Source organism: Episyrphus balteatus, chromosome 2, assembly GCF_945859705.1.
Source record: "Episyrphus balteatus chromosome 2, idEpiBalt1.1, whole genome shotgun sequence".
In the NCBI taxonomy this organism is placed as follows: Eukaryota; Metazoa; Arthropoda; class Insecta; order Diptera; family Syrphidae; genus Episyrphus; species Episyrphus balteatus.
In genome coordinates, this window is record NC_079135.1 from 3,324,818 (window position 1) to 3,468,996 (window position 144,179).

General features: G+C 32.1%; 4 protein-coding genes across 6 annotated transcripts; 3 read left to right on the forward strand and 1 right to left on the reverse strand.

The window, feature by feature from the left end:
* The first annotated feature begins 814 nt into the window (after positions 1 to 814).
* On the forward strand, positions 815 to 92,471 carry LOC129912450 (uncharacterized). 2 transcript variants are annotated; one of them, XM_055990681.1, is made up of 5 exons: positions 815 to 1,543; positions 61,546 to 61,648; positions 75,180 to 75,202; positions 91,649 to 91,977; positions 92,039 to 92,471. In XM_055990681.1, exons 1-5 carry the CDS (start codon positions 1,021 to 1,023, stop codon positions 92,318 to 92,320), a joined length of 1,260 nt encoding a protein of 419 aa, XP_055846656.1. In that variant the 5' UTR covers positions 815 to 1,020; the 3' UTR covers positions 92,321 to 92,471. The 2 variants fall into 2 exon arrangements, with proteins under 2 accessions (XP_055846656.1, XP_055846657.1); XM_055990682.1 differs by having other exon boundaries at positions 92,042 to 92,471.
* Positions 92,472 to 96,823: 4,352 nt separating this feature from the next.
* On the reverse strand, positions 96,824 to 120,799 carry LOC129912449 (ubiquitin carboxyl-terminal hydrolase 47). Of its 2 annotated transcripts, none has more exons than XM_055990679.1 (10): positions 120,338 to 120,799; positions 103,666 to 103,859; positions 102,974 to 103,600; positions 102,416 to 102,906; positions 101,903 to 102,335; positions 97,996 to 99,741; positions 97,807 to 97,933; positions 97,674 to 97,744; positions 97,477 to 97,610; positions 96,824 to 97,413 (listed from the first exon to the last, which is right to left on the reverse strand). In XM_055990679.1, exons 1-10 carry the CDS (start codon positions 120,366 to 120,368, stop codon positions 97,173 to 97,175), a joined length of 4,095 nt encoding a protein of 1,364 aa, XP_055846654.1. In that variant the 5' UTR covers positions 120,369 to 120,799; the 3' UTR covers positions 96,824 to 97,172. The 2 variants fall into 2 exon arrangements, with proteins under 2 accessions (XP_055846654.1, XP_055846655.1); XM_055990680.1 differs by lacking the exon at positions 120,338 to 120,799 and adding an exon at positions 111,011 to 111,534.
* Positions 120,800 to 124,820: 4,021 nt separating this feature from the next.
* On the forward strand, positions 124,821 to 126,579 carry LOC129910928 (dnaJ protein homolog 1). Its single transcript, XM_055988535.1, has 2 exons — positions 124,821 to 125,031; positions 125,331 to 126,579. The coding sequence occupies exon 2, from the start codon at positions 125,348 to 125,350 to the stop codon at positions 126,353 to 126,355; it is 1,008 nt and encodes a 335-aa protein (XP_055844510.1). The 5' UTR covers positions 124,821 to 125,031; positions 125,331 to 125,347; the 3' UTR covers positions 126,356 to 126,579.
* An 11,152-nt stretch (positions 126,580 to 137,731) lies between these two features.
* On the forward strand, positions 137,732 to 138,826 carry LOC129912626 (putative uncharacterized protein DDB_G0286901). The gene is made up of 2 exons (XM_055990933.1): positions 137,732 to 137,954; positions 138,009 to 138,826. Exons 1-2 carry the CDS (start codon positions 137,732 to 137,734, stop codon positions 138,824 to 138,826), a joined length of 1,041 nt encoding a protein of 346 aa, XP_055846908.1.
* Positions 138,827 to 144,179: the final 5,353 nt, after the last annotated feature.

Consider the following 144,179-nt stretch of genomic DNA (forward strand, 5'->3'; position numbering starts at 1 on the left):
ATAAAATTTATTTAAGGTTGTCATGCAAAAATATTGACAGTATGATGTGTAAAGAAAAAAAAGTTAATTTTGTTGCTTATTTCATAAGAAGTGTGTGATTTCAAGAAATCATTTTTATACTTTTTAAAAAACAAAGTTTTTAGTTATGGTTTAGTTCTTTAGAAGAAATATAGGGCTTATTGAAGGCATAATTTTTTTTCATACTTTTGCATATAAAAAAATTGATAAAAAATAATATGCAATAGCTTAACCGCGGCAGTTTCTAAGTGCCTCAATTTTTTTTTTTTTAGGTTTGTTTATAATTTTTATTTTACTTTAACGGATACATAAGTCGTTTTTTCTTAAAAATCAAGTTTTGATTTTTTGATTTTTATATTTTTGATAAAATGTTATTTTACTGAACATAGGCGAAACAAAACATTTATTTTTTTACTATTTTTTTTATAATGCTCAAATTTCTATGAACAACAAATTTTTTAAAGTTATTTTACATTACGTTACGTTACATTGCCTAAAGTAAAGTTGCCTTGTAATACATATTCTGAAATCCGTTTTCTCAAGTAATAGAGTTTCAAGATAGTTCCAGATTGATTTAATCTTAAATTTTTCTAAAAAAAAATCTAAAAATCAAATAATCTCATAAAATGACAATCCTCATCAACCTTTTTTTATATTAAAGTTAACAATAAAACGTCCCCAATGCAAACAATAAAGATACTTAAAAAAATCTTCTTTTTCCAATTAATTTAAAAAAGAATACAAAATTCTCCAAAGTCTTTACCAACTTTCTCTCTTTTTTTATCTTTTCAGACCTATGCCGGAAAACTCAAAAACAACAACAGCTTATAGGTACATCACCCCTCAAACTGTACTCACACAATATAGTCAACATCATCGTCATTGCATAATTTTCACCGTTTGTTTGTAATCATTGTAATCAACATCAACATCATCGTCGTCGGCGTCGCTCATCGTCTTGGTCGTGGTTGTTGTCGTCATTGTTGTTGAAATAATCACGCAATGTTTCCACGACTGTCCGGTGCGGACATATTCTCAGGTGCCACCACAACAGTGCGTCCAGTTTTTCCCAATAGCCGACTAGCATCATTAACCCACTCATCAGGCTCATCATCGGCTGTGGACAGTAATGGTGATGATGGCAGAGATGACTTCAACTTCAACAGCAATAGCAATAATAATGGCGGCGGCGGCGGCTATGCCACACCGGGATCTACAGCTTATGGTTCAGCGCCCGATGCGTCTTCAACAATCCAAGACATCACCTCCGATAGCAGTAGTAGTTCAATTAGTAATTTCTTCCCGGACGACGAGGACTGGTGGTCGAATGCGATCGAAGAGGATACCTTCGATTCGCCGTTGGCCTTCGATGCGAGCGAAAACGGCCTGTGGAATGGACGTTTTGTACCACCGCCTCCACGGCCGCCATTCTTGGATGAGAGTGTTTCGGCCGATGGTCTTACCACCTGTGATTTATGCACGTGGGCATGGCAAAGGAATGCCTACTTGGGGGATGGTTCGTTGGGTAAGTAAAAAAGTTTTTGTTTTTGACTTAAAACCTATTTGTCACGCATCCTTAGTTGTATACAAGAGGGATCTCTCTCACCCCCTCATCAATTCTCACCCTCTCTCTCTTTCTCTCTCAACTCCAAACAATTTTTAATTGCCAACGATTTTTCCAAACAAATTAAGCATCTGCCCACCTTCTCCACCGACATCATCGTCTTTATCGTCGTCGACGTTACGTCGCGTCGCGACCGCCGTGCCGTCGGCAAAGCAATGTTTCCATGAGGGCATCTCAGGAATAATTTATCGAATCGATATTAGATGTCGATTCATCATCCCACTCCTCTCGATGCATGAAAATAAATTATATTGGCGAAATAGCAAAGAAGAAAAAGAAGACTTCCTCGTCATCGCCACCATTTAATGTGGTCATATAGACAAGGGTACCTTACCTACGACGAAGCTATGATGGTCTTTCGATGGAAAGTCTTGAAATACTGAAGAGGCTGTGAGTTTAACTTCAAAAAAAAAAAAAAAATAATAATAATAAAATAGGGAATGACTATTAAGTAAACGCCCCCACTCTGGCTGGTGTCTTGAGGAAGAGTAAACATTACGTGCGGTAGGGTAAATTCCATCATCGACATTGTGGAGTGTCTGCTAGAAAAAAATACCAAAGCGGACGAGCATGTGTTTCTATAATTAAAATTTAATCGAAAGTGTAAATTTGAATAAAGACGAATTGATCGTTTGTGGTGAAACTCTGATGGGGTTTAAGATGCACCAGCGTCGTCTCCGGTTCTCAGAATGAGGAAGTTTATTTTGATTCAAAAGTGTAGAGTCTTTGTGTTTTTCTTCCACGAATAGAATGTGTTACAAAAACAGTTTAGAGATCTACTAAAAGAAGATTTTTTTCAATTTTCATATTTTCTGTGGAAAAATAAATTTTTCTTGCGTCACGTTACAACACGTTACGTTATATTACTTTACGTTACATTACGTTACGTAACGTTGCATTTTATTATGTCCCTCCTAGTATCGATTTGACGAAATTTCTTTTAAAAAATATTTTGATACATTAACATAAGGTAACCGTTTTGACGTAACGTACAATCCTCATTCCATTTTTTAGTAAATTTCTTCCAGTTCTATCCTGTCGTTGTTTGACAAAAAAAAAACTCAAACAAAATGATAAATTACCGATCTCTAACAAGGTGTTCTCACCCACTGCCCAGCTGTCGCAACATAACATAACGCATAACGAAGCGCTAACCAGTAGTCAAGTTATTGGAGAGACATCTCGTCGGGCCTCATTAACAAGCAACTAGAAGTTGAAAATTCCTGAATTATATTCGTATAAACATCCACGCATTCTATCTTCTATCTAAAGACAGAGACCCAACACTTGACGACATCCGTAGTATTTGTTTGGCATTTGGCCCAAAGGAATAAGTAGATATTTTCTATTTGCCACTCCACCTCTTTGTTTGTGGAGATACGACGATGATGACACTCTCTTTCTCTGTATAGAAGAATTTTAATTTCATCCTTAATGAGGCGAGCGCCGATCTTGAATTCCTGCGTCACTCATCTTCTTCACTCTCCGTCTAGTTTTTAGTCACAGTTTTGGTCATAGTAACAGCTCTGACTCTGGAACTATTTTACTTTGTGGTGAATCATTTGGCACCCAGACAACCGAGCACATTTCTTGCGAGCCCAGACATGACACACGCACAACATCGGTACATTGATCAAGTCACCGCACACAATTTTGTGGTGCGATGGTAAAATGTCAAAGAGTTTCAAATCCAGGAAGGATCAGTCCAATAAAATGTTGTACATATAGGGCGGTTTTGTGAAAAATAAAACAAACAATTTTTATCGGCATTTACGTTTGATCTTTCCAACATCAGAAATATTCAATTCTTTGATCTCCTCGTGGGGATGTCTTTTTTTGGTTTTGTTGAAGAAAAACACAAAAAACCAATCGAACGGAGGGAAACCAGAGTACCATAATTTCCAATGATAATATACTAAATTTAATGAACGGGAAGCTAATGAATTTATTGAAGAAATACATATTTTGCTCTAGATTGTGGTATGACCTGCATTCAATATGAACAGGGTGTTCCAATAACATTATTGTCTGAAAGAAATTAATATTGCAAGCAATTTAGTATTATTCTGCCACGACTTTTAAACTGTATTGTAAGAATTTTAAAACTCTGATAGTGGTTTGATTTGGTTTCTCCATGACACAACAATCATTGTTTTTTCATTTAAAATATTAATATCATTTAAACTCAATAAGTTGTTAAATTCTAGTTTAAATTTAAAATATGGTTACTGTGGCGTATGTGTAACATTTTTTTTTTTTTTTCTGTTTAAGAAATAATAGAACCTGTTGTTCTGTATTAATTTCTTAAATTTATTTTTTGGGAGAACCTAGTCGTTTACGTTTACGTTTTTTACTTAAAAGAATATGAAATATAAAAACTCTTGAAAATTAGCTAAACAAAATGAAAAAAGGTTTTATACAAAAGTAGTTAGAAAGGATTTTTTTTCCAATAGGTAGAAAACAGTTTCAAAAACTACAAAACATGATAGGCTTTCGCCAGAGTACCTTATTTAGTGTTACATAGTGTTCTTGAATTGGTTTTTTAAAAGATATTAAAAATGTCTCAAATGGTTTTGAACTGGAAAAAAAAAAATGCACGACTAGATCGCACTAAATTACTCTTGTAGTTCAAAGGATCAATTTATTATCTTACCAAATGAAAAAAAAAAGTGTCGGAACTTTTTGAAAATTAATTTAAGATGGTCCCAGACTTAAAAAAATTATACAATGAATAAAAAACTAAGTAAACGCAAATTTTCAAGCCTTTATTATTTTATTTTAAACCGTGTCGAACTAATTTTCAGTGTTTCTAATATTCGGTGATATTAGTTTTTTATTATTTTACTTAAAAATTCGGTAAAACTGTTAAAGTTGATACAAATTTTTTCAGGAAAAAATTATTTTAAATTTGTATACAAAGTTTTTAGTCAGAAAATCAACATCATTCAATCAAGGAAACTGACTTGTATCCAACTGAGAAAAAATAAACGAAAAACAATGTTTCGTGTACTCTTGATATTTCTAAAAATATTTACTAAGAAATTCTAGATAAAAATTGAATATTTTCTTAAAATAAAAACCGTCCCGATATTTTCAAAAATTCAATTTGAGAGAGAAAAAGTTTTTTTTTTAAATATTTTCCGATTTCAAAGTCAAAACGTGTGAAAAAAAAGTTTAAAAAGCACATTGAGTACAATTTCCACAAAGACTGTGGACTTCAATACGAAATTGATCGACAAAGTAAACTGCCTTAATTGATTTCTTATCAAATCATGAAAATCATAATGTTCCTATGCCTTCTACTTTTTGAGAAAATTGAAAAATAGACAAAATACTTTCTTTATCGGAATCACTCGTTTATTTCAAAAAGAATTGATTAAAATAATTTCATTTTAAAATTAATATAATTAACTATTTATGAGTCCTTTTTTATTAAAAACAACTTCAAGTATTACTTTAATACTATTAACAAGTTTATTGCATGTTTATTTCATATAACATAAGTTTACAATTATTCATAGTTCAATTTTTATTATTACATGTTTTGTTTTAAGTTTACAAAGGTTTTAACATAGATAATAATCTTGACCGCGCGCTGGTTGGAACAAAAGACTACTAGCTTACTAACAACGAGAACAGGAAAACGAAATTAACAAGGGATTAAAAGCTCCACTATGTTTTTGGCGTCGCTTAGTTGCTAAGCCAATTTGATGTTCTTCATTTATTGCTGCTCATCCCATTCTTTGCAGAAGTTGGGGCTAAGCCAATGTTATCAGTGATTTACTATAATTGTTCTCCAACTCAGTCTTTGCAGAAGATGGATTTGGAGAAAATGTGCAAGCTTTGAAATTAACACACAGTGGTCTTTGTTTGTGCAAAATCCGCGAGTGTGAATATAATTGGTTTTGGAGATCTAGTAAGAATGTGGATCCTATCTATTATATAACAATATTAGGTTTATAATTCTAGCTTTTGAAAAAAGTATCAATCAAAACTGTAAGTGTTGCCGTTGTTTTTTAATAATTTTTTTTTATTTTAAGTATTTTTTTTTAGAAAATTGCCCCTCCCGCCAAAACGGGGGGACATTGACCCCCCTCCCATGGTGAACAATGATTGTATTTAACCCCTCTACAAAGTCTCATTATCAGTTCTTGGTGCTTAAGTTATCGTACTTTCCCCTCAAATGTTTCTGTTTTACTTGAGTAAAACTAAAAATGCGAAAAAAAGATAGATTAAAATGGCCATACTTTAATTTTCAATGAAAAAATTTAGTGAGCACAGCATTTTGAAGGAAATTTATTCTTCTTTTTTTCTTTGGAGCAATGTTTATGTCTATCTCAACCCAAAAAAAAATGTACAACTAAAAAAACAAAAAAACTCAAAAAATCGATTTTTTTGATATTTTTTTTATGATTGTTCCGACTATTGTGGTATGGAAATTTTTTTTTTCAATTTTTAAAAAACATTATACCAATAGGAAATTTAATTCTATAGAAAAAGTTTTATATGCAATATATCAAAATTTTGCTTGGTTTACGAGGTATATTGAAAAAACCAAAAAGGGGGCTTTTGCACCCCTATCTTCAGTTTCCACCCTCTAATTTAATAGCACTCCGCGGTTTTATCTTCTTTTATAACCCATTCAACGATTCCTGCAATAAAAACCCGTGAACGTCTTAGTTCCTTTCTAAACTACATAATCAATAGCCTATAAAAAAAGTTGGCAAATATAAATATAGTGCTAAAATAATTAATTTTTCTATTGTCGTTGCAAAAAAAAATCCAAAAGACAGTTTTAACCTTAAAATTTGTTTTATTGACTTTCTAACTTTCGGACTAAATCGAACAGAGTTATAACCAAATCAAATTATAACTATATAGTAAAAAAAAAATTTTAAATACTTACAAAAATTAGAAATTTTCTAAGTGCATGTACCACTTACAAAAATTAGAAAATTTTCTAAGTGCATGTACCACTTAGAAAATTTTCTAATTTTTGTAAGTATTTTAAATTTTGTTTACTATGCTGTGCTCTTGTGCTAAAATATAAGCCCTAAAAAAAAATTTGCATTGGCGCTTCCAAATTTTCTATTTTCAAACAAATTGCATTTGCAAAATAAAGTTGTTTCTCTTCACTTTTGTAATTTGCCCATAAATCGTTATGCAGGAAATATTTTAGTATTTTTCCATAGAAAATTAAACGCATTCAAAAAAAATCAGCTGTGCAATTCACACGTGGTAGAAGTGAAAACTTAAAAAATTATTTTGCTGGAAAAAAACTATCAAAAAAATCTAACTTTTTTTATTCCATTATAGTAGAGTAACTAAAGCCGAACAGGCCGAACAGCTCTGATTTTGACGATTTTTTTTTTCAAACGTAGGTAATTAAAAATACTTTAAAGTCTATAGATTAAAAATTGCCGGTGTTGCCGTATTGTTTTTTAAAATTAAAATTAAATTTTTTTTAACAAAACCTTTTTCTTGCTTAAATTTCATAAAACAAATTATAGCAAAAGATTCTCTAGGTAATTTAAAGGAAATATATAAAAGGCTGTAAGGGACAATCTTCCCTCGTTTAAGCGATAAATGCAATTTTCTAACATTCTGACCTCAAACACAAAAAAAATATTTTGAAAACAACGGCAACACCTACAATATTTTAAAATAAAGCCAGAAGCTCATTCTTATCTTTTAAATTTAAATCCACTAAATTTAATCAAGACTTTTTGAAAAAATGGTCCTCAAACTCAGAATAAAAAAAAAAATGTTATTAGAAAAATTTAAAATTACTTTTTTCCAAACTTTTTCTAATAAAATATGAATTTATTTAAAAAAAATGTTTGGCCATAAATATTATAAGTTGAATTTCGAAGCAAAAAAAAGGTAAAATATATCACACTTTTGAAAAAAAATGAAAAATTACTTCAATTTCAATGGTTTTTTTTTTATTAAAACTGAATTTTTGCATTGAAATAATTAATTTTCTCAAAGACTGTGGTAAATAGGAACTTCAAATTTTTGCTATTTAACTTTCAACAGTAAGGGTTATTAAATGAATAAAAAATAATTTTATGTTTAGATGTTGAACTTTAAAAAAAAAAAATAAGTTACATTTTTTTTCAAAACTTTTACTAAAAAAAGTTCTTCGAAAATGAAATTCTTTTTAATTTTTTCCATAAACCGTAATACATATTGACATTTCCTTTTATAATTTGAAATCATAATAAATGCGGCCAAAAAAATTAGAAAATAAATGCATTTTATATTACGACTAAGTTTAAAAAACGACATGTTAAAATTTTTTCAATAATTTTTTTTTTCAAAAATCTGAGTTCAATTGCCATTCTTTCAAAAGCCGTTCATTCAATTATCTTAATTTTAATTTTACATATATGACTAAGCTTCTAGCTTTTAAAAAATGTAAATTTGAATATTGTAGGTGTTGCCGTTGTGTTCAAATATTTTTTTTTTTTGTGTTTGAAGTCAATTAATAAGAAAATTGCATCTATCGCTTGAACTATGGAAAATTGTCCCTCACTCCCATATATTTTTTGTCCTTGAATTTCCTAGACAATCTTTTCGCATCAAATAATTCATGAAATTTAAGAAAAATTTTTGAAAAAAATTTGTTTTTGTTCACAAAAAACTTCAATTAAATTTAAAAAATCAAAACGGCAACACCGGCAATTTTTAATCTATAGACTTTAAAGTATTTTTAATTACCGACGTTTGAAAAAAAAAGATCATCAAAATCTAAGCTGTTCGGCCGGGTTCCCTAATATTGCCAATTTTTGAGCTTTAGTTACTCCACTATTACCTTTAAATGAATTTTTTGAACCCATTCAATTTTCATCAAAAAAAGCAAGAAAATCAAAAATTCTTTTTTCCATTACTTTAAAGTCCATTTTTTTATATGACAACCTTAAATATTTTTTATATCATCTAAAAGCTTATTTTTTCAGCTTTAATATGATGCTTCAATCATATCTGTACGATGCCTACAAAAAATGGAAGAATTTTTTAAATCTATCTGTTAAAACCAAAAAGATATAATCAAAAATTTTTACTGTCGCTTTTTCGTTTCATCTTGTTTTGTTTTAACTTCAAAAACTGAAACGATTTTTCCTTAAACTAATTGCTTCAAAAGTTATTCAAGGTCAATTTTTGTTTTACCTCTCAATTTATTACAAAATTGAAATGAAACGTTGTTATAATTTGATAATAATCTTTTTCTATCACTTCAATGAAAGTTGCCAAATTGGCACACCCTATATCTGTGATTTCAATTTGAAAAGCGATTAGGTACAGAGAGGGCTGATTTTTTGTTATTATTTGTCCATCCGTCAGATTGGATGGCATATTGGCAACTGCTCTTTCTCTACGAAACTACGACGACGATCTCATCATGTGGGTGTGCGCGCATTGCACAATCTAAGTAAAACTAAAAAAAACAAAACAAAAATTCCAAAATAAAAAAAAATAAAGATTATTTTCAATATGCATCCTGAACTCAGCAGAATACAACAACGTCTTGCATTGTTTAGGAATCGAAATCGATGAATAAAGAACTTCCCTAATACAACGTTGGTGGTCGGCTTCGGCAGCGAAGCAGGGTCCACACGCTTTGCACAGCAAAAAAAGATTACGTTTCATTTTCATCATCGATGAATGAATCAAGACTAGGGGAGTATAGGGTAGGTGTAGTCTGTGTACCTCGCTCGATACCAACCGAGCAACGAGAAAATAATGCGAATGCGGTGCAAGATGAATGTTTGCGTTTTTAATCTTTTGTTTACTCAAGATAGGGAATGGAGGCTGAACTCAAATGACTCGATTGTGTGAGCACACACGAGGCAGGCCCCGCAAAACTATATGTGATTCTCTCTAATTTGGAGGTGTGAAGAAAATCACTTCCGTGTCGTCGTCGACTGTATGACTGACTTCAACGATGATGATGATGACGATGAAAAAGACGCGACTCTAGCTCGTCTAATGGGAAGGCCCCCGAGTACCTACATAGCATCAGTTTTTTTTGTTTGGATGGTGTTTGGAACTCTCCTTTGGCGGTATTTGGCTAATTTATGAACGAATAACTAATTTTTCTTCACAAAAAAAAAAAAATATCCATAAGGTGTAACCTATAACTACAAATTAGTTTAGGGTCGGTTGCTTTTAGAATGCTAATGATGGCGACATTTTCAAGACGCGCATCATCATCATCATGAGGCCATAGCTTTGCGCAGATATCTTGTCGATGTTTGGTTGGATTTTTCTCTCTCAAAAAATATCTTTGTGGGTTAAGATAATAATTAAGGTGAAAGGCAGGCTGACTGCCTGTGCCTAATAGTGTGGCAATGGGGACCGACCGACGGAACTATTTGAGATTTATTACCAATTTACAAAACTTTACATCCATCCATGTGGGAATATTGTTAATGAATAAGAATAGACTTTAGAGGAGACAAGGTGCAGCTTTAGGGTTGGTCGTCTATCTACCACACCATAATTATTATTTTATGAATTTTTGGGAAAAAAAATTATGAAATATTGAAATGTTATATACAGCCCGCAAAGAAGGTGATTTTTGTTTGATGAAAAAATTATAACGGTTGGTGGATATAATTATTAAATTAACGACTGGATGTAGTTCACACGGGTTTTGTATTGTTTGAAACATCTAAATTATCAAAATAATCCCGAGTTAAGTTAGATAGCAGAAAAAGTTTATCCATAGATTTGGATTAAAATTAATGCAAGAAATTTGAGATAGAAAGTTGGAAATGGGTTTTTTGGAAAAAAAATCTATTCTTAAAAGTTTTTGAAATTTACAATCTGATTAAACCTTCAGCTTGTAAATTATTGGAATAGACTAAGAATTTTTTTTAAAGAAGAAGACATTTGTATGTTTTACCGTCACTCTTCTTTGTAACTTACTTCTTCTTACAACGATAAAGGAAATAGATACCGTGTCGAATGCTTTCTCGATGTCCACAAAACTCTGGCGGAGTTTTCCATCCGTTCCAACTGACTTCTTTGAATTAAATTCAGCAATAATTTCCAGCTTCTATAAAATTTCGATAAAGCTTCTCTCCATGAACAAAAGAGAACGTTATACCACTTATAGTTCTCTTTAGCCATTATAATATCCTATAAGGTCTTATAGAAGCTTTAAGGAAGTTTTACCTAATTTAAGTAGATGGAAAATTCTACAATTTCTATTGCAAAAGTCTTACCGAAGTACACTTACATGTAGTTTTTGAAACACTTCTTAGAATTTTTAAAGTAGATATTAAAGAAGTTATAACTTTCAAGAGCGATTTTTTGAGAAAAACTATAGAATGCCAACTAACATTCCAGCTTCTATTAAGCTTTAAGGTTATTATCTTCGATAAAGCTTCGGTAATGTTTCTCTACATTTATACCACTTATAGTTCTCTATAGTTCTTAAAATATTATTTTTATAGGATCTTAAAGAAGCTTAAAAGAAGTTCTAACTTCTGGAAAATTCCATTAGCTCTATAGCCCAAGTCTTAGTGAAGTGCACATAAAGATCTTGAATATTTCTAATTGAAAGCATTTCTAAAGAAAATTTTAAAGAACTTATAAGAATTTTTTGGAAAGCATTATAAAAGCCTTTTATATGAAGTATAACCTCTTTATTTAAATCACATGTTTTTGGTAGGTGATGATTATGCTTTTAAAGAGCTATTTCTACCTCTTAATTTAAACGAATTGAAAATTAGATTCTGCTGAAAGTTGAAAGAAAACTATTAAGAATCAATGATTTAGACCCGTTTGCTGAATCGAAACTTAAGCATTTAAGTAATACATAAATCCTTAGGTATGTGACAGTTTACACAGAGGAAAAAGTAGGGAATAAGTGTTTATGTTCAACATAAATTATTTAAGTTTCGATTCAGCAAATGGCCCTTAATTGTTTTTAAATTAAGTTGAAGAAAACCTCATTTTAGAAATACAAGATTGAAGAGAAGATTCAAATGCACAAGTTAACCCAAAATTCATTTCTGTAAACACAATTGTTATTTGTTTCTTTAAAAACTGCTCCATCTTACTAATTCTCCATATTATTATCAGCTACAAGGTAAGGTACTGCTACTTTCGTGAAATTTGTCTTGTTCCAAATTCAAAACTGAAACCAAACATTATAATGACTCTATAAAAGTTTTTAGCTCAAAATTTTATGGAGGTTCTTAGTTCTGATTTTTATTTGTGAGAAAAAAACTACAAACAACCTAATTTACCCCCTTCCGAAAACTGTTAAATTAATTTTCTCGTGATTTCTAACAACCCATAAAGTAATTTATCATCAACAAAAAATACTACACACGCTATTTTCTATCTGCACCTCTCAACTAGTCACCATATAAACTATAACGAAAAGTCACTGACCTGACCCTGGATATAACTAATTAGACCCTGCCCTGTCATTACTATTACTCGTTTATAACATATTTGCCAAAACAAAACAAAAAAAAAAAACCAGATACATAATTCAACATGCAATTTCAACTAATATCCCGTCCGTCCAAGTGCCAGTCACGCAATAAAAATCCTGGAAATCCAAATCACTTTTTAAATGGTCCCCCCAGTCTGCTAAAGTTATAGTTGTGTGGTGTATATGCCTGCCCGCCCAATTGCCCATATGCTATATAGCGCATTATGGCATTTGTTGTTTAGTTCTTAGATCCTAATTGCCTGAAGAATAAATCCTATTACCAACCACACACACAAAATGACTGGGGCTGACCAAAGCGGTCCAATAAAATAATCAAACAAAAATGAGAGGAAACAAAAAAAAATCAAACAGAACTTACCACAGCCATTAATTTCGATTCAAATGTTAGAAAACCCTGAGCGCGTTCACTCCACCACATGCCGCGCTAGTCTAAACCATTGCCGACCGGCCGATTTCGTGCCGTACTCGTATGTATGTCTGAGTTTTGTGGTGTTGTGAACAATTCAAAACAAATTTTCATTTCGATAATTGGCAATGGCAGCAGCAGCAGCAAAAGTGGTATGGTGGCGCTTTAGTCTCGCTGCCGATCACGATGTCCTGATATGATTACCCTATGTGGCGGCCGCCTCAATGGCCTTAATGTCTTAATTTCGCCGCGCAATGGGCATATAAAAAAGAATTAACTCGACAAAAAAAAACTAAAATTGGAATGCAAAAACGACATAAAAAATGAAATACAAGGCAAAAAAGGACTACAAATTGCCCTAAAAATATAAAATAAAAAGGGGATAAGGCGGAGGTTTAGAACGGGTCTGTATGCGAGTTTAACTTCTCTACTTTGGTTTTTTTTTTGTAGTTGTTTTATTTCCTGTGAAGCCTAAAGGCAGCTTTTTTCGCATTTCGCCGCTTTGCGCGCTGCTGTGAGCTGTGCATTTCGGAGTGAAACGTTTAATTTAAACGCAATTAGCTTGTGTGTGTCAATTAATCACGATTTCGCGGCAACTACACCAACAACAACAACAACAAGCAACTTGGTGGTGATATGATACCGGTTGGCGGCTCGGCGGCGGTTTCTGACTGATGTGGGATCAGGTAGAAGCAGCACGAAACGTGAAACACGAAGAACGAAGAAGATTACGCTCAAAAGTCCTTCCTTCGGCCATTACCGCACTTCGTTGGCAGTGTTGTTGGGAACGCGTTAAAAAAGGAAATTGTATATAGATAAAAATGGCCGACTCATAATGCGTGTGTATGCAGATGTCAGTCAGTCACTATGACGCGCAACGCAACTCAATCGACGAAACTCAAAACTCATTCTTGTCAATGAGTGTGCTGTGAGCTGTCATTCGGTAGATTTAACGTCAACTTTGACGAAGTCTTCAAGATTCAGAGAGGTGCTCGGTTCGGTGGAAGGTTTTTTTTTGTACCTGTCTCGATCCCCGAATGAAGATGACGATAATGGCGATGGCCATGATTATTATCTTGACGGTATGTGCAACTCGTTTTTTTTTTTTTAGTTTTTTTGGTCTCCTTAAATTGGTATAAATTACCCCTTTTTCACCTGTAACTTCTCCTTTACTTTTATATATGGCAGGAGATTAGGTTGTTGGTTTCGAGTAGGTTGCATCTTTGGGTTTTTTTTTTTTTTTTGAAAGGTGCTCATTAGATACAAGAGTTTAATGGGGATTTTTCGCGCCGCCACTCTTGCTGTTGGAAGTGAACTCATTATTCTTGCACGCATGCATCCACTTAAGCTGGGGCTTGTTATGAGTTATTAGCTCAAGTGATTGGTTAATTTTTTTTGTATCTTTTTTTTTGAAAAAAATTGAGGTCATGTGCAATTATGAAGGCAATATTGAGAGAAGCTTATAAAAAAAAAAAGAAACGGTTTTCACACAAGCGGAACCATGAAGTTAATGGACGATTTGTAAAATTTTACAGTAACTTGTGCATTTGAAGCTTCAATCTTGTATTTTGTAAAATGAGGTTTTATTCAACTTATATTTAAAAACAATTAAATCATTGATTCTTAATAGCTTTCTTTCTTTCAGTAGAATTTAATTTTCAATCCGTTTTAATCAAGAGGTTTAAATAGCTCTTTTAAAGTATAATAAGCACTTACCAAAAACTAGTGATTTGAATAAGGTGGTTATCCTTCTTATAAGGCTTTTATAAAGCTTTTCAAACAAAAAAAATCGCTCATAATTGTTATAACATTTGTAAAATCTTCTTTAAAAATCTTTCAATTAAAAATATTCAAGATCTTTATGAGCACTTCGCTAAGATCTGGGTTATAGAGCTTATAGAATTTTCCAGAAGTTAAAACTTCCTTTAAGCTTCTTTAAGACATTATAAGAATAATATTATATGAACTGTAGAGAACTAAAAGTTCTATAAGGTTCTCTTATTTTCATGGAGAGAAAAATTTCCGAAGCTTTATCGAAACTTAAAAGTTATTAAAACTGAATTGTAAGTTGGTTTTCTATAGTTTCTCTTTAAAAATCTTTCTTGAAAGTTATAACTTCTTTAATATCTTCTTTAAACATTCAAAGAAGTGTTTCAAGAATAATTATAAGTGTATTTCGGTAAGACTTCCCTAATAGAGCTTGTAGAATTTTCTGTCAGTTAAAATGAGGTATAGGTACAATTTCCTTAAAGCTCGGAATTGATAAGAAACAAAAATATTATCAACCGCACAAAGCCTAAATGTCGATAAAAGCTAAAGGGTGTTTTCATAAACGTCGGAAATCTGCGTTAGTACAATCGTCTTTCTGCTTTGCTGCATTAATGAACACACCAATTCTGCAGAATGTTTGCAGGCCTGCGTTAGTACAATTTTTAGGAGAGTGTCCATAAACGTCAGAAAAAAAAATATAAAAATGACCACAGAATGAGTTTTGTTTTTCAGTTCCAGAAAACATGTTTTTAATAACACGGAAAATTTTTAAACCGTGTTATATTAGGGTGGCACAAAAAAATAATACATTTTTTCTTCTACTTTTAATAGTGGAATAAAAAAACAAGTTGTTCACATTTGAAACAAATTATTGAATGCAAAAAAATATTTTCAATTAGGGTGTTCATTTGAAATTAGTTTTACTGCACAGAAAGTTTGTTTGCTATAGCAATATATATTTAATTCATATCAAACTAATTAAATCGATTTAGTTTGAGAAGTAAATTTAAAATATACAATATTTCTGAGCCCCCTAATACGAAAATGCCTGCTCAATTTTACATTATATTTCATACACCATGTCCTACAAACTTTCTCTGTAGTGAAAATTATTTTTTTTTTTCATAATTAAAAAAAAAAAAATTGAGCCACCCTAATGTAATTTTTTTTATTCTTCGATAATTTGGTCAACATAATACCCAACGTTTACTTTTTTTGAATTCCACAGGAAACTGTAGAAGTTAACATTTTTAAGAGCCACCCTAATACGAAAAAAATCAATTTAAACTCGTTGTATCAAAAAACACGATTTAAAAAAATCATGTATGAACAATGAATCCTTTGATTAAAAATATTCAAAGCATTTACCTACTGCAATTCGCGTTTTAATTGTATGAATCACTTCTAATAGTCATTTCGATTCCTTGAAATTACTTGCAAACTAAATTTGCAGCTGCTACTGTGTCCCGCTATCTAATCTACATAAAATCTAAAAAAAATACATTAACAATTAATTGAAGTAATCGCATGGAAAAAATCAATTTTTCTAATTGAAAATCTAAACCTAGAATTTGCACCGGAAAATACAATCATATAGCCCTGCCTTCTCTCTCTCTCGCTCTCTACTTTAGTTGACCCAAATTATCCACACTTATTCTTGTTATGTTCTCGCAAATCATTTTCAAAAACCATGCAATTATTTTGCATCCAGTTTTCAAGCTGTTTTTATTTTTCTTTCCAAATTAACTTGGACGCACATAAGACACCATCGTGTAATCGCACAAGTCGCAAAAAAACAATCTCACTCAAAAAAAAAAAAAAAAAAACCATCCTAATGCCGAGAAAATGGGTTCAGGTTCAGAAATAGAATAACATCTAACATGTGATTACCTTCGCAGTTCAAAGTCCGCATACATAAAACCGATGCTCATTCGGAATGATTAATGGGAGCAAAAAGATGTAGATAGATAGATACTTTTTTTTACACCCAGCTGCCTGGTGCACTGCTGCTGCGGTTGATGCTGATTCTGATGCGAATGCATCCAATTTACGTATCGAATGATGTGTTATTAATATTTCTGCAAAGATATTATGTTCGAAAAGACCCAATGCAGACCAATTGAACGACGACGATTCTGTGCGGACGGGACGTGTTGTAAGACTCATTCTGTGTATAACTGGACCTGATTTTTTCACACTATATTCTCTCGGTCAAACGCAGGTAAAAACGACCAAAAAAAAGCCTCTCACGACGTGGGGCCTATATAATCAGAAAAATAATAATCACCTGTGTCGGTGTGGTGCAAATTGAGATGTGAGAATTTGCTCACCCGACCCGGATAATGCGCGCAATGATACGCTGGTCTGAAGTATTTCTCGTTTGAAGAATTATCGCAGATTCCACAATAATGCCATAAATTCTTCAACCACATCAAGCCAACGCACCGCACCGGTCAGCTATCTCTATTTTTGTTCAAATAAAACACCAAACAACTGTGCGCTGGATATGTAAATATTTACTCGTCAGGTTTACCGAAATGCTGACTTCTCAATCAGCTATTTCTTTTGGGAAATCGAACCCTGGCAAAGGTTTTAAAAAAATTGATTCCCCTAGTGTCCCATAGATACTTATCACAAAATCCAATATACGTGCGTTTCTTTTCTTTTCCTTATCAAAGTCACAGGCCCAAGCAAACAGAAGAGGGAGCAGAAGACTCTGACTGAAAATAAAGAAAAAAGGTATTTCATTAAATTTTCTGAATATCCCTCATCCGCTTTTACTTGCTTGAGAATTTGAACAGGTAATATCAGACCAAGACCTTTTGAGAACTCTAAAGTCAATCAAGAAGAAGTATTATTTACCCAAAAGAGAGTTCTAGCAAGGGAATTCATGCACAAGATAAGCAAAAGACTCACTTCTGATTGTATTTTGTTGAAAAAAGGGGACTCTCTGAGCAATAAAATCCGAATGATAAATAACTCATGGGATTGGTTTCCGATTTCAGAGAGGGTTTTTTTTTGTGTTGTTGTTTGTTGGAAAATTGGTGGATTTCTATTTTTGTAAAAGAACGATTTTTCAATTATTGACTTTAATGTGTGTATATAGCATAGTCCGATTAGGTTATTACTTTTTTGAGAGCCACTTCTTTACATTCGACTGATAAGAGAAAGACTTGTTGGTCATTTGGTTTGTTTTTTCTTCGGTAGGTTTGGTGGGATGAGAAAAATCATCAAGATGATTTGGGGGAAAATTTAAGATTTGTCTTGAAAAAAACTTTGGTGTTAGTTAAAAATATTGGAAATTTTAGATAATTTTAATGAATTTATGTATATTTTTTTTTTTGAGAGGTTACAGGTGTTTTTTCCTCTTCTGGGCGGCTTCTGTGTTAGTAATAATTTGTTTTAATCAATATTCTAAAAGCACTTCAGAAAACTGATTTTTAATTATTTTTTTAAAATGCCTAATTTTGCTTTTCATGAGACTTTTTTTTAGATAAGACAAAGTAGCTTGAAGCTCTTAGTTTTTTAAGGCTAAATGGTAAACTAAATCGACCATATTGTGTAGGAGTTTTGACCCCGAGTCGAAAGTCCAAATAAAGCAGAATTGAAATATTTTTGAGAAAACAATGATTTTCTGGTTACATTTTAAAAGAGCTTTCAATTAGCATTCAATACGATAGCGGAAATATTTTATCGATGTTTTTTTAAAGTGCCCGGAGAAAAAAGATCACCTTAAAACAAGCGGATTCTGTATTAAATTAAGCGGATTTTTGCATTGAGTTTTTCCAAGATGACTTCCACCTCAAATTAAGCGGAAAAATCCTCTTTATTTCTTGAATATGCAAATTTCAAGGAAATTTACTTAATTTAAGCGGAAAATCTTCATATTTTTATGTGTAAATATTTTTCCTCAAAAAAATGTGACAGAGCCATTACAACTGTTTGGTCACTAAGCGAGTGCTTTACCATCAGTCTATCTAACTGTTGGAAATAAGCAGGCTTGATTAACTGCAACTAAAGCTGAAATCTGATGATTATTTTAACATTTTAATTTTTTTTACAGTTTTTTAAGATGAAAATTCATATTAAAATGAAATGAAATTTACCTTAAATTAAACAGTATTTAAGCGTGTTCCACTCATTTCAGGCGTGTTGTTTTAAGAGGGTGGGATCTATGGTAGATATCATCTTATTTTAAGGTGACGTGGTGGGATCAAATCCATAATTTTTGACTTAAATTTGTATGTGGAACTTCGGCTTATTAATCATTGAACAAAATTAAAAACCATATAAATTAATAGCACGACTGGGTCGATTAAAGTTTTTTATATAAAAATTCATAAAAGAATATTTTTAATTTCATGTTATAAGAAATTTGATAAGAAAAATTAAATGAAAAAAAAAATTGTTTTTTAAAGTTAAGATTAAACACTTTTTTTTTTGGTTTTGACGTCATTTAATTTCTTGTATACAAATTTGCATTTTTTTTCAAATAGAAATTTGGTTGGCCATTACAGAAAATGTAAACTGATACTCAAAGACCAAGGTTCAATAATATACTCATTGACCGCTTCTCAAAAATTTGAATTTACTTAATTTTTAAATTAAGGCAACTTAAATGTTTTCTTTTGGAAAATTTCTACCGAGCAAATCGCTCCAGTGATTAGGGCTGCAGTTACAGACAGACGGAATTCTTTGCGACTCACTTTTTGATGAAAGTCCAAATCTAAAACGTATATTTCTAATTGAACAACGAATTATTGCAAGTGTATTCTAGGTATGTAGTTACATCAATATTAATACAAAGTGATCCTCTTATTCAGTAGCAATTTAATAAAGCTTTTTCTACAAAATTGAAGAAGTTTTAAAAAATGATGTTTTATCTCTATTAAAAATCTTCTTCTTCTTAATTTCTAAAATAGATCCATTGCAACAAAATGCAACGAAAAAAGACCTTCAGAGGTCAAAAACTCAGTTTTTGTGTGCTTTTGAGGTCGAATTACATCATCGTTAAATTTTTTTTTGCAAAACTTCTTATGCAATCTAAAAAAGCTATACATATTTTATCGTTTAAGAGATGTTGCATAAGGCATTTGTACGATATTTCAAAATCGTTTACATTACCAATCTTTGTTTTGTTTTTTAAGTAAATGCTAATTTTTGACTTCTGATTTGGAATTAACAAAAAAAAATAAACCAAAAACGTTAAAATAAAAATTATTGAAAATTAGTATTTGGGACCTTACCTATAGCAAAAATATTGATGAGTACAAGTCAAAACTCGCAAAAAACAAGGCTTGAGCACAGGGGCGGATCCAGGATTTTTTTCTGGGGGGGCACAAGGGACGGATTGGCAAAAAAAAAAACAGCAATAACAGTTAGAAATAAAGTGAAGTATCATACGACTGACTAACAAGCAGAACATTTTAACGACCCACAGTGGTCTAAAACCTGGCCAAAAATATTTAGGCACATTTCCCACATCAAATAGGTACCAAATGACCAAAAAGTTATTCGGAAGGAAAAATTTTCATTTTCTTGTTACAGTAAAAGCCACTTAAGTGCTAACCCTCTTACTCCTGGATTAGCCGGAAGAAAAAAAATATAAAAAATCAGAAAATGCACGTACAATTCTATGCTATATTAAAGTTAGTAATCTATTCTTTGTTTAATTTTTTGACTTAAGTTGTTTCACCAAATAGATTTTGAGAAATTAAGTTTTAAAGATGAAATTTTGAAAAAAAAAATGTTTACGTTTTTTAATTGATTTTGTATAAAATTTTGCAATATTATGGACATAATTATACCATTAGTTAATGACCTAGTAGTTTTTAGTCAAATACTAAAGACTTCATTCTAATAAATATTAAAGTTCCTAAGAATAACAAAAAAAACTGAATCATACTTTTTTGCCGGGAAACCCAGTTTTTTTTTTTTTTATTTGCATTAACCTTTTGTAACCCAAGGTCGTAAATTTAAAAATTAATAAGTCAATCGATTGGCCTTTATCTTTAATAAAACACGTATTTTTTAAAAATTCAATAAAGTCATTATTTACTTAGTTATTTCGATATTTTGGGAGTAAAAAAAAAGTTTAATTAATTTATTTTTATATAAAAATTCAAAAATTCAAGCAAAAAACTATCTAATATTAATTTTTAGGCACTTTCCTAAAATCCAAAAATAAAACCCCGTGGGGTTTACTAACAAAAACTATTTTTTTTCTGAATTTCGTAGTTTTTATACAAATTTGCTTATTTTCAAAAAAAGCCCAACTTTCAACATTAACTGTCAATTAAAAACTATTGGTGCTATTTATTAGAAATTTGAAGTACTATTTCGATAAAGCAATACTTAAAGATTATAATATTAGAAGCTTCAAAAGAAAAAAAAAATAGTTTGTAGAGCTTTTATGCTATCTTTTTCGGTTTGTTACAGAAATGTCACATGGGGCTACAAGGGGTTAAATTGTTTTATACCTCAAGAATATTGTGTTCAAATCGTAGGTCTCTTGGAGCCAAATTGACCAAGTTATAAGTATTTTAATACTACCCTTAGGAACGTTTTAGTCTTTTAGTCCAGAGTTCAAAACTTTAAATCGTTATCCCCACAACTAATGTTTTCAACGCCGGTGCTCCTCATAACTTCAAAACTACTGCACCGATTCTTTTGAAATTTGGAACACTATTATTTTAACATATTTTTAGAGGTATCCCTGGAGAAATTTTCTCAATAAAATAATATTTATAAAAATCTATAAGTAAGGGTCGCTTTTGAGGAGTTTTTTTTCAAGGGGTCTTTATTTTCGGGGTGCAAACTTGGGCAAACTTCTGAAATGCAAGTTTGTTCTACATATATAGCAGTTCTATAATGTATAGTTTATGCAATTTTGTGACGTGTTCCGCTATTTTAAAAACACTAATGTTGAAAAAAAAACAACGAAAAAAGTGCAAATTTTTTAACCCCTCTGTATGAAAAAATAGAGTTGCATATACATTTATTTTTTTTATACCATTCAATGTCATTCGATGTCCATATCAAAATTTTTCACCAAAATCACTTTGAAAATTCACTTTTTTTTTAAATCGAAAAATCGTTTATTTATTTGTGAGGTGGAGCTTTTCATGGGAAAGGGATGAAACAATCAACAAAATTCGCATTTTCAGCCAGAAATAGACAAGAATTTCACTCAAGTTCTTTCTGTTATTATTCATATATTTTTAAAACTCTTATAGTTTGATTTCCTTTAAGTATGAACTTTAAGTTCTGGGGGGCACGTGCCCCCGTGCCCCCCCCCCCCCCTGAATCCGCCTATGCTTGAGCAGTTCGTCAAAAGTAACAAAAACTACATTTTCCATATTGAGTAAACATATCAGGAGTTTAACGTTACCTACTATAGAATAAAACTGTAAAAGCCAATAACATGAAACATCATAGTTAAGCCACTTAAGTAAGTTGAGCATATACATAATTCCTGTATTCGTAGCTATCCATAAAAGGTGTAACCAAGATAAAGATTATCTGATTTTTCTACCCAGTTACTTCCGAGTTGGAAGAAAACCATTAACTACACTGAGAAAGACAGTAAACAACCAATCGATTATTACCAATATGCGTAGGAGTTGTTCTAAACGCCTTTCGTCTTCTAACTGACAACCATGATGAAACCTTCAATATAGATCTTTAAACTCAGGAACTACAAGGAAGTAAAATGTTCTGCTCTGTATTGATTTTTTTTTTGTTGTTGTAATTTTTTTAAAAGAACAGAAAAATATAATTGCAAGTCATAAATCAGGATCATAATCGAATTTAATCTGTCGCTGTCACCATGATGTTTTAAAATCCATAACATTCACCTTTAAGCCATGGCGCGAGCACTGAGCACTCATAACAAACATACCAGCGGGCCACAACTTATCAAAGTCAAAACTTTTTGAAAAGTTTCAATCTCGTCTCTCGACTCGATGCGAACGTCAAACATTTATAAATACATATCCCCCGCACTCAACTCACTGACACTGACCTATCATCAGCTCGCAGTTCAGCTTAGAGCTCACAAGTCGAAGTCAGGCCAACTCAACTACCACCTTTACAAGGCACCCATCATAACGTTGTTGGCGTTCTGGCCCTGGCATCTGCACCACCATCACCAGCATCACCACCAAATCGAACACATCTTTTGGCGATCATCGGCTGCTTCGAGCAATCAATCATCATCATCATCCTGCTGATCTCAAGTCGCACAACATCGATTACTCCACTTGCTGATAGCTGAGCCATTTGTCTTGGGCCCGGTCGGCTGTCTGTCTGTCCCCGGACTCACGGATCCATATAGCCCCATGAGCGCGCATTCACAGACTCTTTGTCTTTGGCAAGAAGTGACGACAACGACGACGATTCGTGGATTAGCCAACCGACAACCGACCGACAAGCAACGTGTGGAGGTGAAGTTAGGTGCACCTATCGAGCCTATCGAGCTGGCCGGGGAGAGGAATGACTTTTCAGACAATTATCCGTCTAGGACAGAGGAGCATGAAGAACGTGTACAATGTATGAGCCAACAGCAAAAGCATTCATACCTCCTCATCCTCTCGCTTTGACTGGAATTGCAAACAAAAAGAATTTATTGCACATAATGGTCCAATAAATAATACGAGTGTGTCTAGGAGTTGCCATTAAAACAATGAGAAGTGTGCAAGCCCAGAACAGGACGATCGACGACGACTGTGCGAGGAACACTTTTGTGTTCCACTCCTTTCGCCTACTTCTATATGTGTTGCACGATTTTTTCTGCTGATGGTGGTGATGCTGAAAATGCTCGATGGTATAGATGGTCTGATGCTTTTGCTGCTGCTGCTGCTCCTGCATTTACCTCGCCCTGGCTTTTGGTCTAAAAAGATGGGTTTTCCTTTTTTTTTTCTCTTCCCCGACTTACACCTTCGCTTTGGCATTTGGGAAATATTTGTGTGAGCTGTAGTTTCTCGAGCTCAAAGCTGCTGCTGCTATTCAGCACCACTAACTTCCATTTCGGTTTTTTTTTCGGTCGTCTCGCGCGTCTGGGTTCTCAGCAAGTGCGCACTTTTGACAGGGCGGTGGTGTCAGATGTGTGGTTTTACGATTATTACACAAAAAAAAAAAAAAACAATATTAAAGAAAAACTTGTAAAACAAGAAAATAAAACTAAAAAAAAAAAAAAATTGGAAATACACAAACGAAACGGAAATCTAGTTTGATATTAGTTTTTTGTGCCCAGCCTTAAAAAAATTGATTTACAGAGACAATTATGAGGCGATGTTGAAGGCGGGTGGTGTTGGAAGGGCGTTATAGACCTCTTAGTATTATTCGCCATATACATTTTATATACGACTAACTTTAGGTTTTCAATTATGTGGTGTTTTTTTTTTTGGTCTGTCAAATTTTTGTGGTTTGTGGTTTTCATATAGTTTTTTTGTTCTTTTCGAAAAAGTGTGGAATTTTTTGTTGGCACATTACAAGCTTCAATTAATTGTGGATATAGAAGGCTTTGTTAGAATTTTTTGTTGGACTTTTGTTCACAATGGAAAAAAAAAAATAATTTTTGGTCTTTTAATTTAGTATGTGCACATACTACAATTTTTTAGAATTCACTTCGAAATTGCAATTTTATATGAAAATGGGATTTTATTGTATTTTTGAGTTTCAAAGTTTCGTTGAATTTGAACCCTCTGGCGTGACAGTCCATCGCTATAACCATTAGATTGCGAGGTACAAAAAATTACTGAATCAATAATACCTTTTTAAGAAGGAATTAAGAAGCTCTGAGGAACAGTGTTGTGTCGTTTTTTAACAGGTTTTTTTTAAATGTAAAAAACTCGATCTAAAAAACTTAAAAATAAATGTAAAAAACTCACTTTTGTAAAAAATGGTAAAAAAAATTTAATTTCTTTAGATAGACAAAACAAAAAATGAAATGATTAAATTATTTGATTTTTGTTTCAACTATTGAAGTTTTTTTTTACTTGCGATATAGGTACTATATATCAAGTTATGTATTCGTACAAAAAAAAAAAGTTGAGATAACATTTTTCCATGACATTACGATGGTAGACAATGCCAAAAAAGTGGGTCCCGGAAGTCCGTCTGTCTGTCTGTCTGTCAGTCTGTCAGTCTGTCAGTCTGTCAGTCTGTCAGTCTGTCAGTCTGTCAGTCTGTCAGTCTGTCAGTCTGTCAGTCTGTCAGTCTGTCAGTCTGTCAGTCTGTCAGTCTGTCAGTCTGTCAGTCTGTCTGTCTGTCTGTATAAGGAGCTACAGCCTAAACGGATGGACCGATTAATGTCAAACTTGGTATGTAGCGTTATTTGGCAACTCTCCAGAGGGGTTTTTGGAATAAATTTTTTTGGACCAAAAATAACGGTACCTGTCATATAAAAATTTCGGAAAAGTGTAATTTCTCGAAAACGGCTCCAACGATTTTCTTAAAAAAATTCAAATGTAAGTTTTAAGATAAAGTCTATCTTTGAACGAAAAATTTTTTTTTTGAAAATCATTATTAACGGTACCTGCCATAGAACCGTTTTTTTTTAAATCCGATTATCTCCGAAACTGCTCATTCGATTTCAACGAAACTTTTTGTGACGAAGCACTTATATAATTCAAATATAAGCCAAAAACAAAATTTCAAAAAATATAATTTTTGGATTTTTAAAAAAACTTTGAATTTTTTTTTTGAAAAATCAAATTTTCGAAAACGGGACATTGAATTTTTTTGAAATTTCGTTTTTAGATGTTGATTAGTAGTTTCTACAAAATATCATACCAATTTTATTTTTAAACTTTTTTTCCAAAAAATTATTTATAAAAAATTAGTTTTTTAAAAAACGGCTCTAACGATTTTGAAATTTTTTTTTCTAAAAATGCATGTTAGTATATCAATCAAAACTGTTTTGGGGGGCAATTTGATTTCAGATTTTATATTATTTTTTTAAAAAACGAATTTCCTTTTTTTTTCTTTCCCATATATTTAGATTTTCCAAATTTCTATATAAAAAGTCTTTAAAATTTAAGCAACTTGAACTCTAAGAGCAAGTACGTGCGACCCCAGTCGTGCAATTTATTTTTTAAGAAAAACACTACAATTTTTGAATGATTTAAACTTTATTAATTTGATTAAATTTGGTCATCATCTAAATTTGGAGGAAATGCTTGATTTCGTTTAGTTTTCAACATAAATAAAATGTAAATTAATTATTAACGCGACCTTTTAAATGCTAATGGATTTGCGCCAAATTTTTTTTTAGAAATTTGGGTTTATGAAGCGGACAAATTTAATAACCTTAAAACTAATTTGGAAAAGTTTCCGCTTTTCATTTCAGTCGTGGTCCAAAAAAAATACCTTTTTTAATTAGTCCACTTTTTTGATTAAAATTATGCCAATCTTCAATGTCCTCTCCTGACAAATTTTTTAGAAAAAAGTTATTTGGTAATTTGTCCGAATTTGCTACAGAAAAATTGATACAAATAATATGAAGAAAGAGTACACTGCAATAAATTTTGTATTGGATTTGAGGAGCTCAAAATTCATCTCTTCGAAGTTTAGAAATTTATTGTGCAACTGGAACTGGCAAAATAATCTAATTTGGGATCTAAAGATAACAGGCCATTTATGACTTTGAAAATATTTTTGTAATTACCTAATTAAACGCATAGAATTCTATGCCGCAAAGTGAAGTGTTCTATACAAAATCTTTATACTTCAACTGGCAACCTTTCAAAATGAATGCGAATACCGTTTTATACCATTTTTTAGGTTTTTTAAGTTTTGTACACGTTATTTTCCATTAATATTTTTACGAATTTTTACACAAAAAATGTAAAAAAAAATTGTTTACACGAAATCGCCCATCAGTGCTGAGGAAATAAAAAATAAAATGCACGACTGGAGTTGCACGTACTTGCTCTTGCAGTTCAAAGCACTTTTATGTTAGTTTACTTGTAGATTTTGCGAGCTGCCTTTATATAACTTTTCAAGAAATTTTGTTGAGGTTGGGGAAGAGCCGACATTTAGGGCAAATTTTTTCAATATGAAAAAATTGTTTTTTTTTTTTATTTGACTTTTTTTTGGAAAAAACAAAAAAGCAGTTTTATTGCAATAGCTTTGATAATTATGTGTGCAAAGTTTAATCAAAATCGTTAGAGCTGTTTTCGAGTTATTTGGTTAAATTGAAAATTTTGTATGGGAGGTACACTTTCTAAGCGAGATAAAAAAAAAACCAAAAAAAAAAATAAACTTTCAGAATTCCATAAAAATCATCTGTACCAAATTTGAAGAAAATCCATCCACGCATAGGCTGTGGAAATGTGTACAGATGGACGTACAGACGCACAGACGCACGGACGGAATTGCGAGACCCACTTCTCCATCATCGTAATGTTGGTTTTGATTAAAACCTCAAATTTTTTTTCGACACGAAACCAATACTTGCCCTATTGAGCAAGTAAAAAATAGAAAGCTTTAAGAGGCCTCCGTAAACATTTAAAAAGAAAATTGGCAAAACGGATTTCAAAAAATCCAGTAAAATGTTTTTTTTTTTTTTTTAATCGCTTAAAACTATCAAATGGATTATAACATTTTTAAGGAATAACGATTTGGTATGAGAGAAATTCTTTTCATTTCAATCTTTTTTTTTCTTTATTTTCAAGTATTTTAAGTTTTGAGTAAGTTAAATCGCCAATAGATGGCTTTTCTTGGAAAATGTTGTGATCTGGAAAAAAAAAACAATTTGTTAAAGATCTTCGAATCTGATTTCGAACTCTTGTCCGGAGACTTCTTAAGTAGAATTGAACTCGATACTTTATATGAAGTTGTTACGTTGTTAATGGTTGCTTTATTAAACTCTTTATTCAATTCCGAATCACTGTTTACGTATAATTATTTTTCAAACAAAAAATTACTTTTCACTAAGGTTTCACTTCTCAAGCTCTGTGAATGAATCACCTGAGCCATTTATTCGAAAAACAAGATACCAAATCAAAAACAAGCTTTTTTTTTATAAAAATACTCGTTGATATAAAATCGTTTCCCAAATTACCCGCAAAACAATGAAGGAAATCGAAAAATAAAATTCAAATCATTCTTGTCGATTTTTATGTCCAAATTACCTGATTGCTGTCATTCTGATCATTTAATGATGCTCATTTGCTTGCAATAAAATGTTTCGTTTCGACTCAAGTCGGTTTTACATGCATTTTGCATTAAGGTCACCACACATCACCGAAAAGAATTAAATTCCAATTCAATAAAAAAATATATATCCCGTCGTCGTTGCCGGCGTCAGTCGTTGTCGAATTGTTGGTCATATACCGTGTATCCACAATAAAAATCAATAATAAACAAATTCCATTTCCTCTCTTGGTCAAAAAAGGAACAGCAAACAATTAATGACTTTTGCGCTGTGATTTACAAAGTGATCCAGGAAGTTTCACCACTCCCAGCATAAGTTTCTGATGATGTTTCTGACAAGTCGATGGTGGTGAGGGGCGGTGTTTGGGACACTTTTTTATTGACCACCAAACGGCACCAAGAACCACCCGTCTATAATTTCAGCCAAGAACCAATTAAAGGGTTGCGAACTCTGCGATGCGTACCGAATGCCAATTAAAAACTCTTTTATATCCTTTACAGTTGCTTAAAGTCATAAAAAAATATATGTTGTTGTTTTTATTTTTTTGTATTTCATTTTTACATCTGAGTTCAGTTAAGAGAGAGAGAAAAATTGCCAGTATTTTTGTTCCGAAGAATGTCACAGAATTTCCCTTCTTTTTGGAGGTCACGCTCACGACTACAGTCAGTTATACTGCCAGCTACCACTTTTCGATTGTAATTGGATTTTTATCAAAAATAAAATTTAAAAAAAAACAATATGGCTACTCTGCGAAGCACAGCTTCTCTGTCATTTGGATCCGGTTAAATCTGCTAGCCAGAGCGACTTGACCCCATGCGGCTTGGTAAAATGACACATTGAAATATGTCCCCTGCTCCCAACATGTGACAAAGAAACATTCTTTTCCGAAATGCAACACGATATGATCGAAGAGAAACCAAAAAAAAAAAAATAAAGGAAATTTTTATTTTTTTGAAAAATGAAGTGTTACGCCGCTCGACGACACATCACATAAAAACCCCAAACCCAGCCAAAGTCGAGCCCGTGCGAGGAGGTCCTCTCTTACCAAAAAGGCCAAATAATTTGCCAAAATTCAGCGGAACCAATTTCCAGGTAAAAGTCAGTAAATTCGCAGTCTCACACAATCAAGCTCTTTGAAACCAACCCAACAACCATCAGGGAGACCCCCAAGGGAGATTGCACATTTTTTTATTTTTGGGTGAAACACTCGAGTAATGTTTCTTTTATTTTTTGGGGTCAATTTATTTATGTTATTTTATTTGATTTATTTTTTTTTTTTTGTATTCTTTTTTGATTGGTAACCGCGCAAAACGACCAACGTAGACGATGATGACGACAAAAACCAAACAAATAACGACGACAGATTGGTATGGTGTTTGGCTCTTTTTGAATTGTGAGGTGACAAAGGTGAATTTAGTTGGCAATTTTTGATTACGAAATTGTCTGTGAGATTTTGTATTTAGTTACAAAATATCTTAATAGAATTATTTAGGCCAGGTTGTCTATGGGGTTATTTTTGTTATGTGCAAATACTGGTTATTTGTTATGTCAGCACCTTTTTTGACGCAATCAACAAAAAAAAATCTTGTAAAAGGGTGCCAATTGGTTGCACCGAATCTATTATTAATTAAACGCATTTATATTCATCATGGTATTATTTTGACGTCCTTTGAGCTAGTTTCAGTTGAGCTTAACATATTTTCTTGGTATTTTGACTTTGTTAGAAAGTTTTGAAGTCAATTTTTTTGAATGGTATATTCACATTTGTATGTTGTATAGGTACCTTAGTACTTTTTCATAATTTGCCATTTTCCTTCTATCCACTTCGAATATATCTGTACTCACCAGCATTTTTTGTGTTGAGATATCCGTTAGATACAGAACCTTCCAGAAGAAAACTAAAAAATGAATCCTTTAGTCCCCTGGTACTAGTTTTCTTGTCAATATTCAAAAATTGTCTTGCAAATTAGACCCAATTTTGTGGTAGATTTACTATCGGACAAAAGTCAACCTAATTGCAAATGCATCGATAACTTTTTTTTACAAAATTTCAAGTCGTAGTCCGACTTAGTAAAATTGTCATTTAAATTTTCATTAAAAATGCGCAGAGTATTTTGTTCTGTCAAAGGTGGGATATTGAAAAGATTGTTTTATTTGAATCTTTCCCAAAACATTCGTAGCTTCTAAAAAAAACGCGATTTAAAGGGTATGGCACAGTCAGAATTAAAAAAAAATCGATGTTTTTTCTTACATTTTCAGAACAATGTAATGAAAATATTATTTGAAAATGTACATAAATCTTATAAACACATTTCCATGTTATTTTATAAACTTTGGAAAATATAATTCAATCTTGCATGAAATGTGCCAGATCTGTTTTTTCTATCATTTTTCGTATTCAAAGTTTTGAAAATTCATCTTTATTTGATAAGTTAAAAAAATTTGAATTATTTTAGGAAATTTTTAGTACCTGTTAAAAACCTTTTCTTAATATTTTCAAATTTATTCATTTGACAAATTATGTAGGTAAGTAATCAATTAAGCAGAAAATTTTTCAAGAAGATGATTTTACAGAATTTTGCAAAAAATTAAAAAAGGTTTTGGAAAATGTTAAAAAGCACGCGCTTTTTAACATTTTCCAAACCCTTTTTAATTTTTTGCAGAATTTTGAAAAACAGAATTTGAAATAAAAATACCAATTTTGAAAGATTTTGATTTTATTAAAAACGACCCTAACGACTTTGTTAAAAGAATTTGAAAAAAAATTTTTGTTCGAAAATCATAATATCGCAAATAAGTCAATTCTATTAAAAAACCATTTCCGGCGGCTACCAGTTACAGTTGACTTAGAAACTTGAAATTTTACACACTTATTGTTTTTGATCTTATTAGAAGAAATAACAAAAATTTTGGAAAAGCTTCTGGTTTTCCGGAAAATTCATGTTGCGCTTTCGCAACGCTCACCGAAAATTGACCTTATCAAAATTATTTAAAAAAAAAATTTCTTACATAGAATATAAATCAGTTTTATTTGAATATTTTCATGAAGAAATGAACTAGATATAAATACAATAAGTATTGAAAAATTGTTGAAAACAAAATGACAAATTGCGTAGATTCTACATACCTCAAATTTTTCAGGAGCTCGAATTTTGAAAGTCCTAAAAAAGCACGAAAAATTTTTTTCACGAAAAAATCCAAAAACAGGTCGTTTTATCATTGAATAATTATATATAGAAGTGACACCGGAAAAAACATCCGCTTTGTTTGAGGGGTGGCGCTACAATCGTTACAAGAGTGGCGCCACAATCGTTTTAGGATTGTGTATTCGATGGCCGAAAAATTCCTTAAAAGGACTTTTGGTTACTAAGTAACCACAACTACTATATTATTTATATTTGGTGTATTTGTATTAGTTTTGTTTTGTGTTAGAAGTGTGTTTGTTTATTTTTGTTTCTGTAATATTCAAATTTAATTTATTTTTAATTTTTGTAATATTTTGAATTGAACATTTATTTTTGAATGTTTGATTCTTATGTATATTTGAAAGGATTTTGTTTTTCTGTTTTTATTAACGACAAGAAGATTTTTCTTCAACTATAGAGAGTTTATTTAATTTTGACTAGGGTGCTTTTTGTAATAATATCTAGCTGTAGTTCACATTATTTAAATGTTGTCTGCATGCACTGTAGCATATACTTACTATTTTCTTAAACCCCATATGCAAGAGTAGGTAAGGATCAAGTTCATACAATATGGCCATATTACACATTATTTTAAAGTATTTTAATGCATATTTCAAATATTTTAATACAATACGAAACTATCTCAATTATTTGCTTAAAATGATTTATGTATGCGAACAAGAACTTTGGATTTACGGCTTTGTTCAAATTTGCAGTTTTTACAAAATGTTAAATTTTGGGAAAAAAATCTTTTCGTACCATTTTTGGATACTTTTCTCTGTTTTTAATTTTTTTAATCTAAAATTTAAACGATAATAATTAATAAAATGTTGAAATAAACTCACAAGAATTTGAGTTTATTTGAAAAAAAAAAAAACTGTAAAAAGGTCTATTTTGATCGCAAATGTATGAAAATGTGGTTTTAGATAGTTCCAATGATTTTCCTATTTCACCATTTGAAATAAAATATTTGGTTCTAATATCCTAAAACTAGAAGAATGTAGCTTTTACATGCTCTTTTTTTTGTCATGATACTATATAGTCAAGCTATGCATTCTCACAAAAAAAAAGTTGAGATAACAATCAGACATTGCATTACTATAGCCCTGTTCTATTGGAGAATACTAATAGTAGATTTTTTGTTCATCTGTCAGTCTGTCTGTCTATAGCTAAACGGATCTACCGATTAACATCAAACTTGGTATGAAGTATTTTTTGGAGACTCTCCAGAGGGGTTTTTAGAACTAATTTTTTTACCAGAAATAACGATACCTGCCATATACCAATTTAGGAAAAGTGTTATATTCTCTAGAACGGTACCAGTAATTTTGTTTAAAAAAATTATAAAATAGTTTTTGGGCAATCATGGAAATTTTTTAAAATTATTATTAACCTACCGTAGAACCGTTTTTTTCAAATCTGATTTTCTGCCAAACTGCCAATTCAATTTTAAAGTTTTTATATAGTTTAAATATAAAACAGTAAGACAATTTGGAAAAATAATAGTTTTTGGATAAAAAAAATTGAACACTTTTTTTTGAAAAATCAAATTTTCGAAAACCGGAAATTAATTTTTTTTGACATTTTAGTTTTGAATGTTGAATAGTGATTTCTACGAAATTGCATACCAATTTTATTTTTGATTTTTTTTTTTGTTTTAATTTATTTATAAGGTTCCAACGATTTTGAAATTTTTTTTCTACAAATCTTTCTTAGTAGAAGAAATCAAATTGAATAGGTACTTGTTGGAGCTATCACGAATTCTGCTTTGTTCCTTTAACTTTTTGGACTAGTGTATAAAAACAACTCAGGTTAAAAGCTGCACTCGTTATGAAACTCAACTATTAAATTTAGCCGAGCGTTAGCCTTGTACCTGAGTATTAAATTGTTTATTGGTAGGGTGAAATACAATAGTCGGAAAAAGTATTTTGACAAAATTAACATTTTTTTAACTGATGAGAAAAATCTATAACGGTTAAACATTAAATAAGGAAGTTGACGGTTATTTAATAAGTATATTATGGTGAATCTCATGATGGTCAATGTCAGTCATATAGTTGGTATTATGCTTTGAGGCTGCATTTTTTGTATAAAAAGTACTAATTTTTGAGGGAAAAAAGTATTTTGACAAACGTTCTCTTTCAACGTTGGTAAGGTAAGGAAATGCATTTTGCGTGTTTCAAGCATGTATACAACTGACAGAGTTATTAAGGCTCCGATTTGTAAAAAATTGGACAAAACGGCGGAACTTAACATCGAAATTAGTGCATCTTCTGTTGCAAGTCATAATTTCGGTGTGTCTGTTAAAAGATCTGTGGAGAACTGAATTTATCACGGGAAACTAAAAATTACCAAATATGACAACACTAAAATATAATTATCCTATGCAAAATTTGCACGAATGGACAAAAAAATGAAAAAATGCATTAAAAAAAAAGAGACGCATTTTGAGGAATTCACTTTAAATCCGGAATGACTGCAAAAAGTCTGGATTTGGAAATGCCATTCTCTTATCAAAAACTTTGTGAGCAAAAGTTCCCTTTACAGGAAAGCTCGAAGAAGACAATTTTACCATGTTTATGGGGAGATAATACAGTATTTATCTCATAAAACAAAAATCGAAAAAAATTGAATTCTCAAAGGAACATATTGGTATGCTTCTTTCATTCAAAAACAAAGTTTCATGGACCACATTCTCACAAATTTCTATCTAAATGATCCGGGAAACGCAAAGGAACTGTTGAAACTCCGTAAAAATTTGGTCAAGTTTGTTCCAGAAGCGAAAAGCACAACAACATGTCCCTTTGAGAATTCGATTTTTTTTAAATTTTTTTTTTATGAGATAAGTACTGTATTATCTCCCCATAAACATGGTAAAATTGTCTTCTTCGAGCTTTCCTGTAAAGGGAACTTTTGCTCACAAAGTTTTTGATAAGAGAATGGCATTCCCAAATCCAGACTTTTTGCAGTCATTCCGGATTTAAAGTGAATTCCTCAAAATGCGTCTCTTTTTTTTAATGCATTTTTTCATTTTTTTGTCCATTCGTGTAAATTTTGCATAGGATAATTATATTTTAGTTTTGTCATATTTGGTAATTTTTAGTTTCCCGTGATAAATTCAGTTCTCCACAGATCTTTTAACAGACACACCGAAATTATGACTTGCAACAGAAGATGCACTAATTTCGATGTTAAGTTCCGCCGTTTTGTCCAATTTTTTAAAAATCGGAGCCTTAATAACTCTGTCAGTTGTATACGTGCTTGAAACACGCAAAATGCATTACCTTACCTTACCAACGTTGAAAAAGAACGTTTGTCAAAATACTTTTTTCCCTCAAAAATTAGTACTTTTTATACAAAAAATGCAGCCTCTAAGCATAATACCAACTATATGACTGACATTGACCATCATGAGATTCACCATAATATACTTATTAAATAACCGTCAACTTCCTTATTTAATGTTTAACCGTTATAGATTTTTCTCATCAGTTAAAAAAATGTTCATTTTGTCAAAATACTTTTTCCGACTATTGTATACACTGAGCCAAAAAACAACGTAAAATCAATCTAAACCACTTTGAATCAATGGAAAATCACTACATTTTTAGCCTAAAGTGGAAAATGATTGAATCAAAGTAGCACACTTTAAATCAAAGTTGTTCACACATTAAATCAAAATTGTTCACACATTAAATCAAAGTTGTTCACACATTAAAAAAATAAAAAAAGTAAAACTGGCATCCGCAGGGGATCGAACCTGCTATACCTGGGTTGACAAGCTTGTGCTTTACCACTGTGCCATCTCACTTATAAAAATTGATGTGACAAACTGTAAGTTAAGCATAGGACGACTTTTTAGAAAATTAATGAATATATTTTTCACCATTGATTCAATGTAGAACGGATTAAAAATTACTATGCGTTTTTTCTCTGGGTGTATATAATTCAGTTAAATATTTAAGTCAGCCTTAAATTTGATTATTGGTAAGGCCCGTAGAAAATAAAATTTACCAATTATAAGTTTTGGTGAATAAAACTTCTTATTCAGACTTCTTTGACACAAATTTATTTGTCATGAAGTAAAGTTATCAGGTAGAGTTTCGATTCAGCAAAAAAAGGCGCTAGTTGTTACGCATTTTATAATATTGCCAAAAAAAATATAATATAAAAAAATAGCAATCTCTGTGGGGATACGAACTCAAAGAGCAAAAGTAAAGAGCAATCACCTTGTCACCTACGCTAATAGGACTATTGAAATAAGTGTAACTTTTATGCCCTATAAGCTATAACGTGCCTAGGATATACAACAATAATTATTTAATTTTGTTCAAATTCTCGTCGTTAATAAAAATGTTTTGTTTTTAGTTTCGAGTTACTATGGATACATTTATAATGTCAAATAACTTTTCAATATTTTTGTTTGATATTTGTGTAATTTTGTATGTATGAGTAAAATTTCCATATTTTCTTTTTTCATTTATAGGATGTCGATGTGTCGATAAGATTTATTTTTGTTTGATATTTGTTTTATGTTTTATGTGTGAGTAAAATTTCCTTATTTTTTTTTCTAATTTAGGATGTCGACATGTCGAAACGTTTTATTTTTATTTGATATTTGTTTTCTAATGTTTGTATTAGTGAAATTTCCTTTTTTAAAAACAAATATTTGGAAATATAATTTTCTAGGACAAGCCCCATTCTCTCTGGACATTTTTTAGTACATCTGATTGCCGAAAAAAATAAAATTCTGTGGCGCTAGAAACTATCGGTGTCACTTCTATATATAATTATTCAATGGTTTTATATATAAACTAGCCGACCTGCCCGTTGCATAGCGCTTCGCTGCTATGGTTATGAGTGGAATTATATAGTGTTTTATGTATATAGTTGAATGTTGGTTAGATTGTTTGTATGTTTGTTTGATTGTTTGATTGTGTGTTTGATTGTGTGTTTGATTGTTTGTTTGATTGTTTGTTTGATTGTTTGTTTGATTGTTTGTTTGATTGATTTTTTTCGATTGTTTGTTTGTATTGTTTGTTTGATTGTTTGTTTGATTGTTTGTTTGATTGTTTGTTTGATTGATTGTTTGATTAAGTTGTTTGGTTGGTTATTGGGGTGTTTGGTTGTTTGTTGGTCCTTGTTTGTAGTTTGGTGCTTGTTGCTTCTTTTTGTTTTTGTTGTACACATGAATACATTTAATCATTTAAAAAACTACTTCTTGGACACGTTATAGGAATAAGGGTGGGGTTAAAGTTTTAGTGGGGTTAACAGTAAAGTGTGTTTGAGTTTGTTTATATGCAAAGTTTATTATAACTTAAACAATATTATGTATTTTGATGATCAAGTCTCAACTTTTGAATCTACAAAATTTTATTATAGGTACATCTCCTGTTTCAATTATCTCTCATGCTTTCTATTGACGGAACATAATATTGATTTCTGATTGTATGATAATTATCTCAGGATATTGAATATGAAATTAATAGAAATTTTACACAGTCATAGTTTATTTAATTACCTATCAACAGTATAAATTTAATTTTTCTATCTATTAAAACAAAGAAGTTATAATCAACTGATTTTTAGTGTCGCTTTTTCGTTTCATCTTGTTTCAAATCACTACGATACTAAAGAAGTTTTCACTTAAAAAAAAAACTGTCATAAGTACTCAAAAGCATTAAAAAACAATATAATTTTTAAAAATCTGCGTATTTTACAAAAAAAAAATATTTAATAAAAGAAAAGAAAATATTTGCTAAATACGCTTGAAAATATTCATATTTTCATTTAAGCCTACAAAAACAATTGCAATTTCTAATATTCTTTTTTATTAAAAATTCATCTAGAGTTAAGTGCGTTGCACTTTGTTGCATGAAAAAAAGTAATATTGGCAACACTTGTAACATAAAATAAGTGCCTTCTGGTATGGTCGACCATTGTATATATATTTCCATAGTACTATCATGGAGACAAACGATCTTAGAAACTCTAGTGGGAGCTTAAAAAAGCAGAATTTGTGTGAAATAAATGCACTGATCGCTACCTCAAAATAGTTGTGACTTAAAGTAATACTAAATTCGACTTCATGATAGTAGTATAGAAATATATATACAATGTGGTCGACTACGTTTGTAAGTTTGAGCAAGTTCAATTGAGACAGTAAATTTTGTGATTTTTCATCAAATGTTATGGATCATGTTAATCGGTAGTATTTTTAGCATTTCTTTTTCTATATAGATAGTAAATATTCAAAAATATTTTCTGCGAAAGAAGTAAAGTCGTAAAGATAAAATTAAAAGACATATTAAAATCAGATAGGTAGCTCAAAAAAGTGAAAAAAGAAGGTACCCGTTAAAGTTACCAGAAAGATAAATGACTGGAGGAAGAACTAATGAAAATATTATCATACGTGTGTTATTATTGCAAATAGATTGCATTTAAAACAAAAGAAACAATTTGTCTACCAACAAAATTTGATAGGGTGGTCTTATCCTCATGTGGGGCCAAGAAAGTTTTTTTTTTATGTTTTTTTCAAAACGTATTATCTTCTTTTCAGTGTTTTTTGTTAATTTTGAGAGTTTCTAAAAAAAATAATAAACTTAATGAAAAAAGACTATGGGCCATATTCATTGACGCTGTCTTAGTTATTACTAAAAAAGACTGGAGTTTAACCTTTTTAAATAACATTTTATAAACCCCAGTCTAAGATAAACCGGGGTCTTAAAACGACTATTAATGCCCCTTTATTTTAATTAGAAGAAGTTTTTTATTGGTTTTAAGACAGTCAAACACTGAAAAGCCAGACGGCCTTTCCCCAATTTCCCTAATAAGCTTTGAATGATATCTTTAATTTAAAATCGCATTTATAATGATCAAAAATTAATTTCCTAATTTATAATTAATTGTTTCTTAAGATTAATCCAGAGTTCAAAAATTAATTCATTTTATGACTAAAAGCCTTGAATTTTGCTTAGAATTAAAGATAAGGATAATTTAATTATTTTTCCTGAAGCTTGTAATTGACGCACATTAATGTTTGATATGGATACATTTTTATAGTAGTATGATATGATGATCAACAGATCTCCACTGGTGTTTTGAGGTTTTTCGCAAGTTTCTTGATTTAACATTGTGTAGCTTGTAGTGAATGTACCGCTAAGTGTGATATACCAAATGAAAGGTAATTGTATCAGGATGCTCATAAAAGTTTAATAAAATTTTTATCTGCTCTAGATCAAAAGTTATAACCTGTTGAATTTCAACATTTTATTTTACCGTTATCTCAAAATTGTGTGTACGAAATTGATTGAAATTTGGTACATATATAGTCCTATCAATAGTCTATCAACCCTGCAAATTTCATTCATTAATAAGTTAAACAAAAAAAGATAAAAATAAAAAACGGTTAAAAACGGGAAAAAATGACCAAAAAACTTGGCTCCAAAAAACTTCTTCATCTCGATTTTGATGGAAAATTTCATTTTAGAAATCCAATTTTTTGCACATACACTCACACATACTCCACCTATACACCCTATAAGTTTCAGATTTTTTGAACTCCCGAAAATATTTTTAAAAATAAAATAAAGTTCAATTTAAAGGTGCAAAAAATAGGTGTTTTTCAAAACTCTCTATCTCAAAAACCAGTTACTTAAAAAAAAAATCCCAACACACGTCTCGACTATTTTTTCATTACCTATCTATTGGTATACTCAGAATTCCCCAGAAAAATTTCCCTCTCTCGTAATGACCCCTTTCTCAACTTACCCCAATTTGATAAGGTTTTCAAAACCTAACGATTTCTTATAGTTTTAAATTTTTAAAAATTTTTTACCAAAGGTCCATTAACATAAAAAATGATTATCTATCTATTGCAAAAAAAATCAACTCTCTACAACAACGCATTTAAATTTTAGATAATTTTTTCAATTTGCCATTTTGCCCCTTTTTACCCTATTTAATTTGCGATTTGAGTAAAAACCTTTCTTAGTGCAAACCGCTTCACCTATACATATCATATACCGTTGAGTTTGAAAATTTTTATTTTTTTCCCATAGGTATAGAGCCAGTGATTATGTGAATGGTCAGAAAGGTAAAAATCAACGCATTTATAATATAGTAGTATTATAATCAGTTAGGTTCCAGAAGTCTACAAACATGACGTTGCGAAAACGCAACGTTAGCCGGAAATGGGTTAAGGGCCAATTTTTTCAATTCTCAGACAAACCTCAAAGTTTGAGCTAATTAAAAAAAAAAACACCTTTTTTTATTTTTATTCGTTTATTATTATTCGTTTGATAGTCTAATTGATGATTGAACAATCAGGGCAAAGTTGAATTCTTTTTATTATAATTGGCAAGATTGGGAAGGATTTTTTTTTAATTTTGGATTTCAAATATCAAGTGCTTAGGGCCAATTTATTCACACCACATTAAACTTAAAGTCTCCATTAAATAAGGGAAGTTTTAAAATTTGTATTTGTTATTTGACAGATTTTTAATTTCTATAATGGGGACTTTAATGAATAAACTTAGGGCTGCCAGACGTCCCGATTTCGGCGGGACAGTCCCGACATTTGAACCCTGTCCCGATATCTGTCCCTATTTACAAACTGTCCCGATTTTGTCCCGACATTCCGATTTCGTTCAAAAACTTGGGGAAAAAAAATAAAAGTGAGTGCTATATGAATGCAAATGTCCGTACTTATATGTCCGTACTAGGAACATTTGCAGCATGTTAAGTGTTGCTGTTGGAGCTCAAATCATCATAAATTACTTGATTTTTTAATTAAATTTTGAATAATTAACTAACTCTTAAATTGAATAAAATCTATACTACTTTTAATACATTTATTTTTGAATTTGGCGCTTCATTTATACGATTCGCCATAATAACTTATTGTTGAATTCGCCTTGAAATATTACTTAAAATCTAACGTAATTTCTCTCACAAAAAAACTGCAATAAAATGTATATGTATAAATAGAAGCTTCAACTTTAATAAAATCTCTTTCTTTTTTAAGAACCCTTATTGAAAAAATCGCTGCATTTTCATTTCGTCGTTCGCTACAAGTTTATAGTTTTGCTTTTATAGTATATCGGCTATAATATCGTAATTTCAAAGTTATAGGATCTAAAGTGAAAAGATACAACATATTAATATTCAAAGACTAAAATTTTGTTTATATTCGCTTAATTTCATCTCAACCAGGATCTTTCTATCTTTTTAATAGAAAAGACAAAATAGAGTTCCCAGGTTGACGGTCAAGGTATTTGATCGTACATTTTGTTGGGCGCCAAATAGCAAGTTTAAGGTCTTTTTTGAATGTCGAATGTGCGTTTTTTTTTACAGAAATTTTGGTAAAGTGGATAAACACCGAAAAAATATCGAAATTCTCAAGTAATTAAATATTTTAAAAGCTGTTTATCTTTAAAAAAGATTACATAAAGGATAAAGTAAACTTTTCATTTAAGCTCCCCTTCTACCAAATAAAAATAAATCAAAATTAAAAAGATAGAAAAGACAAAATAGAGTTCCGAGGTTGACGGTCAAGGTATTTGATCGTACAGTTGGTTTTCCTTCTTTTTTTAAATACAAATATTCACACTTTTTTATAATAAACACGTATAAAGTAAAATTAGGTATTGGTCCAATATTTTATTTGTCAAATCGCATACGAATTTTAAAACTTCCCATTTTATATGGTGACTTTCAATTTATTGGAGAGTGAATAAATTGGGACTTAGTTTAGTTTTCAAAAAATGAAATTTTTAACAATTCATATTTTTGCGTGAAGTCCACAAAAATGTAGGAAATAAGTCAAGGAAAATTTTGCAATCACACACGTTATTCTTTTAATAATTTCCGATTTCATGTATTTTTTGGTGTACCGATTTGTCCCGACTTTTAAGACCTATTGTCCCGACATTAATAAAATTTTATCTGGCAGCCCTAAATTAACTCCAGGTACATTTTCTATTGATCAACTTTCCACTTTAGTGTTCGGTAATTTTGTATGAAATATAACGTTTCTTGTTGTGTGTTGAATTTTAGTAATTGAACCATATAATATAGGCTTCTCTACAAAATTTAATGAAACGTTCCTATTTCGATAAAAAAAAAATAGCTACCAAAGCTTTTTCAGAAGATCATTCCTGCAGTTTTAATTAAATCACAATTAATTAAGTTTCACGAATTTTACACACCTTATTTCATGTATATAAGTTCCTCAGCAATTAACTTTACTCATAAATTAACCCAATCAGCATTTCGAAATGAAAACAAATAAATGTGTTCCTTTCCACACGTTTGCTTCTGTCCATTTTTTTTTTTTTTTTTTTTTTTTTGTCTTTTGATTCATCTGACCCACTTACATTTCATGTGCCGTGAAAAAAAAAAAAAAACAATTTCATCTCGTGAGGAACACATTAAACTGTCTATCCGACATTCAAATATTGGAAAAAATAATAAAGAAACACTTCCCAAGAATTTATTAGCTAACGCCACAGGGTCCATGTTGGGTTGCCGCCTCAGTCCGCTATTGAATGGAATCAGCATCAGTGATGATGAGGTGGCACTCAAAACCTAAATACACATATGAACCCGAATGTGCAAGGATACCTGTGTGTATGATTCAGCTGCAATTTATTAATCGCCAACAGGATGGAACTGAATTACAAAAAAAAAATTGCGAAATTCCTTTTGCGAATGCCAAAAAGGAGAGAAATTCGCAATTTACAATAATTTTACGGTGTTGGTAGTTTTTTTTCTTTTTTGAAATAACTGATGCTTCGTCTGCTGCCTGCCTTTTTCAATCGGATTCAAGACTTTTTTAATAATCTCTCATAATTTCCATGGAAACGCAAACACAGAACGTGAAATAAAAAATACTGACAAAAAAAAAAGAATTAAAATCAAATTTATGACGATACCACTTCGCTCTCTCGGGATCTGGATGGTAGGAAGGAAATCCCGCCAGGAATTATTTCATCGAATTTTTTTTCGGACAGAGACAGAAGGCAAACAGTGCAGCGACCAAAAGGTGTCAGATTACAACGGGGTGATTATGGGTCTTAAAAATATTAAGCCGCATTTTGAATTTCTCATTTTTTCTCATTTGTTTTATTATTTTTTTTCTCTTTTATGGATTTTTTGCGAAAAAATTAATAATTTCGAATTATTCGTGTTTTGTTTGTAACCAAAGATTGGCGTTTCTCACTGTCATCTCTTTTGATTGTAGCTTTTGATATTGAGGGTCTGTATATCTCTGTATATTTAAGGTTCAACTTGAAAGCGCAGCTCAACTCCACAACGTTATCATTAATTCCCTTTTTTTTTTTTTGTCGTGTCATATAATTAATTGGACGCATATTTGTCGAAATATTATACGAGACAATTAAATTGGGGATTATTGAAGTTATACTTCTTATGGGAGGGTGGGTATGAAAATTTACTTTTTGACAAGAATGTCAAAGGGATTATGACGCGATCACCCTGGGTAGCAGGGCTGTCGTTTCACCTTTAGAGTAGGCAGTACTTTAGTATTTAAAAATGCAGTACGCCGCAGTACGGCAAACATAAAACACACAACTCGTTGCAAGTTACATGTGGCAAGTTGCATGTGGCAAGTTGTATGTGGCAAGTTGCATGTGGCAAGTTGCGTGTGGCAAGTTGCATGTGGCAAGTTACATGTGGCAAGTTGCATGTGGCAAGTTGCATGTGGTAATTTCCATGTGGCAAGTTGCCAATGTTGCAAAAAGCTCACATTTCAGCTCAGCTCACAGTTCAGCTCAAATTTGAGCTAGGTACCATAGCTTAGCTCATCCTCATATGAGCGCCCCAACTTCCAACGCCTATATCTCGGAATTTTGAAGAAAATGAAAAAAAATTTTTTTGATGCCAAAAGGTAGCGGGGACTCTAACCTACATTTGGGTACAACTCTCATCCATGTAGGTCCACGCGTTCTCAAACCGCGAGAACTTAAAAGTAAAAAAAAAATAGGCACGATTCTGAATAAATAGGCATGATGTGGCGGTTTAGGCATGGAAGGCGATTTTTTAAAAATCTGACAATGTGCAAAGCGTAGGCCCATGACACAAGCTATCATTTAGCATCACTCCCAAAAATTGCTCTCAAGCGGTTTAGCTTCCAGGAGCGTTCAAAGATTCGGGGATTTTTCGAAAAAAAAATTTTACCCTAACTTTCAAACGCGATTTTCTCGGAATTTTGAAAAAAATCGAAAAACCGGATTATACCACTATCGGGTAGCTGAGAATATAACCCTTCATATGGCACCACTCCCCTGTCTCTAGATCAAAGCGTTCCAACGCCTAGCTATATCGCGGAATTTTGAAGAAAATGAAAATAAAATTTTTGATGCCAAAAGGTAGCGGGGACTCAAACCTACATGTGGGTACAACTCCCATCCCTGTAGGTCCACGCGTTCTCAAACCGAGAGAACTTAAAAGTAAAAAAAAAATAGGCACGATTCTGAAAAAATAGGCATGATGTGGCGGTTTAACATGGAAGGCGATTTTTTAAAAATCTGAAAATGTGCAAAGCGTAGGCCCATGACACAAGCTATCATTTGGCATAACTCCCAAAAATTGCTCTCAAGCGATTTAGCTTCCAGGAGCGTTCAAAGATTCGGGGATTTTTCGAAAAAAAAATTTACCCCAACTTTCAAACGCGATTTTCTCGGAATTTTGAAAAAATCGAAAAACCGGATTGTACCTAAATTTTTTTTATGATAAAAAAAGAAATATTTTACTAAAAAAAAATAGAAATATATTTACTATTAAAAAAACCAAGAGAAAAGATAACGAAAAATTATCTGTCTTATTTATAAAAATATTCTGTGAAATAAATTTCACAGAATAAATTGAAAACTACATAGACGCAAGGAGGATGAAAGAATTAATTTATTGTTCACTTGATAAAAATGTAAAAAAACGAATTGTGGATTAATTAATTTAATAATAGAAGTTAAAAATATCAAATGAAATTCATTTACATATACTGAATGAGAAGTATAACTTCAGTCGCGTGTACATGTGTACACACACTCTTTTTTTTATATTTTTGTTGTTGTTGTTAGTGCTCGTTGTCGTTTGTTTTATGATTATGGCATGTGGGACATTGTGAGATGGACACTGCTGTCGGACAATTTAGGGGCGTATATTGAGTCATAAAGTTGTCAGAGAGTTGTTGCATTCTCAGCTGGGTGTCAGATTTAATGCAAATAAGTTGGCAAAATGTTTCAATTGGCCCATTGTCATTCTGATGGGAGGTTAAGCTGCAATAATGCTTAAATGTTGGATATGTGTGTGTCTTTTTGAAGGACTTTATGCGGAGTGATAAAATAAATCCTTTGCATAATAAGCTTTAATTAATTATATTTAAACGAAAAGTTACAACCAGCCAGCAGTTCCCATGGGAAGATTAGTGAAGTATCACAATAACTTTGAGTATTATGGGATATTTGTTGTAAAATTCAGAAAAAAATCAAGGATCCTATTTTTCAGGTGTAAGATGACGGAACAAAAATTAGGCGTTTGATACGGATTTTTTTCCAACGCTCTGCGTTTCGAAATATGAATTTTTGAAAAACACCTTGTTTTTTAGGGGTATTTTTGGGTAATTTTTGATTTTTAGCTTTTTTTTGGAGCGTTAAAAAAATCTCAAACTTATAGGACATGTAGTTTTGGCCTTATGCACACATGTGCTTGGAATCGTTTAGTGAATTTTGACTGAATAACGGAAGAAACAGGTTTTTAAAAAACACTTTTTTTGACGAAGTTTCAATCAGTTTCGTAAACACAATTTTGAGATAACGGTAAAATAAAATTTTAGAATTCAACATGTTATAACTTTTGACCAAGAGCAGATACAAATTTTATTAAACTTTTATGATACAATTACCTTTCATTTGGTATATCACACATAACGGTAGACTAACTACAAGCTACACAATGTTAAATCAAGAAACTTGCGAAAAACCTCAAAACACCAGTGGAGACCTGTTGCCCCCCGAACAGCCACCAGTGTGGGAATGGGAAGTACCGTAATCTCAGTCTGGAAATTCGACATGGTTGACTTTAAAAAATTCTAACTTCTCTTGTAGGCATCTTTGAAATGAGATTGATACGTCATATGAAAGGTGAAATAATAAGCTTTCACATTGTATAAAATTTTTTTTAGGTTGTCCAACAAAAAAATTGATTCCATAGCCTGAGAACATAAAAATAAATGTTTTTTTTTTTTGCTTTTTTTAATGAAATTTGATCGAGTTCAAAAAATTCTAGCTCTTTTTGTAGATGTCTCATAGACCTGATTGATATATATATTTTTAGCTAAGATAATAAGCTTTTAGATGGTATAAAATAGGTTATAGGTTGTTAGGGAAAAAAATGGAATTAATGACGTGAGAAGATAAAAATTCATGTTTTCTTTTCTTTTTTTGATGAAAATGATTATTTTCAATAAATTACTTTTATACTTTTTGCGCATTGAAATACTTGGCTTTTAAATTGCATATTTTTTTTGTAAGCTTTTAAAATAAAAAAATTAATATAATGAGAAAATAAAAAAGGTATTTTTTTTAGCTTTTTCTTGTAAATTATGATTGTTTGAAAAAAGTTACGACGTTATCACGTAAAATCATCGTCCGTAAACCGGCTTTACAGACAACCTCTTTTTCAAAGTAACGAATGGTTTTTTTTAAAATAAGTTCCAGTTTGCGTCTTCTGATTTGGACCTAAAATAAGCAACATATTACGGAAAAATATAATATTTTTGAGTAAACATCAAAAAGAAATAGCGAAAATATCTATTAAAGAGTGAACTCAAAAACTAGACGTGATAGAATAAATCTGTAAGCACTTTTGAATTAAACACAATAAATTCAATGAAAATCTCCTAACAAAGTTCTTGCTCCCGAATTTTTTTTTTTGCTTTAAATTGTATCAAATTGAGATATTTTAAACAGTTCGGATCATTTCAAGGCTCTGCGAAAGAACAACTGGAGAAAATGGTTTTTATGTTGATTTAAATTCTTTTCATAAACCATTAAAAAATATTACAAAATTTAAAAAAGTGTTAAAATTAATTAATAAAATTTATGTCTTTTCTCAACAAAAGCATTCCTTCCATCGCTTAATCTCAAGTCGTCTTTTACGCAAAATTTATTGACTCCGCATGACACATTATATGAGTGATGTCCATAAAAAACAATAAAATCTAGGGAACACCCTTAAAAAGTGGGCGGCGAATTGTCTATCTCTATTATAATCAATTTCATAGAAGAACAAGAAGAACAACCATAAAATGTAAATCTCATAAAACTCATTGTATTCAAAGTATTTTTTTTTATGAAATCAACACAAACATTCAAAACACGACCACACGACAATGTTGTTTAAAATTTTTAAACAATATCTTTTAATCTTTGCCGAAGTTTTGTTCCAGTCTTCAGTTGTAAAGAGAAGAGTAAGAATATTTTATTACACCACAACCATTAAATCTTTAATTAGTCATTCCATTGTAATCCAAAAGTATCCAATATTGTTCGGTTATGATTGTTTGTGTGTCACAAATCTTTGCTCATCAAAAGAGGATTTAGTATCTTGACATATTTTGGCTTCTTTGTTGCCGCCTCATAAACTATATACCTTTGAGAATGAAAACGTTTAATGAAGGCGTTTTTGTATTTTTTTTTTTGATATTTTTCATGAATAAAATATGCCGGCAGGTGGTGTTGTGTATTTTTTAATTGAGTTATAAAGTTCGATTTAACTCTTTAAAATATTCAATTCTGAAACAAAAACTAAGCTGAAAAATAAGGTCAACTGCATTTTCCTATAAACTTGTATTTTATGAATATTCAAAAAAAACCTACAAATTTGAAGTGATATAAATATTAGAGCATATCAAATTTCTAAAATTAGAATGAAATTTATTTCAATATCATGCAACAAATTTCTTTTAAAGATTATTATCGTTTTTCTATTTTTATGGAATGACTCATTTTAATAAATAACAATTTAAATTGAATAATATTTTTTCCCCTTCATTTGGTATTCGCACCTCATTGGAATAAAATATTGAAATATACAGACACTAATGTGCTTCTAAATGGCCTCATCAAAACTAAACCAAACTGAATTTTTTTCATTTTCATTATTTTTTGGGGAGTTTTCAATAAAAAACAAACTCTTTCTATAAATTATGGTTGTGTGATTTGCTTTGTGTTTCATTTGTGCAGACCCCCAAAAATTAAATTTATATAAATTGCCTTAATAAGAAGTGTACTTCGTAAAATAACAAAATTATTATGTGAAGTATAATATTTTCATAGCGAAAAATATTAATTTGCATACAAATACAATAGAATTATATACAAAGTAATAAATTACTTAGGTAATTTTCCTTAAATAAATTCAAGACAGAAATAAAAAAAAGCAATTTTTTGGAAGTAAAATTTGCTAGTCTGGTTCTTATTTTTTTTTGGTATTATAGGTCAATTGGTGGGTCAGTGAAAAAAAGGTGTTGATAATAATTGAGTAAGCTTTGGAGAACCATAGAAAATTACCTACTTTATGGTGGTAAATTGACTAATGGGAGTTTACTTAAGTAGGAAAGGTCTATTTTAAATTTGAAGCTAATTATATAGGTATTGTTAGTCTAGGTACATGCAAACTTTCATATTTTGTTTTCGAAAAGACGGAAACCCAAAATTAAAATTAGATGTTACAACTTAAGTTATAATTTTGGTTTTTTTTTATAGACATTTAACGGAAAAGAAATAAGAAATAAGTAAGAAATAAGGAACATAATAAAAACCTATCTTCACTCATCCAGTTTTAATTTTATTTTTAAAATGTTTGTATTCATTGCAATATCCCTACAGGATCAGACTTGCTAAGAATTAACTTATAGAATAATTTCTCATATTAAGTTTTTGTTTTGCAAAAATAATTCTGAAACTAGAAAACTTCTTCAACTTTTTATTTGTTTTATGAAAGAATAAGTGAAAAATTGTCTTATTGATTATTTAGAAACACAATTAGAAAACTTCAATATTGTAGTTTTTAGATATTTGTTGTGTTTTTCGAAAATTAAGAAAAAATAGATTTTTATTTGATTCGAATCCTTGTAGAAATTAGAAATCTTAAGTATTCAGCTTGAATTTTTTATTTTTTAAACATTTATTTTCCAATTTTCTTAAACGCATTTTTTTGTCTTTGACATACATTTTAAAAAACATCAAAAAAAAGAATTTTAATGAATTTTTAAATAAATGACGCACAGTGTGGCCGATGGTAGGAAAAGTTGGCAAAAATTATTTTTGTTCGTTTTTAAGTTTGTTATGGGTAAAAATACTATAATAAAGTACAAAACTAAGACTACTCTTGTAATTCTATGACAAAATATTAAAAACGCACATAGCTAAGAAGGTATCTGTTACCTTTAGCTTTGAAGTTGTTTGAGAAGGAAAATTGTTATTTAATTTTTCAATACATTGAATTTACTGGTTTATTATTTAAATAAGGTTTTTCTTAAAAAATATAGTTTTATCGCTCAAAGATTTTTGACCTGACCTAATTATTTGGGTTAACAAAATCTCCTTAATCAAAAAATACACTGGTCAACAAAATTCAACTTTTTTTGTCCAAAGAACCAAAATATACTTTTCTGAAGGATTTAGAATACTGAACTCGAATACACATTCAGAAATATTCTTTTAGCTTTCGTTTTTTTTTTAATATTAGCGTTCTAAAATGCAAAAACAAAACACTTATTTTGAATGTTTTTGAGGTTATGCTAATTGTGGTTCATTATTTCAGCATAGTTTGACGCCGTGATCTGTTTTCCTTCTTCAAAAAACTGTTTAAATCTTTCCGATCTTATTTTATGCATGAGATATCTCAAGATGAGTTTCCATTGTGTTGATCAAGACTATTTTCTTAAATTTTTAGCCAGCATGCCAACCGTACACACTCTCAGTTGTGGCTAATAGAATAATTCAGAAAAGTATAATTAGGTCCTTGTGTCAAAAATCTAGTTGACCGGTATTGTCAGCACTGCCGAAATCTGAGAAATATTTACAAAAAAATGGTTATTTTTAGATAACTTCACATAGCGTTTACTCAAAAAGGGGCAAACATGGACAACATTTTTTTAATTGACACGAAAGATGACACTCTCATCAATAAATGGACACCAAAAACAAAGCGCCACTTCACATCGTTATGAACTTTTTCTCAAGGAATTTGTATGATGCACACAAAACACGAATGATCTTAAAGACACCGAATTCGAAAAATTATTTCAAACAAACTACACACTCATAATTCAAAAGAGAAATGAGAATCTAAAGCTTTCCTTTTGCTTGTTATTCTATAGTCATTTGTATCTTTTGTTTTAACGAAATAGCCTTAAAACTTGAAACACCCATGGGAGCTAAAAAAAGTTAAATAACGAATAATTTCATCATTGGTGACATTTTAAAGTTTAGTTACTCTCCCTGTTAAGCTAAAATCGTGGAATAAAGACCGGTTTTGTGCATCCTATTAATCCCTCTATTAAAGTAGATTTGTTTTTGGCAGTTTCGGTACAAATTAAAAATAGCTATTTTTTGCCAGCTTTTGATACCATTGGCCACACTGTGCATTCTATTAATGCAAATACAAATACAAATACAAATACGAACCTCACTTTCTCACAGATGATCATAAGATGATGATAAGATACATGACTTCTTCTTCTAAAAGTTACTTAGAATATTGAAAGAATATTTTTTATAAAATTTTATAAGATATTAAAAAAAAAAATTTTAATTTTATACAACTTAAATATTTAAAAAAATTAAAATCGTTAGATCCATTTTTTTTACTATTTAATTTGCATTTTTTTTATTAAAAATTAAAATTTCTTTTACATTTTTCTCATTTAGCAACTCCCAATATTAAATCAACAATAAATCATTTATTTAATTTACTTTCAACCTCTTTTTTACTTTTCTCTTAATATTATTATTATATCTTTGTTCAAAATAAAGTGAATACATTTTGTTTGTTATTTTCATATTAGGAGTGATATTATGAGTTTAAAAAACAAAAAATAGTTCAACGTACAAACACCTATTGGGTATTGTTCTTGAAGAGGATCAGTGAGACAAAAAGTAAGCACACTGAACCAAATCCTTACGTAAATACAACGAAAAAATTCGTTGAGCCAACGAAAATTTAATTAGTTTTCAGCCGATGAAAAATTTAATTGGCTCATACGTTAATGAAGAACTTCATCAATCAATGAAAACTATATTATTTTAATGAAATTTTTCATAAAAATTTTTGATCGAGAATTAATGAATTTTTACATCACTTTAAGAAATTTTTTCATCGATTAACGTAAAATTTAATCAACCACGGTGATATTTTTTGTTAGTCAATGTATTTTTTGATTAATTTATGAAAGGAACCTTCGTTTGCTAACGAATTTTTTCGTAAATTTTATGAATATTTTAATTAAATTACGAAAAAATATTATATTATTATACTTGCATTTTTTTTCGTAGAATTTTTTTTTTCGTTCATTTTCTTCCCTTAATTTTGGAATAAAAAAACCTGAAATTCAGAAAATGCGCTTAATTTTGGAATAAAAAAACCTGAAATTCAGAAAATCCGCTGAAAATTTTTAACCATAAAACCATAAAAAAGTTTCGTCCCGGTGGAGCTCACTTGGACTCATCAGTTAACATATCGTGAGACACCTTGTCAATACGCAAAAAATTTTTATATTCAGCTCAACTTACATGGTTTTTTAAACATAAGGTAAACTATATCCAGCAAGATTAAATTCACCGGCACACAAAAAAAAAAAAGTGTCATGTACCAGGAACCAGACCTATCTTTCCATATGTTTTTGGACCGGCTGAATCCGAATTTCAAGTCCGTTTGGCCCTGTCACCCTCCAGTTTTGAGTAATATGCAAAAAACTCAAAAAAAGATAGTTTTTGGGGTCTTTTTTACACTTTTCTCAAAACTGGAGGGTGACCGGGCAAAACGGACTTGAAATTCGGATTCAGCGGTCCCAAAAACATATAGAAAGATAGGTCTGGTTTCTGGTTCATACAACTTTTTTTTTTGTGTGCTAGCACTGTCGCGACATGTCGCTGTCATACCCGGCACACAAAAAAAAAAGTTTCATGTACCAGGAAGCAGACCTATCTTTCTATATGTTTTCGGGACCGCTGAATCCGATTTTCAAGTCCGTTTTGCCCGGTCACCCTTCAGTTTTGAGAAAAATGCAAAAAACTCCAAAAAAAGTCATAAAAATTCAAACAAAATGCACTCACAGCTCAAAACTGGAGGGTGATGGGGCCAAACGGACTTCAAATTCGGATTCAGCGTGCCCAAAAACATACAGAAAGATAGGTCTGGTTCCTGGTACATGACACTTTTTTTTTTTTTGTGCCGGTGTTATTAATCATTAAAACAGAAGCGCACCCAAGTCTACGTTTTTTTTTTTTTGTAAGGCAACTTAATTAAAACTTTGATAAAGTAAGAAAAAAATTCGTATTTTTATTCTTTAAAATGAGTATGAAATTTTTCGTTAATTGATGAATCTTTTCATTAAATTGGATTTTTTGGCACTAAAAAGGGAGAAAAAGTGTATGAAACGATTTCATTAAGTAATGAAGGTTTTCATATTACATATTAATATTAAAAATTACATATTTTCGTTGAGCCAAAGAAAGTTTCTTTGGGCCAACGAAAATGTAATTTCGTAATTTAACGAAATTTATTATTTTCAGTGTATGGTCACGGGTGGGACACTTGTACAATCAAGTTATTGTTTCTCTTTCAACTTCTTCCCATTATTGTCTAAATATTAAAAAATTGAGTTATTAATGGCATGGTTTTCAATTTTTCGAGGTTTACTTTCTCATCTAATGTCCCATTTCTAAGAAACATTTTGTATTTATTTGTCACATGCAGATTCATTAACTCACGTAGCAAGCTGTCAGTTTAATACTCCAGCGTTTCCTTATCCATCACAATCAAATACATTTAAAATTTCAAATATTGCGGACTGAATCATTATTTTTCCACCAAAAACACCAAAGATATGAGTTTTAAAGAGAAACGTTCACTGGGGCGTATGTGTAACATTTTTGTCAAAACAATATTTTTTTTATTTAAAATGTTTTTTTTTTCTCTCTATGTAATGTAATAGAAACTTTTTGAGAATTCTTCTTCATGAGAAAATCTTCGAGAGCTTTCCACAAGCTTTATTCATGGAAGTTAGATAGTGGTGTGTATGGCAAAAATATGTTGCGATGATTTAATGAATTTGAAACGTTTTTTTTTTTTGAAAACGTTGATAAATGATATCGTTGATATAGGTATTTTATTCTGATTTTAAAAAATATGATTAGAAGTTTGAAGTTTATATTTTTAAGATAGGATTTTATGCGCCCTTAATAACCTCAAAAATGTATTGATCACTATCATAAAAAACAGTAATTAAAATCAGGTATTCAAAAATATTTTAACTATTTTGTAGTTCATGCCTCATTAACCTAATCTTTAAGCCAGGAGTGACTTATGGTGTATGATTTTTATCATTGCTTTTTTATTACCCTTGTATCTTGTTTTTGAATAAACTCGATTTTTTTTCTGTTTTGTTTATACATCAATATTGTAAAAAAAACAGGAATTGTTGATTTTTTCCTGCTCTACCCCAACAACAACCCCATTAATAAAATTTGTCCCAAAATCACTTTCAAAACAGCATGTCTTGAAGCATGAAAAAACTATGTTAGAACTCAACTGTTTGCTGCGCTTAAACAACGTCATTAGTGGCTAACACCTGAGCATTTCGGCAAAACGAGCCTTTTAATGTCCACTTACGGTGGCAGGCATGTCATGTTACACACACTCATTTAGGTCGCCTTTAGCTGGAATCCAGTTAAGCTAGCTATAACTATGTGTATCTATACTTCTGAGTTACCCATAGCAATTCTACATGCCCAAAAGCATCAGTTTTTTTTTATAGAGCACTGCAAAAACAAGTTCCTATATTTGAGCTTTTTTGTAAAAAAAAAAAAAAAATCCCACAGAAGCTATAAACTCATAAGCATTGTTGTTTCTGCAGTGATTTCTGTTATTAGATTAATTTAATTTCCATGGTGCTGCTCATTGAGCCGCAGCAATAAATCTACGATCACCCCTTTGGGCATTTGAAATAATTTTGCTGACTGCCATAAATAGTTATAATGTATTTAATTAGAGCCATTTATTCACAGCTTCATGACGCAAAAAGATACAAAAAATTCCAAAAATAACAACATAAAATAAAAATTACAGAGACACACATCAAGTTGAGAGACCAAGTTAGTGACTACTAAAGCGGTGGCCGTAGGCCAGCCGGTGAGACGCGGAGTGCTTTTGGCTATAGAAGTTGATTATGTTGTCGTTAAAGAGACAACAAGAAAAGGCAAAATGTCATCCCCAGGTGAAATTACTTAATTTACCTGAAAATTCGTAATTGTTGTACTTGAAGTTGCAGCAGCATGTTGCATTAGAATACGTGTATACGCGAGTATAAAAAATAGTGGTGGCACTCCTATCTTTTCTATCTTTACCATGCTGTGTGATCAGGTACTAACCAACCAACAATGCTGTATAAAGTACAAAAAAAAAAGTCACAAAACATGGGCGTTATGGCCATGTTCAGTTTTACATACGTAATGAATGCAATTTTAACACTCTCCTTCAGCCTCCCATTCCTCCTTGTCGCTAAATTTATTCTCAGGAAAAACTCTGACTGTGTTGTGTGTGTGGTGATAACCTTTTTGGAAATATCGAATGTCAGTCACCTCAAAAAATCTTATAGCACTGATGGTGGAAAAGATCGATACTATAACCATTAGATCAGAGTTTATTAGCATTTGGAATCATTTAGATTTGTTTATGTTTATGACTGAAGGTGGTACAGCAATAAAATTGAGATTGGTTTTCTTAAGTTTCTTGTTGAAAAAGATTCAGTTGAATTGTTTGAAAGGAAATTTGAATTGACTTGTTGAATTTGATTCAAATTAATTTGTTTAACAAAAATGTTTCATGTGTAAATGTGCATTTAGACTCTGAGTCAGTGATCAATAATTTGACAAAGAAACAATAAATAGAAAAATTATTGTTTTACTGAACGAAAATGGTTAGGAACAAAAAAAAAAAATATCAAATTACTTAACATGTTAGTCATTCTCTTTAAAGTGTTAATTGTTAAGCTGAAGTCTAAAATCAATAACTGTCTCAGATTTCATACCTCAAATCGTTATAGACCAATTTTATTCGAATTGCTTTATTGGCTTTGAGATTTAGGTACGTTCATTTTTCTAACGTTAATATTTATTCGTATACTTGTCGTAGCCATTTTAAACATTTTACATCAAAATTCCTGAGCATTGACTTGTTGTTAAATAGCTTCTTTCATTCGTTGTTTTCAAATTCTTCGTACAGTTAGTTGTTTCCCTACAAAACGTCAAAAAAAAAATCGTATAATTGTCGCTATAGAAAGGTAAAGCGGCCCATAGACACCACACTTGTGTGCACACACGCCACACCAAATTGTACACACAAGAAATCTCAAAGAGGAAAAATCAGCAGTATCCGCAATCACGAATTGACATTTTACTGAAAAAACTTCCGACGCTCCGCACTCAACAACAATTTAGATGCAAAAACATAGTAATTGTGTGCGCGCATCCCCATAGACATCACACCGATTGAGACACCGACACAAAAAAATCAAAATCTTTTGATTTTACTCGCTCCGTGTCTCACACCGAAAATTGGTGTCCAATCCAGCCCACACACATCACACATTCCCGCACACCGACACAAGTGTGCACACAAGTGTGCACACAAGTGTGGTGTCTATGGGCCGCTTAAGCTTTATCGGATTTTATTCATCTAGGAACTTAATCTTCAATAGCTTCCATAATCCAGCAAAAGATAGATTGGCTTAATTTCCTCGGTGATGTATATTTCTAGAGTTTACTCATATTCTTAATAAGTCGAAAATCTCCTCCTCGTTGTGTTAAATTTTTCTTTGGAATTTTTTCCCAACTTATAACCAGAAAACGGTTTATCTGCTTATAGTGAACGGGTGCTATTTTTTTTTTTTTAAGTGAAAACGTCTTTAGTAACGTAATGATTTAAAACACGATGAAACGAAAAAGCGACAGGAAAAATCATTATAACTTTGTTTTAATAGATAGAGGAATAAAATTTATACTTTTGATAAATTTCAATGAATTTCACATTCAAAATCCTGAGATAACGGTAAAAAGATGTTCTTTTTTTAAACACGTTATATCTTTTGATCTAAACCAGAGCACATAAAACTTTATATGCATACTAATAATATTACCTTTCATTTGATGTATCATACATGACGGTACGTGGCACAGTGGGGAAAAGGCGGAAAAAACCCAACTTTCGGAAGTACGATTTATTTTGATACTGCACGTGTTTATAACAGTAAATTAGTTGAAGAATCAGAAAATGAAAACTATTTTTCAAAAAAAAAATTGTGGTCCTGAAGATAATCGCTCAAAGTTGAAAAACAGTGAAAACTGATAAAAAAATACAAGTAGTTTCAAAATGATCTATTTTCCTTAAAATTTAAAGGTTTGAACCAATTTTTTTTGTAAATAGGCTTAAAATAAATTGACAAACAATATGGTACATTCGTACAAATTGAATACAATTTTTTTGACAAAAAAAACATTCAATTTTAGTGACTTTTTAGGTTCAAATTAGGTTTTAACTACTGCCTCCGTCTGCCTCTGTTGGCGGATAGGTTTTTCTAGACAGTATTGAATCTAAGCAATAGTTTAAAAAAAAAATCTCACCCGAAGACGTCCGTATTCGGTTTTTATAGCAATTTCAATCTGAAAAAGTCATTCAAAAAACCAAAAAAAAAAAAATAAGGCAAAAAAGAAATATGCAGCTATTTTCGACAGACAAATCTTTCTAAATGTATTTTGGTATGCTGAATCTGAATGTAAAGTCCGTTTTGCTAAACAGCCCAAAATTTTTGATAAGATTGCAAAAAAAAATTTTAAACCCACAATTTTAAAGTTTTTCCCAATTTAGTCGCCGTTGGGATCAGGAGTTTGTATTAATGAAACCTGCATTGCACATTTACCTATTAAAACAAATGTTTTTTTCACTAAGCCACTTTTTTTACTTTATTTATAACTATCGGAATCGGAATACAGTAAAACTGGTTATTTGAAGATTCTCTTATCTTTACTTCCACTTGTTTCCAAAAAAAGGATGGAATGATTTGATGGAATGTTCCGCTAATTGAAGAAAAAGTTTAGGCTTGGTAGCCGTTTAAATTTTAGAACTAACCAAGGAAAAAAAAGTTTGAAAGAAAGTTAAATTTTGAAAAAAATGCCATACCTACCGTTTTTGGACATTTTTCCTTTTTTGAAAAGTTTTGATTTTTTTTTGATTTTGGTAAAATTTAAACGTTATTTATTAATAAAATGTTCAAATAAACTCAAAAAAATTTGATTTTTCTAAAAAAGCGATTGGAAGTACCTAAGTCATTTACAGCTGCAAAAACTTGATTTCTGATTTTTTAATATAATTTTTTTCTGAGTGGGCGTGGCAATGGGTGGTTATTGACGTAGATTTGTCTTGCTATTAGCTATCTTTCCTGCAAATTTCATGAAAATTGGTTCAGTAGTTTAGTTTTAATTGAGTTTTTTCCGGTCTCCCATACAAGTTGCCCCACAGTGCGTGGTCTACAAGTTACACAATCTTAAATTGAAAAACTTGAAAAATACCTCAAAACATCTTTGTTCGAGTTGGTTGGCTTAAAAAAATTCTTACTTTTTTTGTAGACATCGTAGAAATATGATTGAAACATCATATAAATAGTGAAATAATAAGCTTTCAGATGATATACAATTTTTTTGGGTTGTCATTTAAAAAAATGGATTTAATGGTATTAGAATATAAAAAGAATGATTTTTGTTGATGAAAACTGATTGACTTCAAAAGATTCTAGCTCTTTTCCTAGATGTTTTTTTAGACGTGGCCGATATATTAACTTATTATAAGTTCTCAAATGAATTTAATGGTGTTAGAAGAAAAAACTGATTTTTTTTTGCTTTTTTCATGAAAAATGATTGTTTTGAGTAAATTACACTGTGATAGTTCAAAAAACCGACAGAGGGCTCTTATGTCTACTAAAGATAATTCGAGTATGCTGAACACGATGGCGTTCTTAGTTTTTCTGGATTAGGTCAAATAAGAAAGATTTTTGCGTTTGAAATTTTGTTTGCACATGCCAAAACTGAGGGTATAAAACACCATATATTTTCCAATTTTTGATTTTTTATCGATGAAAAATGATGGAAAATCTATTTTTTCGCAAGTGTTATTCGTAAAAGAAGTTATTTGAAAAAAAATCTGCCGAATGACATTTTAAATCATTATTTTATGGCAAAAAACGTCGATTTTTCTTCAATTTTTCTTACATTTTTTAACTATAAAGGTACAAATGTATGCGAAAACTCAACATTTTTTTGTACACACCTTGTATGTGTTATTAACTCTGGAATATTATACATATGTAGATGTAGATATTTAATTAAAAAATCAGGTATGGTATCAATATTTTTATTTAATTTTTGTTTAAGTTCAAAAAATCATTTTTCTTTCAATTTGTTTTAAAATTAAAACATATTTACTATTACTTCCATCTGCATTATATGAGCTTACATACACAACACATAATATATTTGTCACAGTCCCCGTTTAACTGAAGAAAATATTTAAAGATCAGAAACGTGTTTCAGATAAGCTGGTTTTTCTCTTAAGAGGGTTTCTCTTAAGCGGGTTTTTATGCTACTTGAGCCCATGGGCGTTTTGCCCCCACTTCCCCTACATATGTATTGCATTTAAACTTTTTGTAATTTTTTTATTTTATAAACTTAAAAATTAAAAAAAAAAACAGTGTTTTACTGCTACTTTTTCACTCTTAAGCTTAACCAATATTGTAGATAGGTAGGAACTGCCTATTCGTATTTGTAAACAAAGCCATATTCTATCCTGAAATACAACATCAAATCGTTGCCACCGAGTGCTGCATTTAAATTTAAGTAATACGAAAAATATTAGAAAAATTGAAGAAAAATCGACGTATTTTTGCCATAAAATAATGATTTAAAATGTCATTCGGCAGATTTTTTTTTCAAATAACTTCTTTTACGAATAATACTTGCGAAAAAATAGATTTTCCATCATTTTTCATCGATAAAAAATCAAAAATTGGAAAATATATGGTGTTTTATACCCTCAGTTTTGGCATGTGCAAACAAAATTTCAAACGCAAAAATCTTTCTTATTTGACCTAATCCAGAAAAACTAAGAACGCCATCGTGTTCAGCATACTCGAATTATCTTTAGTAGTTAGAGAGCCCTCTGTCGGAAAAGAAAAGTTCCATTTTCGAACACAGTGTTATTTTTATTCTTTTTGCACATTGTAAAAATTATTCTTTAGGACAATTTATAAGCTTTTTAATGGTGTAATTTTTTTTCAAGAAAAATGATTTTTTAAGGTTTCACTTCTACCACGTGTGAATTGCACACATGATTTTTTTTTGTGATACAATTCACACTCACTTCTAGCAATAATTTTTACGGATCTACATAAATCGGACAATCCAAAGAATTTTCTGTTTTCAAATATGTAGTTCATTATGAGTTGATCGTACGGATCGTTGGTCAGTCGTCTTCGTTAAAAAGCTAGAAAATGTAAGCTCGTTCATAAAAATCATAGTTTCCAAAAATGAACAAATATATTATGAAGAGAGCAATATACGATGCATATAAGGTTCTATTTAAATTTTGTGCATATATATATTTTTTAGTATGTGCTTTTATCGTAGGCGGTTTTAAGAATGCCCTACGGGATGTTTCGTCTGTGGCCATCAGCAAATCTTATGTGTAAACATACCTTCAACATCAACCACAAACACATTTTTGTTTTATAGTTTTTTTGTACCTACTTGTTTGGCGGGCAAGTGCCTTAGGCGTGCTGCTGCTACATTCATATTAAAAGTATTAAAAATAAAAAGACTTGAGGCACACTTGCTCAGCAGGGAGTCACTTCCCTGATCATCGTAAAACATAAAATTTGATTTGTTGGACAAATTTATGAACGAAGAGCAGCACCAGAGCTGAAAATTCAAGTTCTTATTACCTATCTCCACCACATATTTATACGAGAGACCATGTTAACAACGTGACACCATTAACTCATAAAGTTTGTTCATAAAGCCGAAAATTACCCCACAGAATTATTATATGGAAAAAAGAGATGTGGTTGGCCACTTCATAAAATGAAAAAGAAAAAAAAAATAAACAGTTATCTTATATGAAGAATATTTTTTGATAGTCAATAATTTGAACGCGACGCACCTACACACGACGACGTTGAACAGCGACTTGGAATGAAAAAGTAGGTATTTTCATATGGAGAATGGAATAAAATCGTGGACAGCTTATTGGGAGGTGCTATTATTTATTACCTTGTTATGTTGTAGTAGACCATGTTGGAGACCATCTCAAGGAGTTTGAGAAAATGGTGATGACTTGAGTATGGAGTTTCATATAAACCTGAAACTTCAAAATTTCTTGTTGAATATTTTTATTTAAGTGCTTATCTACTCGTAATTTTTATATTTCAAAGTGAAGTATTTACATTGAAGAATCTCGTTTATTTTATGAACAAGGTACTTATTCGCGCTTGATGTGAATAGAGCAGAGTCATACGGTAAAACGTTTAAATTTTCAAGTATAGATCGTACTAATAGTAAAATTTTGATTCCTGGACCTCTGAATTATAAAAGCATTGACCCATCATACCTATTTTTTTTTGCTTTTATAGGGTCTAACTTCGATGTTTAGACCTCTGACCGCTATGATATGTTCCTATGATAAGTTGCATTCGCACTAACATTTTGAGACCCATAACATTTATTTTTCGATTTTAAGACCTCTGACCGCTTAATGTGTTGATGTATGATTCTGATCGCGGAGTCCTATATAGGTATGGTATGTAATTGATAACATACACACCGAAGCTTTGAGACCCATCATAGTTTCTTTATTTTTTATAGGGTCATATGATTCTTAGACCTCTGACTACTACATTTTGAGACCCATAACATTTATTTTTGTGTGGTAAAATTTTGATTTTAAGCCCTCTGACCGCTTAATGCGTTGACGTACGATCTTGATCGCGGTATCAAATAATTGATAACATTCGCATCGATATTTTGAGACCCATCATATTTTGTTTCTGTTTGAAGGGGCAAATTTCGATTCTAAGACATCTCACCGCTAAATGTGTTATTGTATGATTTTGACCGTTGTGTTCGGTAATAGGTAACATTCAAGTTGCCATTTTAAGACCCATCATGGTCTAACAGCTTCAATACTTCCCGCTTATTGTGATATCCGATGATAAGTTAGGTTTTTAAATCTACATTTAAACTAAAATTTTGATTCTTGGTCCTTAACATGATGCAACAATGTATTTAATTCATACCAACATCTTGAGACCCATAATGGATTTTTGTTTAAGGTCAAATTTTGATTCTTGGACCCCTGAACACTAAAAATGTTAAAACATTTATGCTGAATCAAAATTCGATGGGTATCTGATACTGATTTTTTAAGACCTGTAACATGTGAATTGGTGTCAAATTTTATAATTTTGGACCTCTAAACCTTAAACGCTATATTCTGAGACCCGTCTAGTATTTATTAGATTCTTGGTCCTCTAGATGATACTGATCGAGATTTCAACAATATATTAAAATCAATTTAACATTTTGAGACCCATAATGGATCTTGTTTAAGGTCAAATTTTAGTTCTTGATCTCTAAAAGCGATATGTATATGTAGTGGTCGTGTTCTCTTTTCTAAAATGTAAAAAATCGGATTTTCAAAGTAAAAAACAATGTATTCCTTTCCTTCGCGACAAATTTAGTAACTTCTTAACTTCTCATAAAATCCATTAAAAAATGTACCTATCTATTGAAATGTTAAAATCATGTTTTCGGAAATATTGCCAAATTTATTTATATCCCAACTTGACTCTATCTTATTATCACGTTTGTTGTTTTATTCAACATCACACCCTTAAACCAACAAAACAAATCTCTCGAACCCGATTCCATCTTCATTTTTGTTCCCTAAAGTCACACCCTTATCAAAAGACAAAAAAAACATACAGTTTTATTTACTCACTCCCAATTTCCCAATCTTTATATTCTCATTCCAAATCCACCATTTATATCCCAGCTCCAACTCCAGCACACAATTGTGTCACAAAACCATTAAAATCCAAACAACCTGTACCAACAAAAGACAATTATTTCGTCGGAAAAAGAAAAACAACATTGCTGTGTGCCATTATACTTTGTTTTATTACCTTCAAGCATGGCACGTCACACCGCAGTCAATTGCAGTCACAGCACAACATAAATTCTATCCGCCCTCTCTCCCCATGAAACTGGCTTCCCTTCCTCTCTTTTTCCATAAACTGTGACTATACAATTTGTGAAATAGAGAGAAGAACCCAACCAAGATCCCTTATTTACCTTTATTACCAAGTTTGTATAATTTGTATAGACGACGTTTATACTGCAGCAAATTAATTGTTCCATTCTGCAATTCACACTTCTTATTCCTCGTCGTACTCGCAGTTGGGGTTTTGTAGTTATTATAACTCGAAGCCGAAGTATTATTTCATATTTTTCTATGAGTCATGGATGTTCATTCATTTTGTATTCTTGTCTTTTTCAGATCCCGCAGGCGAACTGGGATGGGCGTTTACCTTAATCATAGTTTCAATCATATCAGCTCTTATAGGTGCTATAGTAATGGTCGTAGTCCTTAGATGTAGAAGGTAAGTAACAAAAAACAAAAATAATAGTAAATATACAACGAAACGACGCGACGTTGTGTAAAGAAGTAATGTCTTGATTATGCAGTTTAAAGTCTTCACTTTCAATTAAAACTGATGATGATGAGTATTAGGGAACTTACCTTCCTATAATATTCTCCTATATGAAGTTATATATCAAACGAATAGGTTTTTTTAGTTATGATTGCCATCCACAGTGTTCCTTTGTTAAGTGGTAAAGTATAAAGTACAACAAACCGTATAACGTCGAATCAAACACGGAAGCAATATTCTTTGGAAACCATTCATCTGGATGCCACCACTCTTTGCATCTCCATCATAATTACTGGCGAGTTATGTTTCAACAGAATTTTTATTGGTTTCCTTTCGCCACCCGACGAAGCAGATAGGTATAAAGGCATTATGGACGTTAGGCATATAAAGAACTAATTAGAACGCAAAACAGGTACATGTTGTTTTGTGTTTTTTTTTTTATGAAAGGACTCAATTCTAAAGAAGAAAAAAGGATTTTATAGAAACTGATAGTGAACGAGGTATAGATATAGCTTTGGGTTAAGAAATTTATTGTTAAATTTTTTCTATGAAATTAAATAAGGAAGAACATTCAAGAAAAATTTTAAAATTGATTTTCTAGAAGTTAATGGAATTTTGTATCGATGCTTTTAAATTTTAATAAAATTAAATAAAAAACATTAATCCAAGAAAAAATCCTTCTTTAAAAGATAATCGAGTGTTAACAAACTGGCCCTTAAAAGAATTTCTTGTAAATATTGAATTCAAAATCACACAGAACCATGCCCGAAATTGTGGTTTATAAAATATTTCATATTCCAATATTTTGGTACTTTTCTATTAAACCATAATTTTTTGCTTAGATATTTTTGACGTGATAACGTCTTATAAATCGATAAGTTATGGCAGCATCCAAGAAAAATTGACGCCATTTTCTCCCGTTCCACTTGAAATTTTTCGCAGTGCTGCAGAGATTTCAATTAAAAATTAAAAATAAACTATTAGAGATACAAATATCTCCTATAACTTATTTGAAAGATAATAACCTTTGATTTGAATACAAATGACGAATTTTTGAAAAATGTCAACATTTAATAGGGTAAAAAGGGGTAAAACAAAATTGCCAAAAAATAGCTACTTTCTAAACGCGACAATGTAAAGAGTTGAGTATTTTTTAATCGATAGATAAATTTATTGCAAGACTGAAAATGGTATTGAAAAAATTCTGAAATATATCAAAACCAAGTAATAAATGGTTTTCTAAAACTAAAACATGAGGTAGACCTTTAAAAAAAATTAAGGGTCTAGTATACAGGTTTTTTTTTTCAAGTCTCTGCGTTTTGAAATATGAAAACTTGAAAAACACTTACGTTTTTTGAGGTATTTTTGGGTGGGTTTTTATTTTTACAATTTTTCGGAGCGTTCAAAAAATCTCAAACTTATAGAATATAATAGTCTATAACTGTCTGCATGCATGCGCAAAAAATTTTAAAATTATTTTTGACCGAATAACGGTAAAAACGGTTACCGTTTTTAACCGTTTAAAATTTTGAGATAACGGTAAAATAAAGGTCTATTTTTCAACACGTTCTTTCTTTTGATCTAACACACATAACATTGTTTAATTAAAGAACTTCAGAAATACCTTAAAACACCTAAAAAAAAAACCTGTAGAGATCTGTTGCCCATGACCAGACACCAGTGTGGGAAGTACAGTATTCTCAGTTTGAAATTTCGACATGGTTGGCTTTAAAAAATTCTAACTTTTTTTGTAAGCATCGTAGAAATATGATTGAAGCGGAATATGAAAGGTGAAATAATTTTGTTATGGTATAAAATTATAAAATATAGGTTGTCTAAGAAAAAAATTGATTTAATGGCATGAGAAGATAAAATAGTGATTTTTTAACTTTTTTCATAAGAAATGATTGTTTTTAATAAATTATACTAATACTTTTTTGGGCATTGTAAAAAATTTTAAAATGCTTTTATTCTTTAGAAGAAATATTTAGCTTTTAATAGCATAATTTTTTTGTGGGCTTTTCAAATAAAAAAATTAATATAATGAGAAAAAAGGTATTTTTTTAGCTTTTTCTTGTAAATTATTATGATTGGACTCAAAAAGTTATTCCGTTTTTCTGCAAAACATACAGATATAAATATGTAAGGTTTTACAGGCATATTTATTAGATTAGATTAAACAAATATCACACTATTCAAAGTTAAATCTATACTTAGACACAATTTTGACAGCAATAAGACAACTACAAACATGGTTTTTAAACACATTTTCCAAATTTAAGCAGTTGTTTAAGGTTAAAAAACGGTTATAAATAACAGCCTTAGAGCCAGTTTGTTTACCGTCGACCTGTTTTCTTATAACGTTATCACGTTAAAGGGGGAAATCCCTCTGGAATTTTTTATTTTTGCATTATTTTTTTTTTTGCTTAATAAATTCTTTTATCAAACGAAAAAACTATTTTCAGTGGTCTTAGCCTTAAATGAAGCCTCAAACGTCCCTAAATAGTCCCAAAACCCATGCGCGCCGAACCTCCCAAAGTACGAAAACCGCAAACTTTAAACTCATTTTTCTCGAAACACGTTTTTTCCGCGCCGTACAACGTAACTACTAATCAACTAATGAAGCTATCGACTTGAAACAAATTGCAAATTACTCGTTAATTTATTCGAAATTGCATGAACCTTAAGGTTTAATAAATTTTTTGCAATTAATATATTTTTTAGCAATTTGTTTATAAAAAAAAACATTGTGCTTTTTCGTTTTTTTGGCCTCTAATTTTTATTTTACACTTTTTTTTTACTTTGTTTTTGTTTTACTTTAAAAAAAAATTGTATCAATACTTAATAATGTAAATAATAATACTTTTCCAAATTCCAATAAATGATTTCGGTTTTCCAAAAAATAATATTGAAAAAGCTGTCGTCCAGAGGGATTTCATCCCTTAAATCATCGTCCGTAAACCTAATTTACAGACAACCACTTATTTTTGTTTAGATATTTTTTTATTAAAGAGATTAAAGTTCATGTTTTGGAGGTTTGCATGTGCAAAAATTTCGTTGAATGAACAAGTGGATAAACAAAAGGGCACATCAATTTACGTTTAAATTTTTTCCCCGAAATACATAAAGTCTTGTTAAAAACTAAAAATAAACTCCCTTTCCAACTTAATATTTCCTAATAGAAATGTCATAAAATGTCAAAACTCTTTATAATAATTCTGATGCATAAATCCCCAACACACGAACGACACAAAGTAGTGACTATCGATCATTTTAACATCTGCAGACAACAAAAAGGCTTCAAAAAGTCACTACTATCTAGACAATAATAATTGTGTCTGACGCGCGATATAACATAAGTTTGAAAAGAGAAGTATATTGGAAGCCAAAGGAAAAAGCGTGTCAAACGCGTGGGTTGATCTGCATATTCCACGTCTAGATATACTATATTGTACTATACTGAAAGTGTCACCTCGTCTCAAGCGTGGCAGTAAATTAATCCAGGTATTACCATGTCGACGTTCGTTCGTCGTCGGTTGGTTGTCGTCGTCGTCGTCATCGATAGTTTTTGCGCGAACAACAAGAAATTAGCAAAACGCGCCACATTGGCATGTGAATTATTGAATACTTGCGCCCGATTAGCACGATTAGGCGTCCACACCATAGAGTGCAATGGAGGAGGAGGAGAGACTTTTTGATTTTGATTTTGATTCCAAAGTCACTAGCAGCTAGCGCCTTCTATAAAGGTGCAATTATAGCTTTCCCGTGGTGCGGCGCATATACAAGTTCGGGTTGTCACACTCTTTTTTTACGGCGAAGTGTGCAGGAAGGTGGTGGTAAATAAAATTGTTTTAAAAAAAATCAACATTTTCGCAATAAATAGCAACAACGAGTAGAATGCTAATGATATGCCACGAAAATGTTGTAATGGGGTAATGGCTTATTGTTAAAGGATTGCAAACAACATTTTGTGTCAGTGTTTATTTTTTGCTCAAAGCCCCTGCCTGTTGTAGCTATACCTCCCTCGCCGGTTCATCGGGTCTCTGGCAGCTATTAAAGTGCAAATTAAGCATTGTCCTATTGAGTGTTGTGTTCTGGTTAAGAATTATGTTTACTTGCATTAAGTTTATTGCGTAAATTAAAGCCTGCTGATGTAGATGGGCCATAGCCATAGCTGATGGTGATGGGTGGTTATTTTTTATTCTGCACGCGAACTTTTTTTTATAGATAGTGTCAGTGAAAGACTAGAGACATCAATCACTTGAATGGGCCAGGATGTTTTAACTTTGATTTGTTTATATGGAGCAGGATGAATATACAAACAGACAACTGTGTCAAGCTTAAAATATTAACATTTTTTTTTGCGTATCAAAGCGGGGTCTTAAGTAAAAGCAAAATGTATTTTATTGTTCTAGAACGCAAATGAATGTTACTATCGTAAATTTGTCTATATCTACATTGTTTGGATAGAGAAAGAGTTGACAATGAATATAAAAGAGATGAATTGAATGAATTGTCATTTTAAGAATAATGAAATGGATTCATTAAGTTTTATGGATTCTTTTTTGAATGACAAATGGAGAACATTTAGTTTACTTTGAGACAAAATGTTTGCTGATTTTATTTTTAGTTTTTGTAGATAATTTTTTCGTGACATTTTTTTTTCTTAGGTGGTTTAAAAATGATTACTTTGGAGTAAATACGTCAATTTTATGAGTTTTGTTTTTTTCTGGGTTGGGGTCAAAATTCTGCCGGGGTCAAAATTATTTTGTCAAAATTCTGGGTTCGAAATTCAGCTTTTCAAAATTCTGTTTTTCAAAGTTCTTCTTTTCAAAATTCTGCTTTTCATAATTCTGCTTTTACGCCTGTCAAAGCGTCGGAAAAAAGGGCCTAACCTTGCGCACAGAGGCACTGTCAGTTTTTATTTAATGGATCGATAGGGGTATATTTAAAAGGCTTATGGTTAACATTTTTCTAACCTATTTTGTAGCCCTCTTAATTTCCTGCATTTTACAGAAAAAATCAACTCTTTATCACCAAAGATGACCGAGCAATTGATAAATGAATGCACGAAAAACCGGTGCGAAAACACCCAAAAATATCGTTTTTTGAGAATAACTCGGCTTCAGAATGTCCTACGACAAAAAATAAAGCTATTAATTGTTCGTTACAACATTTTCTATCGATTTAGTCGAAACAAATAAAAAATAAGTAATATTAAGTCAAAGACGTTTTCTTCATTAGCAAACTCTTTCCTTATTATTTTGTAAACGGTGCAAGTATTGGCTAACAAAATAAAATACTGTTGCAGTCCTTTAAATTATCTACAATTTAAAAAAAAATTAGCTCTCTACGACCGACACGAGCCGGGAAATTAATTTTTTTTTAAGTTGCAAATGACCAACGAAAAACATGAGACAAATTCTCTTATAACAAGAAACAATGAAAACAACCCCTCTCACTGAGAACTATTATTCGACTTATAAACAAGGGAAATTTTTTTAAATTTTCATACGGAATGATGCTTTCTTAAAATTATAATAACTCGGTTCCCGTAGGTCGTAGAGAGCTATTTTTTTTTTTTAAATTGTAGATAATTTAAAGGACTACAACAGTATTTTATTTTGTTAGCCAATACTTGCACCGTTTACAAAATAATAAAGCAAGAGTTTGCTAAAGAAAAAAACGTCTTTGACGTATTTACAAAATTCTGCAAAAAATTAAAAAAGAGCTTGGAAAATGTTAAAAAGGACGCGATTTTTAACATTTTCCAAACCATTTTTTAATTTTTGCAGAATTCTGTAAAATTATCTTGTCGCAAAATATTATTATTTATTTTGTCATTTTGTATGCATATTTATATTTTGTTTGATTAATCAATAAATAATTTGAGAATATTAAGAAAAGGTTTTTAAATATTAAATATTTTCGAAAAGTAGTTAAAATTTTATTTATTTATCAAATATAAATGAATATTCAAAAAATTAAATAAGAAAATGCAAAGAAAATAAATTTTTGAATACAACATCGTTTCTAATTAGTATGTAGAATGTTAGTTAGTTGCGAGAGTTAAACAAAAAACCTTTAGGAAAGTACTAATATTAAATTACACTAATAAAGTGTATTTTGCTTTAGCAAGCGCTTAAGCAGCATTTTAAAAAGCAGAATTTTTAAAAAGAGAATAGAAAAAAAAGCAGAATTTTGAAATACAGAATTTTCTGCTTTTTTAAGCATAATTTTGGAAACCAGAATTTTGGCTCACTCCCCTTTTTTCTTTCATTTTTGTTTGTGCATACATTTTGCACAGTAAATGCTTTGTTTATCTGCAAGTAATTAAGAAGCCTGCAGTTTTCTTGGCAGAAATCAATGCAGACATCCACTTATCCACAATGCAGAAAGGATTAAAAATAAATATATACACTGAGGGAAAAAACAACTTAAAATCAACGAAAACCAAGTTGATTCAACTATTTTTCGGAATGATTTTGCGTTGAAGACGAAAATTATAAAATCAAAGTAGAACATCGTTAGTTTAAAGTGGTTTACTGTTATAAAACATCTTTAAATCAAAGTTGTTTCAACTTTGAAAAAAAAAAGGATCAATTTATTAAAAAAAAAGAAAAAATTGGCAACCACTGGAACCGAACCTACAACTCTTGGATTTCTAGGCGAGTGCTTTACCAACGTGCTATCTCACTGTTGGAAATAAGTGTGATAAAATGCAACAAAAGCAGAAGTCAGACAAAAATAAAAAAATTTCTTACGTTGTTTCAATTTTAATTTAAATATGTTTCATGTTAGTTTTTTCAACATTAAATCAACGTTGATCATATTACATTTTACATTGCGTTTTTCCCTCAGTGTAATTGATCAGCAATAGAAATTTTATGTGAAGTGTTTAAGTTTTTCTTTATTAAGAAAATGTTACGCATACACCCCAGTGACCCTCAAAAAATCAATTTGTCACTTGAGTAGCTAAAAAAACATGTAATTCCATATGATGCCGAGTTCTATCTGCAATATAGTAGTCGCTTGACATTTTTTTCTTTGCAAAATGAGAATGGCAACACCCCAAATGGGATATTTTCTGTCACTTTACCCTGTAAAAATGCACTAAAGGGCATTTGCATAATTTATAACCAAAATAATACCTGGTACAAATTGTTATAATATTTTCATTAGTAGTCCCATTAATTCATCAATTGTGTTTTTATTAGTAAATTAGTTTTTGAAATTAATATAATTTCCAACTAATATGTTTATTGATTTCGCACAACTTGCAATCGAAGCAAATTTAATTTACGAGATAAAATAAATATTTCTCTTTGTTTTTGTTTTGTTGTTTGAAATCCTTTATTTTTTTATTAATCAACAAATTGTCTACTTATCGTTGAACCGCAAAATTAAAACATTAAAATGTCCATCAGTATGACCAAGCAACTCATTAATTTATAATTAACGTGCTCAAAATTGGATTAAAAAGCGTTTATTCAAAAAATTAATTGCTTCATAATGATATCACTTTAAAAAATAATGGGGCTAGATTGTATCTGTTTAATTTATATCTTTTTATTATGATGATGATACACAGTACCTAGATACTATACATACCTGAGTTTTTTTTTTTAATTTTTAATACGTGTATAGTATCACAAAATTGCTACTTCCCATTCATTTATTATGCATATCTCGCGCATAGTATACCTATGCTCCAATTTGACACAATAAAAGACACATATATACTCGATGCACTCGAGTTATACAAGAAAAAAAAAATATAACAACTGAAGCCGCATAAATTCTGATTGAAATTGTATTTTAATGCCCAAACATGGAAAAAATGTTTAAAATAAATAAATGGGTTAAAAAAACATAGCATGCATACTAAAATATGTAGTCTTTCGGGGATTCATGTATGTTATTTTTTTGTTTCTCTTTTTTTTTGTCGGACAGACCACGTTTTTTCATGCACAATTTAAAGGACTTTTCGATCCTACATCATACTCGTTTGTGTATATTATAAAGTTATGTTAAATAAAATAGATATAATTCTATATGAATGTATGTGGTTAGGCTGTACAAATTTGGTTTTCATTTTAATTGTGTTAAATAAGCTGTTAAGGACATACTAACCAACTAAAAGTCATGTACATTATTAATATCAACATGTGGTATAAAATTTTGTGCAAGGACTCTCCTTTTTTTTGGCATTTTAATTTTGTTTAATTTTATATTTCGAGTGAGTTGAATATTAAACAGTTTCATCTACATAGTTTCGGGCTTCGGGGCTAAAATTTTATTCAATTATCCCAGGCAACACATTGCGAGCAGGTAGACACAAGAATAACAATCGATATAATAGTTTTTGTCTATTCAGGCATGGTTTGGTACTAACTAATTTTACTTTTTGAATATTAATTAGATAAAATCTAAAAAAAAAAAATAATTGAAAAATCGATAATGTATGTACTTTAATATCATCCATAAACTAATATTAATGACAATAGGTACTATCAAATTGATTGATTAAATTTATATTCAATACCTATGTATACAAATTGGAGAAAGGAGGAAAGATTTAGGTTAATTATACCGTGGTTATTAATCAAGTACTTTTAGAACTTAAAAATGCTAGAACCAAAAAGTGCTATTTTGTTCATAGTCGGATTTGGCCTGCCTTTATCTTTTAAATAATAATGTATTGTTGCCTGCTTGTATTTGATAACGTCCTTTTAAGCCTCTAAAGAATTTTCCTCAAGAAATTTTACATTCAAAAACCAATAAAAAATAATTAACTGTTTGAAAATAAAATGTAAAAAGCCGGTGCAGACGTAAAGTTGATAAGTTTTTCACCTACATATGTACGTTGTCTTTGAAAAAACGTAGGTATTAAGTTTAGAATACTATTTTACACCTACTTATTATAATATGTACTTATTTAATACGTGTAGTAACTCCTTTTCCCCATAAAAAAAAACGTTTTATGCGTGAAAACCTATTAAAAAAAAATAAAATAAAACATAACGTCGGTCTCATAAGAAAACCTCGTAACTCCACTTTTTTTCAAAAATGACTTTTGAATGCCAGAAAATATGTCAGCGGAGCAACCCAGAAAATTTGGGGTCATTCCGAAAACTCTAAGGGCCATTTTATTCACTTTTACTCAACTTTGGAAAAACTCTAAAGTTAGCAAGCTTCAGAGTTGACCCCAACTCGATATTTCAATCTTAAGTTGAATGTTTGTTTTATTCAATAGTTTTTTTCTCAACATCCCAGTTTCAAACCAAAAGTTGACAAACTTGTAGTTTTAAAAATATCCCTAGGATATTTGTGACAATTAATAAAAAAAATCTGCCAATTTCAATTGTATTTTGAATACTATGTCATTCCAATTGAAGTTAAAAATTTTTTTTGAATAAATGAATGAAAGAGGATTTTCCAAGACCACAAGCAGATATCCAAACCAAATTTTCTTTTGGGGAGTAAAAACTCAACAAGAAAAAAACATCAATTTTTGTCACACACATTATTTTTTATTAATTTTTAATCTTTAATGAAAACACATACATAGATAGAGATACACATATGTACAAGGTACATACATATGTGAATTATCTACAAATGAGAAAATATTATGCGATTCTTTTTTTTTTATACTTTCAAAACGAAAAAAAAAAAGAGATTTACGACACGTTTTTAGGGACACAAAATATTTTTTGGATTTCGTGAAAACACTCAAAACGCATCAGTTCCATCATTTTGAATATCCAAAACATTAGGTAGGTAATGAAAGGTTGACACAATAATTTTTAGGTATTTTTTTAAATCTGAAAAAACTTTTGGCACAAAAATAAATATAATTGACATTTTGAACTTAAATCTCAAGTTTGGTGGGCAAACTTCTTATATTTTCGAGAGTTGAGAAAATCGAAAGTTGATAAACTCTAGATTTAGTATTTGACATTTGATAACTTCAACTTTCAGTGAATAAAACCAAATTCCCAAGTTAAAACTAAAAATCCTAAAGTTATATTCAACTTCGACTGAATAAAATCGCCCTAAATAGACCCTGTCTCTCCTGTAAAATTTTGATTTTGGAAGTTACGAGGTTTTCTCATGAGACCGACGATAAAATGAAATTATTCTTCTGAAAGTCAAATCCATTAAAAATGATGTTTTTATAGTTTTGTATTGTTTCTTATAAAATTCAATAAAATATTCTTTTCTGAGTTTTTTAACCCTTAAGTATTCTGGGCAACTCTTATCATATGAGCAAGGTCTTGTATATGCATTTTATTTTTTTTTAACCAAAAGTGCAAAGATTTTCTTTTATGCAAAAAAATCGAGTATAATTTTGGGCGAATACATGAAAAGTACAAAAAAAATTAAATTACCAATACCTTGTCCTTTACTAGTCCCAAACATTTGTTGGGTATACAGATTTCAAGATTCTCAACTCTAAGAAGATGATAAATACATTTTTCATTCGTTTATTTTTTATAACAAAGTCTCATAAAAGCTCATATCAAACAATGTACCACAAATTTTAATCAAAATGGCAATTTTTATTTTAAAAAAATTTAAATTTTTGTTTAAAGTACGAAGCAATTTACAGATAAAAATATGGTCGAAAAATTTTAGCATATTTTTTTTTTTTTTTCAAAATATCATGTTTATTTTATTCTATGTTTTTTTTAATCCTAAAGAATAAAGTTTATATCCAATGCTCCGAATGTTGTTTGTGCCGGAAAAATTAATGCTTTCTCCTATTTGTATGTGCTTTTAACTCAATGATCATATGTAATATATCAATTTCAAGACATTAAACACACTTTGTTAAGTAAAATTGAAATAATTTTTAAATAGGCTCAGAAACCAATACAAAAAGATGTTTCAATCTTCAAAACTAGATCAAATGAACAACATTAACACCATCAAATCATTATCATCTTTGTATGATCAAAAAAAAAATCTCCTTACTAATTTTGGAATTCCCAACACTATACTCTTCTAAACTCAAGGCTTAAGAAATAATTTCAACAAAAAATTCATTCTCATAAATTTCATCTTAAAAACAAATAAAAAAGAAATAAACAACATTGATCCATTTAGATACGCCTAAGGCTTATTTTATACCGTCAATTTCAACACAAATAAATAAATTCTTCTTCACCCGATAACTACAACTTTATGGATACTTTAGATTTCTATCTTCAACAAAAAACCTAGATGTACCGCAAAAATAAAATCTAAAACAAAAAACACGAAAAAAACTTTTCCATATATGTACGATCCACAAAAACATAAGCCCGCACTTCAAATGGATGCTGTGCGAAGCTTCTGGTTGGCTTGTGTGTGCGATGATGTTCCAGTAGTCGTTTGCTGATCTTTATCAAATGCCCCACAACAAAACCTATAGAATATGCCCTGAATGTTATTGTTAAGATACATTTTATGCGGAAGGCCCCGCTGATTTTGTCTTATCCGCCGCAAGCCAGTCGCCGCCGCGCCGCACTCTTGAAGTCAACATCAATGCGAGAGAAAGAAAAAAAAGTGTAGATAACTAGATCGATTATTGAAATTTATGCTAACTAGGTTTATTTTTTCTCTTACATCCTACTGATAGCCAGTTTTTCTATCTGTCTCAACCGGGAAAAAATAGCCACAATGTCTACTGCTGCTGCGTCTAATTATATTAGGCTTGAAGTCTTAATTTTTAAGCACGTCCATACAAGTATGCAGAGAAAAAAGTCGGGTGTTGAATTAAGTGTTGGCTTTTCATTGAAACGAAGAAAAAACCAACCCAACCATATCGGATCTTATGAGAATGGCATTAATCTAACAAATTGTTTTCAAATACCAACTTTTTTTTCCTCCTAATATTTCCAGCTAAATTGTTTTTAATTAAAATTTTTGTTCACATTTTAATAATCTGTGAGTTATAAAGCTATTTTTCTCATTGTGTGGTGCAAAAAAAAAATTACAAATTCCGATCGTTTTTTTGAGATAACCAATGAAACCAAACAACAGACCAAAAAAAAAACATAAATGAATTTACTGACTGGCAAGAGAGTCTATTACTGGGGCGCTAAACATGTTTTTCGTTTTAAAAACAATTTAGATAAATCCCTGGATAAGATATATTTAATGTTGTATTATGAAGTCATTATGAATATTCTATTGCATATTAATGTCAAAGGTTTTTGTGCGATTTTAATATAATTAAAGCGTAATGATTTAGAGGTGGTCATTGCCATCACAGGTAATTAATTTTTATTAAGGATGCTTGCAAAAATGTTAATTTCGGAAACACAATGTAATTAATCACTTCAAACAATGGTATTTTGTTTCATTTAATTTTTTTGTGTAGTTACAAAACAGAGGTAAATCATAAGTTAGTGAATATATATTGTGGAGTATTTATTATTGCAGAACTTGAAACGGTTTAATATTCTGGGAAGTTTGTTTTGGGAGTTTTTTTGTGCGAAATGAAGACATTAGATTTTTTAGAATGGTTTTGTTCTAAAAGACTGAAAGTTATATGAGAAACAAACTTCCATTTTTTTTTATTTGAGTTTTTGAAGCCTTAAAATGCGTTTGCCAATTATAATCATTTATTACCAAAAACCACTTAAATTAGCTTTTCAAAAAATATATTAAAAAGTCAAAGACTCCAAAACATTCACTCAGGCAACAAGCCAAGCACTTATGTAATCGGAAATGGAAACTAATAATCGTGACATTCCCCACAGCAGCGTACTGCCATTAATTTACCACAATATCATTAATTTGCCACAATTAATAAAAAATGAAAAGCTCATTCATTCATGCTATTAGTTCAGGCTAAACGATTAGTCAAGTCAGTATTCATATATAGGCTTGCGCACAAACCATGCTTTAACCAAAGCATCAAGCAAACCAATTCAATAAGAGAGAGAGAAAGAGCCTTTAGCATTTATGTCAGGCAAACTTCTTTCATCTGTCCGATCAAATTGAAAAACAACGAACAAAAATAAAATAAAGACGAATGAGGAGGATCAGAGTTTTTGGTCACCGAAGTGCATTAGGCCTTAATGATTAACCTGTCTCAATTATTTTTCTGTTTTGGTCTTCAAAAAGTAACATGCCAAAATGTTTTAACCATTTAGTTGGAATTTATATACGAATGTAGAGATATGAGGAGTGTATATAAACTGCATAATCTCGTAAAATTGTGTTATAAGCTAAAAGGTGATCAGATTTAATTGAGATACTTAACTGTTTTTTTTGGTTAATCTTTAAGTTAAAAATAATCTTTGCTAACAAAACTGTTTGGACTTTTACCAATTTTATTTTTTTATCTTATTTTGTTTTACCAGTTGAGATTTAAATGATTCGCTAAATTAAATGTATTTTAAAATGTGTTTCTCATTTAATTGACTTTTTGACCCTTTAATTAATTAGTTTTTTTTTTTTTTTTTCTTTTACTTTCTCTTTTCAGAATAAAATCGGCGAATGGCAATGGTAAGTTAAAATAAATGTTTTAAGGAGTTGGTTTTTAAGAAAAAATAAAATAAAATTGATGAGTTCCATGATATGAGTGTGATAAAATAAAAATAAATAATTTATACAAATCTTTAAGACAAGATTTCTCAAAGACGAACAAAAAAGTAGATTTAATTCAAACAGAGGAGCAGAAAACTTAATAATACGAGCTAGGTACTACTTCTTTGTATTTTGAAGAGTTTCTTGTTAGCATCAATTTCATTTAAATGGTATCAAGTAAAATTGAAACCCAACAATTCTTTACATTTTTTACTTTTTTTTTATCAAACCTAAACCAATCATGACCAGTCATGACTTGAAAAAAGGTTAAGCCCACAATAATTGCGAAAAAATTGAATATATTAGAAATATTTGTACACTGTGGTGTATACGTACTTTTTTTTTTAAATAAATATTTGTATTTTACTCTAAAACCAAAAATAAGCACCAACAGAAAGAAAATGTATGTTCACTGTGGCGTATACGTATTTTGTTGTACAAATTATTTTTTTTTTATTTTCGGAAAGAAATACCTCTTGCCTAAAGAAATGCATTTTTAAAAAATTCTCCGACCCCAACGAATCAAAGAAAGGTCTCTTTTTAACCTACTCTATCAAGGAATGAAACAAACATTCAAAAATCATTCTTTTTTTTTTTGTATATATTCGGACACAAAAATTTTTTTTCGAAATTAAAAGTTGACGTTTGAAGGCTCGAGGAAGGAAGAAATTCCAAAAATAAAAGGAATCTGGCATTAAATTAATCAGACTTGTGCATAGTTTTTTGCAAAAAAAGACTTCCGTCTTAAAATAAACTGACAAATCTTCTTAATTTCTTCCACCCAAACAAAACATTTACTCTGTAAAACGTATGCCCAAAGACTAGAACCCTTCTAATTGAAGACATGTTTATAAGAAAGGACTATTATTTGTATATATTATTTCGGTTTTGAAATCGATACTACTAGTACATGTAAAATAAGCATGCATGTAAATAAGCATATAAAATAAAAATTGTTACACTCATGAAACTTGGCAAAAAGTTTGCTTTTGGGATAAGCACCAAGGACCAACAAAAGTCTATAAATGAATAATTAAATGGAAGGGTGTTTTTTTCGAAAAGACAGTAAAACCTGTAATTGGTTCCAAAAAGCCAATTGATTGGTGTAAAACGTCTAAGACTTTATTATAAACGTTCAAGTTGTCATCAAAACCAAAAATAAAATGAATCATTTGCTTTTTGGGACCAATTACAGATTTTACTGTCTCTTCGCCCTTTCACCTGAATTTTTTTTATAAAAATTCTTTATTCTTGCTTTCTATTTCGAACTCAACGTTTTTACCAAATTTTTTTAGGGTGGCCTATGATATTTTAATACACATTTTAAATTTTTATTTCTAATCTCAAAAGTAACATAATTTCTGAATTTCAATAGGATACCACTATTATTACTTACTTTTTCCTATATACCCACATTTTCTCTACACCTAAAAAACACCCTTTCACGTGAAAAAATGTATTTTCAAAAAAAAAACACCCTTTCACCTAAAATATTTGTATAGACTGCTTAGATTCTTGGTTTTTGTTATATATGAAAAATACGTACCAATTTTCGTTGGTGTAACATTTGCAGTAATAATTCCGAATTTCTTAAAAAAAAAAATACCCTTTTACTCAAGATAATTTTATAGACTTTTTTAGATTCTTAGCTCTTATAAGAAACGAAACTTTTTTATCAAATTTAAAAAATAAGTCCACCCAATTTGTTCTTATAGACTTTTTTGATCCTTGGTTCTTATCCCAAAATCAAACTTTTTGAAAAGTTTAATGAGTGTAACATTTTTTTTTTGTTTGTTGATTTTATGTACTATTTTACCTGTAATATACTTTTTTAAGAAAATTCTTATTTTTTCCAAAGTACGTAGAAAGATCATAAAACGTGAAAACAAATTAAATTCCTTTTCTTAGAAAAAAAAATTCAACAGCAACAACACTTTTTGTATTTCGACAGAAAAAATCAAAAAAACATCAACATAGTCATCATTTCTTTCAATCTTCTAACAGATCCACGATGTTAAGTGCGGTGGTGGTGGCGGATAGTAGGTATGTGCAACTCAACTCAAACTCATGTTCTGCAAATACTCTCCATTCTACGGGCCATTTAATTAAATTGTTCGTACATAGAGATTTCTTGAAGAGAGTCTCTAAGGCAATTTGGAAATATCTTGGTTCGTTTTTTTTTTCGCAGTCGTGGATGAAATTTATTCTCTCGTCCAAAAACAGAACCTCATCAGCCGAACCGAGCCGAGCCAGATGTGGATGCATGTCGTCATCATCATGATGCACCAGGCAAACGAACAACCATCAAGAGAAGAAAAACCTAACCAAACCAAACTCTATGAGACTTGTGTATACGGAGCTCAAGCTTTAGTCAGTTTGTTTTTGTTTTCCCAAAAGGAAGTCAGCTACTTTCACTAAATTATGACTTTGGCAATGTTTTTCAATCCAAAAATGGAGTGCACATTCTTTTTATATAAACTTTTGCACACGATTCATTCCATACTAACATTTATACTGCGCTCTGCCTCCTAAAATTAACTAGAAGTCTTTCTGCTTCACTTGGTTGGTTTAGAGTCTCTATGTTTTTGTTGTTATTGTTTTTCTGATTTTATATTTTCTAGGTTAAGGAGGAGTGGAATATGTTTTCCTTTTTTTGATATTTCTCTAAATGGTGATCGACCTCCACCCGCTAGCACATTGGGTGTGAAATTAGTTTCGGAAGGTAATTTTATGGAAACTATATGGCAACAAGGAATCTCTAATATGCGTTTTGTGCGGTGCGGTATCGTGTGGTCTTTGTCATGGCGCTTGTCTTGGAGCGTATAAAAGCAATTTGAAAATATATGGAATGTTCATTTGAAGTTGAGGTATTAATTTAAAAGTTTTTCCTCTAGAGATTTAATGGAGGAAAGTACCGCTTATTAATATTATGATGTATGAGTATGTATGAAGGTAGAATTTGTGAAGTGGCAAAAAGTTTGGAAGGAAATTGAGAATGTGATTGGATTTTTTAGAACTAAAATATGTTTTTTTATGAATGTTTTTTTTTTTATTGAAAGGTTAATTAGAATTGTTCGTTATTAAAACTAAAAGATTGTATTGTTAGTTTTAAGTTTAGGTAGGAAACAACCGACAACATGACAGAATGTCAACAAAAAAAAGAAAATTCAAACAAAAGGTAGAATTTATGTTTAAACAATTTAAGAAAAAAAAAAAAGAAAATTGTATTAGTTTCTTCTAGATTAGCTAGAAGTTTTAAATTCTCGTTAAATGTTTGGATTTCAATAACTCTGCAACCAGACTACAAAAAAATTGTTTGGTTTTCATTCATAAAGAGACCTCTCTTTTGATATCTCCTTCAATGAATTTAGATAAAAAATAATTAAAATGCGTTTTTTAGGCAAGTATATATATATATATTTTTTTTATTAATAGTGGAGTAACTAAAGCTCAAAAATTGGCAATATTAGGGAACCCGGAGTAAGAGCTTAGATTTTGATGATCTTTTTTTTCAAGCGTCGGAAATTAAAAATACTTTAAAGTCTATAGATTAAAAATTGCCGGTGTTGCCGTTTTGATTTTTTAAATTTAATTGAAGATTTTTGTGAACAAAAACAAATTTTTTTTCAAAAATTTTTATAAATTTCATAAATTAAAGATTGTCTAGGAAATTCAAGGAAACAAAATATATGGGAGTGAGGGACAATCTTCCATAGTTCAAGCGATAGATGCAATTTTTTATTAATTGACTTCAAACACAAAAAAAAACATTTGAACACAATGGCAACACCTACAATATTCAAATATACATTTTTTAAAAGCTAGAAGCTTAGTCATATATGTCAAATTAAAATTAAGTTCATTGAATGAACGGCTTTTGAAAGAATGGTAATTGAACTCAGATTTTTGAAAAAAAAAATGATTGAAAAAATTTTAACATGTCGTTTTTTAAACTTGGTCGTAATATAAAATGTATTTATTTTCAAATTTTTTTGGCCACATTTATTATGATTTCAAACTATAAAAGGAAATGTCAATATGTATTACGGTTTATGAAAAAAAAACAAAAAGTATTTCATTTTCGAAGAACTTTTTTTAATAAAAGTTTTGAAAAAAATGTAACTTATTTTTTTTTTAAAGTTCAACATCTAAACATAAAATTATTTTTTATTCATTTAGTAACCCTTACTGTTGAAAGTTAAATAGCAAAAATTTAAAGTTCCTATTTACCACAGTCTTTGAGAAAATTAATTATTTCAATGCAAAAATTCAGTTTTAATTAAAAAAAAACCATTGAAATTGAAGAAATTTTTCATTTTTTTTTCAAAAGTGTGATATATTTCACCTTTTTTACTTCGAAATTCAACTGATAATATTTATGGCCAAAAATTTTTTTTAAATAAATTCATATTTTATTAGAAAAAGTTTGGAAAACAGTCATTTTAAATTTTTCTAATAACATTTTTTTTTTTTGAATTCTGAGTTTGAGGACCATTTTTTCAAAAAGTCTTGATTAAATTTAGTGGATTTAAATTTAAGAGATAAGAATGAGCTTCTGGCTTTTTAAAAATGTATTTTAAAATATTGTAGGTGTTGCCGTTGTTTTCAAAATATTTTTTTTGTGTTTGAGGTCAGAATGTTAGAAAATTGCATTTATCGCTTAAACGATGGAAGATTTTCCCTTACTGCCTTTTATATATTTTCCTTAAATTACCTAGAGAATCTTTTGCTATCATTTGTTTTATGAAATTTAAGCAAAAAAAATGGTTTTGTTACAAAAAATTTCATTTGAATTTTAAAAAACAATACGGCAACACCGGCATTTTTTAAAATATAGACTTTAGAGTATTTTTAATTACCTACGTTTGAAAAAAAAAATCGTCAAAATCAGAGCTGTTCGGCCGGGTTCCCTTATAATTTGCTTTAGTTACTCTACTATAAGCAAAACAAAATTTGTAATTTTTTTATCTCAATGGATAAACCTCTTAACTATGAACTCATATCTTTAAACCAAGAATTGTTTCAAGGCTTTGGTCGGAAGATATCTGCTTTCGAATACATACATAATTATGTAAATAAAATAGGTACTTACAAAAATACTTTTGGATTTCAAAAACTTTATTTGCAGTATTTATTGATTTTATGGCCTCATTTGACACTATTTACTCGCAGTAATCAGGGTGTCTACAAGTTTATTAGGGTCTACGAACAGTTGTTATTAAGTTTGTCTATAGTCGTATGTAATGGAAAGAATGAGTCAAATTCATTTAGCTCAGAAACTGGTGTTCCACAGGAGTTTGTTTTAGGTCCGTTAATGTTTGCCTTGTTTCTAAACGATATCGAGATAGTTGTATGCTATGCTGATGATGTTATTTTTTGCTAACAACCCACTGACACTTCCAGCACCAAATAAGATCTATGGGTTCTAAAAATCAGCTCTGCAAAATCTAAAATAAAAATTTTTCAAAACCAAACTTGAGGGCTAACAAAAACTTTTTAGCAAAAGTTATTGAAAGAACTGATAACAACTTCCACAAAAGTATAATGCTTGTTCCTTTTCAATGCGGTTATACTAATTTTAAGAATTGGCAAGAACTTGATATTCCTTAAAATTTAAGTGCAATCATTTTAGCAAAATGGCAAATTATTTTTTATGTTTTGCATTGCGAAAGTAGACGAACGGACATACGCTACAACGTTAAAATTCTTAAGGTGACTCAACAAATTCTAACCTTCTCTTTTGCGTATAAAAATTCAAATTTTCAGGTCAACTATGAATCAACTTTTCAAAAAAGGTTCAATTATAATAATTGGATCCTGGGTGTGTTATATGCAGTAAAATTGAACCCTGAGAAATAATAGTGAGTAACTCTTTCAAAAAAAAAAAAAAAAATACCTCAAATACATTTGATCAGACTCCTATTAAATAGTTTCCCATGAAGCCTGTCAAAAAAGTTACAAATCCTTAAAAAACTATCTCAAACAAACCGTTTCGCACAGTTTTATATTATATTCCCTAAAAGGGGAACAAAGTTTGCTATATTTTATTTTGTTTTACTATTTCATAGTCAAATGCCCTTTACTTTCAATCAAAACCCATGTTTAACTTCTCAGTAACAACACCAACAAAATAGAAAAACCGTCAGCACATTCCTATTTATTAGCAATAAATAAAATATGCAACAGAGTATATCTATACTTCACAAGACTTCAATCTGCCATTCCAATATACAACTCTTTGGTTATATCTATTCCAGTACATATAGCAAATAACGTATACACGTCATTCCATATTTGGGACAGCAATAAAAACCTGCACCATCGCACAGAGTACCTATAGAGACCAATCCAGAGAGTAAGTGTCCGCGCTAAAAACCTGGAAAAACGTTAGTAACGAAAATTTACGATCATTGAAAATGGCCAATTCGTAGCAATGTGTCAAAAACAAGATAAGCTTTTCTGTTTCGTTTGATTTTGTTTTTTTTTTTTTTTTTTCGATTTTCTATTTTATTGGTGGGAAGGAACCTTTTTGTCCATTTTCCTTGTGGAGAGAGAGATATACATTAATGCGAGATACATTTCCTCAACCATATTGCTAATGAATGCAAAGTGTGGCTGACTTTATAGATACTTACACTAGCTGACTGTGTTTTCGGATTAAAGTGGCAGCTGTTGATATACATTTTCTGAACGCAAGGTAAAGTTACATGCGAAAATGTGATAGAGCGACCAGAACGTCGCAATGTGTGAGGCAAAATATAATAAAATAGGCTAAAAGTGTGGATAAGATTTTATCTATGTGACTTAGAGGTGGTGTTATTGCCGAGATTAAACATTTACCACTGTGTGTTGTATATATTTGCACGTGAGTTGAGTAGGTATATGAAATAATGTTAAATTCTTGACTTGACTTTAAGTTTTTTGTTGTTGTTGTTTCTTTGTAAAAAAAAAAAAAAAACTCCAACGCGATTTGAATGCCAAAGCTTCTCAAATCTATACAACAAGTGAGATATTGCACAACTTTATTGGAGATTTTCGCATTTGACTAATTAGAAAATCTTGTTTAGCAAAGTTTAATAGTTGGTAAGTCAAGTAGATCAATCTGTGTTGTGTAGAGGTGTTACATTTATTTTTGTTAGCAAAGTTAAGTGAAATGAGACATTAAACGAGATTTGCATTTTAGTTTGAAAATTATAATAGCGAGTGGTTTGTTAAGAAGCCAAGTAATTAAGTCTTAAAGATTAGATTGGTCTATTAGTTTGTTAGAAATATGTCATTGCGGTGGCGTTGACATGGGTATAGCCTTGACAATAATGAACTGAACACGTGTCAGATACTTTTTTTTTCAAATTGTAATTTGACAACAAGTTGAACATAAAAGAAAAATTATAGAAACTCTATAGATACCAAATAGGAGCTAGTAACAAGCTCTTTATTTGTTTTAAAAAAACTGTCGGAGGGTTACTCTGGGTCACGTAGCCTTATATTCTATAAAGCATTTTTACACTCTGAGGTCTTACTTTTTACTTTGTAATTTTTCTTTATAAATACACTTAATTACGCCTTAAGGTCTTACTTTTTACTTTAGAAAGTTTTATTGTTCGTGAAGACTTTTCATTCCAAAAAGTCTCAACTTTTATGAAGCCGTTTTTCACACTGAGGTCTTAATTTTTCAAAAAATCTTATTTTTTATGAAGCCGTTCTTGGGATTGAGGTCTCACTATTTCAAAAGTCTCATCTGCTGTGAAACTGTTCTTAGCACTGAGGTTTTACTTTTTTTTTTCTATGAAGTCGTTCTTAGCACTGAGGTCTTACTTTTTTAAAAGTCTCATCTTCATAAGCCGTTCTTCGCACTGAGGTCTTACTTTTTCAGAAGTTGAGGTCTTACTTTTTCAAAAAAAATCTCATGTTTTATGAAGCGGTTCTTCGAAATGAGGTCCTTCTTTTTCAGGAGTCTCATCTTCTATGAAGCCGTACTTCGCACTGAGGTCTTACTTTTCCAGAAGTTGTGTCTTACTTTAAAAAAAAAATCTCATCTTTTATGAAGCCCTTCTTCAAATTATTCAGGTCTTACTTTTCCTCAAGTTTGATCTTCTATGAAAACGTTCTTCGTACTGAGGTATTATTTTTTCATAAGTCTCATCTTTTATGAAGCCGTTCTTCGCTGAGGTCTTACTTTTTCAATAAAATCTCATCTTTTATGAAGCCCTTCTTCAAATTATTCAGGTCTTACTTTTCCTAAAGTCTCATCTTCTATGAAAACGTTCTTCGTACTAAGGTCTTATTTTTTCAGAAGTCTCATCTTTTATGAAGCCGTTCTTCGCACTGAGGTCTTACTTTTTCAGAAGTTGAGGTCTTAATTTTTCAAAAAATCAAAATTTCAAAAAACGTTCTTCGTACTAAGGTCTTATTTTTTCAGAAGTCTCATCTTTTATGAAGCCGTTCTTCGCACTGAGGTCTTACTTTTTCAGAAGTTGAGGTCTTAATTTTTCAAAAAATCAAAATTTCAAAAAACGTTCTTCGTACTAAGGTCTTATTTTTTCAGAAGTCTCATCTTTTATGAAGCCGTTCTTCGCACTGAGGTCTTACTTTTTCAAAAAATCTTATTTTTTATGAAGCCGTTCTTCGAATTAAGGTCTTACTTTTTCAGGAGTCTCATCTTCTATGAAGCCGTACTTCGCACTGAGGTCTTACTTTTTCAGAAGTTGAGGTCTTACTTTTTCAATAAAATCTCATCTTTTATGAAGCCCTTCTTCAAATTATTAAGGTCTTACTTTTCCTAAAGTCTCATCTTCTATGAAACCGTTCTTCGAAGTAAGGTCTTACTTTTTCAGGAGTCTCATCTTCTATTGAGCCGTACTTCGCACTGAGGTCTTTACTTTTTCAGAAGTTGAGGTCTTACTTTTTCAATAAAATCTAATCTTTTATGAAGCCCTTCTTCAAATTATTAAGGTCTTACTTTTCCTAAAGTCTCATCTTCTATGAAAACGTTCTTCGAAGTAAGGTCTTACTTTTTCAGGAGTCTCATCTTCTATTAAGCCGTACTTCGCACTGAGGTCTTACTTTTCCAGAAGTTGAGGTCTTACTTTTTCAATAAAATCTCATCTTTTATGAAGCCCTTCTTCAAATTATTAAGGTCTTACTTTTCCTAAAGTCTCATCTTCTATGAAACCGTTCTTCGAATTAAGGTCTTAGGTTTTCATGATTCTCATCTTCTATTAAGCCGTACTTCGCACTGAGGTCTTACTTTTTCAGAAGTTGAGGTCTTACTTTTTCAATAAAATCTCATCTTTTATGAAGCCCTTCTTCAAATTATTAAGGTCTTACTTTTCCTAAAGTCTCATCTTCTATGAAAACGTTCTTCGTACTAAGGTCTTATTTTTTCAGAAGTCTCATCTTTTATGAAGCCGTTCTTCGCACTGAGGTCTTACTTTTTCAGAAGTTGAGGTCTTAATTTTTCAAAAAATCTTATTTTTTATGAAGCCGTTCTTCGAATTAAGGTCTTACTTTTTCAGGAGTCTCATCTTCTATTAAGCCGTACTTCGCACTGAGGTCTTACTTTTTCAGAAGTTGAGGTCTTACTTTTTCAATAAAATCTCATCTTTTATGATAGCCCTTCTTCAAATAATTAAGGTCTTACTTTTCCCAAAGTCTCATCTTCTATGAAAACGTTCTTCGTACTGAGGTCTAATTTTGTAAGAAGTCTCATCTTTTATGAAGCCGTTCTTCAAATTAAAGTCTAACTTTTCCAAAAGTCTCATCTTCAATGAAGACGTTCTTCGGACTGAGGTCTTACTTTTTCAAAAGTCTCATCTTCTATAAAGCCGTTCTTTGCATTGAGGTCTTACCTAATTTTTTTCATAAGGTCTCAACTTCTATAAAGCCTTTCTTCATTCTAGCTACCTAACTAGTCTGCCCCAAATGTATAGTGACAATGTTTAACAGGTAATCTGAGAGATAGGGTGAAACAGGGCACTTCAGTCTTAGTAATATCACATTTATTTTGATTTGGTTACCTTGTGGTGTTGACGTTAGACCTTAGAAAGTTAAATGGCGCTAGAAGTTTAATAATTACTAATTGTAGAGAAAGAATTGTATTTAAAATTATGGCAAAAGGAATGAATGGCCACGATCCCTTGATTTGATAAATAAACCTTTATAAAACCCTGTTAGAATTAGATATTATTGTAATCCACCATCGGAGGCAACATTTCAACATTATTCTTCTCTCAATCTTCTTCATGTATCGCAAGTGCAATGCTGCAAACACAATTCTCAAGTCAGTCTACTTGTGCACATGTTCTTTCCAATCAGGCCAATAAAACGTAACATTTCTATATGCAATATAGCTTGGCAAGGCAAAGCCTTTAAGAAACATCATCATAGAGTAAAAGAATATATCGATAGCCATTGGCTTCTTTTTTTGGTTTGTCTAAATGCAGAAATACCATTTGGTAGTTTTTAGTTGCTGCCGTAATGTAATTTAACTTGAACCTAATCTCTAGCTTAAAATCAGGACAATTGGCATCGAAGCTAAAGCAATTCTAGTTGGTCGACTAACAGAAACGACAGACCAACACGACGACGCGACGTGCCAAGTGGAACGAAAAGCCACCCAGAGGTCTTTGAATGCTGATGTGAAAACTAATATGGTTAGCTATAAGCATTCTCCTCTTCGACTGCTAATACTCGAACTCGTAGCCAGTCAGCCAGTCAGCCAGTACATTTGTCCTACTGTTTATTGGCTTATTGAGAGCTTAGACGTTAGTTTTATAGTTTTGTAGGCCAGCAATTAGAAATCATCTCACTCTATAGTAGCGCGCACCTGAGACCAGAAGCCATCATCATCATCCACACACAAATCCTCCTACACCAGCCACAACCAGCGCACATTGCATGAAGCAGCCCCAACTTTGGCTATATAAAGAAGCAGCGAATCAAGCTAATCGTGTAGAAGAGACCACGTTTAAAAGGAGGAGAATACATGAATCTCCTAAACACATGGCGTGCTCATGTTCCATGGAGTTGTAGGTAGCTAGGCTACATATATGTAGTATAGAAACGAATGAAAGCAACAAACAAATCCGTTGTTTTTTGGGTTCCATGATGCATTTCGTGCATCTGCTTAGAGAGAATTCCACCTAATCACTGACTTTTCCTAGTATCCGGGTTCGGTTCGGGTTTTTGATTTTTTTTACTCAGCAGCAGCAGCGCCTGTTGATAGCTTGGCAGCTTGGGGTACTAATACAGCTCTTCGCCTTTCCAGATGCAAGACATTTTAATTTGTCCTCAATTTGATTTATGCAAAGAAGATTGTTACCCGAGACTAATTGGTGGATAATCCCTTGTGCTGTGTGCTGGCTTGAAGACTATTTGCAAAGCAGCAAAAACAAATTACCATATGGCAAAGTCGTGCATGCGTGAATCTGGCTGACGCCCACACTCAACACTCATCCACTAATTGCAACGAACAACGAACGACACTCCGTCTCTATAGTTCGTTCGTCCTCCTGATGATATGGTTTGGCTTGGGCTTGGGCTTGGGCTTGGAGTAGGTATACAGAAGGTAGTCGTCACAAGCTCTCACAAGTCATTAATTAGGCGCGCTCTTCTAAGTCAGAATCTCAAAGTCAGTCATCATCCCTCTTTCATTCTTTTTTTTTTAGAAAAAAAGAGCTCCAAGCTTTAGTCTAATTGGAGTAACTATATAGTTTGTATATGTTTCTGTCCAAAAGGCAGCGGCATGAGCAAGCAAATATCCAATCTGTACTTAGCCATCACGGAAGCCATTGACACAGACAGGGGGACAGACAGCTGAACAAACTGCTGGCAGTTAGCGCGTCATCAAAGGTCACCAAACAATCGGCTACAATGTCGAAAGTATAATATTCTCTCCTCCTATCCTAATCCTATTAGTCTGTGATTTTTTGTTTTTTTCGTTTGTCCCCTCGGGGGGGTTAAGCTACGTAGGTACACATTCCTCATGTGAACGAGGACAAACAAGGGACACACCGCGGTTGTACGTACTGACGACCGACGACGACGGTGGTTCCAAAACGTGGAGGAGGTAAAAACATCTTCTCAAGCTACAGCTACAGCTACTTGGTTTTTCCTACTCAAGTCACAACAAATCGACGACATGGCCACAACGAATATAAACAAAACAAAAAAAAAAACACGACACACAAATACGAAACAAAACTCTTCAACCCACTATCGAAAGTTCGTGGTAAAAGTTTTTAGTTTTTCATTTGTTTGTTTGCATTTTTTTGTTTCTATTTTCTATTTTTTTTGCAATAGATGGAGCTGTGTGGAGAGTGCCCGGTGCGAACACGAAAAGAAAATTCCAATTTACACAAAAGCGTGTTCAATACCCAGCCCTAGCAACAGCAGACGACGACAACAGAGCGTTTAGGCCCGGCAATTAAGAAGCATTAAAAGCTGTTTTTTTTTTTTTTTGTTCAAGGAGAGACGCCAAGTAGTATAGAGTAGGTATATCTATGTTGTTCAGTGGTTCAATGGTCATTCGAGAGGGCGATAATAGTTCATCCATCGTTGAATATCGACGACAACGACTATCGAATCGACTATCGACGAACTACGACGACGACATGAACGCGCGCATTGCCAATTGGTTATAATGATGGCGTGTAGATGCGGAGTGTGTGTGTGCGTTTTAGCCTGGCCAGATAACCCAAAAAGTGGCTGGCTTGACTCTATCGACTTGACATCACGGAAACACGCAGGGAATCAAGGAAATGTCGTAACTGAATCGTTTTTGAACTTCTTGCTTGGAACTTTTTTATTTCTTTTCTTCACTATCAAGAGGCTTTTGTTTTTTGGCGGTGTTAGAGTCGTCGTCGTTGTCGCAGACTTTCTATCACGTGTCCAATTGTTTATTTTTTTTCGTATATTTGTTGATAATACAGCGAAAAGAGATTTGAGCTTTGTATTGACAAAGGTCAAACAATCGAAAGTCTCTGAACTTTTTGTTGTCATTTAAATGGCTACACAAAAGTTATAATGTGTGTCCCTTGCTAGCCCGATGCGACATCGCGAAGTGGTGACTTGGGTCATTTCTTAATGGCTGGTCAGTCGCTAAGGAAACAAATAATAGGTTTTTTTTGTTGAATTGAGCTAACATACAAAAGTTTTGTTTTGTCCCAGGAAGATCAGTGTTGAAACTTTTTGATTTTTTGTTTTTACAATTTACTATACGTTGCTGTACGTGTGTCGTCTAGGTAAGTCACCGGGTCATCATTAGTACCAGAAGTTGCACTGTAAGCTTGTACCAAAGGGGTTATTTTTTAACCTTGGTTCATCGTGATTCCCACCATGTACCTACTTTAAAAAAAAAAACTATATTTTTCTATGAAAAACTTAAAAATAAAAGCAAATAAATTAATGACCCAGTATCACAAGAAGGACCAACTATTATTGGCTAGCAAAAATTTTTTTAGATTTTCAATTTAAAAATTCAAGTGCTAGTCTCCAAAAGTTTTTATCTTTCGAAAATCATTATCAACTGCAGCACCCATAGAAACGTTTGTTTTTACTTCCGACTACTGTCCCCCATCACAGGTTCAATTTCAGAGAACCTTACAAAAAATTCATTTTCGGATTTTTTCAATTTTTTTTTTTGGGATTCTGAATTTTTTTTTACTATTTTTTATTTTTGTATTCTTTGACAATTTTATTACTTTTAATTTTTTTTACAGATTTTTATTCATTAAAAACAGTTTTTTTAAACAGATCTTGAAAAAAAAATATTCTTAAAAGACACCTTAAATGCTTAAATTTTTCGAAGTTCAAATTAATTTCAGGAATTTATTTTTCCCTTTGAATTTTATTTTTTTTTTTATTATTATTACAAAAAAGTACAATACGATATTAATGGTGTAACCGTTGATTTTTAATACATTTTTTTCCAAATTAAGTCATTTTTTAGAATATCCCCCGTCCCGGATAAACGTAGGGGAATAGACACCCCCGTCCCATACAATTTTTGTATTGACTTGACTTAACCTATACGCTCTAGCTTTTTGGTACGTTCCTCCCGTATGTCCTTCATCTCAATGGTTGCCAACCCAAAAACCACGTTTCATAACTCTTGTTTTTCATAACTTCGGTTTTTCGTAACTTCGGTTTTGCGTAACTTTGACGCTCGTAACTTTGTCGCGGATAACTCTGGTATTTATAACTCCGTTACCATTTCCTTTATTTCGGTACTTTTTATTTTGATATCTCTAAAAAATATTTTTCTATCTTGAAGATGAGGATTTTAAATCATCCAATTAACTACATAAACTAAATTCGACTGTCGCTTTCCATTAAAATTTCAAGTTTCATATTTTAACTTCTTGATAAACTGTTAGAACATAAAACCTATAATATTGTACTTCCACGTGACGTATGTATAACCTACACATGTTTCCATAAGTAGAAATATATCAGCATACTTGTCAGATCGACCAAATTCAATTAGTTCTGATCACAGTTTTTTCATCCTTATAGCAGATTTGCACCACAATTTCTTCCTGTCTCTAACAGAGTGTCCTCATTTTTAGCAAAAAACCACCGTTTTAACGATACAAATTTATAGCACACAAACATGAAAGTCATTAACTAATGACCAACGATTAAACAAATTAATAATCGTCTATATACAAAAATCCTTACAAGATATTTAATGTAATAATGCATGCGCGGATTGGACCGCAATCCGGTCTGCCAAATATCTATAAACAAATCCGAACAAAAAAAAAATTAATTATATTAAAACTGACACAATCAACAGCATAATCGGCGTCTAATGAATGTTCCACTTAAAAACACAGGGCGCAGACACAAAGCCATCCTGAGACGACCGACGGCTTTTCATTCGTTCGTTTTGTTGATAAATACCCCATTACTCGTTTGCTATTATGTATGTTAAACCTGAGCAGCAACAAGCTCAAGCCTAGGCTAGGCACCAGCAGACCACAAGTATAGATATAACTAAGGCAGCAGACAGTTGTTGTCGAGGCTGCAACAAAATCTATTAATGTACATAATGAACCTGCATCTGCGCGCAGTCGCACATAAGATACCCACAACCATAGATTAATGGCCAAAAGGTCGTTCCAATTTCGCACGAACAAGTATTTTGGTTTTTTTTTTGGTTGCCAACTATACAATATAGCGTGGCATTAAAGTTAGCTCAATGGATGCAACAGAGCTCCTGCCCGATTGTGGGCCTACTTGCTTTTGACAGCAAAACTCAGCTATTAGTTTGCGTGATAAGAGAATTTTGATAAGACGAAGAGCTTGCAGCTACTTCCATGTCGTGACATGGAATATGCTGCTATGAAACTAGTTGCCTGTTTGTCTAAGATAAAAACGCTCTTCTGTCGTCTGGTATTTTCTTTTTAAAAAAATCCTGTTGACCAATATTTACACCAACCAAAACAGACACACAGTCTTTTGACCTAAAAAAAATAACAAAAAACTCTTTGAACACTCGGATTAGTCATACATAATTTAGTTTTGCGGAAATTTTATGGCTGTAGCCCGGTTGTAGTCTGCTTTATGTTGACAACTTTTTTATGATAGATACTTTACTAAGGCAAGTTATTTGTCGCGGTCCGTTGGTGGAGCACGATACCCGCCAATTCTACGCGACATTGTTTCGCTTTATTTATGCATTTGCATGAAAAATTTATGACCACTACGGTGGTCTATTATTCATTCCATTCAACAAAAAAAAAAAGAATTTATACATACCGACTGACTGTCAAAAAAACCAACAAAAAAAAAAATAACAGAGCTGTTTCATATCGCGGTGCAGGGTGAAAGGTGATATGTAAAATATTGAAATGGGTAGAATGTGTCCGCCTAAAGGACAACTAAAACTGATGGAAAATATTTTTTTTTTTATTTGAAAATTCATGGAATCAGAGATTGAAATGTGAGAATAAAATTGAGGCTAGAAGTTTTGGTATTGCAAAATTTTGCTTACAGAATTTATGTCTACATATTGCTGAAATTATGTCACAGTAAAAAGTTGGAATGTTAGTAAATAAAAAAGATTAATTTCTTTAAATATTTTAAAGGTGAAAGTAAAATAAAATAACATGACAATTTCTACCCTGAAAATTCGTTCCCTGTGATAAAATTGACAGCACAGAATTACGTCATCTTATTTGGTTTTTTTATATTCTAGAGACGAGCATGTTTAGTCGAAACCATTTTTGCTTAAAATCCGTTTAAGAAACATAAAACTCATTTTCAAGTTCGGACTTCAGCTCTTTTGTTTAGAATTTTTCGTTATATTCATTTAATTTAAAACGCATTTTTAATAAGAAATTTTTTAAATTTATTTTTCAGGAGGCCGTCCACTACCCTGGTGGTGTCGAAACAGTCGAGCTGGTACTAATGGACGCGCCTCAATGTCAGCCAAGCACCCTGCAGACAGTATACGTAGGCCAACAAGCAATTCCGGTGTATGGACTTGGCTCAGCAATCGAAGATCATCAGCTGGTCCCGATCAAATAGGGCCACCCTCGTCGTCGCCTGCAGAAAATCATTACACCCACATGGATGATGCGTACAGTCCGGTCGGCGTCGGAGAAGCTCTGTACGCTGAATTAGACCGGGAATCAGTACGATCAGCTAACCCATCGTATCAAAATACCGCTTACAGTCAATGCGGTGAGGTAGGTTCATTATCATTGATTTCCTTTCACAAACCAAACTAACATATTTCATTTCAACTAGAAGTATAACTTCCAACAACACGATCAGGACATTCCAATGGTTGTGTCATCAGCACCAAGCAGTGCCTATTACTCGGATCTATCTGTGACAGCAATACCCGGTGCCAATGATCGGGCCTATGAGGTAGTTGGACTTACAGTAATGTCACAACCGCTACCAAATTGGGACGCAGCGGGAGATTCAAGTGGTGGCAGTAGTGGAGGTTTGGCCTCTGCGAGACGTATACCCCGCCTAGCGGCGATCAACGAAAGTACGACCACAGTGCCCTCGGATTATGTTTAATTTTGTTTGCATTAAGAAAAATAAAATCGGATTCTTTTGCTTTTCGCTCCTCTCTCCTGCCACACATCCTTTACTTTATTATAATGTTTTCTTAGTTATTTTTGTACAATTTTGTTGTAAAAAAATTATATATATACATAACATAAGCGAGCTTAAGAAATATATAAATATTAATTTAAATTATCTTTTTAATTAATAAATTTTCATTAATTTTTCTAAATAAATAAAAAAAAAACGTATAATAAGCGATGAAATCGTTGGTGATATTTATATAAATTATATTATTAAAAATAAATATAAAATAAAATAATCAATTCTGTACTGATGATAAGTGAAAACAAAACAAAAATACGAATTAATTTTAAAACAAAAAAAAATATATATATTAAGAGCTTCTTTTAAAAAGAAACAGCGAATCATAAAAATAAACAAAACAAAAAAATATATAAATAAACAAAATTAATGGACATTTTTATTGTTAAGAAAAAAAAAGTAAGTTTTTATATATACACAAACCACACACGAAATATAAAGTTCTATATGTATACAACAATAATTAATTATTTTAAATCAAATAAAACAAAACAAAAATATATTGTATAAATTATATTTACAAAAATAAAAAAAAATACAAATGATTAAACAAAAAAAGAAAACATTTTGCTCATAAAGCAGTTAGTAATTCATTAGGGAAAATGTTGAAAATGCAATTAAAGCTGCCAATACAGGAATAAACCAATTAAAAGTATTTAACTTTGGTTTTAATATGTTTTAAGAAAAAAAAAAGTATAAATTAAATTATTGAAAATAAAATACATACCTAAATATAAAATATAAAGAAAAAAACTACTTAAGTTTTGTTCATTAATTGTGATTGTTTTTTTTTTTTATTATTGACAGCAAAAATAGAATTGTGTTAACAATATTTTTTAAAAATATTGTTAAATTTGAAATTCATTAAATTTTTGTTTAGTTATAGTAATATTATGATGATCGTGTATATAGTACTTTTAATAAATATGAAAAAAAAATCTTTTTAAACTAATATCAAAGGAATATTGATTTATTGATTTTATTTGGAATATCCAATTTTGCCATTTTATCATTTAGCTCAGGAGTGAGACTATGATGAGAATAAATCAAACGAAAAACAAAGTGTAAGTATAGATAGAGTATTTACCTACCCAAACAGAAAGAACTTACTATCTTTCTACTTCTTCTTGGAAATTTGAGATGTTTTTAACACAGCTACATAATCCTCGCTTTTAAGGCAGAGGCAAAAGTTGAAATTGGACGATTTCTTGGAGAGTCTCTTAAAGTTTTCAGAAACATGGGACACTAGTGAAAATTGACAAATACACTTTTTTATAAGACGATAAATAAAAGAAGTAGGAAAGTGAATGTATTTATTTAATTTGAGTAAAGTTTCAAAAAAGGTATTCAAAAACTATATGGAAATGTACAGTTGGGGGAACACAAAAGTATTCACTATGGGAACGATTTTGACGTCATATTTAGGTCTCTTGTCAATCGACAAGATCATTTCTCGCATAAGCCAATTCAAATAGCGAAAAATGGTGTACTAAATTCCATATCAAACTAAGCAAGAGGATTTTTTTTTCTTAAATTGCTTGATGTAGGATAAATATACACGACTCCTATTGGTTCAACTAAATTTAATTTTTCATGGTGTTAAATAACACCAGCGCATAACTGAAATATATTTGTGTTGCCTTAAATGTATAAACAAAAATTTGCAAAAAAAAACCTTAATCCGCCAAGAAGAAGCTGTCGCAATAACCTAAAGCAAAACTAAAGGTCAAAAACTCTTTCTTTAAAATTGTCACCTTAAACAATCAACTTCGTATGCCATAATACTGGTCAACGAGTTTTTCGTTACAGATTACTTGTCTGAAGGCTTTTAGTGTCCAGACCGCGAACCCGAGTCAGAAAAATTCTATAACATCACGTTGTTAATATTCACGTTAGAGAATCAAAAATCTCTTTTTGTTTTAGTGGCAATTTGTTTTATTTAAATTCGTAAGGATTTCAAAAAGAACTAAACTTCTTCTTTTAAAATCTTTTAAACTTTTTTTTTCTAGTTCTAGAAATCTTATGCCTCAAAAAGCAATTAAAAAACAGAATTTTGGAATTTCTTATGTGAATACTTTAATTACGATAATATAATTTTGGCTTTCAAGCTCAGCACAACTTAAACCTTTAGAAAAGTGTATTTTGGTTTCCGTAACAAAAAAAATTAATTTTGTTGCAATTAAGCCGTAAAAAATGAACTGAAGCTTAGCTCCTAGAACGAATGGTAATTAATTGTCATAATATTCCACATACGCCATAGAGACCGTTTAAGTTTAAAATTAAATAATTGATACCTAATACGTTATCCCTGAAGCAACAAAATGAATAATTCGACTTTGAGTGTTATTTGCTATTTTAAATGATAAAATAATGGACATCTCATGAAATTTATTCAACTTCACTTTCTGAACTAAAATTTATCTAGTAAAAGGAGTCAATGCACAGTGGGTCACCTCCCATACAAAGTGCGGTCAAAAATATAATGACCATTTTTTTTTTAAATGAAACATTTTATATGATTTATTATTGCAAAAAAATGCATCAAGTCAGTTTTTTTTAAATTTTGGTTATTTTCAAGAAAAATAAACAAAAGGTAAACAAAATTTTTTTTTGAAAATATAAAAAAAAAATGGTTAATCCCGGAAATGGACCTGCCTGTCAGTCGAGCACTTTACCCTTACCCTCTAGTTCAGTCTTTTATAAAAATAATAGTGCCAAAAAGGAATTTTTTTAGTTTTACGTTGTAATTTTTTTTTCTCCGTGTATCGTCATTTAAACTCGTATTACTCGAAAAGGGGACAAAGGGGGAAAAAACGGAGCTATTATTTCGAAAGGTAGGACGGTATTCTTCATTTGAGAACTTAAATTGTAGAGGGCACTCGAAGGCAAACCAACTAAATCTCTAATTTAATGAAAATTGAGCTAAATAAAAATGGTTAAAATTGCTTCGCTAACGAACCCCATTACAATTAGCCTTAATGTTATTTAACAATATAATTTATGTTTTTAGAAAGTAATAACCTTCTCATTGAATATCCATAATAATTTAATACTGTTCACAATTTTTAACACCCGCTATCACTATCGCAAGTTCACACCTTATAACTGCAGCGATTAAAAAACTGTACCTTTTTTTAAATACCGACATTGAATGGCTATTAAGAAATGAAAAAAAGGGTAACCGTCAAATTTTTTTTGGTTTTGGTTCGATGGGAGATTGTAGAACGTTGTTTAATCATTGGATTTTAAAAAATTGACATTTACTTTATTTATTTTTGACCTATGGCGGGACCCACTGTGCAATGGCTAATTATCCAGTCGATTTTCAAATTTAATTACACATCTTATCAATAGAAGATGTGAAACTTGACTTAACTTGAAGTCCCCAATGTTCCTGAACCTGCCCAATTGTGTGTCATTGGCTCATATGCAAAAAGAATGAGCTGAAGCTCTTTCTCACTTTTCAGAGATCTGTCTCAAGAAAATGAGATAATTCTCAAGAAAATGTACTTAAAAGTGAGATAAGAGCTTAGGCTCATTTTTATTGCATATGAGCCATAGTTATGACAAAACATCAATCGAATTTCAAATTTGTATTTCATCGAAACATAAGAAAAGCGATGTCTTCTTTCAACTCTGTCGGACTCGTTCGAATATTTCATTCTCTGCTAAAAAAAATCTTAAAATGTTTACCAAAATAAAACACCATTTCTTATTGATTGGTATAGATTTTTCCATTTTTTTTTTTTTTAAATAACTTATTTACACATATTTGTTTTTAAATAAAGATAAATTAACAAAAAAAAAATATAATAAAAGACAAAACATAAAACCTTACGCAATCATTTATGTTTAAATTTAATTTAATTTATTTGTTTGTTGTTGTTTCAATAAATTTTTTGTTTATTTTAATTTTTTATTATTATTAGGTAATTTTTTATTTTTTTTAATAAAACTTAATTTGAAATCAACAAAGAAAAAAAAATAATAGTAATAATAAAGGCCGACAAGGAAACGCAATGTAAAATAGAAAATGAAAATTAAAGAAATGCGTGAGTTCCATGCGGTTGTTCTTGTTTTTTTTTTTTATTATTATAATTTTTGTATTTCATTTTTTTTTTTGTAGAGTTTTTATTTCGTTAAGCACTATTTCAATTTTTAATTTATGGTTTTCGTTATTTTTTATTTAATATTTGTAATATTTTTATTTTAAGAGTGTATATTGTTCAAAGGCCAAAATGCGTACCTATTCTAACGAAAAAAAAGAAAACGAAATAAAAACATAGACGGACATGTTTTATTCTTCTTTGCAAAATAACTTGATTTTTTCTTTTCTTTTTGTTTTAAGGAAAAAAGAGAATAATATTTGTTTAATAATAACTTTAACAGTCTCATTATTTAAGCTAAGAGTTGTTTTTTTTTTCATTAATTACATCTAACCACAAACTCTGCTCGGATCGCTCTTTAACAAACATTGAGCGGTTTTTAGCAAACAAAAAAAGAAGGGCCAAAAGCATGCATGAAACCATCATCACGAAATAATGATGATTTCATGCATACGTGGTCCGTGTTTTTGTGTTTTTTTATTTTTGTGATGATGGTTTCATGCATGCGTGGTGCTGTTTTTTTTAAATTTTTTGTGTGGATGGTATTTTGGTAACTAACGTCCAGCAATGTGATGAGTGAAAACAAAGTTTTTTCGCAATACTCCTGTTAGCAACAGCAATTTCTTTTTGTTCGACTTTGTAATGGATGGACATTATTCGTCCACTAATTTACTTGATGTGCCTTCTGAGGGTTTTAAGGCTGAACTATTACTACTACTGCTGGTACTTGGACCTATTGGGGACAAATCTAAGTGAATTTTAAGTGCACGTTCTCTGCGTGGTGAATACAATGTTGTCGAGGGACACCCAAGGCGATCCAATCTGTTCTTCTCTTTCAAATTGAATTCTCGCCTTTCTTCCATAGTAAGTTCTTTGGGTTGTACTGTGTCATCTCTGTTATAAGGGTTTGGGTAAATAATTTAGAAAGTCATTTAATTATTTGAGTAAAGAGCTTACTTGTAGAAAATAACATTTCCATTAACTGTCGATGAAAGTGGATCCTTATCCATGGTAGTTGGGTTGGTGTACCATTTCATTGTACTATTGATGCTTACCATGGAGATATTTGTACATGGGAAGGAAGAGTTTACCTAAAAAAAATTAGGACATAAGTTTGAAATAATTTACATAAGAATATTATTTATTAAGTTTACTTTGCTAAAAGCGATGTTTTCTTCCGGAATATCAGATATTGAAGCTAGCTTCTGCTTTATATCGGTATGTTCTGAAAAGAATGATTTTTTATAATCAATCATCTTTGAAAAAAAAGGTTAAATGAATACTAACTTTCTAGTGTGATTTCTTGAAATTTATCCAATTCCAACCTGTCAGGATACCAGCGCCTAACAAATATTGTCAAGCTATCCTCGCTTGTTACAGGAGAAATGCCATCTTCACATTCTTGGATTAAAAACTAAAATAAAATTAAAAAAATTACTTTAAACCCTAAACAGGAATTTTAAACCATTTTTTTACCTCAGAAGATATGGCAACTCTACCTTCAGTGCCCAGTAACTCGTCATCATTTAAGAAATACACAGGGTTCCTGCCCCCTTTAATCCATAGTCGGCAATTTTCGACACTCAAAGTCTTATATTTAGCATCAATACGATGTAGTTGAGCAACCAGTTGCTTCTTTGCCTCTCGCACCGTCATTCCCTGCTTGAAAATCCACTCGCACACACACGGCAACTTGCCCGAGTTATTATTGAGTTCACTCAATTTCATAAAGTAAACTTTAGCCTTGTGCTCATCGTTTTGCAGAATTTTTCCCAACTCCACAATCAACATCTCTCCGGCGCTCAGGAAGAGTAATGTGTATGAGGGGTAAATGGGATCTGTAGTATCGTATTTGCGGGAGACTTTGAAATAATTCCCAGGGACACGAATCAATGCTTCCAAATGCCTTTTCAATTGCGCCATTTTCATTCGCGAATCTACAATCACCTTGTACATTACCGGTGGCTTGCGGTTGCAGTCTTCGGAATCGTCGTGATTTCCATTTAAGGCAGATGTGGCAGAAGGAGGAGGATCAGCATCAATTTTCTGCGCAAAGAAGTAGAAACTCTGTGATGATGTATCCTCCGCAGTGGATGTGGATGCTTGTGGTCCGTCCACGAGAATGGAATTGATTTTGTGGAACATCTCTTGAGATTCGGATTCATCGGGACTGGACAGTTGAGGTGAATGGCTGGTACTTGACATGGCTCCGTTTGTGTCTACCAAAGTACGATCGCCATCGCTAAGACTGCTGTCTTCGCTATTGCTCTCTGTGGTTGTGGGTGGAAGGGGTGATTCGCGACGATGGTATTCAGATGAGGCGTCACCATTCATTAGAACAGCATCCACAACATCCACACCATTTTGTGCTTCATATTGTGGAATACTTAGAATTTCCAAACTATCAGGATCTGTGTTGGGTACCGTGAGGAAGAAGTATGTCAATTTTGAGAACATTTTCTTGACTGTGTTTTTGAAGTTATCTTCAGCTTCTGGTGATGCATTTGGATCTGTTGCTACAAATACTTTATGACCAGGTGTTGTGGCCATAAGGACCTCACTTTCCTTCAAGCCCAAACGTATTGCAACTGATTTCCTCATAGCATCACTACTTTCAGGAGTCGATGAATACACCAAATGTGGTCCATCGACTTCCATTGTTTGCAAATTTACTTGGTAAGTTTGTAATGTTGTGCCGCCTGGTTTGTACACCTCAAACTCGTCGTTCTCACCTCTATATTCGAGCAGATAATCAGACGATGGATATTTCTGGTGATCTGCATCGCTTTCATAACTACGAATAATTTCCACATCATAAGCCACTAATCGGCAACGAGAGAGGGGTGCAAATTGTTCCACCATTAAATTTTGATAGGCCGACTCGAGTATAAACTTGAGGTCAAATGATCGTGATACATAGACACGAGTCACTTTTAACTTCTTAAGTTTTGGGTTGTAGAAGTAAACTCGAGGTTTTACTCGGCTTTCCAGAGCTAATTCGGTGTGACGAGAATGTCGTGCTTCGTCTTCACAGTTAAGCTTTGGCAATAATGTAGTTATGTGCTCGGGAAGGTCTTCGGTTTTGGTACACCGTTCGTTACGCTTGGGATCGATTTGGCGATACATAAGCATATAGGCGTTTGTACTGGAGCTATACATGCTGGTGTAGTATGCTTTAGTAGCACTTCCACCAAAGGACTTTTGTATATCTTCTTGAGTTACCTGTTGCAAGAGACAGAAAATAATATTAATTTTTTTTCTGAGTAAAATAATGCTGTTTATAATTTAAATAGATCAGATAAATCTGACAAGAGCAGGACAAAAATTACGACTATCCGCCTCAAAACCAATTGCCACTATATGAGAGAAGAGAGTTTCACCATTATAAGAGAAAAGAAACATAAATTCTCCAAACAAAGCTTTTACGAGGTTCACTTTGCAAAACCTATGAATAATAATTCAAGAACGTAATTAAAATTTTCTTGGGAGCTTTCAATGCTAAAAGTAACAGAGAGGATCTTTTCAGTATGACAGTGGGAAAATGAGGCTTTACAGCATACTTTCGAAACGGACTTAGGTTATGCTTTTTAACTTATAGCTAAGAAAAACATAGTGCTTCAAGTATTGTACTTGGCAGCACTAAATTCCCTCTTTTTGACTTTTACTATGCTATTCCCTGATGTAAAATTGCAACCGAATTGATCAGATCGAAAGTTGATAAGATTTATCATTTCACACCTATTTTATGGATAAATATATTAAATGTATTTTTATAAGTAAGTTTTAGTTTCATATTTCATTTATAAGTTGCGCACATCAATTAACCGTCATTCCGGGAAAGCTTGTGTAGGGGTGCATTAAGATTAAAATTTATTTTTTTTTGGTGGTATTATAATCAAATATCGAGACCACTACAATCTCAAAAATATTTCGTTTTACTTTGTGACATTAAAATAAATTAAGGTCAAAACGTCATTTCCGGGAACGATCTTAGAATCTGTAAATAACGTGGTCCAACAAATTGTATGGCCTAAGGATTTCCGACATGCATATCCTAATATAATGATACATCATTCACATTGATGCATCATATACATTTTTGTGCTCTGCCCATTCATGAACCGACTTTTTTAAAATTCAAGATTTTGGCCCATATTTACGTGGACCATCCGTCCCGGGTTTACACGGGACTGTCCCGTATTTCTACAGCTTGTCTTGGGTTTTATTTAAGAAACCATCGACGTATAAGTGTCCCGTATTTTGTAATTTGTCCCGTGTTTGCACATTCTCTGATTTGTATATTCAATATTTTAAATACTTTGTACGGAAAACAAGAAAATAGTGGCTGAAATTGAAAATTTTCTAATTTTTCGGATAAAGCATTAGGTCTAGTACGCTGCTGAAGCAAAACAAAAAATGTTCCAAAGTCAAAAAAATTTGCTGCAAGAAAAATTGCCTGGACAAATAAATGGGAGTGACAAACTATTGAAAACTCTCCATATATTCTAGCACAGGTAAGAATTTCGTTGCCTAAGCTGCGTATTATGCAACGAAAAGCAAAATTTTCGTTAACTATTTCGTTGTGCTGGTTTTGAATGAAAATTTTCGGTTCGCCTCTAGACTAGGCTTTAGTTTATTTTAAATGTTCGTCAATTATTTAGTTCCAGCTTCTGTTTGTCAGGTTGCTACACCAGGAAAAAGTTTTCGAATAAAGAACAACATAGCTATGGAAGAGTACAGAAACCAGATAAGTTTCAAAACTTTTAAGGACATGTTAAAAGTTGTGTTAAAGATCATACAATTTCAAAATCATTTAAAATAAAATAAAAATGTTAAAAAACAGCTCTCCCGATTTTGATTAAAAAAAAATTTTTTTAGAAGTTATTAACAGACATTATTATAAAACCATTTTCTTGATTTCTGATTTCATAAGCGACTTAAATGATTTGAACAAAAATTATGAAAACTCATTTTAAAAAAGTTTAAATTTTTTTTTTTGAAAAATCAATATTTTCAAAAAGATCCAACGAATTTTTTATCTGTCCCGGGTTTCGTTTCCAGAAATATGGTCACCGTACCTATATTAAACGAATAGAAATATCAAAATGAATACATATAAGGCACGGGGAAAAAAATCAACATTTTTGCTACACTATGAAGAAACTACCATATCCTACGCCGAAAAAGTATTTTTGAAACTTGCAAAAGGTGTTAGAGATTTAAAAAAAATGCTTTAAAAAGAATCAAAAGTGCGAAAACGTACACTGGAGGTCGAACTAGCTGAAAAAACATCGGCAACTTTTTTCTTAAATGCTTAAGGATGCCAAAAACAATAACTGATGAAAAAAATTATATGACAACAACAATCCAACACAACACTTACAGATGATACTGTCTGGTCACTAAAGCAAAACCATTCGCCATTCTCAAATTCTTTGATGTAAGCATAATAATGCCCTCCAGATGCACTGCCTGAATGAATCATAATAGCAAACAATTCATACAAATACGGTCCACTATCATTCTTCGAGGCCAACGATACTGAAGCATTAGTTCGATTGTCCGTGCTCGTACTCATATCAATGCCTTCGTCGTCTTCCTGCATATCATTCTCATGTTGACTAGAATTTGCAGTAGTTGCAATGCCACTGCAGTTATCCTCCTCCATTGCTGAGCCACTATCTGTTGTGCTGCAGTCATCATTATTTGATGTCGAAGCAAATCCATTCATGTGCACGTTGTTAAAATTACCAAATGTCTGAGCGTCAGTGGCATTTATAAACGTATTCAAGTTGAGGGTTTGTGGGAAGGTAACCCTGAAGATAAGAAGAAAAAAAAAATCAATTTTTACTTCACAATTTTATTCGTGTTTATATAAAAATATATCCCAACTTACTTATCATTCAATTTAATACGATGCATTGTTTGATAATCAAAGTCGAAACGCTTCAAATGCAATGTCAAAATATAGGGGAAGTTCTTGAACTTCAGGCCTTTGTGGGCATCGCACTTCTTGTCGCACTTCTCACAGAAATATTGATTATTTCCGTTGAGTGTTTCTGGTTGAACAAAAGCTCGAAGGGCTTCTTCAATGCTGCCATAAGCTACAGAGCTACCGAATGGTCGTACTGGCAGGGGGATATCGAGAAAAGTGTCAGCACGTGTTTTTTCTGTGTTGCATTCCAAACACTTGACATAGTCTATCAGTTTTCCTTCATACAAATTGCTTATCAAGTTTGCTTGTTTTGTATTTTTGAACTTGTGTTCCAAGGCATCGAACATGACACGACACATCTCTTGGATATCGTGTTGTTCCCAGGCTTCTCTCGAATCCCAACCAAAGCTACGTGTGAGATCTGTTGTTTCTACAGCTGCTTTTTTTGATGTCTAAAGACAAAAAAAAAAAGAAAATGTAAGAAAGAGGTTTTTTGTTTTAAAGCTTTGTAAGACTTACCTGTAAATTAAGAAATAGTTTCTGCAATTGATAAGGAATACTCTTCGCTTCATTATCGTTGTCAAATTCCCAACGATAGAGTGCATTACGGAACTCAGGTGTCATATACAAAGCTTGCAACAAACTATTCAAATAGCAAGTCATAGCTTGATTGACTAGTCCCACATAAGCAGCCGCTGATGATTGCTGGTTTGAAAGCATTCCATACTCATCTGAAGCACGCGGGAAAGAATTCTTCAGAGAACTCTCATTTACCTCAAACCGTGTTTGGTTCCTAGGACCAATTGTTGTGTGGTGATCATTTGGACTAGGTATGGGTGGCAGCATCATGGATGCTCCATTTATTGGATCTGATTCTGTTGGACTAGCCGATGCTCCGAGTGCCAAATCATCATCAGAGACTGGATCTGGTGTCATTGGACTTAAATTCAATGAATCAGTCATCGTTACCATAGAGAATTTACGCTTTTGTTGTTGTTGATTAAGTGGACCGAGTGAAATTTCAAAACGTTCCTTAGAACTCTTCTCCCACTCGCCAGGTGGCAGTAGAATGAGAAAATTTTTAGCTTGTGGTACAAAGCCAGGTATTTCTTCGAGTGTCTGTGATTTGATATCGTTAAGATAAATCTATAAATAGAAAAATAACTTTTATATAATTATTTTTTTTTTGGGAAAATGATTGAATTATTTACCATAGGATCCTTCTCATCAATAGGTTGCATGATCAGATCATACGATTCATATGGAAACTGTAAAGAAACATCACGGAAGACCTTCTCAACTGTGTAATGTGGGCGAACTACAAGATTCAATTTATTTTGTGTCGAATCGGGTGTTTTATCGTGAACAGCAAAATGCGAACATTCTTCTAAAGGAGTATCCATGTCTGAAACGAATAGATGTATTATAAATTGATTAATTGGGTATTTTAAGTTTAAGGATTATTAAGTTAACATTGAAATATGATGTTCAATGGCGTATTGCAATGGACTGTCACTACGAAAGTTCTGAGTTACAACCGATAAAACCATTTTCAGTAGTGCTCTCAATCCCAAAAATTGAAAGGGGACCTACAAATCTAGTCAAACAAAATTTTCTGTAAACAAAAAATTACTGGGGTCTTTATTTGGAAGAATGAAAAAAACAACGCATTCTACGAAAGCTTCTAGAAAATGACAAGATAAACTTTTTCATTTATATTCAAGCGGAATGAATAACGATCTAGAAGGAAAATCTGCACCCATTGCTTTAGCAAGGCGTGAGCTGGGACATCCCAACATGGGTGCAGCTTTATCTAAAATTGTCGTTCAAAGAAGGAAGAATGCTCAAGAAATTCATTTACTAAAGGTAATTTACAAAATTTAAGGCCAATTTCTTGTGGATTACGACAAAGCTCTTATAAGGTTGCGACAATATTGTGAAAATCGTTTAAATGAGTAGTTTTCCTAGAATTTACTGTATGTTAAAGAACTCCAAAAGAGGAATATCGGTTAGTTAGAAAATATACCGTATAAGAAGTCATTGCGTTTCACGTAACGAAGCTGTTTCAGGAAATGAAAGTGCTTTCGTGTAGTAAGAAACGAGAACTACCACTCTTCTAACAGAACACGAGCAAACTGAGTTACCAAGTTAAGAAAATGGAACTCAGCCACAGTACGGATAACTTATGCAGAAGATTGACACGCAATAGAAAATTTTGTACCACTTTTGCGTCATTTCAACTAAAATCTTTTTAAAATTTACAAAGGCTTAAACTCTACCGAAAATGAAGACAGATAAAGTCTCTCTTAGCACTTTAGCAAAGTTCGACTACACTTCAGACACATGAACCAACAACTACACCTACCAGATTTTAATTGAAGCCACCTGCTCTTAAGAGGCTTGAAAAAAGGGGGCAAGCTTAGATGCGTTAAGCACTGTTCTTTCAAGCAAAAGCATACCCAAATATATCAACACCACTTTTTAAGTTGAAAATCATAGGATTTTTACCATAGGTCGAATTATGTTAGAGCATAGAGCCAAAAGCATTGTAATTAAATTTGATCTAACTGATACGGCAGCAAGATCAACTGTTAAGGCTTGGCCACACCGGAGGGTACGCGGTAGAGGTACAGGTAACGGTACGGGTATTTGTATGGAAAAAATTCCAAACTGACACATCAACGTTCGGGTGTGGAATTTTTTTAATACAAATATCGTTGCCGCTACCCGTACCGCTACCGCGTACCCTCCGGTGTGGCCAAGCCTTTAGACTTTTAATCTAACCTATAAAGAGTTGTTGCAAAGTTTAGATAACAATTCCAAATTTCAAGGATATACTAAAATTTTTTGGTTTGTTTTTGAAAAACTGAGTAAGTACTGATTCACGAACTCATCAATTAAGCAAAGTACTGACTGAATTGTTAGTTGCAGGGGATAACATATTAATTTAACGCCATAATTAAAATGAAATTTAATTTCAAAAACAGTTGAACCAAAATAGTGTTTTCTTTATAATATTTTGTTCATCTATAATTTATTACTTTCGCCTACAAGACTCGAAACAAATTCTACAAACAAATAAATTAAAAAATGTATGAAAGTATTTCTCTTAGATCGGAGTCGAAGAAACATACAATTTCTACTTTTTATGACGATGTACTGCCAAAATATTTACACTAAGCGTATCATTGAAGAAATCTTTTTTTTTCAAATTGGAAATGCATAGGTGTATTTATTTATTGATTAGTCAGCATTTTCACATGCGGTTGCTATCGGCTATCGGGTTAACATAAAACAAGTACAATTCAATAATATTGTGAGTCAATTACTAATACAGTCCGTGTGAAATGTGTTTATGAGTTTTGCACCCGTTTTTATTAATATCTTGGAAATTTTTTTGAAAAAAAAAAAACATTTTATACAAATAATAATCTCTGGCTGGTTGCCAAATATTTTTGGGGATCTATAAAACAAATATATGTCTTCCTGCGTTCGACGAGCCGAAGCCGAGTCAAATCGTTGTGAAAAGTTTCCTGTTATGGATGTTTCTCTTCTTTTTTTTAAATTTTAATTTCAGCTTATGCATTAAAAAAAAAAAGTAGGTGTGTGTTGAGATTTATTTATTTATTTTTGTAACAGTATCTCGTCATTGAGGAAGTTTTCAGTGACAAAACACACATTTTTAATTAGGTGCGAGTAGGTACAAAGTTATTAAATTAAAAGCAAATGATGAAAACAAAGTGGAGCAGGAGAACATGCAGTCACGCAATATGTATTAATAAAAACCCAGACTCGTTGTCGTTTAAAGACAATTTTTCCTTTCCTTTATTGACGCTGGAAGCAAAAATATACACATTCTAAGCAAAGAGAATATTTTTTGATTTAAAATTTGTTTAAAAATATATTTGTGGAAAATTCTCTGTTTAAACAAAACAATTTAACAGAAACTTATAAACAATATTTCTTATTGTTCTCTTCAAGGGTTTTTAAACACACACCAAGACTTTCATAGACGTAGAGATACGTGCTTGTATTTCAATGCGGCTTTTAAATCTTATAAAATAAATCAATGAGTAAGTTTAAACAGGAAAAATAAATTTAAAAGAAAAAAAAAAAGAAATTGGCATTATATTCTTAGATCACTTCTAGCTATGTATCCTTTTGGTTGTAGTATGAAATTCAAGGTCGATTGTTTGCTTTTCTTGCCATCTTTCGTTTTTCTTTATTGAAAGTAAGTCAATGTCAATTTATTGAATGTAATGTGCAGTGTACATAGTGATTATCCTTTCATTGATTAGCTTTGGCTTCTGTTCTTATTTAAAAAAAAAGATGACAGAGTGTTTGAAATACATTTTTTTTAAACAACTCGCACGTCTTCTTACAAGCTATATTGCTGTTAAAATGTGACCTTAAATTCTGTTTGCTTTTAAAAGAGAAAAATTAGTAGGTATGTTGCAATTTCCAACAAGTCTATCAAGTCTCTATAGGACTCTAGCGACGCAAATTTCTCACGCGAATGATTTTCGAGATATTTGGTTTAAACATGGAAAAGTGCTTGAGAGTAAGGCATAATAAACTATTATTTTCATTTGTATACATTATATTGTATAAAGTATATTGTTTATTAGCCGTGTTTTATTGGTAACTCAGTACTTAGCTCAGTAAAATTTTGCACGCGAAACAACAACAAATAATTGCTAAGGATAGAAAAAAGTTTTTTATTTATTGGTTTTTCTAAACTTATACATTTTTGACCCTTCAACAATAAGGATTATTTGTAAATAAATAAAAGTAATCTATAGATGTCATTTACAGCATAAAATGTTTACTCAGTAAAATACTGAGTACCAATAAAACACGGCTATTATTTTCAAATCAAACCACTTTTTACGACTTTGGAGCTTCATATGCCCTTAGAAGTATATTATTTCTGAATCATTTAACTATATCAATAGCTTATTCTTACTTAACTTGACTGGTCGTAACAAATGGGAAGGATATAATTTAATAAAGTTTTTGGTTGTCACCATTAAAAAAATTTGCAACGTCGAATTTGGGTCTAAGAGACCCAAAACTGAATTTATGTAGCGTCCGCGGTAATTTACAGGAGTATTGAAAACATAAACTTTTTGAGGTTTACAGTGTTTTATTTTTAAGTATTTCCGCTTTTTCTCAAAAATAAAAATGTGCGAAAACTAACGGCCGATTTCTTCACAGAGTCCTAACGCTAAAACCGGTCCTAGTCCTAAAGTTAGTACTCAAATAAGTACCAACTCATTTCTTCACCCAAGTACTAGGTCCTAAAACTGTCAATTTAGGACCGAGTACTAGTTAGGACCTGGTCCTAGCTAGCTCCTCAAAATCAGCTAGTACCTGGTTATTATACCAATCGTTAGTACTCAAATCAGTACCAAGTGATTTCTTCACAAAAGTTCTAAGCCCTAGTACTGTCAAATTGGTACCGAGTATTAGTTAGGACTCAATATTTGTTAGGACCTCAAAATCGGTAGTCTAGCGCTTAGTACTTGAATAAAAACAATGGATTCTATTCTTTTTAAGAGAAATCTGCCGGATTTATTAATTTCGCTTGTTAAGTGATTTTTTGGTAATTTTAATGATTTGAACGATTTTTAAAAATTTACCAAAATTACCTGAAATGAGAAATGCAATGCCGGAACCGGAAGAATGAACAAGAGAACACTTTTTGGTGAAGAAGTACCAAAAAAGTTCGATCTTCCTAAAAGTGACAACCAAGATGGTCTTTACATTTCTCGGCCTGTGAGCCATTTACACCCCAATAAAACCTCGGACTTGCCTATAAGTCAAGATAAAATATTGCGAGTTGCATTTTAGTAAAAAAAAGACAATATAAGGACTGCATTCTTTTAAATTATTCTTTTTATTAAAATAAATTTTTTATGTACATATGTAGTTACAAACGTCTATCCGAAAATGTCGTTAACTTAATATGTCTACTGCATTAAGGTTAGCAATCCGTTTATACCTCGAGTACTTGTGTGAAACCTTCCTCGGTGGTGACCTGTATTTCAGAATATCACACAATTCAGCATTCATAAATTAATTCTTGACTATTTAATTTCTTGATAAATGAATCGAATTTGTTTTGCTTGTTGGCTTCTTGTTACGTTTGACCACATTTGTTTTTAAATTTTTTTTGATAGTTCTTTTATTATTTTCTACTTTTTGTCTTTCTTTATTTTGTTAAAATCTCTTAAATATGAAAATAAAGTGTTTCAAATATCAAAATAATTATTTTAAACATCAAAATGTTGACAGAATGACAGTTAGACCAGTTTTATACGTATTAATTCTTAGGACTGCGTTGTGAACTTAGATCCGGTCCCATATATGTGAAGAAATGCTCGGGTCCTAACTTTTCCTTAGGACCGAGTACTAGTGCTAGGACCTGGTCTAGCTAGACCGGGTACTAAGCTGACTTAGGACTTATGTGAAGAAATTGGCCGTAAGAAATTTATTCAGATTTTACGATGATTTAATTTCACAACTAGCTTTCCCAAAAACTAAATTTTGTGCTTCAAATTTAAACCGAATTAAGCTAACAGAAAAATTTTAACACCGATTTTAAGAAATCACCCAAGACTCTTAACTATCAAGATTGAAACGAAATAAAAGAATTTAGTTCAAGACATTTTTTCACCAAGTGTTAAAGCGAACTCGGTCGATCGAAACAAATGTAGATAAAGGAAAGAGGCAGAGAAAGCGATCAACCGGTATATACGGCAATATGTTTGGATTTTTTGTGCGGTTGGTTCATGCGATAAAGATCATGCACTTCATGAACGACTATGGGCCTAAATTTCATCAGAGATGGAGCTGACTGTCGGAGAATAAAGAAAAAATGGAGTAATTTATTTCCCCGTAATTGTCCATTGCAACAAATTATTACAATCACATCAAAGCTTCACGGTCAGTTTACGTGAACTGTTAGAACTCGTATTTAGAACTTAATTTAAGTTAGAATTCCAATGAATTTGGGCCAACAAAACTGTCTATTACAACTCGGCTTGAGAACAATTTAATTTTTTTTTCCACCTGGAAAAATTCAATTTCACTCTTCCCCTAATGTGCGTTCCGAGCGAAAAGTTGTTCACGTTCTGGGATCTTAATTTATTTTCAACTTTTTTTTCAGGTAATTTGCGAGGTGTTCGACGGCTCTTACCTCACTTAAATGTTGGTGCCGAACAAGAAACTAGTTCAGCGGTAAATGTAAATTCCCTTCGGGTGAAACTCATGATAGCTTTTGATTGAATTTGCGGCCGAACAAAAATATTCCACGTGAAACTCAAGATAGGGCTGAATATGTATTTCAATTGTGTACTTAAACCATATTTATAAAGTATGTGTGAAAAAAATGGTTTCAGATCGAGCTCAAAAGAAGCGAAGACGCGAAAACTACGTTCGAAAAAAACCTTCTGAAAGTTTATGAAATGATTTTAGAACTTATTAAAGAAGTTGGCAGCTATGATTTAATATGGGATTTGAATAACAAGAAACCAATTAAATTCACACGTGAAAACTTACAACAGTTTCACAAAAATCTTCTTTTAACATTTGCTAGAATATGGAAAGGTCTTAAACTTCCTGATAAGCTTTCTTTTCGGAATGATATTTTTTTGCCATACTTTTCAGTATGGCAAAAAAATATCATTCTGTAAAACGACCGTCTGAAAAACCAATACGGTTTTAAATTATTTGTTATTTTACCGACTACCAAGACGAATGCGATAGAGAGAGCCTGATGACGTATTCGTCAAATTCTGAGCTGTCTTCATTGTCATCATCACTCAAGATCAGTTTTGCACTATTACATAGTCAATTTGTATTGCACAACCAAAAATCATTAAAATGACGAAGAAACATGACCATTCCTATGTTATAACTGCTTGCCAAAATTTGTTTTTAGAAATAAATAAACATTTGATTCATTCGCTTTCATTCAATATTTTGACAAGCACCCTGTATCTTATAGAATATTATATAGATAGTAGATACATAAATTTATATATTTTTGTCGATTTAATTAGCCGGCAAGAATTTTTGAGAAAGCTTTAAATATCCGAAAGTATGTAGTTGTCGGTAGAAAATGTGTTGTTTTCATAAATAAAAATAATCATAACTAGGACACCCTGTGTAACACATTGGGTAGTTAAAAAGATTTATTAAAAACAACCAACACTTGCCTTTGAACTTTTCGAGGATACATTTAAAAAAAATTACATTTTAAAAGATAAAAAGAAATCAAAATCCTTGGGGTTAAAAGATTCAAATTAGAGAGTCAAGACTGCGACAGAAAATACAAAATAAAAAGACTTCCCTACATTTTTTTTAAACTTCTGCTATTTTTCAAGTATTTTTAGATTCCGTTTGTTAAAATAGTTTGCACATTGTGAAACAGACGCTTACTATCTACTCTCAATAGAATAGCCGCATCGCGCACAAAAAAATACAAAATATATGTATATTTTCTTCAATACACATGTATTTTTTTATCTAAAAATATCCACGCGCACTCACTTTCTAGCTCCTTCAGCTCCTTCTCTTTATATCTCTCTCTCCACCGATCAATGTCGATGAAATATTTTTAATTAAAAAGAAAAAAAAATTAATTTCTTTTTCTAATCCGTGTTAATTATTTCGATATTTTCAAAAAAAGAATCAGTGAGTAATTATTGAAAAAAAATCTCACAGAATATTATCTAATTTCTTGCGAAAAAAAATTGAACCCATTAACTTTTGAAGTTACACGACGAGGTTGGAAACGTACATTTTTTCAATTATATTTTGAAAATTTTACTAAATCAACACTTTCTCCTTCTCGTGTGCGTAATTGGAAAAATTTACATATTACCGTTTTGGAAAATAGAATAGAAAATTAATTAAATGATTTTATTTTAGTGGAAATAATGCGGCAAAACGACGTCGGCTCTGTTGGTGCACGGCGGCGGCAGCGTAATCGATTCGCTAGTATCGCTTATAGCATACTGATCGCACTCTGGCACTGTGAAAAAGCTTTTTGGTATGATCGAATTTTTTTCTTTTCGGAGCACATTAGATATTTTCAGATACTTAGGCAGAAGGCGACAATTGCTCCTCCCTGAGATGGCCCGACAACGACGAAGCAATAGATAAAGACGACAGAGAAGAGTCAAAACGGCGGCAACGACCGAGCGTCTCAACGACGACGACAAGCGAGAGTGAATTAGGATGTGTGAGAAGAAACATTTGGGATGTTTCGACTTTTGAGACGATATGCCATGGAGAGAGAGAAGATACCTAAGACCAAACCAGACAAAAATACGGGAAAGCTTTTATATATCTTCTTCTTCTTTTATTATTATTTTTCTTCAATTCTATGATTCAGTTTATTTTAAGATTCAACACTTGTTATGCACTTTGAATACAAATAAGAAGATTCAAATCGAATCGGGGAGGCATGTGTGTACGTTACGTACATCCGCCCTAAAAGAAAACGCATCAAAACCAACTTCCTTTGTGCCTCAGACAGATCTCAAAAATGGGAGAATTTAAAATCCAGAGAAGAATAGATAAAGAGAGGAGAGAGAAGACAGGAATGTGCAATAACATTACTTGTGTTTTAGGAGAATTATCCTATTTTGGATGAGGCATTTCTTCATTACACAAATGTATGCAGGAAGATTTTTGACCCTCTCCATATCTGGAAAGTCCATTTTTCAATATATTAAAAAAAAAAAAAGAAAATCAAAAATATTAATAAACTGACCGCAGATGTTGAAAAGTAACTCAGAGAAACTTGCAAAGTGGTAAATTCAGAATCAATTGAGGCATGGCGTTTTGTTGCTAAATGTGAAATTGCTATTTTTTGTTTAAAATTTATTTAAAGAACACACAGAGGAATGTCTGTGGTGCATTTTTCTTGACAAGATACGAGATCGAAAGAAAACGGAAATGGTGGCGGTGACTTAACGATGACAAAATAAAATAAACATTTTATTTCGACCAAAAACAACGAAATAAAAAGGTACTTAGTCGATGTACGCGATGTCGATTAAATAAATTATGAAATCCTAGCTACATCATAGTCGACCCAAAAGAGGGAAATGGTGGGGTTTTTAGTCTCTTGGCAAAAAATTGATAAATACCAAATAGAAAAATAAATAAGTGGGAGGATTGTGTATTGTGTAGGCATATATTCACAACCAAACGTGTTGTGTGGCGTCTAGAGTCGTCGTTGTTGTCTACAAAACTCTAACGCCAGTCTATGCCGCTTGTCATTTTTTTTTATACTTTGGTACACATTTAGTTTAAAACTAAAAACAAAAAAAAAAAACAACTTTAACATTATCATTTGCCACTTTAAACAAATGAGTTTATTTATTGCATTTTGTGTTAGTTTGGTTTAGTTTGTTTTGTTTGTTCTGAGATGCATATAATGAACGACTATCTGCAGTATATCGAGAGTCAAGTTGGCATTTTTTCAGTTTTTAAACTATTTTTGTTTATACTTTTTGAATATTTAATGAAAATACAATTTGAAACATGTGTGGTGGCCGTAGGTGGTAGGTATTGCTTTAACACACAAATAATGTAAATTTTAGATTGAGGAGGAATGTGAAAGTTCAATGCACATTTAGAAATTTTTCGTTACATTTTGGGTACCTTTTCGGAGAGTTTTTGAATGATAATTTTGTGGTGTGCGGGTTTAATTCGGATGAGAAGTTTTATCGCGAACAAACTTCAGTTTTTTGTATTAAAATTTTATTAAATTAAAATAAAAAAATGCCTTTTTATTAACAGTCATGCTTTGAATTTGATTTGACTGCCATGTACATCTTCTTAAACATTAAAACTCCATTTATATACAATCTTTGAAAAAATTTCATAGATTCGAATGGCATCGAAATCATATCCATTGTCACGTATGGCAAAACACTCAGTTGAACAAATTTTTTATTATGGAGAAATTCTCCGCACCAATTTTTATAAGTTTTCAAGTTTTCCAATAATTCCAGTAATTTTGTCGTCGTTATGGAACTCGAAGCAAGCAATCTGCCCTGATTAAGAAATATAAACTACAATTTTGATAAATTATTAACATGTTCAAACTCTACGGATACCAACGTTGTCTTGAGACCAAAACATGTGTGGGTTATGCATTTTTTTTTTAAATGTTTTAATTTCTATTTTTACTTGAGTTCTTTTATTATTTTAGACAAGAACTATTTATTTTGTTCATCAAGCATCAAATAAAAATATCACTTAACTTAAATAATGTGTACTTTTTTATGAAACAAAAAAAGATCTATTATAAAATTACCACTTAAATGTTGTGATGTTATGTCGTCTGCCAATTTTTTAACAATTTTTTTCCTATTTGGAACATTGCCAAAATAATAAACAATAAATGGCGCACTGCATAAAATGTTTTCATTTTTGTCTAATATTACTTGTATACCTTCATATGTATTGTATATATCTTAAATTTTTAATGCTATGTTTTTTTTTATTTTGCAAAAACTACATTTTCAAAAATACTGGATTTAATTTATTTTGAAACAAAGTCATGGAAAAATCGACCAAGCAAGGTCATATGATAAATTTGACATTCGAAATGAGGTTACCCAAGGCCACAGTACACAAATATACGAGTATATATGCCCCAAGGCTTTGTCTAGGTTAGATTTCGGAAATAGTAGAACATCTTTGTTTGCGTAGGAAACAATCTTAAACTAATCAAATTGGAAGTATGTTGCAAATTTTTTGACAAAGTTGCATGATATTATATCTCGAAAGCTTTGCGGTAGTAATCAGGTTGATATTGTAAACATACATCCTACCAGTATACGATAACGAATTTCTAAACATTCCTAGGAACGCCAACAAATTCAAGCTTCTCAATGGTAGTTTTATTAACAATACATTACTTGTCCATTTTAAAGGCGAATATGATAGTGTAAACAGCAGCTTTTTCAGGCTGAAAAGCCATTTAAGCAGTAAAGCCTCTTTTTAAAAAAATTAATATGCCCTGCACAGGAACAGAATCTTAATCAGCTGTAAGCTGTATTGCGGACACTGACCAGAGCAGATCTAAACCTTTTGGAATGCTTTGAGATAAAGATTTTTTGATGGCTTTACAGCCAGCGGCATAGATCGAGGATCATCAGGAGACCGAGTTTCCGCATCAAACCCCGAAGGACAGAGTAGCAGTAGAAAAATGCATCTTAGATAGTGTGTTCAAGTAGAGAACAAACTCAACTAACATGCTGTATCCAATTGAAAAGATCTGGCGGAAGAGGCTTGTTGGTTAAAGTCAAAACCAATATTAGCCTGGCGGATTGTATGTTCGCTTTAATATTCAACACTCGTGTTTTCTAGTTCAAGTCTTTTGCTTATCATAAAACCACACCCAAGTAGAAACTGCTACTGCTACTTTTGCTTTACCGAAGGATATATTGCAAGTTTGCATCAAAATACGCAATTCACTGTTCTTGTTAGTTCGTAAATATAAGTCTTACTCGTACATCCGCCAGCTATCCCACCCTTGACGGAACTTTGTCTTTAGAGACATGACCTTTAGTATCTCCAATAGGATTCCCTTGGAAACATTATTTATAGACTGCTTAATCCTAAAAGCTACTTTAAACTACTTTTTCAATAAAATATTAGTACTTGAAAACAACTTTAAGTACTAAGCAGTAGACAAATCCCCCCAAACGCAGGTAATGACGTCAACTTGGCTTTTACACCTATTTATTTATTTACATGAATATACACATAGTATAAATTCAAAAATCGAGTAAAAATTTGATTGAAATGTTGGTAATAAATTAAGTAATTGGTCAAATAAATTATAAAATCTATTATTGAAAACATTAAATAAACTGAACATTACATTTAAAGGAGAAAATCGTTCGTAATTGGAAATTTCGTTGAGGAATATTCAAATTAATGCGAGACAAAAAGGTGCAAAAAATCTATTTTTCCATTAATTAATTTTACAATGAATGAAAAACATAAATAAGACCTTCTATTCTAAAGACAAGGCATGTCAATAAGTTGAGTATATCTATGTATGGGGGGAGGTTGTAAGGATTGCCCCAGCCTAGGCCTTTAAAGGCAAATCGCAAAAACTTTTTTTTGAACCCGTTCTAGCCTCGCTATGTGACACTCATAATGAGGTGACCAAACCTGACAAGTGTACTTCAGAATCGGTTTAACAAAAGTTACAAATAGCTATTTTAGAATAAAAGGATAGGAAAACTGACGTGACTTTCTCTCTTAATCCAACCGAGATGTGACGGCTTATGGAAATGATGTGTTCTATAAATTTTAGTTTAGGGTCAAATAAGACACCAAGGACAGAAATTTGACTTACTTTCGAAAAGGAAACTCCATTTAACAAATAATTGAAAGGGATTTTAGAGAGTATTAATGTAAAACTCATAAAATTACATTTATTGATATTAACCCTTTGTTCCCGAGAAAAAATTTTGATATTTTCTAATTACCTACACACAAAAAAGAAAAAATAATGATTGAACTAGTAATTACATTGTACAGTTGTGTTCAAAATAATAGTAGTGCCTGCAACAAAATAACATTTTTTATATTTACTGTGCTTTTACAGTTAAAAATTTAATTTCTTTGATGTGAAAGTTTGTAACGGTCAATTACTAATAAATGTATCGTAGGTTTAAAATGAAAAAGAAGGTGCTAAATAATTTTTCATTGACCTTTGGTTGTTCTTTCTAATTTGGCCTGTTCAAAATAATAGTAGTTAAAGTTATTTTTGAAGAATTTAAAAGCGGTTTATAGCTTAGAATATTTATTTTTGCTTTAAAAATAAGTACTCATATAATTTGAACAATTTTTCAACAAAAAACGATTTGTTTCGGTTTTAATCTATTAAAAGTTCGAAGAGCAAAACACTGCAGTTCGGATTACGGAAACTTATACGAAAGCTGCTTGAAGAAGGGAAAACCTACTTGGAAATTCAAGGTTATATTAGGATGGTCCCCTACAATGGTAGCCAATGCAATAAACTCAACAAAAGACCCGAAACGCGCGGTAGAAAAAGAAAAAAGACCGTCGTAGATGACAGGCGTATTGTCCAGATGAGCAAAGTTGAGCCTTCTGCGTCGCCGTTTCAAATCCAGAAGGCCTTAAGCCTGGATTGCAGTGCAGTGAACATTCGGAGGCGACTGTTAGAGACTAATTTGTACGCTTGAAGTCCACGAAAAGTTTCGCGGAACATATTAAAAAGCGTATCCAGTTTGTAAAAGACCACATAAACTGGCCAACGAAGTAATGGCGTAACATATTGTTTACTGATGAGAGTAAATTTGTCCTCTTTGGTGGTACTGGATCTCCACAATACGTCCGACGTCCACCCAATTCGGAATATGTTCCAAAGTATACGACGAAAACAGTTAAACATGGAGGGTCAAAAATTTTAGTATTTTAACATATTTCTTTGTTAACAGCGGAATTTTTCGTGGACTTCAAGCGTACAATTTAGTCTCTAACAGTCGCCTCCGAATGTTCACTGCACTGCAATCCAGGCTTAAGGCCTTCTGGATTTGAAACGGCGACGCAGAAGGCTCAACTTTGCTCATCTGGACAATACGCCTGTCATCTACGACGGTCTTTTTTCTTTTTCTACCGCGCGTTTCGGGTCTTTTGTTGAGTTTATTGCATTGGCTACCATTGTAGGGGACCATCCTAATATAACCTTGAATTTCCAAGTAGGTTTTCCCTTCTTCAAGCAGCTTTCGTATAAGTTTCCGTAATCCGAACTGCAGTGTTTTGCTCTTCGAACTTTTAATAGATTAAAACCGAAACAAATCGTTTTTTGTTGAAAAATTGTTCAAATTATATGAGTACTTATTTTTAAAGCAAAAATAAATATTCTAAGCTATAAACCGCTTTTAAATTCTTCAAAAATAACTTTAACTACTATTATTTTGAACAGGCCAAATTAGAAAGAACAACCAAAGGTCAATGAAAAATTATTTAGCACCTTCTTTTTCATTTTAAACCTACGATACATTTATTAGTAATTGACCGTTACAAACTTTGACATCAAAGAAATTAAATTTTTAACCGTAAAAGCACAGTAAATATAAAAAATGTTATTTTGTTGCAGGCACTACTATTATTTTGAACACAGCTGTACATATAAGGAATGTTTGAGCTGAGAGTACAAAAGTTAAAGTAAATTTTTTAGCAAAAAAAAACTAAAAGATAAAAATGCGCGCACCTACAAACCTATGTGTTTTACCAAAAAGTCTTATTAATCTAGTATTTAGATTGGAAAAGCAAATTTTCTGGTGAAAAACATGTTTACATATTCCATAGATCGAAGAACCATTATAATTATTCTCTTTCCGTGTTGCCGTTATTTAATTTTATAGCTCTAAGCTTAAGGCTACTTCTTGAAAAATTGAGAAAACCCTCACACATCCTGTATTTTTTTAACTAAATATTAACTTTTATACAGATATTAAATTTTTTGTTGGTCGTACTACTCATAATGCAATAGCTCATTCAATAATTTTCAAATTTTGGCTATTGCAATAAGAAATAAAAAATAATTAATAGGTGATTTCATGGTGAAACCACTAGGAAGTAAAGGGTTGCAAACAATTACGAACACACCAGTCGAAAAATGAATTTAGGTAACATTGCAACATTTCACAATCACGAACATTAGAGACAGTTTTGAAAGATTGTAACATCATCCGCATAAATATGGCAATTCGAATGTTTCAAGACTAGAGTGACCGCAACTCCCATAGAAAAAACTTTTTGTCGAATTTTTTTCGGGGGAACCCCATAAAATGTTAAGCCTTTGCAGATTTTTAGATAGCCTAAATTTCAGCTCGATTGGATAAGTCTAAATCGTGCCGACACTCGCTCAAAGTATCAAAAATCTCTGTTTTTTTCACTGTTTTGCGAAGAAAATTAGCTCTAGCTCCCAAACAGATGGGGTCATTTTCACTTTTTATATATTAAATTAAAGGTACTGTTTTTACACATAATTCTTGCTAAATTTTTTTAGTTTTACTTAAAAAAAACAATATTGTGTTCAATTTAACTTTTCAGTACTGACCTCAAAAATTAATTTTGAAATTTCAAAATCAGCCTTACATTCAAGAAAAATTGAGAACCTCCTCCTTTTGCAAGGTAGTAAAAGAGGTTTCAAAATTATGGTCCAAAACAGATTCTAAAAAATAAAGCGAGGATATCAGTAAGAAAATGCTAATAAGCACAAAACACTTGATGTAATAAACGGGAGAATTAAAGGCAAAACTCAACTTATGTCAGCTTAGTTCTTCATTATATTATTGTTATTATTATCCAACTGCGGATACGGATATCGATGTAAAAAAAAAAACAAAGCTAATGTCGATGAATAGTAAGTTTTTCTTAGAAACGACAAAATCACAGTTTATGAAAGAACTATGAACTGACCCATTTCATTTACACTACGTGAAACTCCTCATTGTTCTAGCATTTCAAATAAAAAATGTTCTTGTTGTATATAAAACTGATTTTGAAACTATAAAGTCAGTTGGATTCTGCCCTAGTGCTTGTTTTGTTATCAAAATTATACGAGAAGCATTGTCGGCACCATTTAGACTTATCCAATCGAGCTGAAATTTAGGCTATCTAAAAATCTGCAAAGGCTGAACATTTTGTGGGGTTCCCCCGACCAAATTTCGAAAATCGATTTATTGCGGTCACTCTATTCAAGACCTATGCTCTAAATATGCTCGAGTAGTCTATATAAAATTCCAATTGGGATACAAGTTCAAAAATAAGCCTCCATAAACGCATCCAAACACTAACTTTGTTTACCAAAGCACAGCTTTTAATGTCATTTTCATGTTCGGTACGAAAGAGGTTATATTTTAGAAAATATATTAAAAATTCTCCACTTTCGTTGGCTATTTCCGAATATACTAGAAGTTAAATAAAGATTACTTCTCAAGCCCTTTTAATATTTTCCACCATATTGAATAGGCCAATTGAGTTTCAATGACAGAGATACCTTCGATGACGCAGCAAATTACAGGTTTTCCATCTTTACCAAGAAATGATCTAATCAAACAGAAAAACCTCTCCAATAAGCCAAATGCAAACACATTCATAATGAAAGTGTTGCGGCCTCTTATCATACGTTTTTTTTTTTTTTGCACAAAAAGTACAAAGCCACTAAATGCACACAATAAGCTCAAAAATAGTAAAATTTGTGCTGCAACCATCAGTGTCACATCATTGTCGTCGTCGTTATTTGTCGCCTTAAAGTCGAGTCCACTTACTACCACCATCATCATCATCATTACCACCCAATCAAAAGCAAAAACAACAAAAAGAGTGAAAAAAACAGCCTACAACAAAAATTAAATGCCCAAACAGCAGAACCTTGCAATTTCCTATTCTATAAATGGAGTAACAGCAATTTACCAACAAAAACAGAAACGACACAACACAGAAACAGAACCAAAGAACCACCCATTTCATCGTCGATGACCTCAAACGTTCGTTCGCTCGCTCCAAAGGGATGCAATTTGCAAATTTATTGAAGTCGTTTGCTAAAATCTATTGCCTGATTGTTCGATTGTGTGTTTGTGTGCTGCGTCGTGGTGCTGACACATTTTTTTTAGAACATTATAAATTTTTTATGGCACCTTCCCAAAGCACAAACCGGCTCGGGAATCCCTTTTGACCAATAAAAGAATGAAAAAAACCCATATTTTGAATGGAAGTGATTAATCGATGTGGGACAAGTAAAATGTTCCTACAAAACGAGGAAATTTAAGTCGTTTAAAATGGTTTTTCTTATTTTTTTATACTTACCCATTGGTTCGTTTACGATCGAGACAAGCATTTGAAATTCATTTAAAGCAAACAAAAAAAAATAAAAACTACAAAACAACGACGGAAGAGAAAAGTTTAATGAGTTTCAAAGTTACAGTTTTTTTTTTATAATTTTTTGGGACTTTTTTTTTTTTTGGTGTTTCCCTGGACACTTTCTCACACGAAAGACGGAAACAAAAACGGAAACACTTTTTTGTTGGAGTGTTTTGCAAAAAAACGCATCTGCGGTAGTAAAAACCAGATGGATTGTAGGCTGGCTTATGCAATATCCCAACTAAATACAATTAACATTGGGATTTACAATTGAAACACACACAATAGATTTTTTTTTAAGTTGAAGGTTTTTTCCTTTATCAAATTTGTATCAACAAATTTATTTTTTTATTTACAGAACGAGGACTCGAACTCGAACTTCTTGTGGTTTTTCCGCCGCCATAGTGGAAAAAAAATCATACATTTTTTGTCTGTGGTCAAGTGTGGTGGGTTTGTGTGTGTGTGGTGAGTTAGTTTTTTTTCACTGCTGTTGAATGTCAAACAGTGTTCAGAGATGGGATGTTTTTTGGGGGTGAAAATAAAGTTTTAACTGTGAGATGAGAGATGGCGCTAGTATTTTTTTTTCAACAGGAATTGAAGGCCTTAAGGCTTGGCCACACCGGAGGGTATGCGGTAGCGGTACGGGTAGAGGTAACGGTACTTGTATGAAAAAAATTCCAAACTGACATATCAACTTTCAGATGTGGAATTTTTTTCATACAAATATCGTTACCGCTACCCGTACCTCTACCGCATACCCTCCGGTGTGGCCAAGCCTTTAAGGCCTTAACTACATTGGCTCAAAAAGTGAAAAAGTACAAAAGTGAAAATTTTCAAATCCATTTTTATATGAGGGGTATTCACGATTCGATGCAAATGGTCTTGTATCGTTGCAAAAGTGTAACATTTTCTTAAATTTAAACAGCAAAATATTCAGACTACAATTTTTTTTACACTTTTGCACTTTTGCTATACCCTATAACCCTATTTCAAAAATAAAATACAATGGTGTAAAATTTGTCTTTTGTAGTTGTTGTAGCAGAAAAATAAAATTTATCAATCTTACACCTTTGCGTTGCACCGGATAGTGAATACCCCTATAGTTTTTTATGGTAGAAAATTAAAACAAATGATGCAGAACCCAACTAACATTCTTGCTTTCGGGTTTCGAGCCCAAAGGGCTATTCCCACCTATAAAACTGGTATACTACCCACGGTAAAAATTATCAGTAAACGCTGAAGAAATTTCTTAGGAGTATCTTATAGTGGGATTATATATTCTCTGTAAGCATTGTATAAAGCTTCGCTGGACTTCTGTTTACTGTCACACTATAATAGCTGCGTTCCTTTGGAAATATTTATCTACTGGTTAGTACTTAAAGCTGCTTTGAACTACTTTTTCAGTATAGCAAAAGTAGTTCAAAGTAGTTTTAAGTACTAAGCAGTAGATAAATATTTCCAAAGGAACGCAGCTAATGATGTTGGGAAGTGCTTACAGTAACATAATATAATAATGTTAGTTTGAAAGTGTTTGATTTTTATTTACACTAAAAAATTCTCAATTGCGTTATTGGAATTATTTTTTGTGTTAAATAGTTTAAAATAAAATAAAAAAAAAAAACAGTTGGAATTGGTGTAAAAGTTTAAAGTATTTCTCTTTTATACTATATGTATCAACCTAGCTCCTCAGATAAACTTGGTTTATAAAAAATAAGTTAATACTAAAATAAAAATCAATATAAATGCAACACAATTTAATTTCTTTTTATTTCTCCTCCTTTTATTTCCCCTCCTTTTATATCCAACCTCACTTTTTATTTCTCCTCCACCACTTTCGTTTGTTGATGACAAACTTTGCAGTAGTCTTATAGTGTACTTCTTCCCACACCTATAGGATCGAATACCACTTTCGGCTACTGATGAGAAACTTTACAGGAGTATTTTATTGCACTTCTCATAAGTTTAATAGATGATAAACAGGGTTATATGAGTCTTTTAGGTGTGAAATTAGTCATGACGAGAAGCTTCTCACCATCGTTATAACATCGAAATTGTTAGTTGGGAAAGCTTATTTTTTGGTCTAAGAAAAACTATTTGTATACTCTTTTTCACAAATCAATTGTTCTAGCCAGAAACAAAATATTTTCGCTTTTGTACTTTTTCAAAAAGTGGTGTATATGTAGTTAACCCTTTACTACATTGGCCACTTTTTAAAAAAGTACAAAAGTGAAAATATTTTTTTTTCTCGCTAACGCTATTCGTTTGTAAAAAAGATAATACAAGTTGTTTTTTAGACTAAAAAATAAGCTTTCTGCATCATTTTTGTATTTTTCTTCATTTTGGGAAAACATCACATATCATTTTGACAATTTTCACTTTTGAACCTTTTCACTTTTTAGGTCAATTTTGTCATTAAGCCTTAACTACAATGACCTAAAAAGTGAAAAAGTGGGAAATTTACAAAGTAAAAAATTTTTATTTCTTTGTAGCGTTATTTGTTTTTGGAAAAAACTGCAAAAATTGTTTTTTAAACCGAAATATAAGCTTTGTGCATCATGATTTTTAATTATGTGGTTGGAAAAATTGTAACAAAATAATTTTGAAAATTTTCACTTTTTGATTTTTTGCAAAAAGTGGCAGTTGTAGTTATACCTTTAACAAGTTATTTTTTTTTTTTGTTTAAAGCCTAATTTACGAAATTACCTCATTTGGGTCCGTGATGGATCAGCAACTTTTATCTTCTGAAATCGGTAGTAAAGCTGAGGTTCAAGCACTGGTTTAAGGTTCATATACGTAAAAATAGTAAAAATACCTTAAACACAGCTTTACCGAAGCTTTGAGATTTGACAGATAGCATCAGAATAGCTTGCCTCAGTAACAATTTAGCTTTCATAAGGGTCAATGCAAGCTATTTTTTGGCTTGTATTGGAAGAAGGACAGGTCTTACACAAATCATTTTGGCGAATTTTATCGAAATTGCATAGGACTTTCCTGCACAGGTAATTCACAAGTTAATAGCTTGGGAAAAACAGCTAAAAATGCCCTTAAGGAACCCTACTAAATATTTTGCTTCTATAATGCTTTACAGAAGTAACAATGGCATCTGTAAAGCTTTATACAACCAAAATTGTTTGTCGGGAGGTCTTCCTGCAGAGGGTTTCCCAAGTAACAATTTAGCTTTCATAAGGGCCAATGCAAGCTATTTTTTTGGCTTTCATAACAAGGTCTTATGCAAATCATTTTGGCGCATTTTACCGAAATTGCATAGGACTTTCGTTCACAGGTAATCCACAAGCTAATAGCTTGTGACAAACAGCAATGGCCTTACGGAGGTCTTCCTGCAGAGGGTTTATCTAATGCACAAACCGGATTACTTGCGTAGGATGTTATAATAAGGCCTTATAGTGTTGTAGAAAATGTTGAATTTATGCATACAAAAAAAGAATTAATTGAATTTTATTTCATTTTTTTTTTTTATTTTCTTTTGATTTTTTCTGTTTTGCATTTTTCTACATATTATTTTATTTATTTTCATTTTTTCCTATTTTGTTTCTTTTCCTTTTTTGGAAATTTCACTGCTTTTTCTGATGTTCTGAAATGATGAGAATATTATTTTAATTGAAAAAGAACACATTTTTTTATTTTTATCACAGGCCAGGAATCGATCCCACTTCTTCTTAACACTTCTAGATAGCCTTAAGGAGACTTCCTTTCTTTCCAAAATGGATGACTTGCGTAAGTAAAGCCTGGTACGCTGCTCGAGCTAAATTTTAGCCGAGATAAAATTCCCATACAAGTTATCGATAACTTGTATGGGATCCATTTTATCTCGGCTAAAAATTTTCGATAATTTGTATGGGAGCTAAAATTTAGCGCGAGCAGCGTACCAGGCTTTAAGCCTTAAACTAAGCGTATACAAACTATAGCTTGTCGAACCGAACAAAATGGACCTTATGCAAGTAAAATTGTTACTTGGGGAATGTGTAGTTGTTGTACTAGATTTCTACTCACGAGTTAACTACTACCTCCAATGGAACAAGGCTTTTATTGGCTTGTTTATTGGAGTTTTAAAACCAAGAAGATTCAAAATAAACATCTCTCGAAAAAAAAAATGTAAAAGTGTAAACATACCCCAAGCTGTTCCCAACATTTCCCATCTTCCACTGAACACTTTCACAAAAGTGTACATTCAGAAAATTCCGAACCATTCCATCTCTGAACTCAGCTGTTTCACATCACTCAACGTCAACACAACGCAGGTTAAATTAATTCACTATCGAATTTGCTGGAATGATCTAGAACAAAAAGTGCATTTATAAATAGCAGTGCCCATCCCCGCACACAAGTCATATTAAAAAGAACATTGTGAAACGAAACAACATCGTTGCAGAAAAATCAAAAATCTATTTTTTTGTGTAAAAAAAAACAAGTAAAAATTTTAAACAATTTATCAAGTAAACCAAAAACTATTAAAAACAAGTGAAATAAATAAATATAAAAAGTATTAAAAGTCAAAAAAGTATTGAAAATTCAAAACAAAAACATCTTCAAAGTTTTGAGTGAAATCTACAAGTTTTTTCAATTGGAATTGCAAAATAAATTAATATTTCTATACATCTTCTACATTCCTTTAAAAAAAGGTAAATAAATCAATTTTGTATAAAAAAAAACAACGTAGTAGTAAATTTTTCTAGCAAATTCTTGAATTATCGATGAAATCACCTTTCTCCTATTTTTCATTTGTTCATCTAAAAAAAAAATCTGAAACAAATTGCATACGCGTCCAATAAGAAATCCACAAGTGAAAAAGAGACAGCTGTTTCAATTTCAATTGATTTCTAGAAATTTCTTTTTTACTTGCTTCTGTCAAAATTGAGAAAAATCCCAAAAAAAACCAACAAAATACTAAAATTCTATTACTTTTTTTTCTTATTTACAGAAAACTAACCTTAAAAAATGGGAAAAGACTTTTATAAAATCCTTGGCATCTCCAAAGGCGCCTCTGACGATGAAATCAAAAAAGCCTATCGCAAACTCGCTTTAAAATACCATCCCGACAAAAACAAGGCTCCCGGAGCCGAGGACCGTTTCAAGGAAATCGCCGAAGCCTACGAAGTACTCTCTGACAAAAAGAAACGCGACATCTACGACAACTCTGGCGAAGAAGGTCTAAAAGGTGGCATCCCTGGCAACCATGGTGAATACTTCCATGGCGATGCCAGAGCCACCTTTGCCCAGTTCTTTGGCTCCTCCGATCCCTTCGGAGCCTTCTTTGGCTCCGACCCCAGCCGAATCTTCGAGTCGCAAACAATGTTTATGGGCGGCGACGATGACATGTACCAACAAATGGGTTACGGTGGGAATGGAGGCGCCTTCCGCTCACAGTCATTCAATGCGGCGCCAAACAGAAAACGACAAATGCAAGACCCCCCAATCGAACATGATTTGTATGTTGGTTTGGAGGAAGTCGATCGAGGTTGCATCAAAAAGATGAAAATCTCTCGAATGTCAATGGCCTCGGGAATGCCAAAGAAAGAGGAAAAGGTGCTCAATATCACAGTCAAACCCGGCTGGAAGGCGGGAACCAAGATCACATTCCAAAAAGAAGGCGACCAAGCGCCCGGCAAAATCCCAGCCGACATAATCTTCATTATCCGGGATAAGCCACATCCCCAGTTTAAGCGCGAGGGAAGTGACATCAAATATTCGGCGAAGATTTCGTTGAAACAAGCGCTTTGTGGAACAGTCGTCCAAGTTCCGACTTTGTCTGGGGACAAGATTACAGTAAACACTCAAGGCGAGATTATTAAGCCAAATACAGTAAAGAGGATAAATGGCAAAGGATTGCCATTTCCTAAAGAGCCATCACGACGAGGTGACTTGTTGGTGGCGTTTGACATCAAGTTCCCAGACTCGCTGATGAGTGGGACAAAGGATTTGCTTACAGAAATCTTGCCAAATTAGACTGAGTCTTGAGAGAAGTCTAGGATAAGGAAGACAGATAAAAAATGAGTAAAGAAGGAAGGAGAATCTTCTGGAAAGAGTTCTGACTGATGAACAAAAAGCGGGAACGATGACCTCAAGCCGCTTTTTTTTTTAGATTTTTATCAAGAAAAAAAAGGATTCACTCACACGTCTAACGACGGATAAAAATTTTAGTTTATTAAGAATTTTTAAATTAAATTTAAATTAAAATTAAGTCGCCTCTTAGGGAAAATAAAAACAAAGTCTTTCTAGAAATTTCTTCCAAATTGGCTTGATTTTTTGTATAATTTTCATTTGAGGCTAGAAATAGAATAGAAATTTTGTTTGTTTTCTTGCAAAGATAGAAATTGTATGAAAAAAAAGAAAAAAAAAAATCAAATCTGAAATGGCGACTTATGTAGAATTAAAAACAAAAATTAAGAGAAGAGATGTACGTTTTAGTACGCGCCTGTGTATTTATATAAATATATAATAACCAAAATGTAATTTTTTTTTTTTTTAGTTTAATAAGAATTTTATTTTTTAGTTAAAATATGGAAGATTTTTAGCTTGTATCTTGTAAAACTAGAAACTAGAATGCTTAGATATTCAATCTTAAGCAAAATTTGTATAGAATATAAATTAAAAGTATTGTAAAATAAAAAGCAATAACCAATTAACTTAGAAAAGAATTGACTTTTATTTTAATTATGATGGTTTTCTGAGAAGGAATTTTCATCTAATTTTTGATAAGGGAAAATTTTGGTAAATTTTTTATACCTACGCAATAGCACTCAAATGGGTCATCTTGATTGAGAAGGAAAATTCCACTATGAATTTTTTATCTAACTTGTTTACTACTTTGGTGACGTCGGCGACCTTGATTATTTTGTTTACTTGGCATTGATATGTATTTATAAGTAGTATACATACATCACGGTCATATTCAAATCTATTTGTCGTCATTGAACTAGATACAGATAGACGAAGATTTGGCGATTGTTCCTCATTTCAACAAAGTTGAGGCCAGTGTTGCTATAAAATATTTTATGAAATTGGGAGATTACCACATCAAAAATCGGGGAATCAGTAAAAATTAAAAAAAAAAAAAAATCAAGACTTAAAATAAAACAGATTTTAAATAAAACAGAATCTTTAATTTCGATAGAAAACTTCCTGTATAGCATTGCCATCAAGTACTGAGTTGAATAACAATAAGGATCAAATTCCGGCCTAGACATTTTTTATTTCATGAGCAAAGGCTGAGATGTGTTTTGGTTTAATATTTAACTAAAGTAAAAAGAATTCTTTGTTGTTTTCGACCTTGTTTGTCGTTTTGAAATATTTTGAGTTTTAAACTGGGGGGTGTCGTTCCGTAATTTTTGAAAAAAACGATAATTGTTAGCGTTGTTGCCCGTTTTTTTTGCTTCACAAAAAGTTTTTTGCCACATCACAGTTTGAGAACCTTCAAAAATATTTGAAATCTTTAAAACTTCAAAGTTCTTGAATACCTACCCAAACAGGAAAAAGTTTAAAAATGTTGTAAAAAGTAGAAATTCAATTCAATTTAAGTTTATTGAGACTTTCTTTTTTTTTTTTAACATTTGATTTATAAAAGTATTAATACTAAATACTATGTTTTGTTGCTGACTTGGAATTGGTCTAGCTTATACATACAAATTTTTATAAAAAGATTTACATTATCTTGTGGACAAAGTCAGAGGCGGCGCTAGACCAAAATGAGACGTGTGCGAGAGTAAATTTGCGGGGCCCCTAGGAAAATGATTTTGGATTATCATTTTAAAAAAGGATCAAATATATCCAAGTTCAAGTTCAAAATTGTTATAGCAAACTTATAGGTGTTTCATTTCAATGTAGATGAAAAACAAAATGCACGACTCGATCTCACGAACTTTCAAATTGCTTTAATTTTTTTTTTATAAATAAGATTTGTACGTAGATATCGTTCTTCAACGAATTTTTTTTATCTATACAAAGTATTTTTAAAATCATTAAAATACAAGGAAAAGCTTTGACAAAAGGTGCTATGCAAATGTTATTAATATAGGATTTAATGACATCTTCTTTCAAAATTAAGAGGTCTACCGGATCGAAGCTTGGCATTTTACCCTCAAGCCTGTGGGAACCTTAAAAGTGAAAAACGCTCCTAACAGGCTGCATGACCTAAGTTCCAATTTCTGGATTGAAAGACCTTTGGTTTTCAAAAGTAGACATTATTAGCTTTAATTTGAGATTAAATTTGCCTTTTAACTCATAAGTTCAAAGGGACGCAGCGTACTATATGAGACTTTTTCCTGAATTATTCGTAGGTTTGCGCATATACATACTTTGGGTCGTAAGAATCTATCATTTGTATTAAAATGCTAATGACTTTTATTTTTTATTTTATTGTGAAATAATTCCTTAACTCGTCGACCAACAAATTAAAAAAACAAGACTTTATGAAACTTCCATCGCTTCTAACCTTAAAACCAGCTCTGTTATGAAACTGACAACCTTTGACCCGGAAAACGTATGAATTTGAGAAGACGATGGCATTACATTTAATTTAACACCAATATCGTCTTTAAGCTCTACCTATGAGATACACCATGCACTTTATTAAGCCAACGCCCAACAGTGCCTAATGCAGACGGGAAGACCTGTGGTTTTCGTAACTACTAATAGCCCTCTTTCACTTCAAATTTGAAATTTTCTTTAGCTCGATGAGTTAAGCGTTTCTGCAGTGGCCTAACAAAATCTTGAGTGAATTTTGAGCAATTTGATTTAAGGCGCATTTTTAGAAAAAATATCAAAACCGTTAGAAATCGTTATAAACATTTTTCGGAAAAAAACTATTTTAAGTGAAATTGTTGTTGTTAGTAAATTTTGCAGAAATTATTTATCTACATTCCAAATTTCAGAAAAAAATTACCTAATTAAAAATTATCTAAAATTTGACTATTAAAAAAAAAATCAAACTTTCTTCATCAAAATATTGAAACTATTAAAAACTAGCACTTGATTCCTTTTTGCATAAAATCGTAAGTAATTTTTGAGTAAATTCTAGGTACTTTTCTAAAATTGGTATAATATAATATACATTAGGGTGGTCCTTATTTTACTCTTTTGCGAAAATTGAGTGCGACGCCCCCTAAATTGGTTCCAAATCAGGAAAAAAACATACCCTATTTTTTTTTAAATTTTTATCTCTGACCCTTGCTGGCCCTATTTTGATAAGAAGTTACTATAGCAGGAGCGATATTCTGTGTCCAGTGTAGGGTAAATTGCAAATATTTGATATAAACTTCTTAATGAAATAGGGTCAGGAAGGGCATTAGGGCATTTTTTTTCCTGATTTGGAAACATTCTAGGGGGCGTCCCCAATTTTTTTTTCCTAAGGACCACCCTAATATACATGGTATTAGATATTTATTTTATAATGAAAAAAGTCTTGTTTTCGCCAGTTTGTTCTCGGTTTCTTTTTTAGAATATAAAAATATCAATTGAATCACCAATTGGAAAAAGGTAATAAATCCATCTCATCTTATTGTTGGCAAACCGCAAATAACTGCATAACTTCTTTATTTGACGGTTCTAAAAATGTGGTTAGGCTAATCTCACGTTAGTCATAAAATTTGAAAATTGTCACTTTACAAACAACCTGTAATATCGCTGAGTGTCATTGCTATATTGACATACAACATTAAAATTTATCAGTAGGAAGAAGGTAATAAAGCCGGGATTTGTTTCTTTCTTTAAACTATTGTTTTTAAAATCACTTGTTTATGATTTCTATTAAAAAAAGAGACCGGAAAAAAACAAGGGCGGCAAGGGACTTTCCCTGCTAGATGCAGGAAGATATATATAGTCCATTGGAATGTTACAAAAATTTGACCGAACCTTGCATTTTGGGTAGGACAAGATTTTTTTGTTTTGATCTGTAGGGGAGGTTAATGTGAGTATACAATCCAGTTTTCGGGGTTGAAAGCCCCCCCATTTGGCCGCCATCTTGGAAAAAGGGGTGTTAACTGTTTTTTATCGATATGCAACATGCGAACCGTAAGTACCTTGGAAAAAGGTAACAATTTATTTTCGTACTTTTATATGTTTATTTGATTTTTTTTTACTTCAATACAGACTGATTCAAAAAGATATGTAGGTTGGGTTGAAACAAGAAAAAAAATCCAAGTACGGGGGTCCATTCCGTACCGTTTAGTCAGGAGAGCAATTTTCTAAAAAAAAAGTCTTACTTTTGAAAAAAAAATTACTAAAAATCAACGATTACACCCATTTTAACGTGTTATTTTTTTTGTAAAGCCGAAACCTTTTCTTTTATATTAATTTTAATTAAACCTGTTTTATGGAATAGCTTTTGAAAAAAATAATTTTCAAAATACGAAAAAAATATTTTGAACTAATTTTTTTCAAAATTTTATATAATTAAGCACTAATTAAGTTTTCAAAATTCAATGCTGTAATGTGTTTTCAAACAAAAACAGAAAACCGTATGCAAAAGAGTCTTGTCGTTTTCGAGAAATTAAAAAGAAAACAAAACTACTTTTTTTCTAATAACCCCATTATTGTTTGTTTTTACTTAAAAAAAGTATTTCGTGGTTCTACATACCACCAATGATTTTTTTACGATGTTCGCATTTGCTAATAATAATAACATATTTCTCCATTGAACAAAAATGGAAGGTGTCAAATTAGCCTTTGGACTTGACCAATTCAGCTTTAATAAACAGTGATAAGCTTTGGAGAATGGGCCACTTCTCATTCTCAACACTTCAATTCAAGTGATATTTTTGAAAATCTTTTTTTTTTTTCATAGAATAAAGGGGTCGAACGACAACTTGAATTTTGGTCTCATATACTTTTTTTTCTCAATTTTTTCATTCTCATTCTCCGGGGAATGTGATAAAAACCAAAAGCGTTCCTAATACTGCGTGGAAATTTGATTTTTCGTTATTTGTTGACATTCCGTTTGTGACTTGGTTTTACATATAGGTATCGTAGTGGCTTTTTAATACCCTAGTTTGAAGTTAAAAAATATTTTTTAAAATAAGTTTTTAAATTTTAATCATTAGGACTTGATAACTATCTTTAATGAATAGTTATTTAAATTTGCTTCTTGCTACCGATTTTGCCGCCTCTAAAATTTATTTGTTTATTGCGCATTTTAAGAGACGTGACCTTTCAAAGCAAAAGTTACTTTATAAAGTAGAAAATAGTACAAATTAAAAGTTATTTGTATAGAAGACTAGCGTATTTCTACTTAAACCAAAATATTAAAGGACTTTCTTGCGTTGGTTGAAAGAGCGTTGTGTTGCCACTTTAAAAAAATTTTTGCAAAATAAAGTAGATTACAAAATTTTAGCAGTAGATTTTGGAGCGAACACAGAGTCAACTTTTTTCATTAATAACACCTGACACTTACCTGAGAAGTTTTCTTACTATGTCTAGGGTGCTAGCCGCCCATGGATTCTTGCTGTAAAGGCCTTAAGTAAATTAAATCGCAATTTTGTAATGAAAATTGAACAACAAATAATAAATGTAAATTTTTTTCGAATCAAAAAAACTGAGTAAAACAAATAGAAAATCTACTGACATACAAAAAACTCCATATTCACCTTTAGGGTTTTTTCATTTTTTTTTCAAGTGACTTGTGAACCTTCTAAAACTTCTTTGATCGATCGGAAAATTTTTTGCAGTTATTTAAGTTCCAAATGGCACCCATCCTGGCTATGTATATCAAAAAATAAGACCACTTTTTTACTCCACCCTAGCGTACCCATCATTTGGGACAGCAACATAAAATTTAATCAAAAAAAAAACATTACCTCAGAGGTCCCAATGAAATAAATTTTTATTTTTTAAAGAAAAATTACATAATATCTTGAGGCCTCAAACAATATTACTTATTGAATAATATTAGCGATCAACAAATGATAGGTACATCAGGGTGTCTAAAAAAAATGAGAGTGTATACGTACATTTTTGTCCGTTCCCTAGATATCAAAGGGTCCCCAAAATTAAGTCTTGCCCCGGAGCGGAGGCCCCGACAACTCAACGTACGCCCCTGAGGAAAAGGAAGATATTATGTACATTAGTAAAACCATGGAAAATATGTTATTTGTCTCTTTTGATGAACAGTTTGTTTGTCATTTATCATTTATTACTCAAAATATATGTATACGAAAACGCTACACAACGCTTCACAACGCTAAACAACGCTACACAACGCGCCATAACGTGAAACAACGCGATACAAAGCGAACAACAAAATTAAAACACCACACCTAGGAACGGAGGACTACTAGACAAAAATAAAAACATAATTAAATTAAACATTTAAATATTTCTCTGGGGGGCGGGGTCATATTTTCCTATAAAAAGGGCCACACCACACACAAATTATTCAGTCTGTCCGTGGTCTACGACCAGTGCACATCGGTAGGCAGATCCTGGGGATCGGTAAGTGATCGCATGCCTCATGAGACATGTAGCATGTTGCATATTTCATGTTGCAAGTTGCATGTTGCATGTAACATGTTGCATGTTGAATGTTGCATGTTACATGTTACATGTTGCATGTTGTATGTTCCATGACGCATGTTGCGTGACACGACGCGACACGACGCGACACTACGCGACACAACGCGACACAACGCCACACGACACGACACGACGTGACACGACGCGACACAACACGACACAACGCGACACAACGCGACACGACGCGACACAACGCGACACTACGCGACACAACGCTACACAACGCGACACAACGCGACACGACACGACACGACGCGACACAACACCATACAACGCGACACGACGCGACACAACGCGACACAACGCGACACGACGCGACCCAACGCGACAAAACGCGACACGACGCGACACAACGCGACACGACGTGACACAACGCGACACTACGCGACAAGACGCGACACAACGCGACACAACGTGACACGATGCGACACAACGCTACACGACGCGACAAAACGCGACACGACTCGACACAACGCGACACGACGCGACACAACGCGACACTACGCGACACAACGCTACAAGACGCGACACAACGCGACACGACGCGACACAACGCGACACAACGCGACACAACGTGACACGACGCGACACGACGCGACACAAAGCGACACAACGCGACACAACGCGACACAACGCGACACGACGCGACACAACGCGACACAACGTGACACGACAAGACACGACGCGACACAACGCGACACAACGTGACACAACGCGACACGACGCGACACGACGCGACACAACGTGACACGACGCGACAAGACGCGACACAACGCGACACAACGCGACACAACGCGACACGACGCGACACAACGTGACACGACGCGACAAGACGCGACACAACGCGACACAACGCGACACAACGCGACACGACGCGACACAACGCGACACGACGCGACACGACGCGACACAACGCTACACAACGCGACACAACGCAACACGACGCGACACAACGTGACACGATGCGACACGACGCGACACGACGCGACACAACGCGACACTACGCGACACAACGCTACAAGACGCGACACAACGCGACACGACGCGACACAACGCGACACAACGCGACACAACGTGACACGACGCGACACGACGCGACACAACGCGACACAACGCGACACAACGCGACACAACGCGACACGACGCGACACAACGCGACACAACGTGACGCGACAAGATACGACGCGACACAACGCGACACAACGTGACACAACGCGACACGACGCGACACGACGCGACACAACGTGACACGACGCGACAAGACGCGACACAACGCGACACAACGCGACACAACGCGACACGACGCGACACAACGCGACACAACGTGACACGACAAGACACGACGCGACACAACGCGACACAACGTGACACAACGCGACACGACGCGACACGACGCGACACAACGTGACACGACGCGACAAGACGCGACACAACGCGACACAACGCGACACAACGCGACACGACGCGACACGACGCGACACAACGTGACACGACGCGACAAGACGCGACACAACGCGACACAACGCGACACAACGCGACACGACGCGACACAACGCGACACGACGCGACACGACGCGACACAACGCTACACAACGCGACACAACGCAACACGACGCGACACAACGTGACACGATGCGACACGACACAACACCACACAACGCGACACGACGCGACACAACGCGACACACCGTGACACAACGCGACACAACGCGACACAACGCGACACTACGCGACACGACGCGACACAACGCGACACAACGCGACGCAACGCGACACGACGCGACACAACGCGACACAACGAGTGTGGAGTAAAAAAAAGTGGTCCTATTTTTTGATATACATAGCCAGGATGGGTGCCATTTGGAACTTAAATAACTGCAAAAAATTTTCTATTTCTTTTGACTATTTAAATAAAAAATAAAAATCAAACTTTCTTCATCAAAATATAGAAACTAATAAAAACTAACATTTGATTGTTTTTTTTTCATAAGATCGTTAGTCATTTTTGAGTAAATTTTACTTTTCTAAAATTGGATATTTTTTTTATAATGTAAAAACTATTACTACTAATCTGCTCCATTTTACTTCCTTTTTACTTTCTTTTTTTATACGCAAACGCTACACAACGCTTCACAACGCTAAACAACGCTACACAACGCGCCATAACGTGAAACAACGCGATACAAAGCGAACAACAAAATTAAAACACCACACCTAGGAACGGAGGACTACTAGACAAAAATAAAAACATAATTAAATTAAACATTTAAATATTTCTCTGGGGGGAGGGGTCATATTTTCCTATAAAAAGGGCCACACCACACACAAATTATTCAGTCTGTCCGTGGTCGTCGACCAGTGCACATCGGTAAGCAGCTCCTGGGGATCGGTAAGTGATCGCATGTCTCATGAGACATGTAGCATGTTGCATATTTCATGTTGCAAGTTGCATGTAACATGTTGCATGTTGAATGTTGCATGTTGCATGTTACATGTTACATGTTGCATGTTGTATGTTCCATGACGCATGTTGCGTGACACGACGCGACACAACGCGAAACGACGCGACACAACGCGACACAACGCGACACTACGCGACAAGACGCGACACAACGCGACACGACGCGACACGACGCGACACAACGCCAAACGACGCGACACGACGCGACACAACGCGACACAACGCGACACGACACGACACAACGCGACAAGACTCGACACAACGCGACACGACGCGACACAAAGCGACACAACGTGACACGACGCGACACGACGCGACACGACGCGACACAACGCGACACAACACCATACAACACGACACGACGCGACCCAACGCGACACAACGCGACACGACGCGACACAACGCGACACAACGCTACACGACGCTACACGACGCTACACAACGCTACACAACGCGATACGACACGACGCAACATCACACGACGCGACACGACGCGACACAACGCGACACAACGCGACACGACGCGACACGACGCGAGCCAACGCGACACAACGCGACACGACGCGACACAACACCACACAACGCGACACGACGCGACACGAAACGACACACCGCGACACGACGCGACACACCGCTACACGACGCGACACGACGCGACACAACGCGACACAACGCGACACAACGCGACACAACGCGACACAACGCGACACAACGCGACACAACGCGACACTACGCGACAAGACGCGACACTACGCGACACGACGCGACACGACGCGACACAACGCGACACAACGCGACGCAACGCGACGCAATGCGACACGACGCGACACAACGCGACACAACGCAACACGACACGACACGACGCGACACGACGCGACACAACGCGACACAACGCGACACAACGCGACGCAACGCAACACTACGCGACACGACGCGACACGACGCGACACAACGCGACACGACGCGACACAAAGCGACACGTCACGACGCGACACAACACCACACAACGCGACACGACGCGACACAACGCGACACACCGTGACACAACGCGACACAACGCGACACAACGCGACACAACGCGACACTACGCGACACGACGCGACACGACGCGACACAACGCGACACAACGCGACGCAACGCGACACGACGCGACACAACGCGACACAACGAGTGTGGAGTAAAAAAAAGTGGTCCTATTTTTTGATATTGTCATATAATAAAGTAAACCTAAGGTTCTCCAAGGCAAGCAATTGGTTTTGGCACTCTTGTTGTTTGCAGCGCAAACAAAAAGAGTGTTTATTAAATTAGGCATTATTTGTTATCTATCTAACATGATCTCTTAAAAGAGATCATGATCGATAGATCGTATTATTTAGATCGTAAATCCTAAGTGTTCTTATTGTTTTAAGTTAGTCTTTTAAGCAGTCGACTCTTATTGCTCTACATGTTCACTTTGTGTAATATTAAAGAATAAAATAAAAACTCCTATTTGTTTAAATAAAAGAAGTTGTTTAAATCTGATGAAGGAATAAATTAACTTTATTGGCGCAGTCGGTAAACGAATACGGGTTTAAAAATAAATAAAACTTAATCGAACAAAAATTTAAACACTTTAAAAAAAAAAAAAAAAACTTTGTGTAAAAATAGCTAAAATAAATTTTACAAAATAAAACAATAAAAGTTTATAAATAGTTGAAAAAAGTAGTGTTTAAAAAAACCAAAATCAAAAACCTCATAATATTAAAAAAAAAACAAAAGTCAATAAATTTCGTAAAAAAAAAGTACAGTACCAAAAACGACGCTTAAGTACAAATTAGCTCGAAAACAAGAAACCCGCTAGCTAAGCTCTCATACCAAGCTAACTCGAAAACATTTTCATCAAACCATGTTTTATGAACAAATACCTCTCTATCAAACTGTTATACGCACAAGTATATTAAGTAGTGAGTGTAAAGAAAAAGTTTAAGAAGAAAAACAACAAACCAAACAAAGTGTTATACTGAATTCAATTAAAACAAAAAAAAAAAAATCATGCAAATAGGTACATGAGAAGAAGTTATGGAATGAAAATTAAACGATAAAATAAAGAACTAAAACAAAAGGAGCAAAGAATTGTAATAATAATTCACAAAACTATTACAAAATAAAAATATTAAAAGTAAAATAAAATTAAAAAAAAAAAAAAAAAAAAAAACCAAAACTACCCATGCACATACATACATCCTGCATTCTTCAAAACATATAAAGTAACTGGAAGTTATCATCAACATTCAACAGTGATCCACACTAGAAGTCATCGCCTGGAGAAAATTTGTCAAGTTAGTTTCATCGTATTTTTTGTTTTTTTTAATTTGAAAATGGAATCAATAAATTCAACAGAAAGATTTAAAATTATTTTAGACTGTATAAATAAATTGCCAGAATTTAATGGTAACACAAATTTGTTAATTGATTTTTTGGACAGAGTAGATTCCTTGTCAGTTGTTGTAGCTACATTTGATGTAAACACTCAAACACTCCTTCTAGGTTACATTAAAGATAAAATTGTTGGAAAAGCAAAACTAGAACTTCAAAAGCATGGTAGGTTAGCAGAATGGTTGCAAATTAAAGATATTTTAAAAACCAATTTTGCAGAGAAATGTTCGTCGGCAAAAATAATAGATCAATTAAGAACAGCCAGAGTACAGTCAAATATTGAAGACTTTTATCAAAAAATAAATCATTTGTTAAGTAGACTTAATAACTCATATTTGTTAGACGGTAATCAAAGTGATGAAGGGATTATAACTTCTAATAAAAGAATAGCCCTTGAAGCTTTTAAAAATAACCTACCTGAGCCTACAAAATCAATAGTACTCAGTCGAAATCCTAAAACACTTTACGAAGCCTACAAAGTCATAACCGAAATCAACCATCAAAGTTTCGGTCCCAATTCAACAGGCTCAAATCAATTTTCTAGACAAATGAATAGAAATTCAAGTTTTAATTCGAACCGAGTTAACAATAATTCATCTTTTAATTCGAACCGAGTAAATAATACTTCATCTTTTAGTACCAATAGAAACAATTCTAACTCTAGATACAATAATAATTCTGACAATACATACTTGAGAAATAATGGATACAGTAGAAATAGACAACAAAATAACAATAGCTCATTAAATTTTAACCCTCGAAGTGAAAATAGACAACAAACCAACAATAACACATTAAATTTTAACAATCGTAGTGAAAATAGACAAAATAATAACTTTGGAACTAATCAATCCTCACAAAGATTAAATGATTCTAGCAATCAAACACGTAGGTCAAATAGGTCCAACAACAATAATAATGGTTATGAACAAATGGATGTTTCCTTCAACGAGGCTAACACAGAACCAATTAACTACCCAAACATTAACCAAAACCAAAATTTTTCACCCAGTCGCCCAGACGACTACCTTATATAGTGATACAAAACCATATTAGGCCTTTACGTTTTATTATTGATTGCGGTGCCGAGTTAAGCATCATTAATAAAAATATTTGCAATCCAAAATGGCAAATCCAAAGTAAAAATCATATTTTGAAAGTACTCGATCGAAACGTCGAAACAAATATAGTTTATAGAATTCCCCTCTTTCAGGAATTCAACGAAAGGGATTATTTCGTCAACTTTTTAGAATACCAATTCCATAACCGTTTTGATGGGTTGATTGGAAATAATATCCTTGTTGATTTAAACGCCATTATAAACTTTCAAACTAGATCTCTAACCACCAACAAAGCAACAATAAAAATGTATTTAAACGAAGAAGAAGAAAACTACACGAACTACGTTGACCAAAACCAAAATGTTTTATGTATATATTCGAACGAAACCTATTTTTCTGAAATGAATAACAATCTTTTCGCACCTCACCTACCAGACCAAGATATCTTAAAATTAAAATCATTGCTAAAATCTTTTCAATCAATTATTTATAACGAAGGGGACACGTTATCTTTTACAAATGAAATCTGTCACCGCATTATAACTCATAACGACGTTCCAATCTATAGTAAGCTTTATCGCTATCCAGAGATTCATTCCGATGAAGTAGATTTACAAATATCGGAAATGTTGAGACAAAAAATTATTGTTCCTAGCTGTAGTCCTTACAATTCGCCCATATGGGTTGTGCCCAAGAAAAACGATAAAGATGGAAAAAAACAATGGCGAGTTGTAATCGACTACAGAAAGTTGAACTCACAAACGATAGATGACAGATTTCCTATGCCTAATATTGACGATTTATTCGACAAATTGGGAAGGTGTCAGTATTTCTCAACGATTGATCTGGTAAAAGGTTTTCACCAAATCGAGGTAGATCCACGAGACAGAGCCAAAACTGCGTTTTCCACCAAAAGTGGGCATTACGAATTTGTAAGGATGCCATTTGGGCTTAAAAACGCCCCAGCCACATTCCAGAGGCTGATGAATTATGTCCTCAGAGACTACATTAACAAAATTTGCGTCGTCTACTTGGATGACATATTAGTGTTTTCTACTAGTTTTGAAGAACATCTTCAATCCCTGCGAAAGATTTTTCAAAAACTTAAGGATAGCGGGCTAAAAATTCAGATCAACAAATGTCATTTTGGAAATATCACAGCTGAATATTTAGGGCATGTAATTGTTCAAAACGGAATAAAACCAAATGAGAAGAAAATAAAAGCGATAACTGAAATGAAATTACCATCTTCCAAAAAAGCAATAAGACAATTTCTAGGCATAACCGGTTATTACCGTAAATTTATAAAAGACTATGCCAAAGTTGCATACCCTATGATAAGGTATTTAAAAGATTCGGTAAAACTAAAAACATCTGACCCTCAGTACATAAAATCGTTTAATACTCTCAAGACATTGTTGACTTCTGATCCCATCCTTAGAAATCCGGATTTTTCTAAGCAATTTATTTTGACCTCTGATGCATCTAACTACGCCTTAGGAGCGGTTCTTAGCCAGGATAACCATCCTGTTTGTTATGCATCTCGAACCCTTAACCAACACGAGCGTAATTACTCTACTATAGAGAAAGAGCTCTTGGCGGTCTATTGGTCAATTAAATATTTTCGTACGTACTTGTATGGCAGAAGATTCATTTCTCGAACAGATCACAAACCTCTTGTGTGGTTAAAGAACATTAAAGAGCCTAACATGAAACTCCAAAGATGGAAATGGTCTCTTAACCAGTATGACTTCGATGTCGAGTACCTTAAAGGGAAAGAGAACGTTGTCGCAGATGGGCTGAGTAGATACACTAATGATAAAAATGAAACCGGGGACATGTCAAAAGCTGATGATGAAATTAGCCTATTTGACCTTTTCAATAATGAAGTAGCCGAAGGTTACAGTGACGATGAAGTCACCCCCGAAATTTCAGCATCAAGTAAAAATAACGATGAAGTTATGTCTACTGCTGCTACCATACATAGTGCTATGGAAGACGCAACTCTGCACATCTGTATTACAGAAAAACCGGTAAATTTGTTCAAAAACCAGATATTTCTTTTTTATGGTCCAAAAGAAAAAATCTTTTTCAAAATAGTCCATAAGAAAATTCAACACCATATTCAAATTGAAAAAGGTAAAAGTAACCTACTTGAAATCATGAAAGGGCTTTTAATAAAAAAAGGGCTTATGTGTATATTTTGCGAAGATTTGCCGCTATACCTTAATTTCCAAAACCTGTATGTAAGGTATTTTTCTATGAATAAACAGTTAAAAATTCAAAAATCAAACATTCGATTAAAAAACATTACTGATAAAAACGAGCTTTTAACAATTATTAAAAACGAACATTTAACCAAAAATCATAGGGGTATTAACGAAGTATTTTTTGAACTTAAACAGTTGTATTTCTACCCAAATCTGCAAGTAGAAATACAAAAATTTATAAATAATTGTGAAATTTGTGTAATTGCAAAACACGATAGACATCCATTGCAGGAACAAATGGCAATAACAGAAAAACCAAAACAATTCAACGATATCATGCACATGGATATTTGGTTTCCCGAAAGGGGAAAAATGTTTTTGACTACAGTCGATAAGTTCTCTAAATATGCGACCATTCATCGATTGGAAGATAGGAATTGGATCGCAATTCTGAGTGCGATAAAACAAAGGATCCAATTTCTCGGAAAACCCAACAAAATTGTATCCGATGGTGATTCCTGTATTTTGCACTCTGCAGTGGAACAATTCCTAAAAGAGAACAACATTATCTTCCATAGAACGACTGCATCTCTCAAAACGGGAAATGCGGATATTGAAAGGCTTCATGGTACATTTAATGAACACCTTCGTATTATGAATCAGGGTTGAAAAATCGTCTTTGAGCATTGTATCGAAAGTGAAATAAAAAGTGTATCGAATTGTACTTTTTGAATCTTTCAAATTTTATTAAAGAACAATTCGAAAGATTTGTTTTAAATGAACGAAAAACTTTAAGATAAACCAAAAACTAAATTAATTTTTTTTTTTCAAAAAAAATCGGAAAAACTTTTGAGGTCATTTTATGATTTTGTTCTTTGTTACTGTGATCCTATTTACAATTTACAACTGCAAAACACTGATGTTTCATTACAACTCAAAACTTTGGTCTTTCGTGATAATGTAAATATGCAGTGAAATATGTAAATATGCAGAATTATTGCAGGTGTATTGAACTTCACAATTTAATCTTATTGTCAATGGCTATGAAAATTGAGGTGAATTTTCGAATAAAAAAAAAAAATTAAAAAACCTAAAATTTTATTTCTTTGAAGAAAATTAAATAAAGACTTTAAATTCACCCTTGGCCGTTTAATGTTCTATTCAAATCAAACGTGTATTTTACTAATATTGCATATCTTGGAAGAATTGAAATTGAAATGCACGACTGGGGCCGCACGTACTTGCTCTTGCAGTTCAAAGCATTTTTAATGTTAGCTTACTTGTAGATTATAAGAGCTGAATGGGAGCGTATCGGAATCCCGCTTTTTAAAATCCCGTTATTCGAAAATCCCGAAAAAAAACGTTTCAAAATCCCGTTTACTAAAATACCGCTTTTTTAAATCCCGTTTTCTGAAATCCCGCATTTAAAAATCCCGTCAAACCCCGAAAATCCCGATTTTTTTTTACAAAATACATGCTTAATTCACAAATAAAAAAATCATGAGAAATAGACAAAAAATTAGTAAAACTGATTTTTTGCGTTGTAAAGCCCACACAATGGGCCTTACCAATAATGAATCGCTAAACACACGTTTAAGTATCGTCGGGTTAACTTTTACCGTCGCGTTAAATTGGGTGTATACTAATAATCAAAATAAACACGCGTTTAACTAATTGTGCTTCTATTACCAGATCTATTACATTTGTTGTCAAAATAACATCATTAAAGACACATTTTTTGCATGTAATGTAATAATGAACAAAAACATAACTACAAAATACCTACATACCTTCATATATTTTCATTTTAGTTGGAAAAGTTAAAAAATAAAGCCCAAGCAAGGAGGCCAAAAGTGCATCAAAAAAGTTCGTGGAGTACGACGATGAAAATTTGCAGATTTATTTCTTTTTAAGTTTTCTTTTTCAGCCTTTTCTGAAAGTAATGAATATTTATTAATAAAAAAGAGAAATATTTATAAACAAATAAATTTTTCCATTTACTTATTTAATAATTTGCCGCCAATATTATTAATTTTTCTCAACAACTTGTTGACTTGACAAATGTTTTTTTTTTTTGCTGTCAAATGACAGTGCAAATCGTGCGTTATAATTTAACCGTGCGTTTATAGTTCAGTTTCCCAACTATAAAATTAACGTAGCGTTAACCCTTAACCTGACTATTAAATTGGTTATTGGTATGGAGAAATATTTAAAGCTCAGTTAAATATTTAACTGAGTTTTAAATTTGATTATTAGTAAGGCCCAATATGTATACCTTCAACACATTATGAAAACGGTATTTCTTGTATTAAAACATAAAATGATTAAAGCCTTAAATTAAGTTCACAAGTAAAAGAAATTTCATTTATTTAAATATAAAAATTGTTGAAATACATCCAAATATAAGTTGAAATATATTTAAATGAAATTTCTTTTGATTATGTAGTGTTGTAGTGTGTACTTAATTTAAGGTGTTGTGATCATTTTATGTTACTATTAATCTATGGGATTATCACGATTTGATTGTTGTTCTGAAACTTTAAAGTAAATATTAGTTTTTTAATTGATTTATTTTTAGTATCACATTCCTTACTTTTTCTTATATTTTTTATATATTATATTTTTTGTTAAAGGTTTTAATAAAATGCGTTTAGAACAATCTCTCATTTTTTAATTTGTTTTAGTATCACGATTTTGCAAGCAAAACTAGTTGTTTTATTTTAAAAAATCGCGCGATTTTTTAAAATAAAACAACTAGTTTTGCTTGCAAAACGGGATAGTAGAAAACGGGATTATAAAAATCGGGGTTTTAAAAAGCGGGATTATAAAAAGCGGGATAATGAAAAACGGGATTTTAAAAGCGGGAATATAAAAAGCGGGATATCGAACCCAACTCGAGCTGAATGTACATAAATTTTTAAGAAATTTGGTTGAGGCCAAATGTTAATTAAATAAATTTTTTTTTATTTGACTTGACTTTTTTGAGAAAAACTAAAAATTCAGTTTTACTGTAATTACTTTGAATATTACGTATGCAAAATTTTATCAAAATCATTGGAGTGATTTTTGAGAAAATTACAATAACTCTATATAATGATGTACGGGAAGAGCCGACATCC

Excerpts from the sequence above, each read along its gene's own strand:
- LOC129910928 (XM_055988535.1), top strand. The coding sequence starts at position 125,348 with ATGGGAAAAGACTTTTATAAAATCCTTGGCATCTCCAAAGGCGCCTCT.
- LOC129912449 (XM_055990679.1), bottom strand. The coding sequence starts at position 120,368 with ATGCTTGTCTCGATCGTAAACGAACCAATGG. Across the intron at positions 103,601-103,665 it reads TTGATGAGAAGGATCCTATG|ATTTATCTTAACGATATCAA; the intron begins GTAAATAATTCA and ends TTCTATTTATAG. Across the intron at positions 102,336-102,415 it reads CGTATTAAATTGAATGATAA|GGTTACCTTCCCACAAACCC; the intron begins GTAAGTTGGGAT and ends TCTTATCTTCAG.
- LOC129912626 (XM_055990933.1), top strand. The coding sequence starts at position 137,732 with ATGGAATCAATAAATTCAACAGAAAGATTTAAAATTATTTTAGACTGT. Across the intron at positions 137,955-138,008 it reads ACTAGAACTTCAAAAGCATG|AGAAATGTTCGTCGGCAAAA; the intron begins GTAGGTTAGCAG and ends CCAATTTTGCAG.
- LOC129912450 (XM_055990681.1), top strand. The coding sequence starts at position 1,021 with ATGTTTCCACGACTGTCCGGTGCGGACATATTCTCAGGTGCCACCACA. Across the intron at positions 1,544-61,545 it reads CTTGGGGGATGGTTCGTTGG|ATCCCGCAGGCGAACTGGGA; the intron begins GTAAGTAAAAAA and ends TGTCTTTTTCAG. Across the intron at positions 91,978-92,038 it reads CTTACAGTCAATGCGGTGAG|AAGTATAACTTCCAACAACA; the intron begins GTAGGTTCATTA and ends CATTTCAACTAG.